The sequence below is a fragment of the Pocillopora damicornis genome, chromosome 9 (assembly GCF_964200805.1).
Source record: "Pocillopora damicornis chromosome 9, jaPocDami1.2, whole genome shotgun sequence".
NCBI classification, from domain to species: Eukaryota; Metazoa; Cnidaria; class Anthozoa; order Scleractinia; family Pocilloporidae; genus Pocillopora; species Pocillopora damicornis.
The window spans coordinates 8,510,838-8,623,444 of NC_142678.1; the positions used below are offsets into that span (position 1 = coordinate 8,510,838).

The 112,607-nt window shown below is 39.2% G+C and overlaps 14 protein-coding genes, 1 long non-coding RNA gene and 4 pseudogenes across 18 annotated transcripts; 15 read left to right on the forward strand and 4 right to left on the reverse strand.

The window, feature by feature from the left end:
* The first annotated feature begins 3,376 nt into the window (after positions 1-3,376).
* On the forward strand, positions 3,377-4,017 carry LOC149039957 (uncharacterized; annotated as a pseudogene).
* Positions 4,018-6,206: 2,189 nt separating this feature from the next.
* On the reverse strand, positions 6,207-7,357 carry LOC149039958 (uncharacterized). Its single transcript, XM_089182755.1, has one exon. It carries the CDS (start codon positions 7,355-7,357, stop codon positions 6,344-6,346), a length of 1,014 nt encoding a protein of 337 aa, XP_089038881.1. The 3' UTR covers positions 6,207-6,343.
* LOC149039959 (uncharacterized) lies at positions 7,336-8,315 on the reverse strand. The gene has a single exon (XM_089182767.1). The coding sequence runs from the start codon at positions 7,991-7,993 to the stop codon at positions 7,424-7,426; it is 570 nt and encodes a 189-aa protein (XP_089038893.1). The 5' UTR covers positions 7,994-8,315; the 3' UTR covers positions 7,336-7,423.
* A 509-nt stretch (positions 8,316-8,824) lies between these two features.
* Positions 8,825-9,517, forward strand: LOC149039960 (uncharacterized). Its single transcript, XM_089182764.1, has one exon. It carries the CDS (start codon positions 8,825-8,827, stop codon positions 9,515-9,517), a length of 693 nt encoding a protein of 230 aa, XP_089038890.1.
* A 150-nt stretch (positions 9,518-9,667) lies between these two features.
* LOC149039961 (uncharacterized) lies at positions 9,668-13,540 on the forward strand. Its single transcript, XM_089182759.1, has one exon. It carries the CDS (start codon positions 10,016-10,018, stop codon positions 11,594-11,596), a length of 1,581 nt encoding a protein of 526 aa, XP_089038885.1. The 5' UTR covers positions 9,668-10,015; the 3' UTR covers positions 11,597-13,540.
* On the forward strand, positions 12,049-12,990 carry LOC149039962 (uncharacterized). The gene has a single exon (XM_089181490.1). The coding sequence runs from the start codon at positions 12,049-12,051 to the stop codon at positions 12,988-12,990; it is 942 nt and encodes a 313-aa protein (XP_089037616.1).
* Positions 13,541-14,488: 948 nt separating the features above from the next.
* On the forward strand, positions 14,489-17,788 carry LOC149039963 (uncharacterized). Its single transcript, XM_089181491.1, has 2 exons — positions 14,489-14,898; positions 17,488-17,788. The coding sequence occupies exons 1-2, from the start codon at positions 14,489-14,491 to the stop codon at positions 17,786-17,788; spliced, it is 711 nt and encodes a 236-aa protein (XP_089037617.1).
* A 22,051-nt stretch (positions 17,789-39,839) lies between these two features.
* Positions 39,840-42,232, forward strand: LOC149039964 (uncharacterized). The gene is made up of 5 exons (XM_089182765.1): positions 39,840-40,097; positions 40,486-40,556; positions 41,067-41,170; positions 41,435-41,544; positions 42,107-42,232. Exons 1-5 carry the CDS (start codon positions 39,855-39,857, stop codon positions 42,203-42,205), a joined length of 627 nt encoding a protein of 208 aa, XP_089038891.1. The 5' UTR covers positions 39,840-39,854; the 3' UTR covers positions 42,206-42,232.
* Positions 42,233-48,045: 5,813 nt separating this feature from the next.
* Positions 48,046-50,103, forward strand: LOC149039965 (uncharacterized). The gene has a single exon (XM_089181492.1). The coding sequence runs from the start codon at positions 48,046-48,048 to the stop codon at positions 50,101-50,103; it is 2,058 nt and encodes a 685-aa protein (XP_089037618.1).
* A 30-nt stretch (positions 50,104-50,133) lies between these two features.
* Positions 50,134-54,886, forward strand: LOC149039966 (uncharacterized). The gene has a single exon (XM_089181494.1). It carries the CDS (start codon positions 50,134-50,136, stop codon positions 51,028-51,030), a length of 897 nt encoding a protein of 298 aa, XP_089037620.1. The 3' UTR covers positions 51,031-54,886.
* Positions 54,887-57,498: 2,612 nt separating this feature from the next.
* On the forward strand, positions 57,499-60,889 carry LOC149039967 (uncharacterized; annotated as a pseudogene).
* A 4,059-nt stretch (positions 60,890-64,948) lies between these two features.
* LOC149039968 (uncharacterized) lies at positions 64,949-65,813 on the forward strand (annotated as a pseudogene).
* Positions 65,814-72,764: 6,951 nt separating this feature from the next.
* On the reverse strand, positions 72,765-79,921 carry LOC149039969 (uncharacterized). Its single transcript, XR_016179840.1, has 2 exons — positions 79,114-79,921; positions 72,765-74,476 (listed from the first exon to the last, which is right to left on the reverse strand). It is a non-coding gene; the product is annotated as an uncharacterized LOC149039969 (long non-coding RNA).
* On the forward strand, positions 74,483-77,722 carry LOC149039970 (uncharacterized). Its single transcript, XM_089182769.1, has one exon. The coding sequence runs from the start codon at positions 76,105-76,107 to the stop codon at positions 76,522-76,524; it is 420 nt and encodes a 139-aa protein (XP_089038895.1). The 5' UTR covers positions 74,483-76,104; the 3' UTR covers positions 76,525-77,722.
* Positions 79,922-80,121: 200 nt separating the features above from the next.
* On the forward strand, positions 80,122-84,117 carry LOC113680870 (uncharacterized). Its single transcript, XM_027197918.2, has 4 exons — positions 80,122-80,372; positions 81,528-81,620; positions 82,811-82,914; positions 83,554-84,117. Exons 1-4 carry the CDS (start codon positions 80,294-80,296, stop codon positions 83,779-83,781), a joined length of 504 nt encoding a protein of 167 aa, XP_027053719.2. The 5' UTR covers positions 80,122-80,293; the 3' UTR covers positions 83,782-84,117.
* A 543-nt stretch (positions 84,118-84,660) lies between these two features.
* LOC113680846 (uncharacterized) lies at positions 84,661-90,966 on the forward strand. The gene is made up of 4 exons (XM_027197896.2): positions 84,661-85,574; positions 86,629-86,718; positions 88,196-88,299; positions 89,303-90,966. The coding sequence occupies exons 1-4, from the start codon at positions 85,490-85,492 to the stop codon at positions 89,516-89,518; spliced, it is 495 nt and encodes a 164-aa protein (XP_027053697.1). The 5' UTR covers positions 84,661-85,489; the 3' UTR covers positions 89,519-90,966.
* Positions 89,757-98,915, reverse strand: LOC113680844 (uncharacterized). 3 transcript variants are annotated; one of them, XM_027197893.2, is made up of 7 exons: positions 98,640-98,915; positions 95,298-98,232; positions 94,686-94,998; positions 93,671-94,234; positions 92,788-93,384; positions 91,380-92,105; positions 89,757-91,180 (listed from the first exon to the last, which is right to left on the reverse strand). In XM_027197893.2, the coding sequence occupies exons 2-7, from the start codon at positions 98,205-98,207 to the stop codon at positions 91,041-91,043; spliced, it is 5,250 nt and encodes a 1,749-aa protein (XP_027053694.2). In that variant the 5' UTR covers positions 98,208-98,232; positions 98,640-98,915; the 3' UTR covers positions 89,757-91,040. The 3 variants fall into 3 exon arrangements, with proteins under 3 accessions (XP_027053694.2, XP_089038879.1, XP_089038880.1); XM_089182753.1 differs by having other exon boundaries at positions 95,298-98,273; positions 98,640-98,900; XM_089182754.1 differs by having other exon boundaries at positions 95,298-98,303; positions 98,640-98,900.
* A 109-nt stretch (positions 98,916-99,024) lies between these two features.
* Positions 99,025-102,641, forward strand: LOC113680845 (uncharacterized). Its single transcript, XM_027197895.2, has 2 exons — positions 99,025-99,818; positions 101,394-102,641. Exons 1-2 carry the CDS (start codon positions 99,466-99,468, stop codon positions 101,659-101,661), a joined length of 621 nt encoding a protein of 206 aa, XP_027053696.1. The 5' UTR covers positions 99,025-99,465; the 3' UTR covers positions 101,662-102,641.
* Positions 102,642-106,419: 3,778 nt separating this feature from the next.
* On the forward strand, positions 106,420-109,008 carry LOC149039971 (uncharacterized; annotated as a pseudogene). The gene has a single exon (XR_016179839.1). The product of XR_016179839.1 is annotated as an uncharacterized LOC149039971 (transcript).
* Positions 109,009-112,607: the final 3,599 nt, after the last annotated feature.

The following is a 112,607-nucleotide window of genomic DNA, read 5'->3' on the forward strand; positions in this document are numbered from 1 at the left end:
AACGTTGGGTAATTGCCGATAGTTCAAATGGTTACACAGTAGATTTCAACATATACATCGGGAAAGATGCTTCAAGAGAGATCAGTAGATTTGGGCTTGGGCATGATGTTGTGGTAAGACTTATTAGTCCCTACTATAACCAAGGTTATCACTTGTTTATTGACAATTTTTATTCTTCAGTTTGTCTCATGAAGCATTTATTTCAGCATGGAGTCACAGCTACAGGTACCATTTTGCAAACCACGAAAGATATGCGAGAAAATTTCAAGAAAGGAAGTGAATGGGGAAAGGGCAAAGCCAGGGGTACTATGCGGTGGCAGAGGGATCCACCCTGCTTGGTCTTGCAGTGGGTTGACAGTAAAGTAGTCACTGCGATCACCACTACTAGTAATGCTAATGAATCTGCTCAAATAAAGCGTAGAGTAAAAAAATGATGACGGTGTATGGAACTCAGTAGATGTACGTCAGCCTCAGGTCTTTGCAATGTACAATCAGTATATGTATGCTATGTACCGATCTGACCAGATACTGGACACCCACAATGTGCAACGGAAATGCGCAAGGTGGTGGAAGACACTTTTTTATCACCGTATTGACATTGCTGTTGTCAAGAGTGTTATTCTTTTCAGAGAACACCAGCAGAACAATCCAGATAATCCTGCCCTCAAAAGGATATCAGAATATCCACAGGGTGACTTCAGGGAGGAGATTATCCGTGGAATCTGTGGCTTTCCTAACTATGACGACCCACCTGTGTCCACTTTAGGCAGACCCCCAAGGTCAGCTACCCAAACCAGCCAATTTGTGACAGAACACATTCCAGTTCAGGGTGAGCATAGGAGAAACTATGTGGTCTGCTACAAGGAAGATAGGGGTGAGGTAAGGTACAAACCTATTGAAGTGCACCGCAGTGTGAGGGAAAGTATGTGCATGTTGCTAAGCAGAGGAACTGCTTTCCAGTATTTCATAGTGCAGAGTATCACCTTCCTGATCCTTGAACTTTGATTTCCTGGTTGCTCTGAAACCCTCTGTAGTTTTATGTTGTGTTGTGCATGTAGATAGGAGAATTATTGTGTTTTGTTATTGCTTACGCTTTGAATATTGTGATGAATGTCTTTTATCATTTAGCTGTGGGGCCTGCCTAGATGTGGCAGGGGTGAGAGGAGGGTGCCCCACACAATTTTTTTTTATCATCATTTTCTTGAAGGTAAATACACACCATTCAAACTATATGTATAATAGAAAAAAAATTCCATTATATTCACTTCAATCAGTGTTCACTAAATGTGTCAGACATCTCAGAAGTTGTTTTTCCGCCAATTTTTATGGAGATGTTACCCATATAACAAGGAACCTTTTTGGTTAATTTTTGCCTCATTACTTTATATCATTTGGGTAACACTTAATTCACAGTTCAAATTTTGATGATATTGTATGCTAATTGATGTTAGTTTGAAAGCATTCAATGAGGTTGTTTCCTTTTCATTGGAGAAGAAACATGCATTTCAGGAAAGCTTATTTATTGCTGTTTCAATTCAAGCATAGCTTACTTCCCTTGTGTAAATACTTGGTGAGGAATAAATTTTTCAATAATCTGGTTCAATTTTTATGGTTTTGGGGTACAGTTTGTAAAAATATTCTAATTCATTCTGTATTTGTTCTTTTTCAGCCAGAGTCTCTGTATGTCTTGCCCATAAGATAAGGAATATTAATATATAATATAATAATATAATAATCTTTTTATCTTGGAAATGTTTCCATGTAACTCCAATCCATTCGGGCCCAAGCTGTTTCAAAGTCAAAAGTTGTACGATAATCAATGCAAATCGTGTGCCATTTTTCTTAGCATGATTTAAAATCCACATATTTTTCCTGAAAAGTTAATTTTGTCCTCTTTCAAATGACATATAGCACTAATCACTAGTGTAAATACTGTTGACCAAAAAAATAAAAGAAAAAAGGTTGCCATCATTTGTCATTTTTTTTAAAGTCTACTATAAAGAGTTAATTACAGAATGTTTGAATACTGAAGACCTACCTGACGATAGGAGGATTCACCTTCCCAGGACCTTAGAAAACATATTAAATTGCTTTTCTTATTTTTAGTCAATTTATTTGTTTGATTACTTAATTTGATTATGTTATCTATTTTCATGTTACAGGTAAACTTTCTTAAAAACTTAATGACAGCCCTGTCTATTAATCAGAAAGCAAAAAGTTCACATCCAAAGGACATTCAGAAATTTGGTATCATGACTCTGCAATATTGAAACCACTTCAATACATTTGAGACTACTCTAAACCAGGCAACCATCACATATAAATCATCACTTTAAGAATGCAATAAGATTATATTATACAAACCTAGAGGTTGCCAACATCAATTTTCATGCATTTATATAACTTAAACAACCAATTACGCTATACTTATGATAAACATATGACCATCTACAGATCTGCCTGTTGCTGTTGTCAAATTCAGTGAAAACAGTAGGTTCCAATTGCTCCTGTAACTATGTCTGTGCATGCTGAGAAGTCAATAAAAGAAAGGCAACAGCTACCACTTAAACTTGCATGGGCACTGACTATTCATATAAGCCAAGGATTACCTTCCATATTTTCAAGTAGTGTTTGATCAATTTTTCATTTGGATTGGTGTCAGTATGTGAAAATGGTTTTATGACATTAGAATAATATTTTTCCTTGCTTCGTCTATTGATCTAACACAGACAATACACACAAGAGATTCACAGGATGAAGGAGACCAAAATTGCCCAGACTGTCAATGTCAGGAAGCCAGAGGAAATATAGCCAACGTCAGAAGCAAAGGCATAATCCAACCTGTGCTGTTTCCATGCTGATGAATGAGCGCCACCAATGCACAATTACAGCACTTGGCTTTAAACGCAATGAATTCCTGACTGCCATGATAGAGTTGACACCCTTAATTACAGAATGTTTAAACACTAGCGACATCCCTGAAGACAGGAGGATTCGGCCTTCCGGGCCTTTAAGGACGTACTACACTGGTTTGGTTATTTTTATTTAGTTATTTAATTAGCTAATTAATTTATTGCTATATAATTTTAACTATTTCTTTAGTTTGAAAAGCCCATTGGGACGAATAAAGTATGTATGCATGTACTAAGTTGTAGCTCATCCAGACTGCGACATGTTGCAAACACTGGCATGCTTATCATACTTTCTCTGCGGCTTTGACACCTCTTGCAAAAAGGTTGGGGAGATGTCTGGTGTGATCTGTTTAAGATAGCGAGTGCAATTAGGTGAAAACCAGGCAACAATAGCAAATGGCTATGGTTTCTTCCGTCGGAAGATCCCACCCAAGAACAAGAAATTGACAGGAGTGTGATCCAATATGACACAACTGTGGAAGGGAGATGAGATTTTTCGGTCAGACTGTGAACTTCAAATAGCACTTTCAGATATTGATTTCTTTAAAGATGATGCTACTGCCTGTGATCTAATAATGCAAAGCAGGTGTCACAAGTTTATTGCTACCCTCTCCATTCTCAAAAAAATTCTCACACTTTGCGATCCTCAGCAAAACTCTTCAGCATGGAGAACTAAGAATTGCTGCCCTACTGTCTGCTGTGTCGTACTGCCTTACTAGGCTTGATGACATCCTGAAAAGGAAGGACACTGGGTGATGACCTAGCAGAGAATGGAAAATTTGGCTTGACTGGAGTCCAAATCACTGAAGTAGTAACTTCCTTAGTGGTTTAATACAACTTATGTGACAATGTTCAAAGAGAACAGATCAGTAAGATTTCCTTCCCTGCCAGTTTTTCAAGCCCTTTCAATCTATGATTTGCAAAATCTTCCGGCAAAGGAAGTCGCTGATTTGGAGAGCGAGCGGGTGAACCATATAGCTACACTTGCACACCACTTTGGTGCCACAGATTACATGGAAGCTGAAACCCTTACTTCCAGTTCATTGCACAGGATATGAAGTCCGTGTGCCTTATGATCATCACACCACAGCCTCACACCGACTGAGTCGCTCCTAACCAACTTATGCAGCATTTCATCATTCAAAGTAATGTTTTCAAACCTGAAGTTGTCTGCTATACCCAAGAGCCTGCCTGTGACTAATGCCTTGTCAGAAAGAGGCACAAGTGCATTAAAGAGGGTTTGCAGTTCATTGAAAGACAACATGGTTGACTCCTTGCCTTTGTTCATGGCCTTTGGCCAAGTATTCGGATGTTACAGGTGAACTCTTGCTTGTTACACCTGCATCAGAACTTAATGACAGCCCTGTCTGTTAATCAGAGAGCAAGAGGTTCACATCCAAAGGACTTCAGAAATTTGCTATTGTACCTATGTAATACAGAAACCATTGAAGAAGTTTGAAACTACTCTTAACCAGGCAACCATCACATAAAAATCAAAATTCGCACTTTAATGATACAATAAGATTATATTAGTAGCTTTAGACATTTGTCATTACTTGTAATAGAACCAATGATCTTCGAAAAGAAAAGCAGAAGAGCTTCGTAAAACTGCAGAAAAATACTAGAAATTCCTCTTCAAACTATAACATGCTTTTAAGGGTATCTTTAAGCACCTGAGAGGTTCTGAAAATTGTCGATCCCTTTGTTCAGATGATTGTCTCAAAATTCTGGACTCTGCTTCCACAAGCTTCCCATTAAAAATTATGGATGCCATGCACATCCTTTGGGAGCAACCATCTTTAAATTTCCAGGTCAAACATCTTCATTTATCCCTTTCATACTAATTAGTCTCCCTTCTTAGCTTAAACAGTTACATTTTTGTGTGTTAACTATTATGGTTAACCTCTCACTTTGTTGTACTATTTATTACACAATTTATTTTGGTTCTCATTATAAAACAGACGATGGATGATAATTTATCCGATACATGTTTTCATTAAAAAATTGAACCTCAAAAGCATAATTTGGTTCATCAAAGCCATTTAAGAGTATGTATTAATAATATGTATTTAACTACTATCATTATCATGTTCAATAATTTCATTTTTTTAACTTGCAGTTCAGGAAACTATGGCTAATTCTAAAGGAGTGTACATACATTTAATAGTACATATTCATTGCTTATATATATGTAATCTAATTATTATCGAAATTTCTCACACGTATCTAACAATTATTAATATCATGTTAGCGGCAATGGGGTTCCTCATTGAATGTCAATTTATGTATCTTAATATTGATTAGTTGCTTCTTTTACGTATTACAAGCAATCAAGCTACTGATCAGCAATCAGGGAAAACAATCAGCAATAGCAGAGACCAATCAGCAATCACAGAGACCGCTAAGCCATTGGAGGGAATAAGCAGCGGTGGTAGTTTTGGATTGAACCAACATCCGGTTTGGAAAAGTTTGTTACCTTCTTGGAACATGGTTAAAATCATCATGCACAATTGCACATGCACATTGTTTATCGCCATTTTTTGATCGCATTCATCCTCCCTCGAGTAAGCCACAGTTTTTATCATCTTTTCCTTTCTAACTAGCGTAGTTTTTCAGAATTGTATAATTGTGTCTTTAAGGAAGGCTCTCGAAGCTATCAACTTATAACCGTTTCTCTCAAAGCGCTTGAGTACAAGGAGTTCAACAGACGTCTACTCAACAGAATCGTTTCTCTCCCTCAAGCCTATGATCCAGACATTCCATTTGAAACTACAAACCTCCTTCGCAGAATTTATTCCCATTGTGGGGAGTAATAAACTCCTCTGGGAGGCAGAATTGTTGGTTAACGGCTACTTGCACGATCATACATAGGAGCTACCTTCTTGTAGTCATCACCCATGTCGATTGTGTTAACAACGAATTAAGCAATTTATCACTAGTATTGGCCTCTAGACTTGGTGTCAGGGGTGGGATACCATGATGGTCATTGCGTGGATGTAACTCTTTGGTCAGATATGGAACAGACATGCGTCCTTGCGCGAGATCAAAGTCGGACGCCAGTCTACACCCTGGGTTATTTCGCAAATACACCATACGATGAGTTTACGCTACAAAACTCTTCTGAACGCAAAACTATCTGACAATCAAGAATTGTGGGCCAAGCATGTATGGCTCATTAAGAAACAGGGCTACGCATGATGTCAGTGTTGCTAAATGCTAATTCTACGTTGATCTTTTTGACAAAGTAAAAGATTACAAGTCATACTGGAAGTTGATCAGCAGGGATTTGCTAAAGCAAAGGCATAGAAAAAACCAGGAAAGATTTATTACTCGACGTTTCGGGGTCATCGTGACTCCATTATCAAGAGACTAGTTTAAAAAACATGCAAATAAGGAAAGGTACAAGAATAGCATAAATTAGAATGAACGGCTTAAACAAACACCTTTGCGCGGATGGAATCCGTTTGCACGTTCAGTGTTGGCTTACGCATGCGAATATACAACATTTCATTAACAAGGCAATCAAATTTGCCGTTACATTTCGCGATGACGTTGAATTGCTCGATCAAGCGTTCAGGTATTTCACTATTGTGCTGGAGGTGGTAGTGTTTGTAGATAGAAGATGATTTCCTTTTGTGCCCTTCTACGCGATCGTGTAAGTGACCACGAGTATAGCCCACATACCCTGCATCACACAGGTTACATTTAAATTCATAAACGATACATTGTTGGTTAACAATAGGGGGCTTAATTTCGTGTTGCTTAAGCTGTTGATCGAGCTTAGGGCTAACGAACACTGGTTGGACAGTCACGCTTAACTTCGAGCTTAGACTGTTCAGTTGTTGTTTAACATGATTAGCTGACGATTGGTCCTTGAAGGGTAACACTAATCTCACAATCTCCGATGGTACGTCTGGTGATGGACAGGGCTCTGCAGATGAAATCCTTCTCTCAACGAACCGCTTGATTGTAGTTTCAACCAGTGGCTTTGGGTATTTTAAGTTATGAAAAACCCTTCTAAGGCGGTCACATTCCTCGGAGAAGAAAGACCAGTTAGAAGATAATCGATAAGCGCGATCCACCATGGTGTTAACTAGGCTGCGCTTGTGCTTAATGTCAACATGACTCTGGAAATGCAGAAGGAGACCCGTGTTGGTTCTTTTGATGTAGACCTTTCTCTCAATCTTTGGTGCACGGTTAAGCAGTTCAGTTCCTAGAAAGGGAAGGGATCCTTCCCGTTCGACTTCCATGGTAAACCGGAGGGAGGGATGGGTAGAGTTAAGGGTGTCTAGAAACTGGCCAGCGGTCACCCTATCAGGCATTACGGTCAGGGTGTCATCGACGTACCTCCGGTAATAGCGCGGAAGTTGACCGTGTTGTTCGAGGTTTTCCTCAATCGAGCACATGAAGACGTTAGCCAGCAACGGTCCAAGGGGAGAACCCATAGCGACTCCATCTGTCTGCTCATATAAAGCACCGTCAAACTGGAAAAGCTGGTTTTTCGTAGCTGCTCAGAGGAGGTCGATTAGGTCCGCTTTAGAGATGTTCAAGCTGTGCGTCTCGTTGAACCAATCCTGGGCAAAGGCTTTTTCAGCTAAGATCTGTATTGTTTCCTCCAAGGGTACATTTGTAAACAATGAGGTGACGTCATAGGAAACTAAAATTTCGCCATTCTTGATCTCGAAGCCTCGTACTTCATCAGCAAAGCGGAATGTGTCTGTCACTGTATATTGGTTGCACGACAGGGGTTTCAATTTGTCGTCAAGCCATTTCGCTAGCGAGTAATTGTAGGTGTTAGTAGCAGAGGGTACTGGCCGCACGGCCAACTGTTCTTTATGTGTCTTCGACAAGCCATACAAGTGTGCGAGTCTGGACCCTTTCGGGCGGAGAGCGTCAGCAATGGATTTCGGTAGAATCTTTCGAACGAGAGTTTCCAGCTCCCTTTCTTTCTGAAGGAGAGCGTGGTAATACTTAGGAGGTCGTCCTCTGGTTCTCGGTCTCTCCGAGTCGACGAATCGGAATTTGCTGGTATCGTTTATTGACGCTTCGGATAGTAGGCGAAGATATTCTGATTTATCCATAACAACAACACCAGACCCTTTATCCGGTTTTGTGACAACAATGTCATTGCGTTTTTTCAGATCTTCAATAGCTTGCAAGAGGGCTTTAGGAGGTTTTGGGCTACTCCTATTAATATACTCTAGCGCAACAGATCGTAAGGTTGCGGCTGCTAGTTCGCGTAAATTCTCGTTTGGTAGATGCCGTTCAAGGTTCCAGTATGCTTTCTCGAAGCTTGCCTTGATCTCAACTGGAGACACTCTTTGCGGGATCGCAAATTTCAGGCCACGGCAGAGAACCAATTTTTGGAAGAACGATAGTTCCTAAGAGGAAATATTCAGGATGTGTTCGTCGACGTCAGTTTCTCTGTAGAGAAGCCTTGAGATCTTTCGAGTGTGAGTGTTCGTAACTTCAAGTTGGAGTTTATTCCGAAGCACAGTGATGGTTCGTAAGATGCACATATAGCGGAATAGTGAACAGGTCTGACGGATTTCATCATAGATGCCATTGATTTCCTCTCGAAGTACCAACCAACCAACAATGTATCGTTTATGAATTTAAATGTAACCTGTGTGATGCAGGGTATGTGGGCTATACTCGTGGTCACTTACACGATCGCGTAGAAGGGCACAAAAGGAAATCATGTAATTTGTGATAATCGGTATTGACATAAATTAATATTTTGCCGACACGGAACAGAGAACTGGGTGCGAGCGTAGTACGCGGAGGTTCATGGGTAGTATGTTTGTAAGAAGAGATCGTTGAGAATCTTGTGGCATTCTACGGTCAGCCTTGCCACTAGCACTTTCCCATAAGGTTTATTTCTTGTCTTCATCATTTTTCCTTGTCTAGTTATGGACGAAGCAGGCGTCAGGAAAGTAATCGCTGAAAACAACAGAGATCTTATCGTTCAGATCAAAGATCTCGTAAATTCTTCGATTTCTGACCTCAAGCGTTCTAACGAATCTATCGCTTCCCAGCAGATGTCAGAGATTAAAAGGTTGAAACGCGATTCCGTTCCTCACTTCAACAAGAAGAGCAACGAGGAGCAGTACAAAGCTAACAAAGCTATTAAAGATGCTGTTGAAGACGCCCATATTGCCCTCGAAAGGAACGACGTCGAGAATATCAAACAAGCCTTGGATAAAGGTATGGAGCTGCTTCAAGAGCGTCAAAAATTAATTTTACTGGCTGATAAATCACAGTACGGGTGGAAGACGGTCCTCGCATACAAGCACCATGATCTCGCAGACGACGAAGAAGATGAGAAAAAGATATACAGGGCCGAATCCAGAGCAGCTAGGTCCACGAAGCGTTTCACATCTCGCTCGACCCGGCAAAGAAGTAATGTTACATCGACTTCAACAACTCCGCAGTTTTCCGCCTCACAGCTACCCAATTTGTTTTCGCGCGTAAACCCGCAGCTTTCGTCTCAGAGATCGTCTTCTGGTTTGTGCTTTGCTTGTGGCAAACCCGGGCATTGGAGGGCTTTCTGCCCTAATTTGCGGTTTGGTGTTCCTTCTAATGCCGGTCAGAATCCCAAATGACTCACTTCGGACGTCGATTTGGAGCAAGGCCTTATTCATGAGGATAGCGATAAATTAATTTTTCTTCGTGTCAATGGAAATTCTTTCGAGGCTAAATCCGGCGATGATTACTCGTCCGTTAAAGGACGGCTACGTGGAGCCCTCGCATTCTGGAACGACATTCACGCCCCTCAATTTATCCTGGATGTTATTGATTATGGCTATAAATTACCGCTTCTCCAAATTCCTCCGCCCTTCACAGCTAAAAATAACAGTTCGGCTTTGGAGCAGGCAGCTTTTGTCGAAAGTGCCATTAACGATCTCTTCATCAACGCCGGTTGCGTCACTGAAGTGTTTGAAGCTCCTGTTATCATCAATCCTTTGTCCGTATCTGTTCAGAAATCAGGCAAAAAGCGTCTAATTTTAGACCTTCGCCACGTTAATCAGTTCCTTTACAAATGCCGATTCAGGTGTGAGGATTTGTCTATTGCGAAAGAGGTTTTGAATCCTGGAGATTTTATGTTTACTTTTGACTTAAAGTCTGGTTACCATCTCGTGGAAATATTCCCGGAGCACAGGAAGTACCTATCATTTGCGTGGACTTTTTCCTCAGGACGCACCAGATTTTTCCAGTTTTCTGTTCTTCCGTTTGGCCTCAGTTCCGCGCCTTATTTATTTACTAAACTACTCAAGCCTTTAGTCAAGAAATGGAGATCTGAAGCAAAGTCGATCGTGGTTTATTTGGACGATGGTCTCGGAGCTGCTGCGGACAAGAATAAGGCAAAAATCGCTAGTCTCCAAGTACATGCAGATCTACTTAAATCTGGCTTTCTTCCTAATGAAACCAAATGCGTTTGGGAGCCCACTCAGGTTATTACTTGGCTCGGAGCCGTTCTCAACACTTCCACTTCTGAAATTTCTGCCACTGCTAAGCGAATTACCAGTTTACAAGAAGATTTAGCGACTCTTTTGGCCATTCCCTCGTCTTGTCATCCAGTTTGGAAGCTTGCCTCTGTTTGCGGAAAAATAATATCTCTTGGCCCCTGCGTTGGTAATGTCTCTAGGCTTATGTCTAGAAATTTATTCCCAGTCATCAATACCGCGCCAACCTGGAACTCTTACGTTCGTCTTTCGTCTGAAGCTCTGGCTGAGCTGGTTTTCTGGAAGTCTAATGCGGCAAGTCTTAACGGCATACCTATTTGGCCTGTCAGGCACAAGCCTTCGAAGATCGTCTATTCCGATGCTTCTGGCTCAGCTTGCGGCAGTTTCATCGAGTTCGAGGGGAAGATGTTCCATCAAAACTGGTCAGATTTTGAGAAAGCTCAAAGTTCTACATTCAGAGAGTTGTTAGCCGTGTCTTTATCAGTAAAAGCCTTCGTGGAGTCATTGAGAGCCCAAACAGTCACGTGGTTTACGGATAATCAGAACGTTGTCCGGATCGGTAATTCAGGGTCTAAGACTCCAGCATTACAAGAGCTTGCAATGGATATCCATCGTAGTTGTTTGCTTAGTGCTATTAACATCGATATGCAATGGATCCCAAGAGACCTAAATAGTGCGGCGGACGATATAAGCAATTTCATTGATTATGACGACTACACGATCAACGATACGGTCTTCAGTGCTCTTGACGGCTTATGGGGTCCACATACCTGCGATAGGTTCGCTTGTTCCTACAATGCCAAAGTCCAATGCTTTAATTCGAGGTTTTACCAGCCTGGTTCAAGTGGCGTTAATGCGTTTTCTCAGGATTGGTCTCATCATAATAACTGGCTGTGTCCCCCTGTGTATTTAACGTGTAAAGTTATTAAGCATATGGAGCTGTGCTGTGCTCAAGGAACTCTGATCGTTCCCCTTTGGAAGTCAGCCCACTTCTGGCCCATCCTGTGTTCGGATGGTTTCCATTGGAGTACATTTATCCATGACTGGGTTATCCTGCCTAACTTTCCTAATTTGTTCATTAGAGGAAAAGCTAAGAACTCTATTTTTGGTAGCAAGCCATTGGCTTTCGTTTCGTTAGCTCTACGTCTTGACTTTAGCATCATTCCCAGATTAGATTCCGAGTTATCTCGTAAAAGCTTTCTAGTTCCTTGTGTTTGATTCCATTCACGCTTGAGTTCGCTACTGTTTCCACTATGTACCGATAAGGCGTATTATATTTGCGCGAAGTACTTATTATTTGTTGATAATCATTTTCTAAGTTAAACGTGTTAGGCCTTAGAGAGGCATCCAGGAGAGGCCCTAGAGGGGCGATTTGTCATATGTATTTTCATTTTGTACCCTAGAGGGGTATTTTCTGTTGGCATTGTGCAAACGCCCTAGAGGGGTACGTCCACTAGAATAGCATGGTTTTTTCTCTTGTATCGTTTTACGCAGAAGTGTATTGCCTGATCGGCAGAGTGGTCTTCCTGAGTGAAGACAGTGAGTTAAATGTAAATTAAGCATTGTGTGCACTGCTGCCTGTCTCATTGATATCTTTTTTATCCTTAGATATCTTCACTTCCGTTTTTTGGTCTTCAGAGGCCCAAAATTCCCCGAGAGTGGATCAGCTAATGGAGAATCTCAAATCTACCGTGCTTGCTTCCAGAGCATCTGGGACATTGGCAAATTACTTGAGGGCGTTTAACAAGTGGAGACCCTTTGCTAGTGATGTCTTGGGTACCTCGGAGTTTCCAGTCAGTCCAATCGATTGTGCCCTCTACTTGCAACACCTCCTTGAGTCGTCCAAGTCCGTCGCTTCCATCAACTGCGCCTTTTACGCGTTCAAGTGGGTACATCTTCTTGCAGGCGTCGACTCTCCAACATTACACCCTACTGTTATTGCCGTAAAGGAAGGAGCTGTTCGCCTTGCCAGTCAGCCAATAGTCAATAGAAAGGAGCCCCTGGACGCCTACCACCTCAAGGTCCTTGCTGCAGAGACTAATCTAGAAGACCTTTTACAATTACGAAATTTAGTTATGTTCATTCTCGCATTTTCCGGTTTTCTTAGAAGTTCCGAGTTATGCGTTATGCGTAGCAGAGATGTTCAGTTTAACGAGGGTTACATTACAATCAGCATAGAGAAAAGCAAGGCGGACCAACTGAGGGAGGGCAGGTCGGTCGTTATTGCTGAGTCCTCATCTATCACGTGTCCCTGTTCTTTACTTAAGCTGTATATGCATAAGGCCCAGATTCCTGAAAATTCTGACGAGTATCTTTTTAGGGCCATTTCAGCTTCGGGCAATCACAAGCGCCTTATCTCTGTAAACAAGCCGATTTGTTATTCTACCTATAGGCAGTCCTTTAAGAAGTCTTTCGCGAATATTGTACCAGATATCTCTAAGTATAGCACTCATTCAGCTAGGTCAGGTGGAGCTACTTTAGCTGCCAGCTCTGGCATTTCGGAGAGGAATCTTCAGCGCCATGGTCGCTGGGCCTCAGTCACAGCAAAGAACATTTATGTTAAGGATTCTCTTTCCAGTAGGCTAGAAGTTTCCAAGGCTCTGTTTCTCTGAGCTCAAGCCCTACCTTTAGCTTTTCTATCTTGGGCCTGGCTGACCAACGCGCCCATGCCTCAACCTTTGAGTGTGTTCGGTTGTGTAGTGAAGGCAAAATATGTAATTTGTGATAATCGGTATTGACATAAATTAATATTTTGCCGACACGGAACAGAGAACTGGGTGCGAGCGTAGTACGCGGAGGTTCATGGGTAGTATGTTTGTAAGAAGAGATCGTTGAGAATCTTGTGGCATTCTACGGTCAGCCTTGCCACTAGCACTTTCCCATAAGGTTTATTTTTATTGTGTAATTATCCTGATATGATTTGTTTTCTTCATTCTCTTCATTGTTTATAGATCAACCTTAAAACCCCAAAGGTGGCGCCACTGCAGTTGGTCGGGGGTACACGGTCCCTATTTTCCTAACAAGAGGTTTTTGGGGCTTACGTGTCCGGCTTTGGCGCATGTAGGATGTTACTTGATGTATCTCTTATCCACTTTGTTGTAAATTCATTGTCACAATTAAAATCTATCTTGGGCCTGGCTGACTAACGCGCCCATGCCTCAACCTTTGAGTGTGTTCGGTTGTGTAGTGAAGGCAAAATATCTTCTATCTACAAACACTACCACCTCCAGCACAATAGTGAAATACCTGAACGCTTGATCGAGCAATTCAACGTCATCGCGAAATGTAACGGCAAATTTGATTGCCTTGTTAATGAAATGTTGTATATTCGCATGCGTAAGCCAACACTGAACGTGCAAACGGATTCCATCCGCGCAAAGGTGTTTGTTTAAGCCGTTCATTCTAATTTATGCTATTCTTGTACCTTTCCTTATTTGCATGTTTTTTAAACTAGTCTCTTGATAATGGAGTCACGATGACCCCGAAACGTCGAGTAATAAATCTTTCCTGGTTTTTTCTATACTGGAAGTTGGTCAAAAAAGCTGCTTACAGCTAAGCGTTGCAGCCCATACTTGGCATCAGATGGGGCAAGCGAAACGTCTGATTAGAAGAAAGCGCACATCCTTAACGAATAATTTTCTACTGTTGGTGAAAATTTGGCAAACGATCTCCTATCTGTAGCTAGGCGAATAGTAATATTCACTTTTACCGCGTTACTCCCTGAATAATGAGCATTTCCATATCGCATGCTAATGTTACCGAGAGAAGAAAAAAGATGATACCTGTGAATCAGACAACATTTCTCTAGGGCTACTCAGATATGTAGGTAAAGAACTGGTCCCATTATTGTTATTCCTTTACACCAAGAGTGCTGCACGAAATTCAGTCCCTCCTTCGTGGAAAAACGCTAAAGTTTCCGCCGCGTTTAAGAAGGATAATAAAACTGACAAACACAACTGTCGACCAATTTCCTTATTACGTGTCCCAGGAAAACTGATTGAACAGGCTGTTGCCACCACAATAAGAACTCGTATTTCCTAACATAATCTTGGCCATTCTCACAAGCGGGCCTATAAAAATGGCCTCTCAATCAAATTGTTGTTGATAAAAATGATCGAGGAGTGGAGATGTCCACTAAATAAAAATCTAGTGGTTCACATCTCCTTTGTTGACTTCTGCAAGGCCTTCAATTCTATCTCTCATCATCTCCTGATGGATAAATTGCAAACAGTTGGTGTTGCTGGCGATCTATGGTGCTGGATTAAAGACTACTTAACGGACCGCTCTCAAGCTACAGTCAAAAATGGTTTTCAGTCCGAAACTTTACCTGAGAAGTTTGGCGTGCCACAGGAATCTGTTTTGGGATCTACCCTGTTTTTGTTGGTTTGCAACGAAATTCCCGATATAGTTGAGGATTGTGATAGAGAAATTCACATGTATGCCGACGACACTACGATTTGCGTGGCTGCATCTTCTCCCGATATGATTGCTATTGTCTTGAACGTAATCCTTCAGAAAATGTATGGCTAATCCTGCCTTAACTGCTTCACACCCCACCCCGGTAAAACCGAACACACGGTTTTCATGTGTGGCCAGTTTGTTGGGCTATTGCAAGCAGTGTTGTCACTCAAGTCAAGCCGATTAGGTGTTTAGGCATTGAATTGACAGTTATCTTAATAAGAGCAGTAAGTCCTTTTCACAAAAATTGAATCTTCTCACGTCTTTGCATTTCTTCCCAACTACAGCGAGAGCTGATTTATATTTCAAAGTAATTTTACCATCTTTATGGGCTGGTTGTATGGGGTTCCTGCAACAAATCGCTCTTTAATGAGCGGGAGAGGATACATGTACGTGTCTCAAATATCATCTATGGCCTGGACTGATACACACCCAGCGATCAGGTCTAAGCCCAAAGCAAGTGGCCCACTGTTAAAGATTTATACGAATATAGACTATTTTCATAACTTCTGCCTGTTCCTATTTGAAGCTGCTTGCGAAATATGACTGCAAATATAACTTGTGAAGGAAATTGACCTTTTTGTTACCAAAACCAACACTGAAATTCTCCCCTAGTCCACTTCTTACAAAGCCGTACCTCTATGGAATACTCTTGACAATCAAACGCATGCGATCTCAAGCAAAAGCATATTTCCAAATTTCTTAAGCGCTAAACTTCATGCGAATAGATTAGTCTACAGATATGTTATGTATTTTTAAAAATACGCTAGACCTTTTTAAATTTTAATTAGTATTAAGCTTTTAATTCGCTTGTAAACTACGTTTTAAATTTTAAATACACGAACACAGCAGTTTCCCTGTAGTTTTATTATCATGTTTAAGTGAATGTTGTTGTTGTTATCACTCCTACCTACATTCATTTAGACTCAGTCTTTGTTTCCTTAATAATGCAAGGTCATTGCACAGACATATTGCAGACTTCCATGCAAATCTCACTTATTCCAAATTTGATATCAATCTTTTTTTCAGGAATAAGATTTATTGATCCAAATACAGACAGAATGTATGCTCTTAGTGGATATAGTTTGTTTAGGAATAATAGTCTTGTTTCTGGAAAGAGGAACAGCCATGTACCGTCAAACTCCATTCCTTTCAAGTTATCCATGTTGTATAAATGGAAGAGGCATCGAAATAACTGTCCTCAGAGCCGCAATCCTTCCAGATGTAACTATTGTAGTCCAAGTTAGACAACTACACAATCTCAATTATGGAAACTCTGGAACACTATTCTTTTTGTTTGTTTGGTTTTTTTTTTTTTTTTTTTTTTTTTTTTTGGGGGGGGGGGGGTGGTAGGGGAGGGAAGACTTCTACGCCTGACTACGGGAGCACAATTGATCACGTCTACACTAATTTACCACGGCCAAAGGTTACAGCAAATATCTGAGATTCCTATCTCATTGATCATATATGCATTCATGCGTTGATTAAGTAATCTGTAGGACACTATGAGTAAAATTTATTAACGGCTGTCAGCAATTTTTATATTAGAAGTCTCACCCGATGTTAAAGACATTACTTTAGAAACCAGTAGCTAATTCAATTTTACGTGAATTTACCGATTCTGAAGACACCAGTGTTGCTGTGACATTATCCACTGCATCATCAGGATGTAAATTAAATGCACCTTTAGTCTGCTTTTTTAAAGTCACTTTTTTGTTCCTTATTTTTTGTTTATAGTATTTGAGAGAACTTATTTGATTTTTTTCTTTCAGCTAAAAGTTTAGAAAGATTTATTATCATGGCAACGAGCACATCTTCAACTTCTCCTCAGAGTAACTACTACCAAATGTTATCTTTCTTTGTCCACTCAACCATTAAGGTAATGAACCACTGATAGATGCACAACAAGATAGCTCACAAGAGTTTGTCCACATTTAGTAAACCTTAATAATCAAAAGATTTGTAAATTTGGACAAATATTTTCATTAGTCCTGTCGCAGTTATCTGACTCAGGTATTGAGTCTTTCGATGCATACACAAAGGCACACTGTCTCACTATCATTAACAGATCACGTAACAAAATATTTCGAATTCAAGATGCACATTAGTTCTTTACAATAATCAAAACATGCACAGCAATGTTTACTTCCCTCAAATCATGTCTTCTCATAAGCATCACATCCACATGGTCAATCTCATCTCCCATTGTTCTTAACAGGCCCCAAAAGAGTTTATGTCTGACCACACATATCTAAGCCACATAAGTCATATAAGTATCTGTCTCACATGCTGACTAAAGATTTATCTTGTACTGTGAAAACTGTTACAAATTTGAAGTTACCAGCGGCCACTAGCCACCTTAAAACATACATGCTGATTAGGGAGCCTGAAGACCTCGGCTGACAAATTCCCAACAATTTTTCTTCCGTGTTCGTACCTAACTGTAGTGATTTTACAGGATCACAAAATGATGTGGTACATTCTGACTTACTTATGGAAATGTCAACAAAAGCCTCTGAAGTCAAGAACATTTTGCCTAAGTTAGATGTAAGCTAGGCGATAGGAGCTGATAACATCCCAGCGAGAATCTTACGAGAATTTTCACCGGAGCTCTCTTACCCACTCTCTAATCTCTTCAACATTTCTTTTAGACTAGGTGTGGTTCCTCAGGTGTGGAAGATAGCTAACAATAAACCTGTTTTCAAGTCTGATCACAAAAACCTAGTTCAGAATTATCGATCAATCTCTTTTGTGTCCAATCCCAGCAACTGTCAAGAGGAGATCGTACAGCAAGCTATTTTTCCACATGTAGCTCCTTGCCCAAATAACTTGCAGCATGGTTTTATGACAGCTCGATCCTGTGTCACTCAGATGGTGCTGTTCCATCATCAGTGGACCAAAGCCTTCGATGCAGGGAACCAAGTCAATGAAGTGTTCTTGGATTTCAGTTAGGCTTTTGACAAAGTGTCTCATGTTCTCTTACTACACAAGTTATGTAACTTTGGTGTATCTAGTTGCCTCCTGAACTGGTGCACGGACTACTTAATAAGTCGTGTGCAAAAGGTAGTAATAGATGAAGCAAGTTCTGACCGACGTACTATCTCTGCTGGATGGTACTCCTCTTGAAGCTGCTACTGAGATCTCTGATTTTGGTTTACTGACTGATTATAAATTGTCCTACAACTCTCACAAGACGAATGTGATGCTTGGTTTACATAGAAGAAATTGCAGAGATTTGAGAGATATTTCTACACTTAGAACTCTCTATTATGCCCTGGTTAGGCCTGAAGTTGAATATCACTATCAGAAATATCGTGATACCAACTATACCAAATGCTGCGAAATCATCGAACACCCCGGAAGAAGAAAAACAAAGGAAGGAAAAACACAAATGTGGTGTCACCCAATGTCCCGTATGCCAAGAAGACGTAGATATCAGAACCCACAAATGTGTTATTCCACCTACCGAAAAAGAACAACATCCCCGGAATGACCCCCGGTTTCCATAAAACCATCCCTATGTCAGCAATGGACCCTGACAAATTAGAATTCAAAGATCCACCCATATTTGTCTGTACCGATTACGAAGCAATGCAATCAGCCGAGGGTGAACATCCACCTATTATGGTATGTTGCGAAACCGATCAGGCGGACCATACACGTGTACTTTATGGTGAACATTGTTCTCAAGACTTGCAAGAATTTCTAGATCAATTGGCTGTCAATGAAGACGGATTTGAACGACTTGTCATTGTCATGTTTCACAACCTGAAAGGTTACGATGGCGCGTTTATCCCACAAGAATCGTACAATCAATATTTTCTGGTGGAAAATCAAGTCTGTCTCTGCATCAAAGTGCTTTCTGACCCTATCACGTTTAAGCATTCCGCTTATGTGCGGTGTAAAACGCACCAGTGACATCATGGAAACTCTCTCGAGTAACAGCTAGTCTTGTGGCTCGCAAAGTCTGTGGGTCTGTCGGTCTGTCCGTTACTGGGTCTGTGCCCACTGCTGGGACTCTGGGTCTCCCTTCGAGTTATTTTGCCAAATTCTCGCGCATTTCATGCGAACTACTTGCACGAAATACTGCGCTTTGAAAAAGAACACGCAATGGATACGATAACAGTAACGTTTATTTTTTGACCTACGTACTCTCGATTCCACAATGACCATGGTCGTACTTTTTTGCCAAAAAAAAAAAAATTAAGGAAACACTTATTTACTATAAAAGTTCAAATTTTCACGTATTTTATGCGAACTCCGTGTGCCAACTTCACCTCTTGGAAGAAAGAGAACACGCAATCGATACGATAACAGTAAAGTCTTATTTTACTTAATCTAATTACAATTTGAAATCCTTGAAACGGTATCCGCCGCTTTCGCCCCCTATCGAGTTCGCCCCTACCTTATACCGTGTTCGCCCCCACACTTTTCGAGTTCGACCCCACCAAGTCGAGGTCGCCCCCAGATTGAGTCTAAATTAGTTGCTATCGAGCATTGCAAACAAGTTAGAACCAAGACAAGTTTTGAATTTTAATTGACCGACGGCCATTTTCAAAGTTTATATGTGCGCGGGAGCAGAGGCGACCGGAAGCAAGAAATAGTGTGGTCAAACAGTGAAATACAGAGAACTTTTGTTGGTCATGACCTTTATAGATTGGGTGGCTCCTACAGGAGCCGTTTTTGTAATTGACCGAACCGAAAGGCTACAAGGCTACAATCAAAAGCGTGAGCAAATCGTGGTCTCGTAAATTCTTCAGTCTTATTTTCATAACTAAAGCTAAACGAGGTAAGTATCTGTTGCACATTTATTACAGATTTATTACAACTCAAACAACTCAAGCAATGCTGTCGCGATGGAAGAGTGGTTAGCATCTTTTCAAGTCTGGTTGTTATGATCAACACAAGGCGATGAAAGCATGGTTTGCGATCCTGGTTTGCATTTTCTCAAGTCTGGTTGTTGTGACCTTAAAACACAATGAAGTGTGCAACGCATTCTCTCAAGAAGTCTTAAATAATCAAAAGCGTGATCAAATCGTGGTTTCGTAAATTCTTCAGTCTTAATTTCATAAATAAAGCTAAACGAGGTAAAAGTCTAACAACTTAAGCAATGCTGTCGCGATGAAAGCGTGGTTTGCGTCTTCTCAAGTCTGGTTGTTACGATCAACACATTTCGTGTTCGTTAGATAAACCGAGGTTGTTTTACATCTTTTGCCAGTCTGAATAATAAGTTAAGCAATGTTGTTTTGATTAAGTGTGGTTCTCTTTACCACAAGTTCAGTGTATACAGTTATTTCTGGTGACCCCAGATCCCACGCAGAGTATTTAGTTGATTCTGTCAACTCAGTTCCCAAGCGGGTTCCAAGCAATTGCCGAAATGCAAACTGGTCGTCGCTGACGTGAAATTCGGAACATTCTGCTGGTGCCTTCGTCACAAATCAACTCATCAGGCTATCACTCAATCAATCTTTGTACAAGCGGTAATCAGAGGCACGGCACTGCACTGAAAACACAAGATGCAATACGTGAGGTGAACTACAGACGAATCTAACAACAGTTTTGCAAAACTGTCCCAAGTTTGCTTTTTCTTTGTTGCTAGCAGAGTTATCATTTTTACCTTTGACACTGACTCTTTTCCAAGTGACATAGCTGCTTTCACCTCCTAAAAAATGATCCAAGATTGGGATTGACCCCAACAGAGCTGATCTACGTGCGAGCTATGGCAATCAGAAATGCAGGAAAAAGATTCAAGCCCGTGCATCTAATCGAAATGATCATACGTATCCTTTCGAGATGACTTCCTCACCATAACGCCATTGACACCGGAACAAATAAAGGGGCACAGACAGGCAAGTTCTTTACACAGGAACCTTGTGCTACCTTCTCCTCCAGACAACTGCTACAGCAGTTCAGATGAATCGGAGCTTTCAGTTAGCCGGGACGTTTGAGACGATAACGATCCACTTCCCTCACAAGGAACACTGGAATACACTTCAACTGTTACCAGAAATGTAAAAAACCTGTTGCAGTGCTATGTGTCTACGCAAACAACAACTCAGGTAGGGTCTCTCGTGGGATTAAGACTAAGTCAGTCCATCTGCTTACAACCCATACTAGCCCATGCTACTGTTGAGGTAACTGGTCTGTTTAAAATTTTATTCATTTACTAATTTATTTATTTACTAACATATTTATTTATATATATTTTTTTTTTAGCGATGGCCACTATATCCGATCCCTGGCAAATGAAAGGGTTAGATATGTCTTGTTAGTTCTCTAAAACAAGGGCCTTGCATAATGGAGATGATCTTTGAATTGGTGTATTATGGTTTTAACAGGCTCTGGAAGTTACAGTGGTAGCAACACGAAGACCCAGTGACAGCTCTGGGATGGTACGAAAAAGAAAGCAGACAACACCCAGACGTGTTGTGTCTAAGACTAAAGCATCCCAGGTGTCTCCAAAAGCGCCTTCTACAAACAACCAAAGACAGAGGGTAGCTCTTCAGGTATACAAAAACAGACATTCTAAAATAGTGCGGCAGACTGTGTGCAATGTTTGGACAGCTTATCAGCTGGACTGCATCTCCTTGGGAGAACCAGGTACAAGAGATTCACAGGATGAAGGAGACCAAAATTGCCCATACTGTCAATGTCAGAAACAGGAGGAAATACAGCCAATGTCAGGAGAAAATGTCAGAATGCGAGCTGTCCTGCTTCCATCCTGATGAAAGAGCCCCATCAACGTACAATTACTGCACCTGGCTTTAAGTGCAATCAATGCCTAACTACCACGTTAGAATTAGCACCCTTAATTACAGAATGTTTGAACACTGGAGACACCCTGAAGATCGGAGGATTCAGATTCCCAGGGCCTTTGAGGACATTTAATTGCTTTTGCTATTTTTATCTAATTTATTTGTTTGATTAATTAAATTCAATATGTCGTGTATTTACTTTATAAGTATATAATTTTAATTATTTCTTTATCCTGAAAATCCTGTTTGTATCTATTAGGCTGTAGCTCATCCAGACTACCACATATTGCAAACACTGGCATGCTAATTATCCTCTGACTGCAGCTTTGAAACCTACTTTTGAAAAAAAGTTGGGGTGATGTCTGGTATAACCTATCTAAGATAGCGAGCGCAATTGGTCATTAAACCGACAATTGCAGCCAAATTCCAGCCCTAATGTTCATCTCTGTCGCAGGTGCATACCAGGCAGCAATAGCAAATGGCTGTAGTTTCTTCTGTCGGAAGATTCCGCCCAGGAACAAGAAATTGACAGCAGTGTGTTTCAATAAGACGCAACTGTGGAAGAGAGAAGGGGTTTTCAGTCAGACTATGAACTTCAACTTGCACCTTCAGATCTGAGTTCTTTAAAGAGGATGATGCTACTTCCTGTGGTCTACTAATGCAAACCAGACGTCACAAGTTTATTGGTACCCTCTCCATTCCCAAAGAAGTTCTCATACACTTTGCGGTCCTTACCAAATTATTCAGCATGGAGAACTAAGTTTTCCTGCCCTACTGTCAGCCTGTGTCATACTGCCTTGCTAAGCTTGATGACATCCTGAGAAGGAAGGATGAAATTTTTGTGACCCTGGGTAATGACCTATCAAAGAATGGAAAATTTGGCTCGGCTGGAGTCCAAGTCAGTGAAGCAAGTACTGACTTCCTTAGTGGTTAATATATGACAACGTTGAAAGAGAACATATCGGCAAAATTCCGTCTGAGTGGTAACACTTCCAGTTCATTGCACAGGATATCAAGACTGAGTGCCTTAAGCCACACCACAGCCAGGAATTACTCTGACTGAGAGGTTCCTAGCCAAGTAGTGCAGCATCGTTCCAAGTAATGTTTCCAAACCTGGTGAAGTTCTCTGCTATACCCCTGAGCCTTCCTCTGACTAATGCCTGGCCAGAAAGAGGCACAAGTACATTGAAGAGGGTAAAGGCAAGGCTTTGCAGTTTATTGAAAGACAACATGCTTGACTCCTTGGCCTTTGTTAATGGCCCCTGGCCAAGTATTTACATGTTACAGGTGAACTCTTGAGTGTTACACCTGCTTCAAAACTTAATGACAGCCCTGATAAGAGAACAAAAGCTACACATCCAGAGGACATTCATAAATTTCTATTGTGACTCTGTAATGCTGAAACCGCTGAAGAAATTTGAAACTACTCTTAACCAGGCCACCATCACATATAAATCGGAATCGCCACTTTAATCATGCAATAAGATTATATTATACAAACCTAGAGGTTGCCAACATCAGTTATAGTGCATTTGTATAACTTAACAACCACTTGCACTATGCTTATGATAAACTTACTGCCATCCGCAGATCTGCTTGTTGCTGTTGTCAAATTCAATGATAAATATTGGTTCCAATATCTCCTGTACCTATGTCTGTGCATGCTGGGAATTCAATAAAAGAAAGGCAACAGCTACCACTCAAACTTGCATGGGCATTGACTATTCATAAGAACCAAGGATTAACTTTGCTTATTTTAAAGTCGTGTTTGATCAATTTTTCATTGGGATTGGTGTCAATATGTAAAATTGCTCTTATGACAATACAATAATATTAGTGTTTTTTTCAATTATTAATGCAACACAGACAATAGTATCCCCATAAAATACTACTCAAGTTTTGATACTGAGTACTGTTATAAAGATAATTCAATCTCAGGTTATCAGACCACTGAATAACTTCTGTTGGACAATTCAGACCGAAGCTAACAAAATATTCAATCACATCAGGCTTAATATTCATTAAGATTAATCACATATTAACCTTTTTTTGAATTGATTCTCTTTTTGATCTCTTGTCAAAAAAACCACTGCAATTACTGATTCCGAAGTATTTTATCCAGTTAAAGATATCAAAGTTTGATACTGCAGTGTCAACAAATTCGGCGCATCAAGGCAACCTGGAATCGACAAATCCTTTTCAATTTCCAATGGACCCAGGGAAATAAAATTGATAAAGCAGCCTGCCAACAAAGACTTGCAAACAGGGCTTCAGTTTCTTCAACCAAACACATCCACCCATCTAGCTGGACACATCCACAAAAGACACAAAAGTTATGCTGAAAACTTTTGAACAAAACACTCCTGAGTGCAAAAGTGGCAACTGCTTTCATTTGTTTTACCACTGTAAAGAAAAGAAGTGCACGCTGAATGAGCCAGTTTTCACAAGCTCCTTAAAAGGTGTGGCTTGACCGTTATGTTTAGAGTTAACGCATTACAGCAAACAGCGGAAGTGAGTCTATTTGCCATTTCTGAGTAAGTGCAAGCAGTTTTGTGTTATCAACAAACATAAACCCACAAACAAAAAAATTATCTTACCTAAATGAAGACAAGTTAGTAAAAGAAAGTTTAAAAATTTCCACGAAAACTAGTCTTTCGTATCCAGAAATACTCAAGAGAATCCACCCATTCCAACACCGTTGTTCAATTAAAATGACAACCATATTGTCTATGATGAATCTACCGGCATGTGGTGGCTTGTTTATGTCAAAAATGAAGGGATGTCCTGTGTTCCCTGCTGTTCCCACAATACAACAAATCCTGCAAATGGCGATTGTACTTGCCACTCTAAGCCATGTGTTCATAACATTACGCAAGCTATACTAAATGCAAACAGAGCAATGCACAACGCAGCTATTAACAAGGAGCACCTGCAAGGAACGTCCCCATTTCAAAAGGAGGTGCAGGAACGTGATGCACTGAGAAATGAAGTCCTTGTGAAAGTCTTTCCTAAGTTATACTGATTGGGCAAAGAAGAAGTTGCTAACAAAAAAGCAACACCCCTGACGTAATTATTAGAAAGTCAAACCAAGAAGCACATGAAGAGCGCAAAGAAAGCAGTTCCGAGTCGCTGGCTTTCCTTTCACGAGTCTGCATATGTTCATTTTGGACTTTTATATGGGCAAGTGTGTTCCAGAAATGTTCTGTTTGTAAGATATTTTAAAAGTTCCTCACAAACTGTTGATAAATACTCAACTTACTGCAGTAGTGTTTCCAAAAGAAATTCATTTTTGTGACAATCATGATGGGCAGTTTTCCTCAATTTCACAACAAGATGATCAACGTGATATTGCCCCACCAAAAGTTAACACTAAAAATAAAATTGACATAATAGTTAAGAAAATGTGTCCTTGTCCACTGCTATAATTAATTATTTTCTATAACCGCCACAAAAGGGAAGCTGGTCGCTGTCCCCAAAAAGATGAGAACATATTCAAAAGTGTCTCCTTTAATTCTTGTAACCATCGCTACACATGCATTTCTTGCCTGTCAACCAACTGCAATAATAATACTTTTGTTTTCACCTTCATTTCACTAAAAAGATTTCCAGTTCAGAGAAACGAATTCAACAACACTTGAACTGCCGAAAAAACTTTTAACAAACAAATTCGTATCCTTTTTCAAATTTTCAGTACGAGATTTCTTTATTAGAGCACTTTAAATTTGCAAAATTTCAATCTCCATATTGAAATCAAAGAAATTCTCATCTACAGAGGCGGTGCATCATAGTTTACATTAATGGTTCCACTAAGAAATCCACCCTTACTTGGATGTTTATCAGGTATCCCAAACCTATCTCCTACTGCTCAAATTACAACATGGCGTGCTGAAATTAGAGTTAGGTGTCCTACGGCGAGCTCATCGAGAGCAGAAGTCTTGCGTGGAACAAAAGCCGAACTACACCCTGAGCACCACTGACCTTCTTCATATTTGAATCACGGAAGAGTTGCCCCTTTCGGGTGGAGACACCCCCTGAGAGTTGTACAACCAACGCACTAGCCTGAGTAAACCAAATGAATGAAAAATTAAGTTAAATCCAGGGGAAATGGACTTGGTTTTGGTGAGGTTGAGTCATCAAGTTTCTACATATTGCTTGTAAAATTCGCAGATCTAATATTTTTTCCTCAAATTGTCAAAATTTACAGCCAATTAATTTTGTTTCAGTGCTCAAGAAATATTGTGGTAAAATAGAAATAGCAGCAATGGGGAGAAAACACTTTTCTACTATTATCCTTATCATCATCATCATCATTATCACTATCATCGTTGACAACCATCGTGGAATCTTGTCTAGCAACATCACTGTAGCAGCACTCATTTCAAACCAGGGAATTTGAAGTGTGTCTCGCGGTGACTGAGAGGAACGATAGTAATGAATATCAATAATAAAGCACTGAGATGGAAACATGTTTTAACACTTTTTGCCTTGAAAAACACTCTTCGAGGAGTCTAAGAATAGTTTTCCAAACTATCCCAAGTTTGATATTTCTTTAGGCCTAGCAGAGTTATATAATCTATACCACCGAAGGTTATATGGATCAATGGATGAGGATCTTAAAATGATCTCTTCCACGAAAGACCTTGGCATCACTGCCTCGAAGGACCAGAATATGGACTTCAAAGATTGCTCACCTGGTTGCAAAATCTACTGGAATGCTATTATTCCTAAAAAGGAACAATTCAGGTGACCTCAATAGGGAGTCTCTGAAGCTGCTAAAGTTAATCCTTTTAAGAAAAAGTTAAAATCGTTTTTAATAATAGACTAAGGGTGCGTTCGATTGACACTATTCCGGAATAAGAATAATAGGAATAAACCCGAACAACCGTTCGATTGAGACGCTATTCCAATACCGGAATACATGGAATGTATTCCAAACATTCTGCCCCAGAGAGCAGAATACTTGGAATAATCCGGAATAATGAGGTCATGCTTCGCGGTTTTTTTCAAATCAACAAACAAAATGGCTTCCGCTGCGTGCGAGCAAAACGAAATTTTACTCAAAAAAGGATACTACTGGAGTCGGGAAGAGACCCTTCTCCTCATTTCCTTTTACGAAGAAAAGAAAGAGATGTTCCAAAATGTTAACTAAAAGAAGAAACAAGTCTGGGAAGTGATTGCGGCGATAATGCAAGTGGAGAGCGTCGAAATATTTCGCCGCGGGCTGACCAGTGCGAAGGCAAATGGAAAGCTCTCACCCTTGGCTTTCGCAAATGCAAAGATCATAACAGTCAAACTGGCAACGAAAGAAGAGAATGTCCATTTTACAAGGAGCTATCGGAAGTGTATGGCTACCGGCCTAATGTTAGGCCATATGTCACGGCAAGCAGCTCAGGGCAAGGCGACTCCTTAAGGTGTCCTGAGAACGATTCCGCGCAGTCAGAGAAGTCAAGCGACCATGATGTCAAGGAAAGAACACCTGAAACAAGCACAGCTACGAAGAAACGTAAGACAGTGGCAAGCAGCTCTACGACGCCCAAGAAACCTTGGTTGGGCTCTGGTGGACGAAAGGAATGTCTTGCATGGTTTAAGGACTATGCAGAGCAGAAACGTGTCGAGCAGGAGGCTCAGCGAGAAAAGGCTGAAAAACACCACATAGATAAAATGGAGCTGCTCTTTGGCATCTTGGGTGTCCTACAGGATTTAAACAAATGAATTCCAGCTCTTGAAACTGGCTTTTACTTTTCCCGTCAATTTTTGAACAACATATTACTGCATATGGACTATAAAGTTGCAAATGTTTAACAAGTTACTTTTATCTGCCGAAATCTTTTAACAGACATTTTAAAGTATTATTTCAAAACCGAGGATATTTATCATATGTTATTTATATATTTGAAGTGAAACAGTTTATAAAGTTCATGTTAATGCAAGATATAAAATGATTTTATACTACTTATTATTAAAAGACAATTTTTAAAATTTGTGGCAGATGTTATTGAGTATTTCATAGAAAGGGAATGGCTTTATCTAATGTGCTGGGTAATTACAACATACTCTGAAAATTCTGCATAACACAGTAATAAATTTTGTTTAGGAATGCTGCTACCCGACGGACTACATGTTGATCATGATTCGTATAAACATTCAAGTAACAAGTAATGTTACTACATGTGCCCATAGGGGTTTTTTGCTGAAAGCTAAAACAATTTTTTTTTACTTAAATTCCCATTTTGCTTGAGTTTACTGCTCAACATTGAATTTAAGAACACTGAACAGTTCTTGGCATAGGAACACAGTTCATTGAACTTTGTTTTAGAGCAGATTTGGGCTGGTTGAATTTGTGGGGGAAGGACAGTGTGCAAACATAATATATAATATAGCTTCAAAGGGAAGTATGGCTATAAAGCAGCTGAGAGCATGATGTAGGTGTGGCAATAAACTATAATTACCATAATACGGTGGCATCAATGATTGTGGCAAGAGTAAATGACAAATCTGAGGAAGCCTGTACTACAGGAGCAAACAAATGTTCATACAAGGTGACTTTCTACATTCTTTCTGATGAAAGATATTGTTCCCTTCATTGTCATATTATGGTGCAGGGAATTTGAACAAGTGAATGTTATTTTCCAGAAAATGGAGACAAGTAGTAATGGGGGGGCGGGCGGTATAGCGTGTAACCAATCAGAATGGAGTATTTGTGTCACGTGGTACAAATAGACCAATCAGAAGGCCAGATTATGACATTCCATTCTGATGACGTCACAAGGACCGAGTAGGTGACTGGGCACTAGTTTTTAACGCGGGCGCGTCTGTGGGGGCATGCGGTGGTGTGATAGAGGGATAGATACGTCATGTAAAAATCATTGAGAGAGCAAGAGTGGTTAAAACCGGTTTGCAAACGAAGAGCGCGTGGTGTGTTTTGACGTTTTTACCTCCGATGACAAACAAATATTTCATTAGATGTTGTTTGCTTTTTCCGTTTATTTCTTTCATGATATTGTTGGCGGTGTGTCAACACTATCATAGAGGGATTTTTTCGGACGAGTGGGTAGAAGAATGATGTAGGAAGGAAGTTGGAAATGCGACGACGACGGCGAAGGAGGTAAGAATATATTTTTTTAAACGTGTTGTTTTGACGCGAAGAGATGAGCGCGGTTGTTTTTTGTTTTACGGTGAGAAGATAAGTGTTTTACGAGATGAAAAATTGTTTTTTTTTTTTTTTTTAGCGAACGAAGTGGTCGATGACACGATGTTAACAGTGATCGTGGTGCCGGAAGATGAAAATATTCCGTGCATGACATTTAAGAGCGAAGAGGTAAGAAAATTTTGTTGTTTTGAACCAAGGGAACCAAGTCGCCGAAGTCTTCTTGGATTTTAGTAGAGCTTTAGACAGACGTGATATTTATTATCGATCTACCTGATGCTGTTTCGTCTTGGAATATGGTGGCACTCTATGCAGATGACTGTCAAACCTCAAGGGTTATCCAACGTCGATACAATTATGAATCATTTCAGGAAGATCTCAATGATCTAGCCTCCTTTATCTCATTAGCAACTGTATAGAGAAAACCAAGGAAAAAATTCAATAGACACTGAAAACTGCGTTCCGCACATTGCTAACGCCTGTCTTACTGGATGATCCCGCTTTGACAGGTAAAGTATTTGTGGTGGCATCACCATCAGGATAGTTTTCAACTCCTACCTCTCTCTGAGTCTGTTGACCCGTCATCTGATTTCCTGAAGTGAGCTGCGTACTCCTCCGGGGATATACCAAAATTGGCTAAGGCTTCCGTATTTCCAGCTGTATGAGTGACTTTATAGAAAAAATTCAGTTCTTCGTACTTGCTAAAAGGTACCAAGGCTGGTTTCTTGTAAGTGAATCATTTGGCTCTTAACAGTGTCTCCATCTGGCCTAGTTCAGGAGCTAAACTTCCTGTATATTCGTTTGGGTGCAACAAATGTACCAGGATACTTTAAAATGGCTTCCTGAATTTCTTCAGCACTTACCACATTTCTCGCTTTTAACTCACCTATTACAGCACTCTATGTCACAGTGTGAAGAGAATGTAAAAGATCCACGACTTTCATTACTTGTAAATAGAATCGGATACGTATCAGCTACTATTGAGTACTGCGGTACACAGTAAAGGCTAAATCAGAAGTCTTAGACATTATGCGCCTTTTTTACCATTACCAATGTACTTTATTTCCCCCCCCCTCCCCCCCGTATCCCAGAGAACACTTTTAGAGAAGGGTAAAGCACAAAAAATAGAAACACGAAAAATGGACCTAGGAAACGGAGAGGAAGACATTTATAGGTTTTTTTTTCCCCCAAATTTTCCTTTTCTTTTCTCCTCTAGAAAACATCTCGTAAACTGCACCTGCTTTGGAGAACCAGGCACAAGAGATTCACAGGATGAAGGAGATCAAAATTGCCCATACTGTCAATGTCAGAAACAGGAGAAAATATAGGCAATGTCAGAGGCTGATGTCAAAATATGACTTGTGCTATTTGCATGCTGATGAATAAGCTTGAAAAACGCACAATTACTGCACCTGGCTTTAAATGCAATGAATGCCTCACTGCCATGTTATAATTGGCACCCTTAATTACAGAATGTTTTGATACTGGAGACATCTCTGAAGATAAGAGGATTCAGCTTCCTACGGACTTTGAGGGCATATTAAATTCCTTTTGTTACTTTAATCTAATTTATGTTTGATTTATTAGTTTGATTATGTTATGTATTTACTTTATTGGTATATAGTTTTAATTATTTCTTTATTCTGTAAATCCTATTTGTTATACAAGGTTGTAGCTCATCCAGACTGCCACATGTTGCAAACACTGGCATGCTAATCATGCTCTCTCTCCAGCTTTGACACCTTCTCTTGCAAAAAGGTTGGGAAGATGTCTGGTGAGCTATCTAAGATGGCCAGTGCAATTAGTCATCAAACCAATCACTGCAGCCAAATTCCAGCACTGATGTTCGTCTCTGTGGCAGGTGCATACCAGGCAGCAATAGCAAATGGCTCTGGTTTTATCAGTCGGAAGATCCCGCCCAAGGACAAGAAATTGACAGGAGTGTGTTCAAATAACAAGCAACTGTGGAAGAGTGAAGAGGTTTTCAGTCAGACTGTGAGCTTCAAATAGAACCTTCAGATCCTTGAGTTCTATAAAGAGGATGATCCTACTGCCTGTAGTCTACTGATGCAAAGCCGAGGTCACAAGTTTATTGGTACCCTCTCCATTCTCAAAGAAGTTCTCACGCACTTTGCGGTCCTTACCAAAATTCTTCAGCATAAAGAATTAAGTTTTGCTTCCCTACTGTCTGCAGTGTCATACTGCCTTCCTAAGCTTGATGACATCTTGAGAAGGAAAGATGACACACTTGTGACCCTTGGTGATGACCTAGCAGAGAACGGAAATTTTGACTCGGCTGGAGTAGAAATCACTGAAGCAAGTACCACCTTCCATAGTGGTTTCATACAATTGATGTGAAAACACAAAGAGGCACAAGTGCATTGAAGAGGCGGCGGCGTGCGCACTCTGATTGCGTTGCATCATGGTCGTAAAACGAAAACCGAGTCCCTTACATCCTGTTGCGGTCGAGTGAACATCTCTGGTGGCAGCTAGATAGCGCGAATAAACGTGGAATGTAATGAGGATTCATTGCCTGTTGCCATTCCTTCGAAAGTTAAAAAGCGTTGGCAGGCCTGCGCGACTCCTGTTATTCCTCCGTGAAAAATTCGTTGTTAGGAGGCAACTAAAGAGATTAAAAAAGAATCGAAACTGCAGCCTTGGCCAAGAATCTATTCATTTGGCAGCAGTTACACTCACAGCCGATGGCTTTGTGAATAATATCAAATTCGCGAGTTATTTAACAGGGAATCAACCCTTGACATGCAAACTCATTACAAAAAGACAGCTACCTTTTTATACACGAATTATTTATCATGTCATACACTTAAAAGCATAAATACGGGATTCGCCCAAGGAAAAGCGTTACGCCTTCTAAGACCAAATTCGTCACGCTCAACGTTTGATTAAAAAACATACAGATTTTCAATTAAGCTTAAAAGAATAGAGAATACTTAAAATAAGGTTTTAAAGACCGTATCTCTGGAGTTATCTTCTGCGGGAGAGAGAGTATACTTGAAAACAAAGAAAAATAGCGCGCACACGCGAAAATATTACCTTTTGTAACACAATTTCATTCGGCTTCACCAAACCTCAAGAACATACAGACAGGGAAATTACACCTTAAAATAACCCTTATTATCACATTGCAAAGGAAAGTCATTAAAAGATATCTTAATAACAGCTAAGTTTTCAGGTCAGAATATTTAAAAGTGCAAGCGAAAGGCAGGAGTCTCACAAGCCTATCAACACTTTTTCAGGATCGACTGCATTTTGCTTTCCGGCTTACCCGGCGTGACGCCGTGTGCATTGTAGAGTTATTCAGTGGTCAAGTGACTTCTTTCATTGCTCTAATTCAACTGTCCTTCATTCTATTATCAAGATAGTGGATTTACCGAAGTATTGTTTGATCAATTTTTCATTGGGATTGGTGTTCGTATGTGAAAATGGTTTTATGACATTACAATAATATTGTTTCCTTCATTTATTGATGTAACACAGACAATAGGATCCACTCCTCAAGTTTTGATACTGAGTACTGTTTTAAAGATGATTCAATCTCAGGTTATCAGACCATTGAATAACTTCTGTTGGACAGTTCAGACCGAAGTGAACAAAATATTCAATCACATCAGACTTAATCACATTATAACCTTTTTTGGAATTGATTCTTTATTTGATCTCTTGTAAAAACACCTCTGTAATTATTGATTCCGAAGTATTTTATACAGTTAAAGATATGAAAGTTTGATACTGCAGTGTTAACAAATTCGGCGCAGGCAACCTGGAATCGACAAATTCTTTTAGAGTTCCAACGGACCCAATTTTTCATTGGGATTGGTGGTTCATCAAGGTTCTACATATTCCTCGGAAGATTCACAGATCTAATCTTGTTTGGGCAAATTGTAAGAATTAAATTGATGCCCTTCAAAATTTACAGCCCATTAATTTGGTTTCAATGTTCGCGAAATATTGTGGCAAAATAGCAATAGCAGTAATGGGGAGACAACGCTTATTTTACTATTATCCTTATCATCATCAATATCATTATCATCGTTCACAACCATCGTGGAATCTTGCCTGGCAAAATCACCGTGACAGCATGCATTTCAAACCAGGCAATTCGAAATGTGTCCCCAAATGACTGAGAGAAACGATAGCAATGAATATTAATAATACAGCACTGTAATGAAAACATGTTTTAACAATTTTTTAACAATTTTTTTCTTAAGAGAACTCGTGGATGTAGCACGGTTATAGTGTTCCATTGTATTCCATGTCCTGAACACTAGCCCCTCATGAGAACAAACCACTTTTTACAAGAGGTAATCAGAGGCACTGCACTGAAAACATAAGATGTAATAACCGAGGTGAATTACTGGGAAGTCTCAGAATAGTTTTCCAAAACTGTCCCAGATTTGATTTCTCTTTGCGTCTACCCGAGTTATATAACCTATATCACCGACAGATTATATAGGTTAATGGATGAGGATCTTAGAATTATCTCTTCCTCGAAAGACCTTAGCATCACTGTCTTGAAGGACTTGAAGTGGACTGCACAGATTTCTCACGTGGTTGCAAAATCTGATAGAACGCTGGGATTCCTAAAAAGGAACTACTCGGGTGACCTTAATAAGGAGTCTCTGAAGCTGCTTCAGTTAGTTCCTTTTCAGAAAAAGTGAAAATCGTTTTTTTATAACAGACTAAGCTCAGTGTTCCATCATGAACACACTCCTTCTTCTAAGTTAGTTTGTCCGAAGTGCCACCATGCCAATACTGCTACACTTTGTTCTTGTTAATTTCTAATTTTTTTTCCATTATTATTTTCATTGGGTTTCCGAGGAAGGGGTTGTCAATTTTTTAGGAGAATGGTTAGGTTGTAAGTTTACACAGCAGGGAACCTAAGGTTCAATTGTATGTCCTACTCCCTCTGAGTGAATTTTAAAAATAAAAAAAAAAATAAGTTATCAGTTTTACCTTTGACATTGACTCTCCTGCAAGAGACATAGCTGCTTTCGTTCACTCACCTGGAATGCTACAGACAATATTCACAGATTCATAGGATGAAGGAAACCAAAATTACCCGTACTATCAATGTCAGAAAGCCGGAGGAAATATAGCCAATTTGTCAGAAGCAAATGTCACAATGCAACATGTGCTGATTGCATGCTGATGAATAAGCTCAACCAATGCACAATTACTGGACTTGGCTTTAAATGCAATGAACGCCTGACTGCCATGTTAGAAATGGCACCCTTAATTACAGAATGTTTAAACACTGGAGACATCCCTGAAGATGGGAGGATTCAGCTTTCCAGGGCCTTTAAAGGCATACTGAATCGCTTTTCTTATTTTTATCTAATTCACTTATTTAATTATTTGGTTTGATTAGGTTATCTATTCACTGGTTAATTAGCTGATTTAATTATTAGTATATAGTTTTAATTATTTCTTTATTCTGAGGAGCCCATTTGAGACAAATGAAGTATGTAGGTATGTACTAAGTTATAACTCATCCAGAAGTTAACATGTTGAAAACACTGGCATGCTAATACACACAAGAGATTCACAGCATGAAGGAGACCAAAATTGCCCATACTGTCAATGTCAGGAGACCAGAGGATATCAAGCCAATGTGAGAAGCAAACTTCGCAATACAACCTGCAGGGCTAAAAATTAACTCCAGTGCTTGGTGGCCAGTCAGGCCAGTTTCCTTGAATTCTTAATGGCCCATCCCAAAATGAAGTAGCCCTCGATTTCCTCTAGTTTAAAATGGAAAACTTGAATAAACGTCCCATGGCTTTTAACGGAGCGTTAACTAAAAGGAAAGAACACAAAAATTAAACACAAAAAATTATTTTACGCGATTTCAATAGGCAAATATGAAAAAAGGGCATTCAATTTCGCGATTGAAGCGTTCTCAACTTTATTTTATTTTTCCAAAGGTCTGAACTGTTTAAAGTTTCTAGATAACTGGAACACAACAAAACACATATTTGAAAACTAACGTTAAAAATAAATGTATTACAACGTGAAAACGCATTGTTTCAGTGGTTCGCGGCAACGTTCATGAGGTGACGGAAGTTTTTTGTCCAACAAAATATTGTGCACTTAAGGCACTAAGCGAAATGCTGTTCGTACTTGAAGAAAAACTTATTATTAGAGTTTAATACGAGTTTAACGATAACAATGCATGCATTAAATATCATTCGTTACGATGGCTTTTGTTTATATCTAATGTCTTTTGGGTATTTTGCCCATGTGATACTAAATAAATGTTTCATCTGATGGTGTTCATTACAAATCTTCAAAGGGATCTTCCGGTGGAAGTTCCTTCCCATCAATGACTTCACTGATGCCCGCCTTCTTCCATCCTTTGGCAATTGATATCCTGCCTTCAGAGGAAGAGAGATGATTAAACATGCTCACAAGCCATGTTGCGTGAATTGGTTTTAAAACCGAGAGGCGCATGTCAACATCAACATCATCGAGAGCCACCCCTGAATCCAGTTGAGTGTGAATTTGTGCCGAGTACCAAGCCGTAAATTGGTCTTTCATGAACTTCTTTGATTCTCTGTTGACAGTCAAATCAAGGGGTTGGAAGAAATGGGTCATATTTGCTGGCACACTAACCACTTCAATGTTCATTGCTGCCAGTTTAGATAAAACCTTGGCTGTCTTCTGGCCTTTAAATACGTCCCAAATCAACAATGCCTTCTGTGTGGCTGGCAAATTCAGTTCTTTTCACTTTAGGACAACGCATGGTTGAATGATGTTGTCGAGTAGATTGAGAGTTTCCAGTTCGTTCGAGTAGTGTTTGGGATTCTGCGTTACTACGAACCCGCGTGGAAAGTCAAAGCCTCTCGGTTCACTTGCTTTGGTCTTCCCTTGATAAATTATTTGCATAGGCAGGAAGTCGCCGTTTAAAGAGATAACAAATGTGAGAGTAATGTTTCTTTTGTCTGTAAGACCTTTGATTAGCACAGAAGAGGAATTGCGGGCTGCCATTGTCGTTTTTCCAACGGAGACGTACGATGAAGGTGTCTGATCGGCGTTAAGAACAAGCTGCAGAGGAATACTGTGCACTGCAATGCAACTCTTGATGTCAGTTAAAAATGTTAATTTGCACTCTTCATACATCCCTAAAGGAACGGGGGGTCTTGTTGTGGTTCCAGCTCGCCTGGAGAAGTTACACCGTCGATAAATTGATTTCACCCAGGTCGAGGTTGGCTCAAATCCCCTGAAGTCTTTCACGGGATTGCTCTTTATTAATGCCATGGCTGAGGCTTTGACAACATTGAAATTAACAACACCACCTCTGTTTCGTATGCTCTTCAAAAGTAATATCAGTTTCTGGTCAAGATCAAGAAGGAGCGGCGGGCGGCCTCGGGTGTCGTGTGGAATAGAAGTCACGCTTTCTTGTATTCCTTGTCTCTTCATTTCCTTCAGTTTCTTCTGATATGCTTGTTTGAAGGTTCTCACCGTACTCTTTAAGGTTTGGTAGCTGTGCTTTAAAGTGATTCAGGGCTCTTAGATTTCCGTTTTCGCTTGCATATTTACCGATTTGTGCACGCAATTCGGGAGAGTAATGGTTGTAATTTCCTCGCTTTCTTTTCGATGACAAGTTCTTGTTAGGATCTACAGCGTCTCCCACCGACAATACAACTTCATTGTATTCCTCGCTTCCAAGATTAGTAGCCTCCTGCTCCGGTAAAAAGGCACATGCACCAGCATTTGCAGGTTGAGAGTATGCAGCAGAGTTTTGGGAATTTACTGTTTCTTTAACAGTCAACCCAAACTGAAATAAAGACATGATAAATACTCAAGCGACTCTCAAGATTAGCGAGGCTACAACAACTGAAGTACAAAGGTCAATTACATTTGACAGATTGACAGGTTTGATGCTTGCGTCAGTCAGAACTTTATCTTTGCACGTGTTTTCGTCGTTCAGTCAGTGTTGTACGAGGTACTTGCCAAAATATTCCGGTATTTTCTACACTGTCAACACGAGCAGGATGAGTGATTCTATAAGAACCTCCTTCCGGAGGAAGCGTGGTTTGCGAGGATTTCATGTCTACCAAGATATCTGGAAACCAGTAATTGGAAAAACCTTGCATTGCATCCATGAAAGAAACAATATTCATGATCGTTATGCGATATATATAAGAACCTCCTTCCGGAGGAACCGTGGTTTGCGAGGATTTCATGTCTACCAAGATATCTGGAAACCAGTAATTGGAGAAACCTTGCATTGCATCCATGAAAGAAACAATATTCATGATCGTTATGAGATAGCAGCAACCAAGCGACTTCCAGGACGGTTAGCTGATTCAATTGTGGGTCATTTACCAAGAGAGATTTCGAGATGCACTCGTTTTCTCATTTCACGAGGCGGGAACGTCAAAGTGACGGTAATAGATTCCAAGCATCGACGATCACCACTCGTACAGGGTGTCCTTGAAATCCCTGTCACTGTTAGCATCGAATTCGACTCCACCTCCAAAAATATTTTAGTGTTGGAACGCTACAAGAAACTTGTGAATGAGAACTACAAGGAGCCAATTAATGGCAATTTTGACGACTGTACGAAAGACATCCTAAGGGATTTGTACGAATCTAGCGATTCAGATGAAGATGACACCAGTAGCGTAGATTAACTTCTCCATGCAAAACATTTAACGATTTCACAAATTCAAAAATGGAATTTACGAGTAGAAACCAGTTAATATTTTGCGTTTTGTTGATAAATATCCTGTAAATTTTGTTGCCATTACGAATAAATCATTTTTTTCTACAGTTTGATTTTTATGTATGGGTATTAAATCTCGCGAGGATTTTTTTTCGCGGGTCTTTAATTTCGCGATTTTTTTACAATCGCGAAAAACGCGAAATTAAAGACCCGCGAAATTAAGTACCAATAAGGTACACATACAGTTTGATTTTTAACTTTCTATTTCGCAAAATTTACATTGCAACTTTTCGAAGTTCAGGAGCGTAATTGCTCATCGGGCATTCAAACCTTAACTTTTGGTGGCCCTTGTCAGTTTTCACTCGCCACTGGCCACCGTGCGGCAGCCAGTGTTTAGCCCTGTAACCTGTGCTGTTTGCATGCTGATGAATAAGCTCGACCAACACAAGACTCCCGCACTTGGTTTTCAATTCAATGAAGGCCCGACTGCCATGTTAAAGTTGCCACCCTTGATTATTGAATGTTTGAACACTGGAGACATCCCTGAAGATACGAGGATTCAGCTTTAAAGGGCCTTTGCGGACATATCAAATTGCTTTTGTTATTTCTATTAAATTTATTTCTTTGATAAATTAATTTGATTTTGTCTTTATTTACATGTTACAGGCTTAAGACTTACTGACAACCCTGTCTATTAATTACAGAGCAAAAGATTCACATCCAAAGCACATTCAGAAATTTCCTATTGTAACTCTAATGCCAAAACCGCTTCAAGAAATTTGAAACTATTCTTGACCAGGCAACCATCACATGTAAATCATAATCACCTCTTCAATGATGCAATAATATTAAATTCTAAAAAACCTACAAGTTGCCAACATCAATTTTAATGCATTTATATATCTTACACAACCAATTGTACTATGCTTATGATAAACTTATGGCCATCTGCCTGTTGCTGTTGTCAAATTCAATGAAAACATTTAGTTCCAATACACTGGGTAAAATGCCAAATTTTAGTGTCATTTAAGTAAAATTAAACAACTATTAAACCCAAAGACAAATTTAAGCCATGTTTACTAAACTTAAACATGACTTAAAAATGTACCTTTGTTAAGGCGAGGTTTAAATGCAAATTAAATCGACGTTGAGATTTAAGCTATGTTTAAGTCATTTTAACCGTACTTAAATCCTTTGAAGGATTTAGGGTTACTTTAAACCACCTTAAATCTGACGTTAAACCTATTGGGGAGATTTAAGGTCTAGTTAAAGGAGCCTTAAATACAACATTAAATTTATCATAATATTTATGCCGTGTTTAAGGACCTTAAAAACACATCAAATCTTTTGGTGTACACCAAGTCTACTTTATTGACATAATCTCTCACCAGAACCAGAAACCATACGAGAGCAGCCTCCAGCAACCTTCAATGAATTAATCATAGATTAATATTAATATTATGTATTTAGTAAAGCCACAATATTTCACGCTACTGATTTTATTGCTTTTTCAATTCTTTGGGTAATGAAACTGTGTTTGTTGATTGTGAACAAGACACTTGATTTCTTGTGTTGGAAACTGTTTCACTAAAGGAAGGTGGTTGCTCAGGGAATTTGACTAACCTGAGCAAATAAGGTACATTTCTTCAAAACCATATAATTTTAGTATATACCAAACCAGTGGACAGTGTTTTTTGCATGCTCTGATTGGCTACTCAAACTCAGGATAGTACATGCATGTACTATCCACTTCCCAGCTTAAGCTGAAGTGTGAAAAACTTTTTTTTGCAGTGTTCTGAGATATAAATTTATAATTCTTTTATCTCACTGGTTTGGTATATACTTCACAGCTCATTAAATATCCACCACCACTAAGGGGAATAATATTTATTGTTAAATATATTAAAAACAACAACGACATGTGAATGTAGATTGATGTTAATAACTGGCTGGTAAAATAATGGCACGGCGTGGAATAGGGCAAACTGCCATGAGTTTTACATTGTCAAGAGTTAAATAAGCTCCAGCAAAAACACTGTGTATCCTATAAACAGGCAAAAAGTAGCTCGATGCTCTAGGTTCAAAGTTATTTGCGTCCCACACACAAAGGGTATTAAAACTTCCCAAGCATTGGTTTTGCTGAACAAGGAAACCGAGGTTTCTGAGCATGAAGTGAACAGCTCTGAACTGCAAACGTCACCAGACATCTCTAACTGAACGTTGAAAAGCGCGCGTTTGTATCGAGGACGCGGTATGTCTCGTCCCCAGAGTGAGGCCGAGATCCTTATGCGCATGACAAATACCGTATGAACGCCAATCAAATGTCCAACACTATAATCACGGGATATTTGATCTTTCACTGTCGTTCGTTCACTCGGTCGAGTTTCGTTTCGTTGCGGGCACGTGTTTGGATTCTTCCTCGATAGGACGATGGCTGCAAACGATCCACTTCAAGAGAGACAGCTTGTTCTTATGGAAAGAATGAGTAGAAGGATTGATTCGATTCTCGAAGGGCAAAAGAAACTAGAAGATACGAATGCAGTCCTTCAGCAAGAAAATGCAAAGCTGAAGAACCAACTTGCGAGTCTGGAAGGGCAGGCAAAGAAGAAAGGCAACAAACGTTCTAAAAGCTCTCGCAGAGAATCAAATGTTGTGATTCCAAATGACTTAAGGGTAAATATTCTTTAATTACTTTAAGGATATAAATTTTTTCAACTTTAGTACCGTTAAGTTGTGTTTGAGAGTTTCAGTTGCGGTGTATCAGAAGCATAAAACGTGTCTTCAAAGACACCGCCATTCCGCCATCACGCGTGTTCTGTGTTAACTTAAAGCACAATATGTGTAGATGTTGGTTCTAGTGCTTATCACAAAGTTGGAACATCCTTGTGCTGAATTCTTGTGCCTATTTTGCAAGCATTTAGCAAAAATACTGTTTACCCAGTTTAAAATTCCACTGTGTACTGTTTACCCAAAAACCCTGCTGACCCTGATTAAAGAAATAAACAAGTTTGTGGTTTGAATTGACTTTTGACATATGATGTTCTTCCATATTATCTTCCAGAAACGGTTTCGGTTCATCTACAAAAAGATGGTAGAAAAAAAAGTGACACAAGGTTTCATCATTGATGAGGAGTATGTTATTTTTTTACCATACATAAGATGATGTGTTTAAATAGCAAGGCACTAAGAGAGATGGCATGCAAGATATTAGAATTAAAACTTTACCACCAAGAACTAAATCTCTCTCTGACCAGCTCCTTCTAAGGGACTGTTAGTTATCTGTTTTGAGGCTTGTGTTTAGAGTCTGGGGCCAGTGTAAAATATTCAAATTGGGAGTAGGAGGTGGTAAACTTTTAGAATCTGTTATTTCAACTATTATGTTGCTGATAGATTAATACATGCAAATTTTTGTTTTGAGAAATCGTTTCCCTCCAAGAACCAGAAATCCTAATGTCAGTTTGAAGGTGTAAAAAGCATGTAGCTTCTGCACTGTACCAGCAGTGATTAGAAAATTGTCCCTCTTGTATAACTGCTTTACTTGAATTATTATTTCCTTTTTTGGCTGAATAATAATAATAATATTATTATAACTGCCTCTGGCTATTGTTTAAAACAAAAATAACATTCTCATTTTTATTGCAGTCCACAGTCAGAGAGAAACCAGAGTATTTTTACAAAAGTGAAAGAAGTACTGAAAAAAGAGCATGGAGGAGAAAGCTGCCTATGGACTGACTTACAAATGGAAGGTATTACATTACAGGAATCAAGTTTTAATGTTGTGTGCAAGTTAGAACAAGAAGCATTTACCTTGTGCAAAATCAAACAAATTTTCTGAAATATGTTGGACAGAAAACTTAAAAACTGAGAGGGAAAACACAATATTACCAGCATTAATTCTTTTAATTAATATATATCCATAAGCTGATGTTACATATACACATAGACTTGTCATTGTATTGTAATTTTAGGATATCATGCAGCGATAATAATTATTGTTTTTAACTCAACAGCTCAGTTTTATCGGTACTTCAAAACAACTAAAGAAAGAGAGCAGAGGATAAGAAAAGGGAAAAATGAAGAGCATAAAGAAAAGTGCAAAAGGAGCAGGCGTTTGCTAAATGTAAGGACTAGCTAAGTTGTCTTGCTTTTGCCATGCTAAACCTATATTCAAGAATAAATTTTCAAGATAGTGTGGCTGAAGCATGGCTTCTGAATCAAACGTTTCAATTCAGTTTGACAACAAGTGTTGTTTAATACTGTGGCAAATTTGTGCATGGCATTGTACCAACATAATAATAGTTTGAAAACACAATACAATGTGGGATAATATACAGCAACAAAAAATGAAACAATGCCATGCACAAATTTGTCATACACTGTAAGTAGGACTGGTATGTTTACAACTGGTGTACAAATACACATTAATTAGGAAAGTCAACCTTGCTGGTAGTTAACCAAATAATATGGGTTTGCTTTAATTTAGTACTGTTTTGTAGCATGAATTTTTTTCTGGGAGTTCTATATATTGCTGATTGTTATTTTCATATTTTATATCTTTTGTGGGATATCATTTTGAGTTACAAAAGTATTTCTATTTGACAATAAATTATATGTTTCATAGATATAATTTGGTCTGGTTATTAACTAAATAATGACTAAATTGTTGCTTTTTGTTCCATTAGAAACTGGAAAGGCGTCAGTCATCCTATGAGATGCTACCAGCTTCTATGACACCAAAAGAAAACAGTATTATAGTGAAATCCTTTACATTGATTGTATGAGTAGCGAAGAATCAGATTATGAGGAGCAAGAAGATTTCATTACTGGTGAAAAAGAAAAGAAACTGGCAAGATATGTAACCAAGAAGCTATCATGGGAAAGAACAAGCTTGACAAATGCAAAAGCCAGGCTAGACAGAACCTACAAAAATAATTTGACCCCCCATGCCAGGGCAATGGCTAAGCCAAGGAGTGTTGGTGGCATGTCGGAGAGGCCTGCACCTGCTGGCCCACTTTGGGCTGTCAGGCAGATAAACAAAGAGTCGTGATTGAAAAAATACTTAACACTTTTTCTACTTTTTATTCATTTATTTATCATGTATTTAATGGCAAACTGAAGTAATTGTTTTGTTAGAACAAATTATTGTCATCTAGATCACAGGGATAGTTTCTTCCAAGTATTGTTAAATTTATTGACTTATGATGGGGAAAATTTGTTCCTGTCAAGCATAAATAAGCTAGGTATGTGTGACATTTTAACCCTTTAACTCCCAAGATCTGATTAGTAACTATCCTCTCTAGCTGCTACATATTTCCCTGTAACTTAGTTATGAGAATCTCGTGTGATATCAAGACAAAGACCTATACCTGATGAGTTTGAGAATTCTCATTATCTCTTTGCTGGATAAGTTCAAGATATTTTAGGGAGAAGTTACTTGTTAATCACTCCTGGGAGTTAAATGGTTAATTACAAATAGGCAGTAGCTTTAAGAATGTGTACCAGTGAATTTAAAATAAAAGAAACTTGAAACATATATTGTTTAGTGTGATATGTGACCTGGTGGGTGGCAGTTTAGTAATGAAACAACAAAACAATAATATTTCACTGATTTCACAAATTTGATTCAAAACTAAAATAAGCAACAAATTTTGAGCAGATTAATTTGCATTAAATGGTACTTTGACAACATTAAATGTTTAAGTTCTGTTTACTTCAATTAAACAGTACTTAAACATACAGGAATGTTTTGGACACATTTAATGTGCACTTAAACCTGCATTAAGTTTTAGCCTTAAGATAGTATAAGCCAGGTTTAAGTCCAACTTAAATCTAGGTATAAGTGACTTAAACATCAACTTAAACTTATTAAACCTGAGTTTAAGACAGGATTAATCCATGTTTAAGGACACCTAAATATATCGTTTCTCCATGTGATAGCTCCTGTAACTACGTCTGTGCACGCTGGGAACTCAATAAAAGAAAGGCAACAGCTACCACTTAAACTTCCATGGCCACTGACAATTCATAAGAGCCCAGCATTAACTCTGCATAAGGCAAGGCTTTGCAGTTCGTTGAAAGACAACATGCTTGACTCCTTGCCCTTTGTTCATGGCCTCTGTCCAAGTATTTACATGTTACAGATGAGTGTTACACCTGCTTCAAAACTTAATGACAGCCCTGTCTGTTAATCAGAGACCAAAAGTTTCACATCCAAAGGACATTCAAAATTTGCTATTGTAATGCTGAAACCATTGAAGAAATTTGAAACTACTCTTAACTACGCAACTATCACATACAAATCATAATCGCCACTTTAATGATGCAATAAGATCATATTATACAAACCTAGAGGTTCCCAACATCAATTTTAATGCGTTTATATAACTTAAACAACCAATTGCACTATCCTTATAATAAACTTATCCCCATCCACAGATCTGCCTGATACTGTTGTCAAGTTCAATGATAACATTTGGTTCCAATAGCTCCTGTAACTAAGTCTGTACATACTAGTAATTCAACAAAAGAAAGGCAACAGCTACCACCTAAACTTACATGGCAATGACTGTTCATAAGAGCCCAGGATTAACTTTGCATATTTTGAAGTGGTGTTTGATCAATTTTTCATAAGGTATGTGAAAATGATTTAATGACATTACAATAATATTTTTCTTTCTTTCATCTGTTGATGTCACACAGACAATACACTCAAGAGATTGCCAGGATGAAGGACACCAAAATTGCCCATACTATTAATGTCAGGAGGCCGAAGAAAATATAGCCAGTGTGAGAAAGGAATGTCAGAATGCACCCTGTGCTGTTTGCATGCTAATGAATAAGCTCCACCAATGCACAATTGTTACACTTAGCTTTGAACGCAATGAATGCCTGAATGCCTAATAGAATTAGCACCCTTAACTAAAGAATTTTTGAACACGAGAAACATCCCTGAAGACAGGAGGATTCAGCTTTCCAGGGCCTTTGAGGACATCTAAAGTATCTTTTGTTATTTTTATATAATAAATTAATTTAATTAATCCATTTGATTATGTTATCTATTTACTAGTTAGTTAGCTCATTAATTTATCGGTACAAAATTTTAATGATTTTTTCCTTTTGACAACCCATTGGGACGAATAAAGTATGTATGTATTTAATGAGTTGTAGCTCATCCAGACTGCGACATGTTGGAAACACTGGCATGCTTATCGTGCCCGGTCTGCAGCTTAAACACCTACTCTGGCAAAGAGGGAGATGTCTGGTGTGACCTGTGTAAGATAGGAAGTGCAATTGGGTACATACCAGATGAAATTAGCAAATGGCTGTGGTTTCTTCAGTCAGAAGATCACACCCTAGAACAACCAATTGTCAAGAGTGCGATCCAACAAGACGCACCTGAGGGAGAGAGAAGAGCTTTTCAGTCAGACTGTGAACTTCCACTAGCACCTTCAGATATTCAGTTCTTTAAAGAGGATGGTGTTAGTAACTGAGGTCTACTGATACAAACCACATCTCACCATTTTATTGGTACCCTCTGCATTCTCAAAGAGGTTCTCACACCCTTTGCGGTCCTTAGCAAAGCTCTTCAGCATGGAGAACTAACTTTTGCTGCCCTACTGTCACCTCTGTCATACTGCCTTCCTAAGCTTGATGACATCATGAGAAGGAAGGATGACATTTTAGTGACCTTGAGCGATGACCTAGCAGAGAATGGAAAATTTGGCTTAGCTAGACTCCAAATCACTGAAGCAAGTAATAACTTCATTACCGGTTTAATACAACTTATCTAACAACATTGAAAGAGAACAGATCAATAAGATTCCATTCCCTGCCAGTTGTTCAGGCCCTTTAAATCTATGATTTACAACATTTCCCTGCCAAGGAAGTCACTGATTTGGAGAGTGATCGAATGAACCATATAGCCAGAATTGCAGATCACTTTGGTGCCACAAATTACATAAAAACTGATGCCCTTCTGTGTGAGTGGTAACATGTCAACTTCATTGCACAGGATACAAAGACCGAGTGCCTTATGACCATCACACCACAGCCAGGAATTACTTCTGTCGGAAACGTATTGTTATCAAGTCGCGTGACTATAGGGCGTGGCGAACTTGACACCATTGTATCGTACATGTGATTGAACCAGTAAGAGTCAACAATGACCGGAAATTCCTGTGTAACCAAAAACTAAGACTAGAGCTGATATAAGAATGTACAATCGCGTAAATTGATCAGTTAGAGAGTTGTACTCAATGTGATCGGGTAGTGAGAAAATAAATAACTTTAAAACATATTGTGACTTTTGGAGAGAACTGGAAGAAAGGGGGACATTCTCCAAACGTGGCACCTCCGACGGGACCGCTATCACCTTTGGCTGTGAGTATAATTTAGTCCTGAATTTTCTTTAAAGCTACGCAACCGACGGCAATGGAAAACGCGAGGGGAAAACTGCAAACGAAGCTTACACAACTGGGAATCCATGCCAAGCGAACACAACAAGTGCTCGATTCAGGATCTGTAGAGGCTATCGAGAGACACACGGGAGCGCTGCGGTCTACAATATCTGAGGCGGATGAACTGAAGCACGCTTTGGAAGCGTTAAAAATCGAAGCAGGAGAAGATCTTGGTGACATAGCCACGTGGAATGCCGAGATTGACCATCAACTAATGAAAGCTGACGAAGAGGTCGGGAAGCTTCGCAAATGGCTCGAAGAAAGAAGACGCCAGGAAGAGACGAACGCGCGCGAGGAACAACTCAAGTTCGAGTTGAAGCTGCAAGAACAAAAGATGAAACTCCAAAACGCCCTTGCTACGCAAGAGAGCCACGAAGGGGGCGGGTCACCCAAACAAACAACGCAAGCGAAGCTACCGAATATTGAGATAAAAATGTTCGAAGGTTCTTACTTGGATTGGCCGAGGTTCTGGGGCCAGTTTACAGAAACGATAGATAAAGCAGAAGTGGCACCCATCAACAAATTTACCTATTTGTGTGGGCTACTGGGACCGAAAGTAAAAACCTCTGTGGAAGCCTTGCCGTTTACATCTGAGGGCTACAATAGAGCCAAGTCGATACTATTAAGCAACTATGGAAAGGAATCCGAAATAACGAAGGCGTACATAAAAGAAATAATGGCCCTCCCCGTCATCACAAGCGCCAACCCTAGGAGGATAAGTGAGTTTAGTGAGACATTGACGTACTGTGTACAAGCGTTAGAAACGATGAATAAACTGAATGAGGTTAACGGAAACGTGCCCATGACACTGGATAAACTTCCAGCGATTCGGGGAGACCTAGTACGAATGGATCCAGAGTGGGAGAAGTGGAATTTCGCCCAGTTGTCAGAGGCAGTGAGACTGTGGACGAAAAGAAACCCAGTTGAAGAACGAGAGACGTCAGAGCAATTTAATTCGAAACGTGACCACTCGAATAAGCTCTTCCAAGCACGAGGTGGCGAGGGTAAGCTAAACAAGTGCGTTTATTGCAGTGATGCGACGCATAGATCGTCTGAATGCCAGAAAATCTCAACCGTGGACCAACGGAAGCAATTTCTCGCAAAAAAGAAGCTGTGTTTTAATTGCGCAACACCAAATCACCGCGCCGCAGAGTGTTTCAGCAAGAAAACATGTTTACATTGCCACAAACGTCATCACTCCTCGATATGTGATCGTGAACAAACAGACAGCGGGAAGCAGACGTTGATGACAGCCAGTGAGAACAATGAAGGAATAATGCCAGTATTAACAGTAAAGGTCGATGGTATTACCTGTCGCGCGTTGATAGATACAGGAGCGGGGAGTTCATATGCATCTGCAAAGCTGTTGGATCTTCTAAAGAAAAAGCCAAGTGAAACGAAAACAAGACGTGTGGATATGCTAATCAGCTCGAAAGTAACCAAAATAGAAGTGTACGACACCGTCGTGGAATCCTTAGACGGAAATTATCAGATGCCTGTGAAGCTAACGAAGGTCAACAAAGCAGAGCTATTATCGACTGAAAATCCAAAGTACGGAACACTGGTACACAAGTACCCACATTTAAAAGGAGTCAAAATCACAGACCTTGACACGAAGGACCAACTTCCTATACACGTCGTACTAGGAAGCGGGGAATATGCGCGCGTAAAAACAGAGACAAAGCCGCAAATTGGACAGGATGGAGAGCCGGTGGCAGAGAAAACTAAACTGGGATGGTTTATTATGAGCCCGGGATCAGAATTTGACCACAACACGATGCTGCTGACCCAAACATCAGAGTGACTATGAGGACTTATGCAGGCTTGACATACTGGGGCTTGCAGACACACCAGAGCATGACCGGAGCTTTGTGCACGCAGAATTCAAGGAACAACTTCAACGCTCACCGGGAGGATGGTATGAAACTGGACTACCATGGCGAGAAAATCATCCAGAACTACCAACAAACAAACAAGGAAGCTTACGACGCCTGTCAAGTTTGACCAGGACACTGCAGCGCAGTAATCTGACCGTGGAATACGATGGCATAATAAGAGAGCAACTCCAGAACAACGTAGTTGAAATCGCACCAGTAGAAGTCGTGGGGAAGGAATTTTACATTCCACACAAAGCAGTGATTAGAGAAACGGCTGAAACAACCAAAATGCGCATAGTTTATGATGCTTCAGCAAGAGCAACGCCAGAGTCACCGTCGCTGAACGAGTGCCTTTATCCTGGCCCTCCATTGCAAAACAAGCTTGGGGACATACTAGTGAGACAGAGAGCATACCCCATAGCTGTAACCGCAGACATCCAGAAGGCCTTCTTACAAATACGCATCCGGGAGTGTGAACGTGATGCATTAAGATTTCATTGGAGGAAAAGTGAACACGGAAAGCTAGAGACACTACGTTTCACACGTGCGCTGTTCAGTCTAGCCCCATCACCCTTTCTGCTCGGTGGCGTAATAGAAGCCCACTTGGATGCATGGGAAGAACGGGAACCAGAGATAGTCGCAGAGCTTCGACGCAGTTTATATGTTGATGATTTACTAACAGGTGGACGAAATACAAGCCAGGCCCAGCAGCGCAAAGATAAAGCCGTTCAAATATTCAGCGACGCAACGTTCCAACTCCACAAGTGGCATTCCAATGTCAAACAGCTAGAGGAAGATACAAACCTGACCGTCAGTCCTGAAGAACAGTCATTCGCTAAACAACAACTAAATGTGAAACCCAGTGAATCAAAGATGTTGGGACTCAAGTGGGACAAAGAGCAAGACACTTTGGCGGTAGTAATACCCGAAGAAGAAACCCAGCCAACCAAGCGAGGCATTCTGGGAAAGATGGCCAAGATTTATGATCCCTTAGGCCTGATTGCACCGTTAACTCTCACCGCTAAGCAGATTTATCGCGAGTTGTGTGAGGCCAAAGTACAATGGGATACGAAGATCAACGGAGAGCTCCTACACCGTTGGAAAAAATGGGAGCAACAATTACCTCGTGAACAGCAAGTACTGCGATCGATAGCAAGTTATCAAGAAGCATTACAAGAAGTGGAACTACACTCTTTTGGGGACGCGTCAGAACGAGGAGTAGGAGCGGCAGTTTATGCAGTTGTACGTCAATCATCAGGCAACACTCAACGATTAGTGGTCACCAAGAATCGACTTGCCAAACAGGGACTGACTATTCCGCGCCTAGAGTTGATTGCAGCGCACATGGCTACCAATCTATTAGTAAACGTACGCAACGCCCTAGACAACGTTCCCTCCCCAAAGATGTTCGGATGGTTAGACAGCACCGTCGCACCTCATTGGATCAAGGGAAATGGCCAGTATAAACAGTTTGTCGCGAATCAAGTTGCCAAGATACAACTACACAATGAGGTTGAGTGGAGGTACGTGCCCACTGATGAAAACCCAGCAGACCTGGCGAGCAGAGGCGCCCCAGTACACTCAGCACTTTGGCAACGGGGACCGGAGTGGCTTCAAGACAACTCCAAGTGGCCAATCAACCCAGTCACTCGATCCTCACCAGCATCAGAAGTTGAAGCCAAAGTCATAAGGGAAGTGCTCAACCTAGCACAAACCAAATCAGAACCAGACGAATTCGATGAACTCCTGGAACGCACTAGTTTGCGACGGACCTTGAGAGTCGGCGCGTGGTTAAAGAGATTCATTCATAACTGCAAACATAAAGACAAGAAACTCGGGCCTCTACTAACTGAAGAAATAGAAGATGTACGTGGATGGTGGATTAAGCGAGTCCAACGGCGAGACAGAGAAATCACGGGTTACCCTCAGATTAGCGGTCAACTTAACCTGAAACCCAATGCAGAGGGAGTGATGACATGCCACGGCCGGATACAGGGGCAAACTCCGATATACCTACCCAACAGTGAAAAGTTTACAGAAAAACTGGTTCAACAAGTTCATTGCGAGACACTGCATGGGGGAGTCGCGCTGACAATGGCAGCAGTAAGAGAGAGGTACTGGGTACCGAAACTTCGAAGTTTGGTCAAGTCGGTCCGAAGCAAGTGCTATGGCTGTAAGAGATTCAATGCAACTCCAGCAAGAAACCCAACTCCTGGTCAGTTACCGGAAGATCGGACCACAGTCGGCGCGGCATTTGAAATCATCAGCACAGATTTCGCTGGACCAGTGAAGTACAAACAGGGAAAGAAAAGTCAAGGAAACTCCTATCTGGCTATCTTCACTTGAAACCTTTCAAGGGCTATACACCTAGAGTTAATGGCCAGCCTGGAGACAAACAACTTCATTACTTGTCTCAAGCGTTTCATCGCTCGTCGCGGACGACCACGGGTCATCTACTCAGATAATGGCGGTACCTTCATCAAAGCCGAGAAATGGCTACGGCAGTTATGGAAAGATGAGCGTCTCCAGGGTCTTCTTGAACAACACGAAATTACCTGGAAATTCAATTTGAGCCGCGTCCCTTGGTGGGGGGGTCAGTTCGAGAGATTAATTGGAGTCGTGAAATCCTCCCTGTACAAAACTATTGGTGGAGCTACTCTAACCTGGCCTGAGCTAAGTGAGGTGCTACTCGACGTTGAAACGCAGATTAATCGCCGCCCATTGAGCTACGCGGAAGATGACGTCGAGTTACCAATCTTAACGCCTTCAACCTTCTTATACCAGCGAACAAACCAGTTACCGGAAGAGGAGACCTGGAGGATAACAGACCAAGACATCAGGAGACGTGCAAAGTATTTGCGAACCTGTAAGGACAAAATGTGGAGTAGATGGCAAAGAGAATACCTTACAGCACTAAGAGAAAGACACAACCTGACGCACACAGTGAGCAAGTTCCAACCTAAGAAAGGAGACGTCGTTATAGTGAAAACTGACAGCAAGAATCGTGGAACATGGCCGCTGGCCATAGTGAATGAAGTTTACCCTGGCAATGACGGCGTCATACGCGCAGTCCAACTTAAAACTGCCAAAAGCATGCTGGAACGACCAGTACAACATTTGTACCCATTGGAACTTGAGTGTGACGTCAGCACTCAAGTGGCAGATCCACGCTTAAACCCACAGGCTCAGGATTTCCGCCCTAGAAGAGACGCAGCAGCAGCAGCAAGGTTGCAAATGAAACAAGTTGCAGATGTTGAACAATGTGAACTATGAACAGTAAATCAAACAAGTTGCGGATGATTAACAATGTGAGATGCGAACAGTAATTAGTGCTTCGTGAAAACTGATCCATAAGAAGTGGACAAATAATTATTTTGTTTTGAGAACATCAGTATAAGGCCTGAACTGTGAACACTGAAATCGTTTATAGGAAGTAACGTTGATCGAGGAAAGTTTTACACTGATTATCGTTTTGTTACCGCTCGCATGATTCAAATAGGTTTAAATATTATGACATATGCTTCGATAGCGAACCATATGAGGGGAGAGTGTCGGAAACGTATTGTTATCAAGTCGCGTGACTATAGGGCGTGGCGAACTTGACACCATTGTATTGTACATGTGATTGAACCAGTAAGAGTCAACAATGACCGGAAATTCCTGTGTAACCAAAAACTAAGACTAGAGCTGATATAAGAATGTACAATCGCGTAAATTGATCAGTTAGAGAGTTGTACTCAATGTGATCGGGTAGTGAGAAATAAATAACTTTAAAACATATTGTGACTTTTGGAGAGAACTGGAAGAAAGGGGGACATTCTCCAAACTTCGACTGAAAGGTTCCTAACCAAGTTGTGCAGCATTTCATCATTCAAGGTAATGTTTCCAAACCTGGTGAAGTTGTCTGCTGTACCCCAGAGCCTGCCTACGACTAATGCCTGGCCATAAAGAGGCACAAGTGCATTGAAGAGGGTAAAGGCAAGGCTTTGCAGTTCATTAAAAGACAACATGCTCCACTCCTTGCCTTTGTTAATGGCCTTTAGCCAGTTACTTACATGTTACAGGTGAACTCGTGATTGTTACACCTGCTTCAGAACTTAATGACAGCCCTGTCTCTTGCTCAGAGATCAAAATGTTTAAATCCAAAGGATATTCAGAAATTTGCTATTGTAGCTCTCTATTGCTGAAACCATTGTGGAAATTTGAAACTACTCTTAATCAGGTAACCATCACATATAAATAAAAATCCGCACTTTGATGATGCACTAAGATTATATTAGCAGGCTTAGATATTTATCATTACTTGTAATAGAACCAATAACTTTCGATAGGCTCAGAAAGAAAAGCAAAAGAGCTTAGGCTTCGTAAAATTGCAGAAAAATAATAGAAATTCTTCTTGAAACTATAACATGCTTTTGAGAGCTTCGAGAGGTTCTCAAAATTATCCCTCCCTTTGTTCAGATGATTGTTTCAAAATTCTGGGCTCTGCTTTCACAAGTTTCCGACTGGAAATTAAGGTAGCCATGCATATTCTATGGGAGTAGCCATCTTTAAATTCTCGGGTCAATACCTCTTACTTTATCCCTTTCATACTAATTAGTCTCCCTTCTTAGCTTAAGTAGTTTCATTTTTTTTCTTTTAATTGTTATAGTTAACATCTCACTTTATTATACTATTTATTCCATAATTTCATTTTATTTCTCATTATACAACTGGAGATGGATTATGTTTCATCCGAAACATGTTTAATTAACAAATATCAAACAATTAACTTCAAAAGCATAATGTGGTTCATCAAAGCCATTTAAGAGTATGTATTCATAATATGTATTTAACTACTATCTTTATCATGTTTGTTTCATTTTTTACTTCCAGTTCAGGCAACTATGGCTAATTCCTAGTGGAGTGTACATGCATTTAATAATACATATTCATTGCTTATATGTAATCTAATTTCCTAAATATCTTACATTATCTAACCATTATTAATATCATGTTAGCAGCAATGGGTTTCCTCATTGGACGTCAATTTATCTATCTTAATACTGATTTGTTGCTTTTTTTTCCCCGTATCACAAGCAATCAAGCTAGTGATCAGCAATCAGGGAGACCAATCAGCAATCGTACAGTCCAATTAGCAATCAGAGGGACTGCAATTGAAAAGACTGAGCAGCAATGTTAGTTTTGGATTGAACCAAAGTCCGGTTTTGGAAAGTTTGTTGCCTTCTCGGAACATGGTTGGAATCATCATGCACAACTGCATGTGCACATTGTTTGTCGCCGCTTTTGGATTGCATTCATCCTCCCTCAGGTAAGCCACAGCTTTTATCATGTTTTCCTTTCTAACTTACGCAGTTCTTGAGAATTGTATAATTGTGTCTTTTTGGAGGGCTTTCGAAGCTATAAACTTGCATGTGTTTCTCTCAAAGAGCTCGAGTAGGAGTTCAAAAGACGTTTATGGAAGTGAATTGTTTCTCTCTCTCAAGCCGATGATCCAGACATTCTATTTGGAACTACAAAACTCCTTCGCAGAATTTATAACCATTGTGGGGGAGAATAAACTCCTCTGGGAGGCAGAATTGTTGGTTAGCAGCTACTTGCACAATCATATATGGAAGATACCTTCTTGTAGTTAGCCATGTTCATTGCTTTGACCCCAAATGAAAGGATTTCTGTCACAACTATAGACCTCTAGACTTGGCACCAGGGGTGGGATAACACGCACCCTTCCGCGAGATCAAGGTCAGACGCCAGTCTTTACGCTGGGTTATTCCGCAAATACGCCATCTGATGAATTTGCACTACAAAACTCTTCTTACAGCGAATCTCACGTTCAAGAATTGTGGGCAAAGTATCGCTAATTAAGAAACAGGGTTACGCATGACGTCAGAGTTGTTAAATGTAAGTTCTACATTGATCTTTCTGACAAAGTAAAAGATGGCAAGTCATACTGGAAGCTGGTCAAAAAGACCCATACACGGTACATCTGATTAGAAGAAAGCGCAAATCCTTAAGGAATACTTTTCTACTGTTGGTGAAAATTTAGCAAACGATTTTCCTGTCTGTAGCCAGGCAAGTAGTAATATTCAAAATAACCGCGTTACTCCCTGCACGATGAACATTTCTATATCGCATGCCAAAGTTACTGAGAGGGAAAAAAAGATGAAAGAAAACAAAGCCCGTGGACCAGATAACATTTCTCTACAGCTACTCAAATATGCACGGAAAGAACTGATCCCATCATTGTTATTTCTTTACACCAAAGGTGCTGCACGAAATTCAGTCCCTGCTTCGTGGAAATAAACTGAAGTTTCCGCCCTGTTCAAGAAGGATGGTAAAACTGACAAACAGAACTATCGACCAATTTGCCTATTATGTGTCACAGGAAAACTGATTGAACAAGCTGTTGCCACCACAATAACAACTCACACTTCGGTACATAATCCTAACAACTCTCACCGGTGTGCCTATAAATAGGACCACTCATCCAAATGTTGTTGGTAAAAATGATCGAGGACTAGATACGTGGACTAGATCAAAGTCCAGTGGTTCACATCGTCTTTGTTGACCTCCGCAAGGCCTTTAGTTCTATCTCTCATAATGTCCTGCCAAATAAGTTGCAAGCAGTTGGTGTTGCTAGCGATCTATGATGCTGGATTAAAAAATTACTTAGCTGACCGATCTTAAGCTACAGTCGTAAATGTATTTCAGTCCGAAACTTTACCCGTGAAGTTTGGCATGCCACAGGGATCTGCTTTGAGACCTTCCCTGTTTTTGTTGGTTTGCAACGATCTGCCTGAAATAATTGAGGATTGTGATGGAGAAATTCACATAAATGCTGACGACACTACAATTTACGTAGCTGCATCTTCTCCCGATATGGTTGCTCTTGCCTTGAACGTCCTGTTTCAAAAGTTATATGGCTGATGCTGCTTGAACTGCCTCACACCCTACCCCGGTAAAACCAAATGCACGATTTTAATGCGTGGCCAGTTTGTTAAGCCACTGCAAGCAGTTTTATTGGGGAACAGAGTTGTTACTCAAGTCAACCCGACTAAGTGTTTAGGCATTGAGATTGACAGTGATCTTAATAAGAACGTTTATGTAAAAGAGTTTGTAGCGGCACCCGTGTTCCGCCCTTTTTTACGTCATGTATGCGTCGCGGATTTCTGCTCATGCGCGCTTGTTTTGTTATGTTATTGACCACGCGGTCCGATTCTAGAGACCGGAAAGGCGTAAGTTTTTACCTTTCTGCTTGCCGTTTTCCAGTTTTTCTGTATACCAACTGTACATCTGTATATCTAGTTTGACAGATTCACTTCTTTAGCGATTTGGAGATGTATTACGAGTGTGGATTTGTGATTAAAGCTATGATAATCTGTTCAAGTCAAATGGGTGTTTTGGATTTCGGACCCGCGCTGGCATTGAGTTAATTAAGGTCTTTATACAAAAATTGAATCTTGTCTGGTCGTTGTTTTTCTTACCAACTTCAGCGAGAACTGATTTTTATTTCAAAGTAATTTTACCATCTGTTACCTATGGGCTGGTTGTATAGGGTAAAAGAAGAATTATGCCTACAGACACACTTTTAAGTTTAGTTTTTTTTAATGATATTGTTGATATGTGGAATTCACTCCCTTTTCTATTAAATCAGAGTTTAGTATCTCAAGTTTTACGTGTAGCGTCAGGAACTTCTTGATGAATACAAACTATAATGATCGAATTACGAAAACCCATAGTCACATGTTAGAATTTTTATATTACATCTTAATTATATCAGTTATATTTTTTAAATATATATTTAGTTAGGTGGTCTGTCTGAGGATGGGGTCTTGAGCTCTTTTACAGACCATCCTTGAGGCATTTCCTTTGTTACAGGTAATTATTTTACTTTGTTAATTGCCATTAAATTGCAATAAAGTAACTGAAGAGGAAGCTTTGCAACAACTTTCTAACACCTCCTTCCAAGCAAAAGTTGACTGAGATCACACTTTGTTAAACCAAAACATTGCTAAAAACACAATTAGGAAACTTAAAACTAAAAAGAGCTATCGGCCACTGCAAAAAATCTCCCCATCACCACTCCTTGAACTTCGTGTATTTACTCTTTAACAACACTGGTTGACCCATCGTCTCTGCCTGTAGTTCTCCAACTGAACTTATTTGGCACCATTCATCAAGACTTTACCATCATACATTAAGGACAGCCAACATGCCCTTGACATTATTTGCAACTTTAATTATTTTAACCAAAACAAACTTCTTTTCCCTATGGATATTACATCTCTTAATAATGTCATTCCCACTGACGAAGGTCTCCAGGCCCTCAAACATTTTTTCAATCAATGCACTGTTAAGGAACCTTGCTCTAAAAGAAAACTCTGTTTAGCCAAACTAGTAATAACACTCAATTACTCTTCATTTGATGTCAACTACTACAAACAAACAAACGGTGTAGCCATGGGTACCAAAATGGGAGCCAGCTACACCAGTCTCTGCGTATGTTGTATCAAAGAGCAATTTTTTACTCAATATATCAGCTCCAAACCTGAACTCTACAGTTGCTACAATAACAACTGCATCGGTACAACCTCCTCTATCAGAGAGGAGCTCACTTCCTTTGTAACTGCTGTTCAATTCCTCTCACCCAGCTATGAAATTTCCACACTCCTTTGGCTTTCCTAGACCTCAAAATTTCACTTGAGGGCAACGGTCTAGGTGCGACTGTTCACCACAAACCTACTGAGTCACATAGTTGCTTTTCGCCATCTTTCAAGGTCAGAAGTTCATTTCAAACCAATGACCAACTAGGAACTTTCAAATGCACTCACTCACTATACAAAACTTTATCTTTCATTCACACTGTAAAGAAGATGTCAGGATCCAAGAGATCCTTGAAAAATCACTGATCACTTCAATTGCACCCCCGCGAATGTCATCTACTGCTAAACTTGCACCAATTGCAAAATGTTGTACATTGGTGAAACAGGAAGACGACTAAGGGGGCAATTCCAAGACAACTTTGCAACGCAGTAAGAAAAGATAAGGATGCATTCAAACCAGTCACTAAACACATTAATTTCCCTAACAATTCTAAGCAGCATATAGCAGTTTCCAGCCATTCCCTACATCTAGGAAGTTCGGAAAGCCACAAACTCTATAACAACGATTTATCTTCTAAATAAGCACTCTTGGTCCCTAAGGTATCAACGAGCACTTTCTATTTAACTAATTTATTCTTCTTTTCTCATCATATTCCTACCAATTGCGTAGCACCATTTTCTGCATATAAACACACACAATCCTCAGTTCCTTCCATTACTCTGAATTATCAACTCATTTGATAATACTAAATTAACGTGTCATTCTCAGTTTTTACCATTAGTTTGACGGCACCATAATTATCTTATCTGTTAACTATCTGTTGTTTTCCACTTGCACACATTGAAATTTATACGTTGTAACCTGTTAGTGTTAGAAAATAAAGTGCATGTTTACCAGGCTTATTAATTTAATAATTTGTTATTCCTATATGCATGAAACTTTTTCATTCAAAACATGCTGAACTTTTTACTACCCTAGTATCCTAAGACATGGAATCTGTGTTCAGCTGTTCTTTTCAAGCAGCAAGGAGCAAAGAATAAGAAGAGAAACCCTAATCCCAGGCTATTTAGACCTTTTAGCACGCTTGATGCATTAGCATCAACTAAACATGAGACCAAATGACCCCATCTTGCCTGCTCCAGTAGCCAATCAAAGCACAGTGTAACTAACACTCCAACAATAAATTTAAGAGGAATTCAATTTCCTGACATTGCCAGTGGTTTCTAAATAAAGTATTACGAACATATTACATCAAGAACACAATGACTAATTACAAGATTGGAAATAACAAGACATTTGTATAACAGGCGATAATAATAACATGAGCCAGGAACAAGGGACACTCGACGAAAGAGCAATATACCTAAAGAGTTTCGGAATACCGCTGCATAAGAACGTACTTGCAATTACCTTTTACTTGAGCTAACACCGTTATATGCAGGGGGTCGGATGGCATGAAAATCTCTTTCAAGAATAGCCAGCAACCCTACTGGTTACCCGTTATAGAATTTAATAACTAGCAGTTGTTAAAGTCAGTTCACAAGGCAATTTTTTCTCATAAATGGATAAGTTACTTGCAACCGAAGCAATTTAAACACAATCGAACTCTGAGGACCAGTACAGCTCTGTAGCTTGAAATCCCACTGGTATTACACATTCATCAAGATCAAGCTGTTAAGAGCTTTACTTTGATAATTGCTTCTCGAAAATGACTTTTGGGCATTTGACTTAAAAGGTCTAAGATAACCCTTCAGCTTTATACAGTTTACTTTAAATTGTTTAATATATATACTTATTTTTTCCTTTTATATTTTTACCTTACAGTACTTGTATTTTTTCTTTAGTAGATGTATTTCTTTTTACGAGAGAAGTATCAGAGCATTGACAATAACCCACAGTTTGAAGGCCAGCAAATGCCACAGCCAGGAGATGGTTGAAAGGCACAGTGGAAGGACATGTGCATTTATATGATGTGGGTAGTGAAAAGGCATCTAACAAACTCCCAACAATCACCACCAGCAATGCTATCCCCTGTGCAAGACCAATGGAAGTGGTTCCTCCAGAGATACCAGCAGAGATGCTGGTAAAAACAGTCGAAACATCTCTCAAAATGTCCAATGTGAAAAATTGATTGCAAATGTCTTTAACAACACTTGGCTTATTTTTCTTTTCATTAGTCAACATTTGAAAGCTTTTCTGTCTTGATTAACAAAAGATGTATCTGAGCATCAACAACACCACACTTTTAGAATGCCAACAATTGTACCAGCCAGGAGATGATGCATTCAATTGATGTGAGTAGTGAAAAGGCATCTAAGAAACTCCCAATAATCACCACCAGCAGTGCCACCCCCTGTAGAAGACCTTCTCGTACCAAAAGTCTTTATTCCACCTGATGGAAGCAGTTCCTTCCGAGATACCAGCAGAGATGCTGTTGAAAAACTGCTCAAACACCTCTCAGAATGCCTAATCAGAACACTATCTCTTGGAAATTGTTAAATTTCACCTGAAAAATCGATTGCAAATGTCTTTACTAACACTTGGCTTATTTTTATTTTTAAAAGTCAACATTTGAAAGCTTTACTATCTTCATTATTAATGTTTATTTGCAATGACCATTAAAATACAGACCAGCATTTTAACCAGTACATATATTCTCCAAGGTACTACATGTCTACTGGACATGTCATGACTAGAAGTTCATGAAGCACTCCCACTGACTGTAGTCCACTTAATAAATGTGTACAAAACTTCATTGTACAGTGACCCTATCAGTCTCGAAAGACCAAGAACAACAGGCAGGTACAACAACAGCCAGGCACTACCACCCGCTGCTTAAAAAGGAGAAGGAACTGTTCTCCATTCATACTAAGAATTATTCCACTGATCCAAAAGATTTGTGCTTTCACACCTTTGTGGTTTACCAAAGACCCACGAGAAGAAACTAGTGATCTGTCCGATGCTGTCGGTGACAGGAACCTACAACTACAAGCTTCCTAAGTGGCTTGATAATAACTTAAAACCTTTGTCAACGAACAAACCGTCAGTGTCATCTTCTTGTTTGCCGATGACTCCATAAGATAAAGATCGGCAATTAGCACATTTAGTGTCGTACAATGTTTTTTCCCTCTTCAAAAACGTACCAGTAGATATAACAATCGAAACACTAGCAGATAAACCATTCAGAGACAATCGGTTTAATAGAAGTTGCTACAAAAAACCAACTTTTCCAATTCAAAGGAATTTGGACAAGCAAGTGGTTGTGGTTGCCATGGGCTCTCCCCAAGGACCACTAATAGCAAATGCATTTATGTGCCATATTGAAGAGAAATCCGAAAACCAAAACAAGATGCCTGCTTTCTACAAGCCCTATGTCAAGGATACCCTCAGCAAAATGCCCAATGTTTCATCTGCCTCTGTTTTCTTGCCAAAACTGAATGAAATCTACCCTTCACTCAGTTTTGCAATGGAACTTAAGAACAATCGCAAACTTCCCTTTAGTGGAATGACGATTAGAAATAGTCCCCAACTACACACGAAGGTGTATTTGAAACCAAGTGATACTGGACTTTAACCGCATTACAAAAGCCATGTTCACGAAAAGTACACACATTCTCTGCTTAACATGATGTTAAATCGTATGTTTAAACTTTCCTCGAACTGGACGTTTTCCCATCAATGTGAATGTCTAAGAACAGTTTTTGCTTGCCTGCAGTATCCTGAAACTCTCCTAGAGAATACCATCTGACATTTCATTGAAATGAAAGTCACCAAGGATGTTTGTATTAAACAACAAGTATGCGATGAACATGATGCTCCTATCAGAATTGTCTTACCATTCATAGCCCAGACATCAGCTAATGCGGTAAGACACCAACTCAGTGATCTCAGCCAAAAGATTGATGTCGATGTTCAGCCTGTTTACATATTTCAGAAGCTCAATGGCAATTCAAGCTGAAAGAACACAAACCTCTAATTGCTAATAAACAACATGTTATTTATTAATATAAGTATGGTGTGTGCGAAGCAGACTATGTCCGCTTCACGAGCAGACATTTACATCAACGTGTGAAGGAACACAAGCGATCCACGATCCAAAATACTGTAGCGGACAAGCATGGAAAGGATCCCAAGACCATCAAAAGAAATTTCAATATTTTGAAAAAAAATTTCAGAGTAATCATACAAAATTCGCCACGATTGTTTTACTTTCACCGAGCCTTTACTTATATTTCACCTCCAACCCAAAAAAGACTATTCCTCTGAGTCGCTGTCCTGCAGATTCACTTTCCATACAAGATGAAGGCATACGAGGGGATATCTAAAGAAGGCAGTGTAGCTGAGTGGTTAAGGTGGTGGTCCTCGCTTCAAGTCTTCTACCCTATTACAAATATACAAGTCCATTTTCAAGGAGACTGCTTGATCTGATACAATGGACACATGTTGGTTGTGAATAGTGCATAAAACAAAGGAAAATTTTGCAGAAATCATCAAATCATAGACGACCCTGGAGAACAGCACCATTACCTTTGAATCCTTTTCCACAGCAGAAACACAAGCAGCCATAACTCAATGTCTGACCCCGGTGCTCCCGAATGTAAGGTCCAAAACGGAAGTATACATTCCTTCAGTATGATCATTATCAAGTTGAATTAATATCATACCTAAAAATCACTGTGAACAGTGAATCTAAATGGTCGTAACATATCTCATTAATCTCAAGTAAAGCAAATTAAACCATAGGCTTGCTTAGACGAAACCTCTCGAACTGCCCTAGGAAAGTAACAGAAACGGCATATGCTACTATTGTTTGAACTAACCTAAAGTATGCAAGTGCTTCCTGAGACCTGCATCACAAAAATTGTTTCCTCGCTAGAAAAAGTCCAAAGAGACGCAGCTCATTTTTGTCTCAAGAATTCAACCAGACAGCCAGTGTTACAGATATGATCAAAGAACTACGCTGGTAAACAGAAGAAACAAGACAGACAAAGAACAGATTAACACAACAGGCTGTTGATAACAAGAACACTGTTGGAGTCTCGTCCACTAACATTTCAAAGGCATTTCCTTTACTGTACCATCCCCTAAGAACCAACAACCTGGGAGCATACGGTTTCTCCCACAACTCAATAGCTCTAATGCGACCATATTTCACAAATAGGAAAAAAAGGGTACGGATCAGTAAAGAAACAACGATCAGTTGTTCACTGTCCTCAGGGATCTGCCTTCAGGTCTCTTGTTTGGAACGTTTTCCAAAATGATCCACACTTTTCCACTGACAAAACAGGCTATTTATGAATGCTGATGACCAACAGTTATTTTCTGTGGCGAAGAAAACTAACTGCTTGTTTCAGTGTATGTAGAGTTAAAACGGAGATCCAGTATGTTCTAGATGTATATGCATGTGCTGAATACATAGTAAAATACATACCCTAAGGTCACAAAGGCATGAGTGAACGGTTTCCAACAAGCCTGTACTGAAACAAGAAGAGGACATTCTAGCATTAACAGCAAGTCAGAGATATTGCTAGTAAATTTGTCAATTATGTTGAAATAAGAGCACAAAAAGCAGTGTACTGTATTTTGTATTACGTATGCCCATGAGAAAGGCATCTAGGCAAATTATAAGTATAAACACTTCACCACCTGAAGACAGGGTGGAGCTTTTAAAAACAATGGACGATACTAAGGAGATGAAAGGTAACTATGAAGAAATCTGCCCTAGTATTTTGCTTAGAGAGATTGTAAAAGTTTATTAAACTGGAAATTTTGACACTTACGGACTGGGTTACATCGTTTTATTGAAGTGGAAAACCATATACAAAACATACAAATGAGGTGGATTTCGATGGTATCCCAATGGAAAATTTCACCACTGATGATGATCTTGTACTTGATAAAACCACTTGTGACAAAACTAAAAAAGGACCAAAGCTAGAATAATAAGAAATGTGTGGTCCAACAAAGAAGCTGAACCAGGAAAACATTACAGTGACCTCATAGTACTATAAGTTTTTCTGATCAAGAATAGTATATGTTGCTTTCTAATGTAACCAATGCACAAATGAAGCAATATGCTGTGTGCAGTGAAGTCTTCAATGAAACCAGCTTGTTCCATATTGTACAGAAAGGCTTGAATAACAAGACCAGGCTGAATATGATCAGGTGTGATCAAAGGTATCACTATTCACAGTGCACTAACTGTACCAGCATAACAGTCATTAAGGCAGTATAAAGATCTTGATTCAAGTAGGCTCAGTATGATAACAGCTTGGTGGCATCAAGCTTATATTGAAAAGTGAAATATCTACCGTAGGTAACAACATGTTTAATGTACAAAGTAGCAATAGACTTGGGACATTAAAGGTAGTTGACTTCCCTTTGGTGGTGTTAGTATTGCACATGAAGAGTGCAAAGAAAGCAGTTGCAAGTTGCTGGCTTTCCTTTCACGAGTCCGCACATCTTCATTTTGGACTCCGATACGGGCCAGCGTGTTCCAGAAATGTTCCGTTTCTAAAATATTTTAAAAGTTTCTCACAAACTGTTGATCCTTTGGTGCTAGCAGAGTTATTTTTACCGTTACCATTGACTCTCTTGCAGTTGAAATAGCTGCTTTCACTTCCAAACAAATGATGCAAGGTTTGGGATTGACTACAACAGAGCTGATGCTCGTACAAGCTATGGCAATCAGAAATGCGGTAAAAAGAGACCAGCCTGTGCATCTAATCAAAATGACGGTACATACGCTTTGGAGTTCCCTTCCTCACCATAATGCCATTGGCACCGGAACAAATAAAGGGGCTCAGACAGGTGAGTTCTTCACACTGGAAGCATGTGCTAGCTTCTGCTCCAGACGACAACTACAGCAGTTCAGATGAATCGGAGCTTTCAGTTAGCTGGGATGCTGGAGACGAAAATGATCCACTTCCCTCACAAGGAACACCGGAATACACTTTAACCATGACCAGACATGTAGAAAATCTGTTGCGGCGCTTTATGTCCACCCAGACAACAACTCTCATGTGACTAAGAGTAAGTCAGTCCATTAGCTTGCAACCCATTACTCCAACCCATGTTATTGTTGATGTAACTGGTCTATTTTAAATTTTATTTGTTTATTTATTTATAATTTTTTAAGCAATTGCCACTATATCCGATCCCTGGCAAATAAAAGCTTTAGATATATCTTGTTACTTCTCTAAACAAATGCCTTGGATGATGATCATCATCTTTACACGTAAATTAATGTATTGTGGTTACAACAGGCACTGCAAGTTACAGCGGAAGCAACACAAATACCGAGTAGCAGCTCTGTGATGGTATGAAAAAGAAAGCAGACAACTCCCAGGCATGTTTTGCCCAGGACTAGTGAATCCCAGGTGTCTGCGAAAGCACCAGCTGCCAGCAACCAAAGACAGAAGGATGAAGAACTACGGCTGCAAGCACCGCCCAGTCCTTGTGAGCATCTGGTAACACTATCAGGAATTGTAGCAACACATATCCCCAACAAAGAGTAATTAAACAGGCTTCAAATGTTCCTGCAGGAAAACCAACCTTGCGACCCACAGCAGGCAAATTGAGATTTAAACAAATAAAAAACTGCACATTGATTGACAAAATGATTTGATAGGTGCTACCTTCAAAAATATTAGATGGCATTTGCTGATGGCATACATAATTTTTCACTTGCAGCCTATTTCCCCTGAGAGCAAATCATCTTCAGATGTATTTATAACAGGTCAAAACTACATTTTGGTAAATTTTTTTTTTTTTAACAAAGGAAATTGAGAATCAATCTTTGTCAGAAAATTTTGACCTAAATTTAATTTTAACCTGTTAAAGAAACAAGGGAAATTGAGAATGAACCTATTGTAGGTTTAAAATTCCCACCTGATTTTAATTCTTTAATAACTTTTTAAAATCAGTGGAAGTACCTATCTCTCCTGTTACTATTTCCCCCCCCCCCCCCCCCTGGGTAGAACAGGCGAGATCTTCGGACATACAGACTCTACAAGAGGCTAGACAAACTGTAGCTATTCGCGTATACTCAGATGAATGCGCTGGAGTAGTGCGGCAGACAGTCTGCGATGTTTGGACAGCTTCTCGGGTGGACTGCACCTGCTTCAGAGAACCAGTCACAAGAGATTCACAGAATGAAGGAGACCCAAATTACCCATACTGTCTATGTCAGGAAGCTGGAGGAGATATAACCAATGTCAGAATGCAACCTGTACTGTTTGCATGCTGATGAATAAGCCTAACAAATACAATTACTGCACTTGGCTTTACATGTAATAAATGCTTGACTGCCATGTTAGAATTGGCACCCTTAATTGCAGAATGTTTGAACACTAAAGACATCCCTGTGGGTGGGAGAATTCAGCTTTCCTGGGCTTTTGGGGAGATACTAAGTTGCAGCTCATCCAGACTGCGACATTTTGCAAACACTGGCATGCTTATCATGCTCAGTCTGTAGCTTCAACACCTACTCTTGCAAAAACGTTGGGGAGATGTCTGATGTAACCTGGCTAACATATCTAGTGCAATTGGTCGTCACACCGAACACCACAGCCAAATTGCAGCCCTGATGTTCATCCGTCACAGGTGCATACCAGACAACAATGTGGTTTCTTCAGTCGGAGGATCCCACCCAAGAACAAGAAATTCACGGGAGATTGTTCCAATACAACGCAACTGTGGAAGAGAAGAGATTTTCAGTCAAACTGTGACTTTCAACTAGCACCTTCAGGTATTTGAGTTCTTTAAAGAGGATGATGCTATTGCCTGTGGTCTAAAGACGCAAACCAGATGTCACAAGTTAATTGGTATCCTCTGCCTTCTCAAAGAAATTCTCACACACTTCGTGGTCCTTAGCGAAACTCTTCAGCGTGGAGAACTGAGTTTTGCTGCCCTACTCTCGGCTGTTTCATACTGCCTTGCTAAGCTTGATGACGTCCTGAGAAGGAAGTATGAAATTCTTCTGACACTGAGTGATGACCATGCAGAGAATGGAAAATTTGGCTTGCCTGGAGTCCTAATCATTGAAGCAAGTACTAACTTCCTTGCTGATTTATAATAACTTATGTAACAACGTTGAAAGAGAACATATCGGCAAAATTCCCTTCCCTCCCAGTTGTTCAAGCCCTTTCAATTTACGATTTGCAACATCTCCCTGCAAACCATGGGGTTACCAGGTGGACCATATACCCACACTTCCAGACCACTTTGGTGCCACAGATTTTGTGGAGGTTGAAGCCCTCAAGTCTGAGTGGGAATAGTTTAAGTTCATTGCACAGGATATGAAGACCGAGTGCCTTATGACCATCACACCACAGCCAGGAATTACTCTGACTGAGTAGCCGCTAACCAAGCTGCAGCATTTCATCATTCAAAGTAATGTTTCCAAACCTGGTGAAGTTGTCAGCTATACCCCAGAGCCTGCCCGTTACTGATGCCTGGCCAGAAAGAGGCACAAGTGCACTGAAGAGGGCAACGGAAAGCCTTTGGAATTTATTCAGAGACAACATGTTTGACTCCTAAGCAATTGTTTGTGGCCTTCATGATTTACCTGCTCCAAAACTTAATGACAGCCCTGTCTGTTAATCAGAGAGCAAAGGGTTCACATCCAAAGGACATTCAAAAATTTGCTATTGTAACTCCGTAATTCTGAAACCACTGAAGAAATTTGAAACTACTCTTAACCAGGCAACCATCACATATAAATCATAATCACCACTTTCATGATGCAATAAGATTAAATTATTCAAACCTAGAAGTTGCCAACATCAATTATAATGCATTTATATAACTTCAACAACCAACTGCACTATGCTTATGATTAACCTTCCGACATCTGCACCTCTGCCTGATGCTGTTGTCAAATTGAATGATTACATTTGGTTCCAATAGCTCCTGTAACTATGTCTGTGCATGCTGGGAATTCAATAAAAGAAAGGCAACAGTTACCACTTAAACTTGCATGAGCACCGACTATCATAAGAGCCAAGGATAAACTTTGCACATTTTCGTAGTGTTTGATCAGTTTTTCATTGGGATTGGTGTCATTATGTGAAAATGGTTTTGTGACATTACAATGTTTTTGTTTCCTTCATTTATTAATGTAATACAGACGATAGCATTCCCATAAAACACCCCTCAAGTTTTGATACTGAGTACTGTTATGAAGATAATACAATCTCAGGTTATCAGACCATTGAATAACTTCTATTTGACAGTTCAGACCGAAGCTGTCAAAATATTCAATCACATCAAGCTTGATATTCATAGCTACCCAGTGAGTTCCAGTTACGATGTGGTTATCAAGATTAATCACATAATAACCGGTTTTGAATTGATTTTTTATTTGATCTCTTGTTAAAACACCATTGTAATTATTGATTCTGAAGCACTTCATCCAGTTAAAGATATCAAAGTTTGATACTGCAGTGTCAACAACGCAACCTGGAATAGACAGTTTTTCTTTTTTCGAGTTCCAACGGACCCAGGGAAATGAACATGATAAAGCAGCCTGCCAGCAAAGACTTCCTAAGCCAAACATATCTTGCCCATCAAGCTGGTCACATCCACAACAGACACTAAAGTCATCCTAAAAACTTTGGAACAAAAGTCTCCTGAGTACAAAAATTGCAACTGCTTTCATTTTTATTACCATTGTAAAGAAAAGAAATGCGAGCTGAACAAGCCAGTTTTAACAAGCTCTTTCAAAGGTATGGCTTGACCGTTATGTTTTGAAGTTTAACACTCGCACCGAGCGTTACCGCAAATGGCAGGAGTCCATTTGCCACTTCTAAGTAATTGTAAGCATTTTTGTGCTATAACACTTCGCTTATTTTTCTTCTCATAAGTCAACATTTGAAGGCTTTACTATCTTGATTATATTTGTTATTTTGCAATTTGTAAGGAACTGTACTGATTTTAATCAGTTATCTAAAATGACGTATTAGATGTAAAAGCTCTAAGATAACCTGTCTCTTCGGTGTACTTTTTACTTTACATTACTACATAGTTATACTTATTTTACCTCTTTGTAATTTATTTTATAGCAGATATATTTCTTTTAACAAAAGATGTATCTGAGCATCAACACCACACCGTTAGAACGCCAACAATTGTGCCAGCCAGGAGATGATGTACGTAGTGAAAAGACATCTAAGAAACTCCCAACAATCACCACCAGCAGTGCCAACCCCCGTTGAAGACCTTATCGTTCCACGAGTCTCTATCCCACTCGATGGAAGCCGTTCCTGCCGAGATACCGGCAGAGATGCTGTTGAAAAACGGCTCAAACACCTCTCAGAATGCCTAACCAGAACACTGTCTCTGAAATTGTTAAATTCACCTGCAAAATCGATTGCAAATGTCTTTACTAACACTTGGCTTGTTTGTATTTTTAAAAGTCAACATTTGAAACCTTTACTATCTTCATTATTTTTGTTTATTTGTAATAACGATTGAAATACAGATCAGCATTTTAACCAGTACCTATGTTCTCCAAGGTGCTACATGTCAACTGAAATATCAATGATGTTTTTAAATGTCACCAAAACATTGTAGATGATAGGCATGTCATGAATGGAAGTTCATGAAGCACTCCCATTGACTGTTGTCCACCTAAGAAATGAGTACAAAACCTCGATGTACAGTAAACCCATCAGCATCGAAAGACCAAGAACAGGCAGGCCTCCAAAACACTAACAACTACTGCTTAAAAAGGAGAAGGGACTATTCTCTATCATGCAGAGAATTCTTCTAAAACCCATAATCAACTCACTGATCCAAAAAGGTTCGTGGCTCGCACACCTTTATGGATTACCAAAGACCCACAAGAGGAAACTAGCAGTCTGTCCAATCCTGTTGGCAACAGGAACCTACAACTACAAGCTTGCTGAGTGGCTTGATAGTTAGTTAAAACCTTTGTCTATCACCAACCACACTGTCTGTGTCATCTTGTTTGCCACATTATAGTGTACAATTGTTCTCCAAGGTTCTACATGTCTACTGAAAAACCAATGTTTTTAAATGTCACTAAAGAATTGCAGATGATGGGCATGTCATGAACGGAAGTTCATGAAGCACTCCCACTGACTGTAGTCCACCTACTAAATGTGTACAAAACTTCATGGCACAGTAACCAGCCTCAAAAGACCAAGAACAACAGGCAGGCCTCCGAAGCACTAACACCTGCTGCTTAAAAAGGAGAAGGAACTGTTTTCCATCATACAAAGAATTATTCCACTGATCCAAAAAGGTTTGTGGCTTTAATACCTTTGTGGTTTACCAGAAACCCACAACAAGAAAATAGTGGTCTGTCCGATGCTGTCGGCGACGGGAACCTACAACTACAAGCTTCTAAGTGGCTTGATAATAAATTAAAACCTTTGTCTGTCAACGAACAAACCGTCAGTGTCACCTTCTTGTTTGCTGATGATCTCCATCAGATGAAGATCGGCCATTAGCACATTTTAGTGTCATACAATGTTTCGTTCCACTTCAAAACTGTACCAGTAGATAAAACAATCGAAATCCTAGCAGTAAACTGCATTGTTTGATCTTTAAAATGTTCTTTGTGTGTGAACTTAAAGCAAAACTAAACAGAGTGATTTGATTCATGCCAAAGTATTTACCTAATTGATTCACTTTTAACAGTTTCTTTCGCGTTAGCAAATTATAGTCATTCTGGCCACAATTTCCCATATTGTTTTTACATAAATTATAAAAAATTTTTAGTTTTAATCAGTATTTTATTAGCAATTTTATAATTGATTATAAGGTTAAAACCTCGCTGTTTCTTAACGTTAATTTTCAAATAATTATTGATTCGAAGATTTTTATTTCTAATGCAACTTCAAGAGAAGCAACATTCACTTATGTCATACAAAACTTGGTACCATTTTTTTTACTTTCACCGAGCCTTCACTAATATTTCAACTCCAGCCCAAAAAGACCATTCCTCTAAGTCTCTTTCCTGCAGAATCAGAATTCTATACAAGATGAAGGGCATATTTAGGGATACCCAAGCGAGGCAGTGTAATCGAGTGGTTATGGTGGTGGTCCAAGGTTCAAGCCTTCCACCCTGCTACAAATATAAGTCCATTTTCCTGGAGACTGATTGATCTGGTACAGTGGAAACATGTTGGTTGTAAATATTGGAACAAAGGAACATTTTGCAGAAATCATCAATTGGACAGTGATAGACGACCCTGGAGAACAGCACAATTGCCCGAGTCCTTTTCCACAGCAGAAATGCAAGCAACCATAACTCAGTGTCTGACCCTGGTGCTCCTGAATGTAAGGTCTAAAATGGAAGTTCACATTCTATCGCGCTGATCAATATCAAGTTGAATCAATACAGTAACAACGGACTTATGCCCCGAAACAATATAATCTAAGGAATGCTGAATTCAATATTCCACGTTTTCGCACAGTAAATTATGGAAAACATTCTCTAGGATACTTTAGGCCCCATCTTTGGAATACATTAGAACAAAGTGATAGAGAGAATTCTGATTTAAAGAATTTTTAAAACAGCATTCATTCATTCATACAAGGTATTCAATCTACATGGACACCTATCAAACCTGTTACCACAACGTTTGCTGTAGGTCGGAAAAGAACCATTCAAGAGGTGAGAAAACAGTTTCCACTGAGACCTGCTGCTTCTAACACTATTTATAGATCACAAGGTGATACAGAAACTATAATTGTCGTTAAGATTGACACTAGGAAGTCAAAACCACATGTACATTATCTTGGATTCAGTAAAGTGACCTCTATGGAAGGTCTTTATATCACTAACCTTTGTGAAAACAAAATTGCTGTCAGTTCTGATATTCAGGAGGAAATGCATCATTTGAGAACAGATGGCCAGATCTTATTGTCATTAAATGGGTTACAGTTCAGCACATACACAGAACATTCAAATATAAGGACTTACATAATGAGCAAAATCCCAGGTTCTTGATCTTTGGGCTGTGGTATTTTCTAGCAAACCCTCTTGGCCACTGTCGCAAATTCCTGGCTGCTGATCTTTTCACCTTAGTGTACTTGTGCCCTCATACAGGTGTATATTTCTTGAATTAGTTGCTTCCTAGCACTGTCTGGGATTTATTTCTTATTTTTAATGCCAGATGGACATGGGAAGGTGAAATTGTCCCACTTTTCACTGCTGTACTTTGTACTCTTAAAACTAGAAGGCCTTGGAGTGTCAGCACAGAGTTTCAAAGCCAAAGCAACTGTCACTATCAAATTGGTATTCTGAGTCCAGTGATAATGTGGAAGATGAAAGAGATCTCTCCCTTTTCAAGGGAGGGATTACCACTGATGGCAATGAGCTTTTTCAAGGCTGGACCTGGATGTGCAAAACAAACAACAATAACTGCTAATCTTTTACTGCATTTAGAAGGTAGACTGTTCCAGCTGTGGGATGCTAATTTAGAATTCTTTTTGGCACTTAATATATATGTCACAGCTCAAGTAGGTATGATTCTATAAAAAGAGAGAACTGATGCAGCAGTGTAATACAAAACATGCACATCAGAAGATAACACCATGGGGAGTTCTCATTTAGTTTTACAGGGTTACTTTACTAATCACAGTAAAATAACAAACACTGCAGTGACTTATTACCTGCTGGGAGAATTCAAAACTCTCTTCTAATTCATTGCTATTAAGTACATCTTTCTTGTCCATAACTTCAACAGGAGAGCACTTCTGAAATTTCCAAACAGGACAGGATCATTATCCAGAAGAAATGCTCTGTATAGTGCAGGATCTCCTTGTGTGAACAAAAAGCAAAACTACAATCCTCTTTCGCTAAAGTAACAGCAAATTGATCAATAAGATAATGAATTTGTGTTTTAACAATTAGTAGTATAAATTTAACAAAAAATTGTGTGTAATGCAACCCTTATTACACTTACCAAATTTGTGATGACGTCCCAAAATTCTTTCCTCGCCAAGAAATCATTCGGTAAAAGGTCACTGAGATCACTAAGGTTTAACGAGATTAGAGTCTTTCCTTAATATTGTTTGCTAAACAAATTCAGAACGCAAAACATTTCTTTCAATAAATTGCCTTCACAGCTCGAGAGAACGGCAAGAACTTTCTGCCCACAACTTTAGGACAAAGTCCAAACATTACATGGCTGGTATTTTAAGCAATCGTTCAAAGTGTGATATAAATAAAATATTTTAAGTAATACTTTGATGTCAATAAGATTACTGTTGCTGCATGCTGGCGTTCCTGTGGGCGTGCTTTCCCACGGTCACATGGAGTTGAAATTTGCGAAGATTTATAAGCGCTGTTTTTGGAGTGTACTTCGTTTATCGAGTCTTTCCAGCACGAGTTTTGTTGAAAGAATAAACGTGCTAACTTACCAGTATCGTGGTGTATCTGTGAAATGTTTTCAGTTATCAAGCTCAGGGCAGAAGAAAGCAGAATTACTCATCTCGTAACAATTTACATGTGTTGACGCGAAGGTTCGTCTCGCGCCTTAGCCATCGCGATAACTCTTCGGGATCCCTTGGAATTCCTCCCGACATCTCGCGAAGAAACGAACTCGGGAAAACAACTAAGATGACTAAAATAAAAGGAAAATAACGAAGCTCGATCACCAGGAGAAATCCGTCATTCGATGATTTCCCACCTCGAAGACTTGGGCTCCACTTGACGCGCGAAAGGTGTACCATGTGACCTACGTCCGATGTCTCCATTGGTCAAGTATTTGATTATTATTCCAAAAAAGGAAAACCTGTGTTATCTCTCCCAGTTTTTTGGGAACATGGCCTGGAAGTGCCCTCTGTGTTTCGTTTTTACTTGCTTGACTTTGGATTTCCTACTGTCACACTTAAATTCGCTGCGCTCTAGCGATACTATAACTATAATATGCAGATTCGATAGACGCGAGAGAGTACAAGAAGATCACTTCACTCGTGAAACACGTGCGGGACAGACATCTAGAGCACTTTTTTGACCCCGATGAAAGCAGCGAGGGTGGATCACAGGTGAGAGAATATTTTACAGACACCTTGGTACATTGAATAAGCCGGCGCTTCTACGCCTCATCTGAGTAAAATTTTAAGTTGGTGGCTGTTCCAATAATTTTTTTTAATGTTTTGTAGGGCAAGGGGCTGGGACTTTGGAGGGTGGGGTAGGGATACAATATTTGATGGGAGTAGGCTGAATGAAAGTAATATTCACAGCTTCAATTTTTTTTTTTGTCAGGTGGAGTCTGAGGAATTTGAGGAAGATGATAAAGATGACAATAAAAGCGACAATGGCAGCCATGCTCCGTTACCAGACTATCATGAAGAGGAGTCTACTAGTTCTATGTCTGACCTAGAAATTGATCATGACCTTACTGATTCACCAGGAACACTTCAAGAACTGGGGAAGAAATATTTATTAAAATAAAACATAACAATAAAGAATTTAAATCTTATTTTTAAAGGTGTTACTCTTAAACGAAGGAACTTTCATTTGAGAGTATAAAAATCTTAAAAGCAGAAATCTTGATCCTTACATTTCAAGGAATTGACTCTCAAAATAAGGAAAAAAATCCCTGTTTTGCATATCCACTGACTTAAAATAAGAATCCTGAAAAACAAACTTAAGAGTGGAAGCCAAACAACAATGCCAATTAAATGAGGCTCTAATCTGAGTTTCTGCTTTTGTACTACCTGGCAACTGCATTTTCGCATTTGGCAACCATATTTTCTCTGATAGTCGCCAATAGGTGACCAGGAATTTTTTTTAAATTTCAAGCCCTAGTGCACCTTTCCTAATTCATTGTCCTTTCTTGAAAGTTTTTTTCGGCAAGGGACTTAGTATCCCATACTTAAACTCAATATTCCTTTTGCTTTTTTGTACTACACAAAATTCGATAGATGCCTCCAACTGAGCTTCATGGGGAACAACAGCCCATGCAATGAGTCGCACAGTTCACCTCTTAATTTATTTAAGCATCTTTTATTTTTTTTTGGTCACAGACTTAGAAATTGCGAAGAGGAAAAAAAACAAACAAGCAACTTGAAGTATTATTGAAATATTTCAGTATCCTTACAATTACAGGAGTTGCAAACATGCTGTATGAGAACAATAAAATATAATAATAAATTCTTTGGTTATTTGGCTTGCAAACCCAGCAGTTTTACTTTCCCCATAGTGATTGTCTGGTGACCAACCTTGAGATGACTGTGACCACCATATTTGATTTGCACTTTCCTAGTCAGCAATATAGTGTGGTTGTCAAGTCCCCCTCATACATCACAATCAAAGAGACAAAATGGCCACTTCCTGTGTAGTTCAAAAAGGGGTAGTCAAAATGCTACCCCTGGTGCTGAAGTTTCTATTTCATGCACCAAAATGGAAGGTGTTGATAAACTGTCTTCACATTTGGAATGAAGTACTAAGTAGAGTTGATAACCATCTAAAGGCCATTAAGTTGAGAAACGTTTCTTTGCAGCTCTTAAAAGTCTCTGATCTCTTTCTGAAGGAACGAAGGAAATTTATTCCAAACATAGATGGCTAGCAATTTTTAATAAGTACTTTCTTTATCCATTGGTCATTAATGAGTGTGTGTAAATCTTACTAATTCCAATAACAACCGATTGAGTAGCATTTTGATCATGTGATGCAACACATGACCTTTGTCATCAGTATTGTTGCCACAAAGAAAAAGTTTGTATGGAAAAATATTGTCCATGGAAGTTTCAGACCAGTTGGCTGCATTTTTGCAGAGATATAGCTGTTTATTTTCTTAAGGCAGTTTACCCCCCTTACCCAGGCCTCAGACTATTTGAGATTCCTATGAATTGAAATTGTTAAATTAAACACCTAATTGAAGAAATGTTACATTCAAAACATACTCATAGATCTTAAATTAGAGACCATCAGACCAAAAGGCACCATTTAATCAACTGTTCATGTACTTTCAAAATTGATGGCCAAACAACTACTAGGGTTTATTACACTTACATTATTGTACTTACCAGTATGTTCTTTTTTGCAGCAGCTACATCACTCAAATATTACATCCACCCTCTCTCACCAATTAGGACTACACTGAACAGTTCAACAACTTACTTCAAGATGACACTGCAAACATTGCCAACAAAAGTCCCATGAGTTGCTTGCTATGATCCACAAAGATGTTATGAATTTGTAAACTTTGAGGCCAATAAGATGCTTGTGGAAATTCAAGGTGCAACATTAACTCAGAACAAGTGAAATGCAAATGAGTCAGATATCATCATAAGAAAGAATAGAAAAGTGAACATAAGATCCACAGTATTGGACTAGACTCTTAACAATCGTTCACTAACAGATTGGTTACTTTCGCAAACATAGCTTCAAAATCCACTCACGACACCATTGACATCAAGGCAATAGTTCTCACCAAGAGCAAGGAAAGCAGATCATTGTTAAAGGACAGGCTTGCTTAGCAACAGATTATGTTGTTGAAGACCCTACTGGTACAATGAGGTTGGAGCTATAGGAAGATGCCATGGACCAATTGTTTCATGGAAAGTCATATCACATTCAAAATGATGATATGGAAGTTAATGATTTCTTTATAACAAATACGCAAGAAAATGTTATCAAAGGGAAAATTATGGGTGAAATGTCACTTGAAAAGGTTGTTGCTTCTCTGTAATGTAAATATGCCTATGCCAACAGACGATTCAATGATAAGTTATAATAATTGCAAGAATAATTTTTTGACAGCAATAGTTAAATATAAATTAGTGTGCAAAACGATTATTAAAGTGATGATAAGCTGTCCAATTAACATTTTAATGTTGCCCTTGAAAGTTTCCTATCAGTCAATACAAACATTTTTAAATATTTACTCATGTAAACATGGGGCACAAAAAATAAATCATATCCATGAAATATTAGTGATACAAAATAAAGAAACTTTTACTAATTCTATTCTTATCTATTATTTAAGTAACATTATTTTCTACTATTCAGAAATTAATATGTGACAGATATAATTATTTTGCACAGTACATGTAAGAAACTAGTATGATACACTAGCTCAAAACAAAAATAATAAGATTATTATCAAGTCCACATAAAATAACAAGGTTCTGGTTTAATGTCTTTTCCTTATGTTCCAGTGAAAAGATAAAGTTATACTGTTACTTTATCAAAGATTCTTGTTTTCAATTCATTGCCATATTTTCATTTCTACCCCCCCTCAAAAAAGATTGACTTGCACTACACCTTTCTCCTGTTGTATATAACTTTGTTTATGACTTCATTCTATCATTTAAGACAAAAGACCCTCACATATGTGCATAACGTTCTGCAATACCACTCTGACCAATGCAGTGGCCACATGCAGTCAAGAATGCCTATTTTTTATTTGTTGCACATTTTACCTGCTTCAAGAGATTATTTCAGTGCTTTCAATCAGATTTGAAGTAGCTGGCTACCTTGGTAAAGCACATTCCGGAGGTAATATATCAAAAACGAGTGCGAGTGTTTCATCAGGGGTTCCAAACACTGAGAAATAGATGAAAGCACAAGGCCACAGGCCGAGTGCTTTTATTGTTTCAAGGTGTTTGGAACCCCTGATGAAACGCGAAGCACGAGTTTTTGGTAAATAGCTTCTTAAACGAGTTGCCAATTATTATTGTTTGTAAACAATAGCTATAGAACTCCATTTGGGAGTTAACCAACTTATTACAGTTTATCACTTCAGTTTACTGTGCGAGATGGATGAGTCAAGTTCAAGGTTTCGGATTCCCAAAAGTTCTAACGAAGAAAAGGTGGCTATTATCAATTCTGTTCCGAAATCTACGGCTTACAAGAACAAATGGGCAATACAGATTTTTCGAGAATGGCAAGGCCAAAGAGCAAACAAGATTTGCACTATTGAGCCAGGCGGAGTGTTCAAAGGCAAAGACATTGGTTTGGATGTGCAAGAGTTGACTGAAAGCATTGAAAACATGAATGCCAAAAGTCTAAACTACTGGCTATGCAAGTTCGTTCAGGAGGTTGCAAATAAGTCGGGTGGACGATATCCCTCTAGGACGCTTCACAATATTGTCTGCGGCTTAAAATGTTTCTTGGTGGAGAAAAATGGCAAGGGCGCATTAAATCCATTGGCTGTCAGCGACCAAAGGTACCGTTGAAAGAATTAATTTGTTATTCACAATTTACTTTTTTGTAAGTCATGCTGTTCCTTCCCACAGGTTTGGGACATTTCGCCGAGTTTTGGACGCTGAGATGAAAGATGCAACTCAATGCGGCCTTACTGTTTCAACAAAGAAGGATGAGAAAGAAGCCATCACAGACAAAGAAGAAGATTTGTTCTGAAGCAAAGGCTTAATGGGAACTGGTTCTTCTGATTCGTTATTAAATACAGTATATTTCTATAATGGGAAGCTGTTTGGTTTACGTGGAGGGGAACATAGGAATATTACTGTAAGAAATATAAGGGTAAGCGATGATTGTCTTAAATTTGAAGAAAACAGCTCAAAGAGTTTCCATGGCAGTATTTGTGATCTCAAGTACGTTCCTCGTGCTGTGACGCATATTTTTCATGAAAGGGGTCAAACTCGTGCTTGTTGTTTGGTTGAAGTTTATCCACTGTATTTGGGTTTTTGTGATTTTCCTTGTAAAATGGACAAAGTATTTTACTTTAGGCCCAAGAAGAATCGTTTAGGGTTTGATAATGTTCCAGTTGGAATTAATACTTTGAATTAAATTTTGCCAAGCATGTGTTCAGTTGCAGGAATTAGAAAGAAAACCGCCCATTGTCTTAGAGTAACATGTGCCACATCGCTCTTTAATGCTGGGGTTAGCCCATTAGTTCCATTAGAGTTAAATTGCTTCAAACAGAGTTTTCTGTAGCAAACTTTGGTAAATGATCATTTAATATTAATCTCCTCCTTTGTAACATTTGTTTAACTGATTGTTTATTTCTAATCAAAATCTTCCATTTGCTGAGTTGCAAACCTGTTGCCTGAGTTTCACACAAGAAGTCCTTTGAAAGGACATGTGGTTACTGGTTACTTAAATTTTAGCCAGTATGTTTTAGTAAACTCAAAATCCCTTATTTATCCTAGAAATTTGGTTTACAGTATGAGAAAATATCTACAGTATTTTAACTTAAACCTTGGTAAAAGGTTTTTTCAGCAAATGCAGCTTTCTTCATATAAAATTTTAGACGCTTGAAAGAAATCTAAAAGACCTCCAGGTGTTTGAGGTCTCATTTCAGCTTTCAAAAAGTCACAGAAAGATCCAGATTGGTGTTAACCATCCAACATCACAAGACTAGACACTTTCAACAGGTAGTCAATAAAAATAAAACTAGATAATATTCTATGTGCATCAAATTTCCGTCTGCATGTTTCCAAAGTTTGGGGCCACGATCCAAGCCTTTCTTCGCGTGATCTTTGTTTAAAGCTTTCTTCTGTTTGCAATTGGAAACAAACCCCTCAGCCTCCTGCTTCGAACGATGAAAGTTCTCTTGTTTGTTTGTTTGTTTGTTTGTTTTTTTTTTGGGTGAAATTAAAGATTTGCGGCAGTGAATTCCACCAGTTTTATTTCCTGGAAATACCTCAGGATTATTCTCTTCTGCAGAATTGTTCATTGAAATATTTACATAAGATAATTGAATTATATCAATCAGCCAATGAATTTTAGCTGTTCCCACGACTGGTGTTTTTAGACGCTGAGTGTTTAATAGCCTATTTGTAGTTCTCTTCACAGCCAATTTAGCAAGGTCAGCATCTTTGCAGAAAATTTCAAATTTGATTTGTGCGTGCCATCAACAAGCAAGCTGTTTTAACTAGTTTTAATTTCCAAGTTTGTTTTCTCACCAGCAGCTGAGAAGAACTGCTGTTGTTTTAGTTATCTGAAAGTATTTGTTGATTTTAGTTCAGCACAAATTTGTTTGAAAATTATTTAGGTAACCAACGATGTGTACTTCTTCTCCGAACCTGATTAACTCTTATAGAACACGCGAAACAAGCAGAGAAAGAAAACTGCTAGCGAAAGAATGAATCTAACAAACAAAGACTAAAGAGTTAAAAAATAACTGGATTGATAACTTGATTTTTGTTCTGTAAATTTGACTTGGACGTGGCAAAGTCTACCCGACGATTCACAACAGAATACCCGCCGGAGCTCCAACAAGTGCCGGGTGTTATTTGAAAGCACTGTATTTAAGAGGTCTTTATCCTACAGTCTCTGCACGTTCCCGTAGTTGTGCCACATAATTGACCAAGGGAACCCGAAACCATACAAGAAAAAAAGAAAACCACGGGGCAAACCAAATGTGAGAAAAACCACAAACTGCAACAGACATCAAGTTTACAGTGAAAACCCGATCCAACGGTGGGCCAAAACCCAAAAATTACTACTGTGTTGAGAAGGAGTTTGATCACGGTCTTAGCTGGGCCTCTGGAGACCGTCACCTACGCCGCGGGAAACTCTAGTGTTTCTCTAGTACACTCCAAGCTTCCCGCGCGCATCCATACTTTTCGATAATTGATAATTTTTGCTGAGTCAATCTCGGCAGTATATGCCTCTACCGCTATTGAAAAACCAACCATCCCCTACATGGAGTGATCTTAACAAAAAGAATCTGAAACGTGACTAATTTTAGCTCAAGACTGTTCCTTTGCCAAATTTAGACACAATGGAAGGAGAAAACAACATGGACCCAAAATTGCCGGGGCGAATCAGCTCTGAAATCTCTGAAATAAAAAACTTACCAAAGTTGCCCTTGATGCAAAACTCTCCGGGTATAACTTCCGATGCTTTGCTCGACTAGTGCAAGCAATTTCGACCTAACGGTTTCAAGGTTACTATAATTTTGGCACCTGACTTGAAGTGACCATTAAACATAAGCACAGCGGTCGATCTGAGGGCATGCGCATAAGGATTAATTTCAACCCCCCCCCCCCCCCGCGTGCCTTACTTCCCGCCCAAAATCACAAAAATATGTCAAAGGCTTGAGAATTTAGAAGCCCTGATTTATCCCAAATTCCACGAGAAAAATTCATGTGATTACTTGTTAATTATGTACATGCAAAGTGTTGTTACCGCAGTCGTCGGGGTTTTGTCACAATAATTTGTTCCGAGCTAAACTTTTAGTCGGAAATAGTTGATTTTTTGTACTCTTTCTCAGTTAGAATTCTCTTAATAGCAGTAACCAGTATACGAAGACCATCACGCTTGTAATTTAACCCCTGTCTTTCGTAGGAACTCCTAAGGAATTTTGTTCAGGGAATCCGATTTCTACATTTCAGTACTTTTGCCATAGCTGTTTTTGGAGGCCGACTTTGAACCAGTTTGCTTTGTTAGGTGTTGTTTTCTTTTTCAGGATTAAACCGTTGTTACTTTCTCCTGACCTGCTTGAGTTGCTTTCGCTACTCTCCTGTCAATCAATTTAATTGGTATCTGGTCAACTCGCCACCACCACGAAGAACAGAGTCAACACGCCACAAGTGGTAAATTGACTTCTATCGCAAGCCAAACATGACAAAAGTGGGTTGAGTTCAAAAATTACCTGTCGACCTAACATTGGGAAAATAGAAATCACCGTACGAGAATGAAAAACTCTTATGCGAGATTTAAATTACCCATCAAGAATGAAAAAACATTAATCTAGAAAAAGACTGATATAGCAATATAGCGAGAAATAACTATTGAGAATGAGAAATTGTAGCGGTAGAGAGAGAAATCACTAGGCGAGAGTTAGCCTTTCATAATTTAGCTGACATTCTCAGTTGCGTGACACGTCAGAGCCTCAGACAGAAGAGGACACGTGATTGGTCAGTTCTCTTTAGTCCTGACCCAGTGTCTCACACCTCCATCAAGTCGACTCACTCGCTGATGAACTGACCTCGTTCTGTAAATTCTTATCACGCTATTTGTTCTCCATAATAAGAAATGGCTGGGAGTGAAGAAAACGTGCGAAAGATAGTTTTGGGTGTAGACGGAAGTGGACACTGCGAGCGAGCTCTTGAATGTAAGTAAATTATTTCGAGATGACTTTTTCGGTCGAACCATAATTATTCAGGTCAGGTTCAAGCTGGTCGAGGGTTGTGCAGTATTTTTGATCGGAAAAAGCCGCAGAGTATGAGTTGTTTTTTTAAGCATATCTATCTGGCAAACGTTTTGAGATCTGGATGTGAAAAGAATCAATCATCTTTTGGGTCGTGTCAGGATTCACGTACTTCCCCACAGTTAATCATGTGTAACTGAATACATTAATTTCGCGATGGAAATACAATTTGTAGGAGCCGCAGGGATTCGGAGAGAGTTCGAATGCTCGGAATAAAATCATATAAATAGTTTTGAGGTGGACCGGAGTCATTTGAGCTCGTTGTGTTCTAGAACAGAGATTCACTTAACAAGTAGTACGCTACAAATTTTATTACTAATTTTCTTGAGTAGTGGATTACAGGTACTTTGGTAATTGTCATGTGACTTCTCGTGAACTGTCAGAAACATGAAGCCTGTCACGTCTAGCGGATTTCTCATCATTAACAGGCATTTAACAGTCAATCTCTCGCATTTTCTTGATTCATTTCTCGTTGTAACATACTTAGTGGTGACTATTTTATTTAGAGAGAAAAAGAGCTGTACAAACACCTCAGTGATATCTAATGAACCATCTCTTCATCTGAATCAAACAAAATCCAATTCTTCAAATGGTTTCTGTGGCTAGTTTGTTAAATGATGAAACTGTCTCAAATTTTCCAGACAAGTTTGCCCTAGATGTAAAAAAAAAGTCATGAGAATTGTGCTACCTTGTCGTCAAATTTAGGACCCCTATATACACTGAATGGATTTAAATGAAGAATGGATGGTAACACCCAGTAGTTAATGTATATTATGTGATCCAGGGTAAAGATGTTGTTTACATTTGCTTCACAATAATAAGTATTTGATCGATATGCCATACTTGGCTTAATCCATTTATTTTTCTCTTATGCAATTAGCTTCCATTTCAAGCAAGAACTTTTTCATGCACTAAGGAGATGTCATCACTTGGGAATATGTTATCCTTATAAAGTGTGTACTCCATGATTTCTTGCTCATTGTTAAAATAATCATTAGAGCAAAATTTTCAGCCTTTAACATTTTGTTCTCTTATTTTATTTTGCCTCTCTCTACACAGGGTATGTCAAAAATCTCTCTAACAAAAAAACTGACAAGTTATTTATAATCCACGCACAGGAGCCTCCAACAATTCCAGCTGCTCCCTACCCCTGTAAGTAGAACTAAACCTGTAAGTACCCCTGTACATGGAACTAGACCTTAGTTATAGAAGACAATGGTTCAATGAAAGTAATTGTAAAATGTTATGATTATTTGGCTGTCAAGCATGATGTAATGGAGTTTTTATGTAATTTGTGTGGCTATCATCGTACGGATTACAAATAACTCAACAGTTGAGAGGTGTATGTGATAGTCTTGCAGATATTGTATATACACACACTGTTGGTTTTATGCACTTAAATTTTGCCAAAATAATAACCCAAAACCTCTAGGCCTTGCAAAGGTTGGTTTTGATTCAAATATAAATATCAGTCCAATCCCTAGTTATACTACTGTCACTTTTAAAGTTCTGGTTTGCATTCTTTTTTTATAACTGGCTACCAAAGAGTCCTAAATAAGCCTAATGTTCAGATATGGGCAGTTTTTCTTACAGCATTCTCATCTGTCTAGAAAACCCTTCAACCTTTTCAGTGGCCTTGATAGTCTTGAAATTACCTTTTGGTCTTGTTCCTTGAATTTGATTGAGTAACATTCTTAACCTTGAAAAACCCTTTGATTTTTAAATTACAGTTTGAGAATACACTTGCATGGTTTTTTTCTTTTAACCCTTTCACTCCTAAGATCTCATAAGTAATTCTCTATACTGACTGCTGTACAATTCTTATGATTTTAGTTCTGAGAATTTGTTACTGGATCAACTGATAATCCCCTAATTGATATTTCTCTTTATTCTCATCACTTGTTTGCTTTAAATTACATGGATATTGTTGGGAGAAATTCTTTCTTGGTCACTCATAGGAGTTAAAGTGTTAAATACAATTGCTGAGGTGATTATAGTGATGCCCATGCCCTTATGGTTGAGGATTGTCCCTATAATAAACTGAAAAATATTACTAAAACAACTATTTGCCTTAAGCTCATGGAATGTGGTTCAATATTTCCTTGACTTTGTCATAGGGAATATTCAGCAATAATTACTTTGCCTCTGGCAAATAACGTTAATAAAAATATTACATGATCCATGGGCAGACTGCTCCCTCAACCAATCTGAGAAACCTAAACTCATGGTGAACCAATTGTGCAGATAATGAACTTGGAGCTTTAATTTTTTTTTTATAAAAGCTTATTCATTTGATTGGTAATTTGCAGACTGAAATGTTGAAATGTTTAATCTTATTTCAGATGGTTATGCATACTATGAGGAATGGCAGCATTTACTTCAGAAAAGTGATAAACATGCCAAAGAACTGTTGGAGAGCTTTGGAGCAAAGTGTAACCACCACGAGGTTTGTGATTTTTTTATATATACATTTCGCTAGTGAACTGTTGGATAAAGGGTCAATTTAAAAAAAATCCTGAGGATTGTGCTGGTGAAGCAACATTGAAGGTAAGTAATCTGCTTATTATTTTAAAAAAAACTCTGGATAAGGACTTAAATTAGAAGATAGAACACTGTACTCCTCTTTGCTTTTCATTCTGAAAGTGCATATGTAGGGTGAAAATTCCATGATGAGAGTTACTATGCCCTCCTGAAAATAATTTGTTTCCTGGTCACAGTGCCTTTTTTTGCAGCATCCTTTTCTCCAGAAAATCCATAAATTAGGAGTGGTTAACATGGTGACTGGAAAGTTTTGTTGCATAGGCCTCAAATGGCATCAAGCAGACTGACTGAAGTCTTAGAAAGCAATGATTAAAAGTGTCTTCCCTGGCTGCAGACTGAATGTTATCCACAGGCTAATGGGAACAATTTTCACAGAAATGTATGCACCCTAGCTTTTCTAGAAATGTATGCACCCTAGTCTCAGTTTTGGACTAATTGCTGCATGTTGCCAGCCAAGTTGTTTAGAAATTATCTCTGCTGCTAACTTTGGCAGCTCATAAAACCATCTTATTTCAAAGTAAGGGATTTGCTTTTATCTTGGTAGCTGAAGTTTAAGTTGTACAAAGAAGAAAGTAACAGACCTGGGGAAGTGATTTGTAAGCTGGCAAAAGATGAGGGTGCAGATATCATTCTTATTGGTTCACGTGGTGTTGGAACTCTGCGCCGCACATTTCTTGGTAGTGTTAGTGACTACTGTGTGCACCATACCCATATTCCTGTGGTGGTTATTCCACCTCAAGATTCACATGGTGACCATGCCCATGCACATTAATTATATATTTTACCTTTGAAGAGTCCAACTCTCATGTTAAGTGTGTAACACTGATTGTAGAGAGGGGTAATCATTCATGATCTCCAAGTGCAAAATGGGCACAAAACAGATAATTATTGAAAATTTCACAGGAACCTGAAGGCATTTGAAATAGAAAACTACAATGGTTTTTTTCTTTTTCAACAATAAGTCTTCTTAGGGTTATAAATATCATCAAATTGATTATTTTCTTGAATTTTAACTTTTGATTCACTGTTAGTAACTTAAATATACTCAAGTTTCTGCAATCTAACTGTTTTCAATATCTTCTGTGGAGATTAAAAGGATAGAAAGGTATTCTGTTGTGGCAAGAGTGTTATTAATGCATCTATCAATTTGAAGCATTAAATTTCTTTCTCCCCCCCCCCCTCCCAAGCAACCCTCTAGGAATTTGAGTTTTGAAGATAGGTTTGTTCAAATTCACAGCACCTGGGCCGAAATTGCATTCAAATGACTTACCCTGGTGCAGGATTTGATGGTCAATTTTTTTGTAAAGGCAAGATCAGTGACCATGACTTTCTTGTAGCCTTTTTCTCCTGAGCCATCTGCTCCTGAACATAAACTCTTACCCTTAGAAGGGGTGTTTTCCGCTGGAAAGAAATGACAGCTCCAGTTCAAATTTCCTACCCCACACAGGCAACAAACAAATTCCCCACCCCCTGGAGCACAGAATGCGACAAAATACTGGTAGAAGTTTGCAGGCATAAATTCACGGGCTGCATTAAGGAGTGCCAAACATGTACACATGCATTTGAACTAATCCCAATGAGGGCACTAGTAATGATCTAATAATAATATGCACATTCAGGGTTGTCAGTTATTTGTGGCTTTCACTAACTGCATGGTTTATGTTGGAGTAATGAAATGAGCTTTTTTTAACCTAAACTCATTGTTACACAGACAACAGACAAATGCCCGTGGGTTTTATGAATCAAATAAACATGACATGCATGAAATTAAAAATCCCTTAGGACAGTACAAGGTTCCACTTCCTTGTTAAGCGAATGAACTGAAAACAGTTTACCCCAAACAACCATCAATTACAGAATAATATCAAATACTCTACCTTTTTTTCTTTGTTGCATTTTCTAACTTTTTTCAGCTATCATTTTGAAGTAGCAACAGTGGTCAATTACAGAAATCAAACCTAAAAGTTACCTCCACAACCAGTCAGAGTAAAGGAAAATATCACATGACTGTTAAAAAAACAAGTAAACTGCGAGCAAGTGATCAAGTTGAGTTTCATTTTAGTTTTGCTTCTGATTGATTTATACATATAGGTTGACATAAGTTTACAAACCAAGAACCGAGTAAAGAAAAGCCTCATAAGATCACTTTTTACACTCAATTGACTCCAGTATGTCACCTCATTGCTTACATAGTGGCACAGATTTCCTTTAAAACAATGTGATCCCATATAGAGCGTGGTTCAGGAATGACAAGTATTTTTAAACCATTTTAAAAAATTATTGATTTGAAACGTCACTATTAAAAAAAAAAAAAAAAAAAAGCCTTCCCCTCCCTTCATGAGCTTCACTGAGGAGAGATTCTCGCGACTTTCGTGTGGAATCGAGCGTCTTCCCGCGCCCACGCGTGTTGTTCGTGGGTTCTGGATGAATTTCCGACAGGTACCAGTTCATTTTGTCCACGTCCAAACGTGAAAGTCAACATGTCAGCTGAAGCAAGTGAATGCACTGCGAGGAAAATTCTCATTGCAGTCGATGGAAGTGAACATGGTGATCATGCATTCGACTGTAAGTATATCGTGGAAATACGGCGTTCATAAGTGTATCTTTTTCATTTCTCTGCTGAGAGAAGGTCATGTTCTAAACGTTCGACGCTGTCTTACGAGGTCTTTGCGTGATCGAGATCACGCACATTTTCAAATGAGTCTCCACTCTTCCTTCTAATATTCGAAGTAATCAGGAACTTTGAATTTTTGGTGCAAAAGAAACGCCATACGTAGCCATCGAGAAAACGAGTCATTATTTCATTTTTGCCTTTTTGGATCTGACAGAGGGCCTTCTCTAAAAGTTGGCCTAGTGCCACTGAGGCAACGTTTGTACGTTTTGTTAGTAAGTGGTAAACGCGAACTGGCTTACGGAATTTCACAATTTTGCTCCAGCGCATTTTCATACATTGAAAGGCTCCTAACGCAGTAAAACGTATCAGGGTACTCAGCACAAAAATAAATTCTCAAATACCCAAAAATGATCAATATTAAACTTCTCCTTACGGTGACCATAGTTAACAGGCTTGAAACAGTCGATAAACTCATCAGCTGGAGGATTTTACATCAGTTAAACTCCAATTTTTTTGGGAAGTTATGGACAGGAAAATGGGTCTGGCCAAGAAGAAAGGATTCTGAAGTAAATCTGTCGAGTACATAGTTTAAAGTAGGCTCCCCAACCAATTTTTTGGCCACAGGGAGAAATACATGTGGGGTCCTGTTTAACACTGCCTGGATTATGAAGTGTTTTTCTCATGTGAATTGTAGATGTTCTTATATAATGAAATCAAAACCTTTTTTGATGGAGTAGTTGAGTGGCAAGGTGATTGGAAGTGATTGGAAGTGATTGGAAGTGTTGACTTTCGTTAGAAATCGGCCTTAACTCTAGAGAACCACTATAACTGTTACTCTTTAAACCCTTTATGCCCATCAGTATTTTGACCCAGGCAGTCAAAGTGATGTCTTCAGGACTAACAAAAAAAATAATTTTCAAATAGTTACAGCTCTATATATAAGATTATTGCCAAAGATCAAACAGGTGATTGTATACATTTTTAATAATGAAATTTTAATTCAAGGGTACATGGAAAAGATTCATTCTGCTGGAGATTCTGTGATTGTGTTACATGCATTTGAGATTCCTTCTCTTCCATATTCATCTGGGCCATGTGAGTATACTCAAATGTAGCACTTTTGTCCATTATAAACTCTTTTATTGGCATGCAGAGTATAGGTTGGTAGCTAGGTCATATTTATGGTGTGCACACAAATGAAAGGGGAAATATTCTTGGGCCCCCAAGGCAGGGAAGGGAAGGGAAGGGAGGGTGTTAAAAATTAAGGTGGGTAGTGCAGCAACCCCATCCTTTTTTCAGCCAAAAGCAGATATTGTCCCCACCTTATTTTATACATGAACAGCCAACAAAATAATAATTCTGAAAAATATCAAATTCAACTCGAAACCCACCAGAGAGTGTGCTTAGCCGTAAATGGCTACAGCCCTACCTAATTTTAGACCAAAGCAAACACAGCTGAACCTCTCTGTAAAGGCCAACCTGAAAACATCATCATAGTTTGAGGTGGGGTGTGATATAACACCTGGTTTATTTTGGACAGTTACAACACATTTGTTTTTTTAAACCACATTTAAAATTGTGTTCATAACAGGATCTGAGTGTGTATTGCAAACCAGTTTGCATCATCCAATAGCAGTGAAACAAAACACTGTGGTACATATTTAAAAAATTTTATTAAAAAAAAAAACCAATAAGGTGTAACATGTAACTTCACCAGTGAAGGGCAATTCATGTAGAGCAACCTTTTTGCTAATGTTAAATGAAATGATGGAGATTGTGCTTGAATTTGGTTCATCAGTAGTATCACTGCAACTTGTAAAACTTGAAACTTGTTCACTTTAACCCCCATGATGATCATGACAGAATTTCTTCCTCACGATAGACAGAGAAGTGATGAGGGATTATTGGTTGATCCAATACCAAATTCTCCAAACTAACATGATAAGAATTTTACTGCAGATGGTATAGAGAATTACTAATGAGATCTGGAAGTGAAAGAGTTAAAAAGTTTTTTTAATTGTTTATTTCATTTGTTGCCTGATTTTTTTTTGTAGAAAAAACATTTTTAAAGTACAAGCAATACATTTCTGCAAAGTATACTACAAAATAATTATGTTCCTGGTAATGCATCAACCAATTTGAAGCTTCAACATTCCCTCTTAGCAACCTCCCACCCTGGGCATTTTAACTGTTTAAGATTAGTTTGTTCAAATTCCTGTCCCTAGGGGCAAAAATTGTGTTCAAATGCCCCAACCAATTTTTTTTTTGTAGAAAACAACATCAGCACCATGACCTCCCAAACATTAATAAAAAAGTAAAAACCTAGATTATGTAGATCTTTACTTCAGAGTCATTTGCTTGCAAAGGTGAACCTTAATTAAACACTTAACACCTTCAATTCAAATTCCCCACCACACCCAGGCAGGGAAAGCAGTGACATATGACTGTGGGTTGCACAGAAAAAGGAGGGATTTTTAGAGCTTTGAATTGATTGGCACATAAAACTTTTAGGATTTAATCAACCATTATCAAGCTTTTTGCAATGAACAAACATGTTAATTTTTTATGGCAGTTGTGTTTGCTTACTATGAGGAATGGAGTGAAATGGTCAATGGTCTTAGAGAACAGGCAAAAGAGATGATGCTGGGGTATGAAGAGAGATGTAAAGAGAAAAAGGTATTTTAATATCCAGCTCTCACAACTTGTTATTCTTTTATTAAACCCAATCAACACAGAGCAGTTTTGTCCATCTATTGTCAACCCTCTTTTAAACTCCAATGAGTGAACAAGACAGAATTTATCCTCACAATATCAATACAGCATCAAGCAGACATGTGATGAGAATAAAGACCAATATAAATTAGGGTTGTTCTTTGGTCCAAAACCAAATTGTCCAAGTTAACAGGAAGATTTCCAGATTTCATGGAAAAAGAGAAATAAAACACAAAACGATAGGACAAAATCATTACTACATGCTTAGTTTATCTGAAAGTATTTAAATGGGGATCCAGGTGTGCCAAAGGGGAAAGGAGGTTGTTGTTACATTCAGAAAACTTTTGTCTCTTGTGTTCAAGACATAGCTCCTTTACATTTAGAGAACTATCAATTGAGGGTGTCTTTTAGGAGCAATGATGAAGTGATTACAGATCACTACATCCACATGTGACAACATTGAAAAATCAATTAAGGTAGCAAGTTACAGTGTAGTTGGTCATCCCTTTTATCTCATCAAGGTTATCATTTTAAGCCCAACAAGATTGGCCAGTGATGGAGGTTTAAATTATAATTTTTATGACTAAAATGCTCATCATGGGAGTCATAATAAACATAGGTGATTGTAGCTGATTAGTCAGCAAAGTGGACTGACCAACTGAGTAATTTGGTCTCATCAACTGAGTTGATAATTTAATTAAATCAGCCAATAGCGATTACAAGTAAGGGCTAACACAAAGGGTTCACTCTTGAAACATCAGCTTTAGAACTGATGGTGGCCAATTCACATCATCAATTCAGTTTTTAAAACCAAATTATCTTTTATTGCCCAACACTGATGCAGCACCACAGTTTCTTTAGAAACATCTCTGTTATTCATTAATCAATTGAGTAGCTTATTATTACTGTTTTGTAGGTCCATTTTGGTTGATTTTTTTTTTCTTCAATTTTATCCTTATTATTTTAGTTACATTATGAGATGATCCTGATTGCTGGTAAGCCTGCAGGTAATGTGATATGCAGTGAGGCTAAAACACAGAAGGTGGACCTTGTTATAACTGGTTGCCGTGGACTGAGCAAAGCTAGACGTACAATCCTTGGAAGTGTTAGTGACTATGTAGTGCACCACAGTGGCCTTCCTGTCTGTGTAGTACCTCCTCCTTTAAAAAAACATGACCAATGAAAAATATTCAGGTACACAGATCTGATTCCAGCTGCAATTAGACATACTGCTCCAAGAGAAAAACACTTTTTGGTTTACACATGAGGCATTCATTTTTCATAAACGTCTTAATAACTGAGAGTGAGGGCCATACTAGGGAATATTGGCCTGAGGTCCATACCAAAATGGCTAAGGGCCAATATTCCCCAGTACAGCTTGAGCAAGTGAGAAGTGAGGTTAGTAAGTAGTTATAATTATATGGCACCCAGACAAATCTTGTTTATTTTCAATTTGCAAGCTTTCCCAAACTTAAATAAGTAACTGTCGGTATGGCAAAATCCTGACCAAGTAAGGGCCAATCAGAATGACTGGATTTACCTCAGGATTTCATATGTATCTTGTAATGTAATTAAATTGAGTATTTTAATTGGGCCTGTTTCAAATGCCAAGCTGCAGTCACTAGAAACTGGCATAGATCACAACTTGTTTGATCTGTGTAGATGATCAAAAGGGTTACAGCTCTGCAACTGAGAAAATGCATTACCACTGAAAAGGATACTTATTAAAATATTGTAAGTAGTCTGAGAAGATTTTAACCAATTATTATCAAAATAGGGGTTTCACTGGTCATATAACCAATCATTTAAACATTATGAACATGCAAACAATTTAAAATATTTCTGGTTCAAATTTTCTCTGCGTTATCTAAATGGTTACAGAAACTTTACCAGAGTTATGGAGATTTAGATTGCCGTAACTAAAGATAATTATCATTTTAAAAGTCCATTTACCATTGCAACTTTCAGTCACTGTCTGGTACTTAAAAATTTTTATCTAGGCTACATCAAATTTCCATGATTACAAAGTTTCTCAATTTTGGATCAGACTCTTTCACGTGTGTCTTCAATTATCATCAAGATAGTAATTAACAACTATTCACCAAAGTGGAGCTAGGTTGCCGCGAGGTTAATATCCACTGCAAGCCACAGCCATAGAGGTGAACAATTATCTTAGAATATACTAGATCAGTGAGATAATATTGCACTTAAAGATGATTTTTGTTCCTGCAAGATTACAATATTTTCTGCTGCAAATCCCATGTTAGTCACTTGAGGGTTAATGACAAAGGATATTTTTAGTTTGAGTACCCAATCAAGAGTGTGCCTTCAATGCCATCCACTGATTTAGTATATACTAAATGTCAATTACAGACCCAGTTTACTAAGTGCATTCAGAAGTTACAATCATCCACATATCACTCAATCCTCTAAGATATTTTAACTATTGCCACTTGACATATGGTAAGCATAGAGGTCAGTAATATTATTAAGGTAATTTAATTAAGTGTACTAAGCTACAAGTATTTACATACTGTAACTGTAGAAGAATTTTACTATTTTGAGGTTTGAAAAACTGCCCAAAAGTATTCTTGCATAAACATTGAAGTTAAGTGATGTTAAATTTCAAAACTGGATTGTCCTTTTTATTTCTGTGGTTTGTTATGCTTTGTCCTCCAAACTATAGCCTTGCAGATTTTCCTAATTTAAGATTTTTCTGAGCGAGAACTGGCACTAGATATTTCTTTAGCCCCGCTCCGTCTCCCTCTCCCCAGCCCTCGCCGTGAAGCACCGCGGCCTCCTCTTCCTCTTCTCACTGATGAACTTTTGGTAGGACTTGGTGACTCTAAATCATGAACAAGAAAATTCGCATCTATAACTTCTGGTGAGAACTTGAAAGTGTGCTTGATAATGATGAACTCTCACTCTCTCTCACTCTCTTCAGTTATTTCATCTTTTTTTCCCTCTTTTTCGATTTGTGTTTTATACCACTATAATACATTAACAGTTGAATGACGTAAGATTGAGTATTACTGAGAATTCACCTGTCACGTTTTCTTGGGGACAGTCACGAGCTAGTTTATTCTCGTCAACCCAGTTGATCCACGCTTTCCATAATTCACAATGTTCAAGGGTCTTCTTGTTTCCAATCACTATCATTCCTCTACGGGCTCGAGTCAAAAGTACGTTCATTCGTTTATCGTCATTCAAAAAACCGATGAACCCGTGCTCGTTGCAACGTACGGCGGAGAACACGATAACGTCACGTTCTTGTCCCTGGAATCCATCCACTGTTCTGACTGAGACATTTCCAAGATTTTTTTGATTCATCTTATCCAAGATCAACTTAAGCTGCGCTTGGTAGGGTGTAATTACACCTATCCCGTCACTAGTCACGTCTCCTGCCCCGAGAAGATCACTGACCACTCCACACACTAGTCCGGCCTCAAAATCGTTGGACTTGGACGACCCCTTGCTCTTTTCCATTGCCGAATGTGGCGTGTTAAGGAGTGCTACAGGCATCTTCTCGTTTGGCCATATGAATCCGACAGGGGCTTTCCTCTCCGACTCAGTCACACCATCCTCAAGCTTATCATCATAAAATTGACATGATGGAAACCGCGCTATGGATGGGTGCATTCTGTATTGAATACTGAGCATGCGTACAGGAACTCCCACTCGGCGAAGCCGTGAGAACATGGAACATGTCAGCAGGTCTGGACCTTTAGCAAACTTGCTTAGCACCATGGGAGGAAGCTGCTGATCATCTCCTTAAAGATGCGGAATAAAACAGATTGAGCTTACAACACTTTAACCATAAACACAGATATGTTGGAAAGAATCTACAAATTACGTTTTGCATTTCGATTTTGTTTGCTGCAAAAAGGCGAATCAACACATTTTTTACTAAGCTGCTCTAAAGAAGTCATTGCTCTTCTCCCAACAAACGTCCCCTCCCCTGAGAAAAACATTCTTCATTCTCTTACGATAGATTCGTTTAGTTATCGTTTGCCAACGTTCGATGATCACTAGCCAGAGTTGCATTACGCATTCCTTCAAGTGGGTTTTGTGGGGAAGAGAGTAACTACTTTCTAAAAAATCATAGAGAGAGAGAGATTAGCATCGCCCCTACTCTACTTGCCCTTTGTCTTGTACCCTCGCCAAGAAACAAAATTATCCTCCTCGATTTCTCCATCAGTGAGAGAGTTTTAATATGATAATCTGGATTCGTTATTTCAATAGAGACTAATGGTTATTCTTTTGCATTCAGATTTTCAATTGCTCGGTAGCTTTGGTTAGAGGAATATCGGCTCCAAGAATTTGCAGTCAACTTATCTGAATAAGGGTGTGGGTTTTAAAGCACTCCATGGGAGAACGAGCTACGTTGGCATCGTCCCCAATACTTTATGTGAGAAAACAGCGGATTTCTCTTATCTCTACTCAGCAACTTACCCACTAATACAAGCTTCTCGCAGCCATGTGAAAGAGGAACAAGGATTGCTGGTTCGGTAGCCTGTGAGGCCTCATCGACCAAAACTCGCTTGAACACGAACTCATCAAGTAAGGACGAACCCGCACTTATAAGAGTAGTGCAAACAATTTTGCAACTTTCCAGAATCTTCCTTGCCACTTTTTTGTCGATTCGGCCATTGGGGTCTTTCTTTCCAGACTTTATTTGCGAGTATTTAAACTCAAAGGTCAAATGATTTATGTCCTTGGACACTTTCCACCCAGAGCTTCCAAAGCGAACAATCTCCTCATTTTGTAAGCCGTGGTCCAAAAGCTTCTTTAAGAGGTTGTCGACACCCTCATTTGTCTCAGCTACAAGAAGAACTTTGTCATGGCTGCTAAGAAGCCAGCGTTTCACAATCTCTGCGCTCGTGATGGTCTTTCCAGAGCCCGGAGGCCCCTGTATAAGGGTTATGAAGGCGTCAGTGCAAGTGGCATCCTGAACAGCTGCATTTTGACTTTTGTTACCAGACCACTTTGAGAAGGAATCGGCCGATGAAAAAGTTCTGGTTTCTCCGTCTGTTCTCACGACACTTGGAGCTGAGAAAGAGAAAGTTGTTGACATCTTTAACTTATAACTGCATGCAGGAATTACTTTCTTTAAAATTTTTTTTCATTTGAAACTGAGAGTTCACTAAGATGTGATAGAGAGGGACCCAGCTCACGATAAGATCGCTGCCTTTTGCTCTAGTGCATCAATAACATTAGCACCAATTTTCATTATGCAAAGATCTTGGTTTCAAAAGGGGAAAAAGTTCACATTTTGCCATGCTCTTGAAAGAAACAGGAAGATATAATTTGACGAAACCGATACTGGAAAACATACCAATCTCCGTTGTAGAGTTTTCATCTACTTGCTTCCTTGAATCTTGACTTGATAGGTCGTCAACACAGAAACTGCCGACAATTCCTTCAAAAACGTTCTGCCCATATTTCGTTGCGCCTTGAAGAGCTTTCAGTGCTGCTGAAGTGCGTCTGTATCCAACAAGACTAGGAAATTTGTAAAGATACCAACTTCCTTTAAGAATGTTTTCCCTTGAAGAGTCATCTGAACTTGTGGGCCAGACTATATCAACTGTTAATATTGTTCCACAGATTTCTGCCACTTCACCAATGTATTCACGTTTAGAAATATCTGATCGACTGAGGGCCACGCCGTCTCGCACACGGAATGATTGAGTACCTCTTGTAATTACCAGTGTAAATTTTAGTTCTTGTTCACTGCATGGAGTAGCTTCAGCCGTGATACGGTGACGTGAGTAGACTCCTTGAGATGCTATAACTGCTTGCTGCACCTCCTCCAGTGACTCTAAAGTTATTAGAGAATTCCAGTGCAGAAAGTACGGTAAGGCATTTGGGTGGCAAGTGAAGCCTTCCAAGGGCAGATGACCTACATGTAAAATTTAAAAGGATTCAATTCATTCCAAATTAAAATCTATAACAGAAATAATTTTTTTCAACCCGCACGTTTGCTGGTGTTCCCAGAACAACTCGCTTTCATGACCTGACAATGCTTAGGTTTAACCACACCGGAAAAAAGTTTGAAATTGTCTAGGTGGATTACTTCCTTGCATGGTAAAGCAGCACAGACATGGTTGATATAACATAGATTGAGAAAAAAAATTTACCATCTTTTCCCTTCTTTGTTAACCTCTTAATATGTTTGTCAGATTTCATCGCATGGGTGTAACACAAAACTCTTTGCTTCCCGGTTGGTTATGATTTTATTTTCAGTCTTCTCTCTATTTGGCGTCGATAAATTGTGTTTCATTTTATATATTTCAGAGTTCCTGGAATTACGATTGTGACTATCGTCATCATTATCATTGTCACTGATTTACCTTTGCACATGACTTGAACAACACGGCATCCGGTGGAATAGTCATTTCCAAGAAGCACAGCATCGAATACCTCATACATTTGATCGACACTGAAAATGACCTGTCTTTTCCATAAAGACTCGAGACATCGCTTAAATCGTGTGAGAAGCGTGATGTGAACATTCTCGCCGAGGACAACGTCAAGATTGAGTTCCTGTAGCCCGCTAAGCAAACAGATTAGGAGATTTTTGTAATGATCAGGTGTCCCTAATGAAATATCTGGAGAGGACCGCCAAAGAACGGACTCCAAATGGCAAGCTATGTGATGCTTCTCCTGCACAAAATATCAAAGAAGGAAACAAGGCTTCTTTAAACAACTTGCTACAATGGATCATGAAATTTAGCGGTACTCAAGTCTTAACACGATACATGGTAATATATCTACCCCACCCCCTTGCACAACATGCGAGAAAAACAAGTAATTTAACATAAACCTGGCTAAATTGATGCCACGATGGCAGATAAAAAGGGAGAAACGGGTTATTTTTATGGCCGGATGTACTATAACTCTTTGCTTCCGCTACCTTTACAGATCAAATATTGCCGAAATGACAGAAAACGACTATTACAAACCTTTTCGTTAGATGAAGAAGTCATTCTTTCGCACATTTCTTCCAAATGACTAGTTTGTAAACATCCCCTTTCCAGCAGGTCTTGAACTCTTATGATATTTCTGTCCAAATCACTAACCGACTCTTCAGGGTCACATTGAAGGTCTGGGAAATCACCCCTGTGGTAGACAAATTCTTCCTGCTTTTCATTACTTCCATACGGTGTTTGGATGTTTGATTCACCTTCAAGTGAGTCCGCATTTCCAACGGCTTGTTTTGAGGAAAGTTTCTGAATCTTGTGACCAGGATCGAAATGATCATAAACACAGAAAGCTTCCAACTCAAGCAACTTCTCTCTTCGAAGTCGAGTTTGAAAATCTCGCGGCAAACTCGACTTAAAACGATCAAGAGCCACACTCATGATAGGTGCACGATCATTTTCATCTTCCTTTAAACAGATAAACGTGTTCTGTTTCTTTCCTGTGTAGATGTCGAGTCGTCGACCATCCAAAGCAAAACTGTAGCCTGCATTTAGCTGTAGAAAATGTCTCTCTGATGACTGAACATGCACTGAACAAAAGGCCTGAGCAACGTTTTCCCCCTCATCTAGAGTCAGCACTTCACAAAGGTTTAGTGGAACTGACATCGCCAAAGAAATGACCCACTGTATATCTCCAAGCAAAAATTTGAATACGAGCAGTTTTTCAAGGAACGAGATCAGGATATTGTGAAGTACCTTCCAAGACAATTCTTCACCCTCTGTTCTGTACAGAAGACGCCAGTGCTTCTTATGGCCACGTGTAACTTTGATAGTTTCGATGTCGTCTCTAGAAAGAATTCGGGATTGGTGAAGGGGATTAAGAAGGGACTCTAGATCCGCCTTTGGAATGTCTGCTGGTAGACGTGTGCATTGTTCCCAACTAAACCTGGAGAAATCAATCAGGTGAATGTACTCTTCAATGCATCTTTCCTTGTTGGGTTGCAGGCACCACTTGTAGAGATACCGAAACAATCTGTACTCACTAAGCCGTGACTCTTGGTTGGATAACAAAGCAAGCATGTCTTCCTCCTCAAAATCCTCCAGCTTTCCAGTTACAACATTTTCTATCATCTGGTCGCTTTCGAACAACATTGCTCCTTGGTACAATTTTTGCCAGACGAATTCTTCATTTTTTTCATCCTTTGTCGGAGCTTGCAAAATATGTGGCGGGATTTTCACTTTCTCGCCAGTTTTAGCAGCGTCAATAGCACGAGAGAACAAGGCTGCGACAATCTTACATTCTGCAGAGTTGATTCCTTTGCTATCCGCCCATTTGTCAAACAAATTGTCCAGCTTGCCAACAACAGCGTTGCTGTATTTGGCAAAATACTTCAGAAAATCATCTTGCGTGGGATTTGGTCTTTTAGCAGGTTTAGCTGCAGGATATTGGCTTGGCTCTGTTCCTTTTTTCGGAACGAGTTCTTCATCCCAGCAAACGAAGAATTTGTCCCCATCAAGATCACTTCCAGCGATCTCATCGGGATGTGGACGACTTCCTTGTGTTGGAAAAACAATGCAGTCTACAAGATGATGGCATTCAGGAATGTCGGTGCATCGCAAAACCCGGATATCGCCTGGGTGATAGCAAGGATTTTTAACCACCACCACGCGTGTTTCTGTTAAGATCTTGGGGCTTCCTCGTATCGTTGGCTGAAAGAAGACCGTTGTGGCTCTCAACTGCCCTGATGGATCGCAAACGCCGTAAACATTCCTCGATTTCTCAATGGGAATTTTCAGCTTCAACGCAGCAGACTTTTTAGTTTTGTGCAGTGGACTCGATTTGGGTGTCTGAGGTTCCCTGACCCGGTTGCGCAATTTTATAAGTCGTTGCTCAGTTTTGGGGTCTATTTTTCCTGTCTTTAACAAATTCTCCGCTAGTTCAAACTCTTCATTTACGCACAAGAACTTAAAAGCAACTTCATGGGCTGTGGTAATCTCTTTAAGTTCCTGGAAGTACTGTTCTTGCTTTTTTAGGAAGACCTCATCGGAAATACCAAGCGCTGATAAAAGCATGATGTACTGTTTGTTCAACGAACCAATTTCATTCGGCCTCGAGAAGCCCTTGTCGACGATGCCAAGGAGATGGGGTCCTGAAAGCTTCCACGTAAATTTCTCCATCGAAGGGCGGATTTGGATTTCCTCTTCCAAGCAATCATTGTGACATAGTACTCCTTTGCATCCCTTCAGGCGGATCTGAAATACCGACGGTATCGCCGGTGACTTGATGCCTTCGTACAAAGTTTCCAGGTTCAAACTCTCAGTCACTTTCAATGCACATTTAGTTGATATAAAACCACATCCATCTGTAAAATTGTACTTGTCTCGTTCCACGTCATCTACAACGCCTATTTGATCTTCAGGAATACTGCACGCAGGCTTTGCAGTCGAGAACAGCAATCCGACTCTAGCAGCTCTTTTGGCAACATCTTGAATTTTCTCAAAGTTCCCAAAACGGCTCAAGATCTCCGTCACACTACCTTGCTTCTCGTTGTAAAGAACACAAGTTCTTTCTCTGAGCTGACTGGCACTGTGGCCAAAGAATAAGAATCTCTCTTCAGTAAAATCTTCTTTGTATCTAAGAATGACGCCGTGTGTAAGAAACTTCGACACGGCATCAAACCGCGTTGAAGGACTAAAGTGGACTACCAGAAAGTTGGCAGGATCATATTCTCGATACAGAGGGCAAGGGCTGTTTTTGGTATCCTGTACAACTTCACAAGCGAAATCCTTCCATTCCAATTTCTTGTCATCTTGAGCTTGTCTGCTAACATTTACTGTTATGGTTTTTACTGCAATACATTGACTATCTGCGGCACCTCTTTTCTTCCGCCGTGGGTAGTTAATCAAGGGATAAACATCGTCTTTGCCTTTCCCGACTTGCTTCAATTCCATGATTTCTAATAAGCCTAGCCAACTCCTGATTCAAAGAAAGTGTGCAGTATTTTAAGCTTCGCCTGTCTGCAACACCGTAAAGAGCAGATACTGTCTCTATCGATCGATAGTACGGGTGTCATGCAATGAAGATAGGCATCAACGTAATCAGGTAGAAACAGTAGCTAACAGTATGAGACATGATATCGAAGTTTGTCATTTGCATAATCAACACTGTTTTGGATCCATTACTCAGGGTATAATTACTAAAATCTATCAACGGTTACTGATGTGTTACTGACGATTTTGCATTACTGAGCATTTGAAGAGAGTTTACTCTTTCCAAATCAACTTTAAATTTTCTTTTGTCAGAATTTTAGCATGTTTCGCTTTAGCGAAAAATTATTCCAGCTGCATGAAAAAACTGCTCAGATATTGTAAACGTTAACTTACCAAACTAGTTAAAGATTCCCGAGGAAATCCTTGGCGTAGCGTGGAATCAAACGCAATGAAATCGGCTCAATTCGTTAGCAGTTTCCCATACGCGGAAGTTCTTTGGCTACTGAAAAGTTCCTTGAATTCACTGAAACTACAAAACACAACTACTCGATCACAGGATTAATTCCCCGAAAGATGATGCTAGATACCTGTTATTTCATCGCACTCGGTTAAATCCTTTAACTGATAAAATATTATCAAGTCTTTCCGGGAAATAAGATTGTGTTCTATTCCCCGAAATCACGTGATGTTTTGAGACTTCAGTCTAAAGATGAGGGTCGGGTAAGTGAGGATTTCGGAACCTGAATACGGGTATAAATGCATGTTACATCGTTGATGTCTTGATATCTTCTATCTGAGTAAATTACTGATAATAGTGCGCGATTGTAGAATTAATAGGATAAAAGGCAGTCAAGAAATCTCGGTACATCAATTCTTCCTTATCGCGTTTTGCCCTTCCGGGTGGTGGTGAGTGAGTTGATTAACGATTTTGCATATTAAATGTCAGTTTTCAAACCTGCTTACCAAAGCGTAAAGGGAAAATATCAGGGAAAATAACAAGGAAATAACAGAGAAAATAGCACCACATAGGATTTCATTTTCGATGCACAAATTTATAAAGGTGTGCTTCGTTTATCAATGCCGGTATATAACTGATATTTGATGGCTTGATAAACGGTGGTAAAATTTAAAGAAAGGACTCTTCAAACAATCCGGCTTTGTGGCTACAACTAACAAGTCGAAGCTAGTTATACTTCAACTGCTGCATTTCTTGTTCACAATGCTTCGAGTCTTCATCTGTGGAGCTCACAGTGTTGGTAAAACAACCTTAGTGAACGAAGTTGGAAAGCAGTTAAACTTACATGTGGAAGCTGAAGTTGCTCGAAAAGTGATCACGGATTTAAATCTTCGACGAGAAGATTTTGACCCAAAGACTAATCCATCGAAGTTCGAAGAGCTTCAGGAAAGAATTCTCGAAGCACAATGTAAAGTCGAGGAAAAGCATTCGAGAAGTGGGACGCCGTACATAGCAGATCGAGGAATTGATCCATTGGTTTATTCTTTGATGTACCTGGGAGAAAATAGCATGAAAAGACTGTTGAGTTTGCCGTCAAGCCAAGAGTGCATAAGCAGGTGAGCTTTACAATCATGTAAAATACCAAAAATAAAAGTAAGAATTCAGTTAAATTCTTTATTGATAACAGTCAGTTAAGGCTTGATAGGCTATTTGACTATGAAAGATTCTCAAAGTAAGAAGTTTGTTTATTGTCATGGTAGTTTCTTGACGATGGTGGTCCGACATTTCCTGATGTTACGCGTTCTCCAACGAAGCGGAAAGCTCATCATATGATAAACCGTTGACACATATTATTACATAACTAAAATAAAGTTCACATGATGATCACTTCGCGTTCTGTCTAACTGACATGTTTATAGTGATGCTTTGACTCAGAGAAAATCTATCGAGACGGAAAAGAAATAACTCTGAGATTACACGCTCAAATTATTCAATGCTTCAAGTGCATTTGCATATGCAAAACCGATCATTCTTTTTGACAACAAAGTCTGCTTTTCTCTGAGATGTACGAGACGCTGTTTCGCTACACTTGCCAGAGCTAATTAAAGTCAGGCGAGCTATAGTTTAATAACAGACGATAAAATCTCCTGATACCTGTAACAGATTCACCTAGTCGAAACAATAGATATTATCTCTCGAGGTTCTACATTTGCTTGATTTGCTCCAAAGACGTTACTATAAACTTGAACTTGAGCGATCGTCAATTTCTAGCATATGGTTCACGCAAATCTCAATTTTCCGAATTTTTAAGGACAGTATCTTTCCCCTTTTAAACCTATCGCAGTATAATCAGTATTTCCATCTGATGGCTCATCATTAACAAGACACTTCAGTCATGGGGTTTTTATGCGACACTCAAAGTTTCTCTGAAGAAGTCTTACGAGACTACAAAAACAATTAATATAACAATAAAAGTTGCTTAAGAGCATTAGACACCACACAGATAGATCCTACCTCCGTGGGCTTTGTCTTTAAGGTTTTATTTTTAGAGCTCGACTTTCGTGGTGGCCTGGTCTGCGTTTGTCAGCTGACATTCCCAAAAGTTTCTGGTTACCTTTAACTTCGTGCTCGATGAATGTCATTCAAAAGGGAACATCAAGTGTTTTTGTGGTTCGTTTGCGCAAGTCTCGTAAAAGTATTTGGATTTGTGCTCTAATAGGAGATGTTAAATTTTTCAATATCAATAAGCCCACATGCCCATTTGTGAGGTATAAAAATGGAAACTCGAGCCAGAAGACGAGATAAATGGATCAACTGATTAGGGTATTATACTGAAGTTCCAGCAGGTATACAGGCAATGTAAGAGTTGAAAAGACAGGCTTAGTAGACTTCTGATGTCTTCTGCGAAGCGTGATTCAGTCCAACGGCTTTTCACCTATGTACATCTCAACAAAAAATTAATCGAAATATAAGCCAGTTGATTCTCGAGTCTAGTGATGGCTACGATGTCAGATTATATTAGCTGAATCAATTGAAAACAAGCCGAGCTGTGAGGAAATACGTAGTATTCAAAGAACGTTGCCAAACGGGATCATAACAGGGGCATATCCGGTCATGTGACGCTTTCAGACCAATCGCTTACGAGAAAAAAATATTTGATGGATTATAGTGCTTCTTATGTTTTATTCCAGGTATAGGACTTCCTTAGTGTTCGTGGTGCGACCCTTCCCAGAATGCTTACAGACCGATAGCATTCGCCTCGTTCCGAAGATGGAGGACCTGCTAAACTTCACAAACCTGATGGAGGAAGTTCTTCAGGGCAACAGAATCCCGTATACGGTCATCGACGTGTTAGACCTAAAGAAAAGAGTTGATATTATTCAAGAGAAAATAATGGAATGCGGAAGCCTGAGAGTTGTTGCAAGGACGGATGGAGACTCCTTAAATCGAGATGATTAGGTATCCTATCCAGTGGCAAGACACCATCACGTGATTTACTCGCGTGATATCGATGGTGAAAAATAAAGAAGCTGCGTCTGTGCTCTCTTACTTTAATAATTGCACACGATGCAGCGATCGCACGAAAAACGTTTTAGGGAAACACGAGATACAGTCGTGTATTTTTCACGCCTTCTTGATTGTCCTCATTTCTACGTTCACTTTCAGTCTTTTTTTATACGGAATTTATTACTTTCTTGCAAGGAAGCTTGCAAATGTTTATATTACTGACATTGCTGTGGGTAGCTTAAGCTCTGGCTAAGTTGTGCTTTTCTAAATCAAAATATATTCATAGTGTCATCTTTTAGAGATCTATTAACCCTCTAACTCCCATGAGTGATCAAGACAGAATTTCTCCTTACAATATCAAGACAATATCAAGAAGACAAGTGAGGAGAATACAGAAAAATATCAATTAGGGATTATTGGTTGATCCAAACCCAAATTCTCTCAACTAACACCATGAGAATTGTAAGGTTGACAGAAAGGAGAATTACTTATGAGATCTTGGGAGTGAAAGGGATAATTACGCATCACAGCAGATAATGTCTGTGTAGAGAGAAAAGGAAAAAAACAGTGCTTACAGGGAACCTATAACCACAAGCTTAATAGATCCACCGAAATAATTATTTGTACAAGATATCAAAGCTTTTTGATGGAAAGTCTCTGTGCGTTGTCTTGTGCTACAGAATTTTGTAAGTCTAATAACACCGGTACCTTCATGTTTATCTCTGAAATTGCCATGCGACCCATGCGAATGTCTTTTTCATCTGCTGATTTTGTGTTACTCTTTAGATCGCCTGTCACTGAAAATCAGCGTCGTAATCTTCGTGACATGACAGACTTAGAAATTTCCTTTTCAAGGTATCATAGAAGTCAAACTGTTATTCTTGTAAAAGTATACATTTTCTTAAAAGCTTAATAAACACTGATTTCGGATATTTCATTTAAATTTATAACTTTTACCATCGAACAGAGTGGGAGGTTATTCTTTTATGCCGAGATGTTTAACAAGATAAGTTTATTTGACGACACATTTTAATCAACGTCTCTTTCTTATCGGAACGTGATCTGCACATACGCCTGTATTGGAAGAAAAGAAGACCTTTCCCTTTCTCCTTTTCGCGGCCTCCGGCCAAAAGTAATCTCGTAAAAAGACACTTCAAGCGGCTCGTGAGGGCGGAAAAATACCACAAACGCGCGGATTAGCATTTCATTTAATTTTATTGAGATATTCAAACCGAAATATGCAATTTTCAGAGCTTTATTCATAACCCTAATAGATTTTGTTAGTCTCTTATCAACAATTTTTAACCACGAACACATAGTCTGGTCTGCCTGTGCCCACGGTATCAAGGAACACTTTTCATTCGACTTATGTATTCTTTTGTTTTTATGTTACCATGTTCTCACTAAGAGCGTAACTCCATCTTTCTGTGTGTAAACCACACACAACTTACAATTCCTCTATTCGCTCTGACGAAGGGCTAACGCTCGAAACTTTCGCTTTAGAAACTTTTTACGGTGGCCAATATACGTTATCAAATCAGTTGATAAAATTGATAAAACACTTAAACACGAGGAGAGGTCGGAAGAATTAAAGAAAGCTATTCGAACTCGAGACGAGAGTTCTCAAAACGTCTCGTCCTTTCTCGTCTTCCGTATTGACATATACTTTTAAAAAAAAACTTGGTTCAGTTAAGCCTTTACACCGTAACATCAGCATGCATATTCTCCATACTGTTCTCTATATGTTTGTTAAGGTGCTGACGAGGAGAATTTGGTTGGCAATGTAGAGCTTCTTTAGTTGGTGATCATTCGTTCGCATCTCTCTCTCTCTTTAGCACCCAGGAACCTTACGTTTAAACTTTCATAATGCGTTCTGGCTTTCAGGATAGCATACGTCATTTTGCAGGAGAACCTTGTGTTATAGCTATGCATATTCCAAACCTGATTAAAAAAAGAATCAAAGACCGAAAGTAAAAGTTGGCTGTGAAACTTAGGCCTAGTTTATACGTCGCGCTACGGTCGAATTTAATTCAGACGAATTTAATTCAAGGTCCCACAAGCAATTAAATTCGACGATAGCGCGACGTCTAAAACGAATTAAATTCGTCTGGTAAATTAAATTCGTCCTAGACGTTTTATCCGTCTTGGTAAGACGGATAAAATATCGATAAAGCGTCTTCAGTTTTAACGTCGCGCTTGCTTCGCGTCGAATGAAATGCATACATTTTTAACTCGTGAATTGCGCGCATGCGCAAGAGCGAGTTATAGATACCATGTGGGGAATGGAATTCGCTCGCTCGCTCGATTGGTCGATTCCTGTAAACTTTTTTTAGATTTTAGGCTTTTGAGTGCATTTTATAGTTTTTGGCGAGCAATAAACAGACTAAATGGCGACCTTTCTTGCTAAGAATAGTGGTGGGGTGAAAAAGAAGCCAATGATAATCTTAAAAGAGTTTTTTTTTGCGTTTTAGTTTCAACAAGCGGCGCCAGCGACTAGCAGGCATGCAAGGATTCACATTGAAATAACAGAACAACCTTCGTTTTTCATAAAATTGTAATTTAAAATCCTTGAACTTGAAAACAATCCGAAGATTCACTGATTGAAAATATCACTTACTGCTAAGCGCTCGGAGTTTACAGATGTTCAAAAGCTTTTTCTGTTATAGCGTGAGATTGAGGACAAAATTGATCATTACGTTTCGTCGCGTGTGTTTTTCCTGTGTGAAGCAACAGAAGATGCCGGCGACTGACGAAATAACAAGTTAACACGAAAATCAAATAACACCTAAACAAACAATTTTAACTACCGATTTTCAGTGAATTTTTAAAGAACAATTTTCTTTTAAGTTTCAAGACAATTTGAAGATTCAACATACATACAACGTACTAAAATGCGAAAGTTACACACCACAAAATTGATAAATAGGCCTGAAATGAAATTCTATCTTGTTACTGATTATACGTTGCCTAGCACGTGACTTAAATCTACCCAGGCGGAGATCCAAAATGACGGTGGCAGGCTTGGCTTATATTTATATCACTCAAAACTCGTTCCCGTTTGTCTCATTTGATAAAGAGGGAATCGTTAATGTTTTCATTAAGACAGTATTGCCTTGATTTTCTAATATTTACAACGAAAGACAGTAAATTTCACTTTTCACCCACATTTACTTCCAACCTTTTCTTTTGAACCAGAAACAAAAATGATAGACGTTTAAAACACATGACATCATCCACGTTGTCAAATGTAATAGCATTATCATTTCAATTGTAATGCTTTCGTATCCCAACGTTACTTTGTTTCTTTGCTACATTAGCGAACACTGAACTACTGCTCGTACTCTAGATATGACAATCAACCACAAAATCCCTAAACCAGATAACATTAAACATAATCTAAAAAATCATGTGTCAATTCACGAGTTTGCTCACAGAGCACTTTGATAGGTACGATGTGGGGAATGGCATTCGCTCGCTCGCTCGATTGGTCGATTCCTGTAAACTTTTTTTAGATTTTAGGCTTTTGAGTGCATTTGATAGTTTTTGGCGAGCAATAAAAAGACGAAATGGCGACCTTTGTTGCTAAGAATAGTGGTGGGGTGAAAAAGAAGCCAATTATAATCTTTAAAGAGTTTTTTTTTACGTTTTAGTTTCAACAAGCGGCGCCAGCGACTGGCAGGCATGCAAGGATTCACACTGAAATAACAGAACAACCTTCATTTTTCATAAAATTGTAATTTAAAATCCTTGAACTTGAAAACAATCCGAAGATTCATTGAAAATATCACTTACTGCGAAGCGCTCGGAGTTTACAGATGTTCAAAAGCTTTTTCTGTTATAGCGTGAGATTGAGGACAAAATTGATCATTACGTTTCGTCGCGTGTGTTTTTCCTGTGTGAAGCAACAGAAGATGCCGGCGACTGACGAAATAACAAGTTAACACGAAAATCAAATAACACCTAAACAAACAGTTTTAGCTACCGATTTTCAGTGAATTTTAAAAGAACAATTTTCTTTTAAGTTTCAAGACAATTTGAAGATTCAACATTCATACAACGTACTAAAATGCGAAAGTTACACACCACAAAATTGGTAAATAGGCCTGAAATGAAATTCTATCTTGTTATTGATTATACGTTGCCTAGCACGTGACTTAAATCTACCCAGGCGGAGATCCAAAATGACGGTGGCAGGCTTAGCTTAGTTATATCACTCAAAACTCGTTCCCGTTTGTCTCTTTTGATAAAGAGGGAATCGTTAATGTTTTCATTAAGACAGTATTGCCTTGATTTTCTAATATTTACAACGAAAGACAGTAAATCTCACTTTTCACCCACATTTACTTCCAACCTTTTCTCTTAAACCAGAAACAAAAATGATAGACGTTTAAAACACATGACATCATCCACCTTGTCAAATGTAATAGCATGATCATTTCAATGGTAATGCCTTCTTATCCCAACGTTACTTTGTTTCTTTGCTACATTAGCGAACACTGAACTACTGCTCGTACTCTAGATATGACAATCAACCACAAAATTCCCTAAACCAGATAACATTAAACATAATCTAAAAAATCATGTGTCAATTCACGAGTTTGCTCACAGAGCACTTTGATCTTAATGTATTTCAATTTATTTTGGCGAGCCCGCAGCGACCCGTGGCAAGCTATTCAAGTATTCCGCATGCGCAGAAATTCCTCTTGGGCACTTCCGCGCGAGTTTACGTTGTAGTTCATAGCCATGGCGCTTTGGAGGAAAAGTTTGTCATTTTCTTGCAGTAATTGTGAGAGACAAACGAAGTATTCTTGTATAACGTGTGGTAAAAGTGTATGTGTTCGATCGGAATGTTCGATTCCTGAAGTTAATGAAGAAGCTACCGGCTGGCAACCAAATAAACGTGTTGGGTATTGTCTCAAGTGTGCTCTTTGTACAGAAAAGCTTGTCAAAGATTGTCAGAGCGAAGTGGATGACAAAGACCATGGTCAGAGGGATCTTACAACATGTATTCGCGAAGAAGAAGAAGAAGAGTCAGATTTCATCGAGGAAGGTGAAATGGTGAGTTCTGAATGTGGGAAAAGGAAGAAAAGAATTGGGCGGAGAGCGACTTGGAAAGAAGATCACATCACTGAGATGGTAAATATCATTGTTAATGATGACCAGCTGGTCAAGAAACTGATATTTTGCAATACTAAGAAAGCAAGCAACACTGAAGCTTATGAGATGGTGCGGAAAACGGCTGAACGTCGAATACAATAAGACCACCGGGAGTGATTTTCCTTTCCAAGTGCAACAAATGAGAAATAAATTTAAGTCATGTATTAGTACGTGTAAGCAGATCTGCATGACAATGAAAACTGCTTCAGGTATTGAAAGGTTTGTTGAAGAACGGGGATATGGTAAATGGTTTGACCTTCTTTATGTACTTGTTAAAACTAAAGATTCATGTCAACGAGAAAATGCATGTGAACCCTCTGTACATATTGGAAATGTAGACAAGCAAGATACCAGCAAGAATGATCAAGAAGTTGATGGTGATGATGATGACTGTGCAAGCACTTCATCCAGCCTTATGGATAGCAGTAGAGAAGTCCCATCCAAGGGTAAACGTTTCTTGGCAAAGAAACCTGCCTCTAAAAGAGCTAAAGCTGAGCAGATGGCAAAAGCTGTTGAACTACTTCAAAGTACTATTGAGAATGATCCCACCAAAGAACTTTTGCAAATTTTAAGGGAAGATATGAAGCAGTCTAGAGAACAGGAATTGAGGTACTTCCAGTTGATGTGTGGCCTACTAACACCCAACAGCAATCCAAACATGCAACCCCATGGTAGTTTCCATCCTTATAGCAGTTCTTATTCTGATGATTTTCATCATCAAAGCCATAACTTTGCACAACAATCTGTGTCCAATCTCAGAGCTAGCAGCAGTCACCCAAGTACCCCATCCTTTGGGTACACATCATTGATGCCATCTGCTCCAAAAAATGATGAGCAGTCTCTCCTACATCACGTTCAGTCAACTATGACTTGACAAGGACAATCTGGTGTTTTACAGTTGTACCAATTTTGAAAGGGTCTTGGCTTGCACTCTAATATTTTAAAGTTATTTTGGAACTGCTTTGAAAAGAGCCTTCTACACTATGGTCTTGAAGTGCCTATAACTCAAATAATCTTTTTCCACCAGCAGAAATCTCAATATTGCACTGATATGATGGTTCAAGAAGTGTAGCATTTTGTTTAAATGTTGGTTTTTTAATAGAATTTGCAAATTAAGTCTGTTTTTATCTCGAACACAACCAAGCTGTGAGGGGCATGGATCTATTCCTTGTTCATGACATCACAAACTGCTTTGCAGTGCAAAAATGCTTTGAAAGCAGTCTGTGATGTCAAACAGGAAGGAAGCCATGCTTCTTGTGGTCCAAGTTGGTCGTTGTTGTTATACACAAAAATCTAGGTCTTAAGCAAATTAAGACAAAACAGTGGAATTTTGCTCAGAAAAATACAAATATTTATTTGAGAGAAAAATACAAATATTTATTTGAGGGAAAAATTGGGGGAAACAGTTGGTGGGGAGGGGGGGGGGTGTTAAAGGCACTTTGAGAACACATTTTATAGCAAATATCAACAAGGTGGTGATCATGTCCGACCAGTAAGTTTTGTACCGTTAACTGTCATAATTGATTGAATGAGCTGATAGCCAACTTATAAGGTGTACCTGGCAATGTTCCTGAAGTGGATGCAAATTATGTACAGGTGCAGGCCAAACTATTTAATTTTTGACAGCAGAGATATTAACAATATTACATGAGTTCCCATGTAGTTCCTTTGCACTGAGATACCACCATAGGTAGTTTGTTATGTTTTGGTTGTCAAGATATGATCCTCAATAATTCTCTGTTTAATGTTTACTTGTGGTTATGAGTAGTCAAAACAAAAACTTGTGCAATGGAAAACAAGTACTGCTGTCTCCTCAAGGCTACCCTTCCTATAAATGAGCCTAAATACATCTCATCTGGTGACAGTGTAGATACCCTTTCAAATTTGTTCCCTCAAAAACATGAAAGGAACAGGATATCATAATGTGTATTACTGAAATGTACATTATGGTTTACAAATCTTTCAAATGTTGTGTTTCACTTTGAATCTTTTCGTTCATTTTTTTATATCCCTTTGTTAATTTGTTTGAAATTATATTACAAAAGTTGGAAAACAAAGGAAAATAATATGGTGAAAGAATCAATACATTTCTTTAACGAAGGAAATAACAACTGAATTACAGTATTGCAATTCTCATCATAACAGTGTTTATCTCATGGTACTGTATGTAATGTCTGAAAAATATACAGTGATGCAACGTAATGTCATATTAATAGTATTCCTTGATCCAATGACTATCATTGCTTGCTTGAACATGAACTCGAGACCTGTGCCTTTCTAACTTGCATTTAAAATGGGTCGCTTAAAGCATTGATGAGAAGTAATGCAACAAACGTATTAGGAATGTCATGACATTCAGTACCTTTGGTCAAATTTGTTTCTTTTTTCTGTTATGTGTACTGAAAAGAAATGTAATAGTGAAGTAAGCGAGTTTTTCATATAATGCCGATTTTCAGGGCTTGTACATGTAATGCCTAAGTTGAAATTGAGACAGTTCCACAAAATATTAATTTCTACCCCCGTGGATTAAGAGCGTAGAACTCGCGTTCCGGCGTGAAGGCAAGTAGCAGGTTCTTGAAGTACGCGCTAAAGTTTAAGACGGTTGCCGGAGTTAGCGGGAGTTTGAGGTCTAACAAAAAACTTCACAGGGGCGTTGAATATTTTATGGAACAACACACTGTTGCTTTTATGAAGTTTACCTGAAATGTGAAGTGATTTATTTGTTACAATCTATGGAGAACTTTGAAAATAACATGGATGACAAAAAAATTGTTTTAATTACGTCTACATTTCCAGTTCGTTTGCTTCTTTTTCCTGCCACATTTTCCTTGTCAGAGCCTCCCGTATTGCTCCAGCTTTGCGAGATGAATCCTTTCTCTTAGGGCAGTTGCGCATCTGCAACAGATCTCGTATTTCTTCTCTGGACCTTTTCTTTTGTGTGAAAGGATCAATTGACAAATCCAGTTGGGCAGGAAGGCTGTCCTTTGTGGTAATGCAGATGTTGTGAAGTACAATACACGCGAGCGCGGCCAGTTTCACCGAATCTGGTCTACATTCTAGCTTTCGATACAAAACTCTCCACCTGCTCTTCAGTTGTCCATAGGCTCGCTCAGTTACCATTCTTGCGCGGCTTAGACGATAGTTAAAATAGCCCTCTTCAGGTGTAAGGTTAGCATTACCATATGGTTTCATTAACCACACTCTGAATGGGAAAGCAGAATCGCCCAAAATCATAGGGTAAACCTCGGTACCTTCAATAACTTGAGAAATTGATGGTATGATGTTGTTTTCAGTAATGTTGTGCCACAAATCAGTGGACTGGAAAATGATGGAATCGTGTGAATTTCCTGGAAAACCAACACTTGCCCAGATGAAACGATCCTGTGCATCTACAATGGCCATCAATACTATTGAATAAAAGTTCTTAAAGTTATGATACTCTTTACAGGCTTTCAGACCGCCAGGAGGGCACTGAATGGGGATGTGGCACCCATCTACAGCACCCCAGGCGCAGGGGAATTGCCAAAACGCTGTCATATCCACCATTTTCTCCATAATATTCTGTTTGGTGATTGGAAAATGCGCTTGCACCGAAGGTTTCCGCAGGTTTCTTATGATCGCTTCACATACTTCCTCTATGATTTTGTGAACGGTCGTCACACCAAGGCCAAACAGTTCCGCAATGGTGTATAGGTAGTCACCTCTGCCTAATCTGTAAAGACATATAGCCAGCCTACCGTTCGGCAGAAACGGGCTGCTCTGTGACAAAATCTTTCTCAATATCAGGTCGAATACTTTTCAAAATTAAGTTAAACGTATTCCTTGATACACGAAAGGTTTTCTTAAATCTTCCTTCATCATAGGACGCCCAGACCAATTCCCACCAACCTGTGTTTTTATGACTGCGACGACAACTGCGAGGTCTTCGAGCGCTGATTTAATCTTCACTTGACTGTAACAGGAGACACGTCAGCAAACAAAGTCGTACGATAAACCTTTTCCTCATTAACACCAATGTAACCATATTACGCCGTAATTGACGTCGCCGTTGTCTTTCCCTGGAAATTTTCTGGAGGAAAATTGTTTTCAGAGCTTTAGCCCGCGCCATGTTTTTTTTCAAAACGACACCTCTGACCAGAGACACTGCATTTGGGTAGAGAATTAAATTCGACCGTATTGATTTCGACGCATAAAACCACGTCACGATTTATGTCGACGGAACGACGAATTTAATGGAATTAAATTCGTCTGAATTAAATTCGACTGTAGCGCGACGTATAAACTAGGCCTTAGGTACATAATACTACAAGTTGAAGGGCAATTGTATTAGACAGCTTGATAAAGTCTTTCAAAAAAGGACTTGAGTTCTCATTAATTAAAGCAGATGAAGGTAACTGTTCTCATGGCTTTCCTCTGTAAATTAAGTAAGGGTTGCAATATTGACTGATGTTAAACGATAAAAAAAGGGGCTATATTTAATCTGAAATATCGCAAGGCTTTCCTTATATTGGTGTCGGGGAAAGGAAAGGAAATATTATATCACTTTAAACCATTCCGGCGGGGGATTACAAAAAAAAGGCAGGTTGATTACTTCTTATTCCTTTTGGAAGCCTAATCTTAAAGGTAGAGTTTGGTCACGTTTTCCTCGTTAAGATAGTGAAGTTGACATGGAAATAGTTACTCAGTTCTACGGTAATTAGAACTCGTGATAGTGTCTTGAGAAAGCTTTGTTATTAATTAAGTTAATTTGTCAGTCCAGGAAGAGTGAATCTCTCTGGAAAAAGGTCACGTTCGACACCTCTCGTTCTTAAAGGTGTAAATGTGTGATACCTTCATGTTTTGCAATTAGAAAGTTATTATAACTAGCACGTAGCAACTTGGGGGGCGGTACTTGTGAACGCACCTTCTCCTCCAACTTTTTTAATCATGATGTTGCTATGTAACGGTCTTCTAGGGCAATTTTCTCTTACGCTCCTTTAGATGTGAATAATATTCCGTCAATAGGATAGTTATGATTTTCATATTACCAATCTCGTTTCTGTTCTGGCCGATCTCAACTGTAATAATAAGAAATTTAAGGTAGAAAATGATTTTGTAACTGCGCAAATAACTCGAAGGCGCATACCTAGTAAGCAGGAACTGTCCTACGTAATCTAACGTGATTCGCTGGCTGAGATGGAACGATGACGATACAAGAAGATTGACAGCTTAGTAGTGTCATCTTTTGTGTCACTTTATACACGGTGTCCCTCACTTTTCTCATAAGATAGGAGTCAGTCCCCGTTGTAACAACTTGAGAAGAAAAGAGATTAAAAAAGAATCAACCAAACAAACAACGAGTGTTAGAGAATTTACTTCTAACACTGATACACTGGGATTACTCCATGCAATTATGCAATAAATTAAGAATGGCTCCACCAAGGTACGATACAGGGACCATAAGGTTTTTGTGTTGAGGAACTAGCGAAGCTTTTTGAGAATACCAATACTTCTTTTGATTTTTATGGCTAGATAGTTAACGTGACTCTTCCAGCTAACATTTGAATATATGTATCAGTTTGGATTGCAAAAGCATGCCCGCTATGTTACAAAATTGACAGTTAGTTTTATGTCCTGCCAAACCTTAGTTAGTGGATGAACACCCTGTGGTTGAAGGGCGGTTGAGATTCCCAAGCAGCAGGCTTAGGAGGGGTTCTAAAACATGATGGTACCTAACGGAACTCTCTTGGATTAATAATTGG

Excerpts from the sequence above, each read along its gene's own strand:
- LOC149039958 (XM_089182755.1), bottom strand. The coding sequence starts at position 7,357 with ATGGGTTCTCCCCTTGGACCGTTGCTGGCTAACGTCTTCATGTGCTCG.
- LOC149039959 (XM_089182767.1), bottom strand. The coding sequence starts at position 7,993 with ATGGATAAATCAGAATATCTTCGCCTACTATCCGAAGCGTCAATAAAC.
- LOC149039960 (XM_089182764.1), top strand. The coding sequence starts at position 8,825 with ATGGACGAAGCAGGCGTCAGGAAAGTAATCGCTGAAAACAACAGAGAT.
- LOC149039961 (XM_089182759.1), top strand. The coding sequence starts at position 10,016 with ATGTTTACTTTTGACTTAAAGTCTGGTTACCATCTCGTGGAAATATTC.
- LOC149039962 (XM_089181490.1), top strand. The coding sequence starts at position 12,049 with ATGGAGAATCTCAAATCTACCGTGCTTGCTTCCAGAGCATCTGGGACA.
- LOC149039963 (XM_089181491.1), top strand. The coding sequence starts at position 14,489 with ATGATCGAGGAGTGGAGATGTCCACTAAATAAAAATCTAGTGGTTCAC. Across the intron at positions 14,899-17,487 it reads AACGTAATCCTTCAGAAAAT|ACTAGGTGTGGTTCCTCAGG; the intron begins GTATGGCTAATC and ends CATTTCTTTTAG.
- LOC149039964 (XM_089182765.1), top strand. The coding sequence starts at position 39,855 with ATGGCTGCAAACGATCCACTTCAAGAGAGACAGCTTGTTCTTATGGAA. Across the intron at positions 40,098-40,485 it reads TGATTCCAAATGACTTAAGG|AAACGGTTTCGGTTCATCTA; the intron begins GTAAATATTCTT and ends ATTATCTTCCAG. Across the intron at positions 40,557-41,066 it reads GGTTTCATCATTGATGAGGA|TCCACAGTCAGAGAGAAACC; the intron begins GTATGTTATTTT and ends TTTTTATTGCAG.
- LOC149039965 (XM_089181492.1), top strand. The coding sequence starts at position 48,046 with ATGCGCATAGTTTATGATGCTTCAGCAAGAGCAACGCCAGAGTCACCG.
- LOC149039966 (XM_089181494.1), top strand. The coding sequence starts at position 50,134 with ATGGCCAGCCTGGAGACAAACAACTTCATTACTTGTCTCAAGCGTTTC.
- LOC149039970 (XM_089182769.1), top strand. The coding sequence starts at position 76,105 with ATGGATGAGTCAAGTTCAAGGTTTCGGATTCCCAAAAGTTCTAACGAA.
- LOC113680870 (XM_027197918.2), top strand. The coding sequence starts at position 80,294 with ATGGCTGGGAGTGAAGAAAACGTGCGAAAGATAGTTTTGGGTGTAGAC. Across the intron at positions 80,373-81,527 it reads CTGCGAGCGAGCTCTTGAAT|GGTATGTCAAAAATCTCTCT; the intron begins GTAAGTAAATTA and ends CTCTCTACACAG. Across the intron at positions 82,915-83,553 it reads CAAAGTGTAACCACCACGAG|CTGAAGTTTAAGTTGTACAA; the intron begins GTTTGTGATTTT and ends TTATCTTGGTAG.
- LOC113680846 (XM_027197896.2), top strand. The coding sequence starts at position 85,490 with ATGTCAGCTGAAGCAAGTGAATGCACTGCGAGGAAAATTCTCATTGCA. Across the intron at positions 86,719-88,195 it reads TCCATATTCATCTGGGCCAT|TTGTGTTTGCTTACTATGAG; the intron begins GTGAGTATACTC and ends TTTTTATGGCAG. Across the intron at positions 88,300-89,302 it reads AGAGATGTAAAGAGAAAAAG|TTACATTATGAGATGATCCT; the intron begins GTATTTTAATAT and ends TTATTATTTTAG.
- LOC113680844 (XM_027197893.2), bottom strand. The coding sequence starts at position 98,207 with ATGGAATTGAAGCAAGTCGGGAAAGGCAAAGACGATGTTTATCCCTTG. Across the intron at positions 94,999-95,297 it reads CTTCTTCATCTAACGAAAAG|GAGAAGCATCACATAGCTTG; the intron begins GTTTGTAATAGT and ends TATTTTGTGCAG. Across the intron at positions 92,106-92,787 it reads CGAGAAGCTTGTATTAGTGG|GAGATGATCAGCAGCTTCCT; the intron begins GTAAGTTGCTGA and ends CGCATCTTTAAG.
- LOC113680845 (XM_027197895.2), top strand. The coding sequence starts at position 99,466 with ATGCTTCGAGTCTTCATCTGTGGAGCTCACAGTGTTGGTAAAACAACC. Across the intron at positions 99,819-101,393 it reads AGCCAAGAGTGCATAAGCAG|GTATAGGACTTCCTTAGTGT; the intron begins GTGAGCTTTACA and ends GTTTTATTCCAG.